Consider the following 144,179-nt stretch of genomic DNA (forward strand, 5'->3'; position numbering starts at 1 on the left):
TCAAACGGCTCTGCTGTGAAATAGTGACCCGCGACATACTCCTAGTTTCCTGAAACGAGTCACATATGGAATCATGTAGTAACCAACAAAGCGTTAAACAAATCATAATATATTTTAGATTTTAGATTCTTCAAAGTAGCCACCCTTTGCCTTGATGATAGCTTTGCAAACTCTTGGCATTCTCTCAACCAGCGTCATGAGCTACAGTAGTCACCTGGAATGCATTTCATTTAACAGGTGTGCCTTGTTGAAAGTTAATTTGTGGAATTTCTTTCCTTCTTTATACGTTTGATCCAATCAGTTGTGTTGTGACAAGGCAGAGGTGGTATACAGAAGATAGCCCTATTTGTTAAAAGACCAAGTGCATATTATGGCAAGACCAGCTCAAATTAGCAAAAAGAAACAACAGTCCATCATAACTTTAAGACATGAAGGTCAGTCAATGATGAAAAGTGATGTCGCAAAAACCATCAAGACCTCTGATGAAACTGGCTCTCATGAGGACTGCCACAGGAAAGGAAGACCCAGAGTTACCTCTGCTGCTGAGAATAAATTCATTTGAGTTACCAGCCTTAGAAATTGCAGCCCAAATAAATGCTTCCCAGAGTTCAAGTAACAGACATATCTCAAAATCTACTGTTCAGAGATCGCATGAATCAGGCCTTCATGGTCGAATTGCCGCAAAGAAACCACTACTAAAGAACGCCAATAAGAAGAGAGACTTGCTTGGGCCAAGAAACACGAGCAATGGACATTAGACTGGTGGAAATCTGTCCTTTTGTGTGATTCCAAATTTGAGATTTTGATTCCAACTGCAGTGAGATGCTAGCTGATAGCTATTTGTGAGATGCAGAGTAGGTGAATGGATGATCTCCACATGTGTGTTTCCCACCGTGAAGCATGGAGGAGGAGGTGTGATGGTGTGGGTGTGCTTTGCTGGTTATACTGTGTGTGATTTATTTAGCATTCTGCAGCGATACGCCATCCCATCTGGTTTGAGCTTAGTGGGACCCTAATTTGTTTTTCAACAGGACAATGACCCAAAACACACCTCCAGGTAGTATAAGGGCTATTTGACCAAGGATAGTGATGGAGTGCTGCATCAGATGACCTGGCCTCCTCAATCACTCAACCTCAACCCAATTAGGATGGTTTGGGATGAGTAGGACCACAAAGTGAAGGAGAAGAAGCCAACACGTGCTCAGCATATGTGGGTTCTCCTTCAAGACTTTTGGAAAAGCATTCCTCTTAAAGCTGGTTGAGAGAATGCCAAGGCTATGAAAAACTTTCATCAAGGCAAAGGGTGGCTATTTTTAAGAATCTCAAATATAAAAAATATTTGTTAAACACTTTTTTGGCTACTCCATGATTCCATGTGTTATTTCATAGTTTTGATGTCTTCACTATTATTCTACAATGTGTAAAATACAGAAAAACCCTTGAAAGAGTAGGTGTGTCATAACTTTTGACTGGTACTGGATATTTGGTCATTTTAAGCTCCCTTATGATGCTTAATTAAAGGACAGTGCCAGGATTGCCTGATGATGTTAATGTCAGTGTATGCGTGAAGGGCTGTAGGAAGTCAGGCACAGGAGAGCATATAGTTGGTAGCAACATGGAGCCTTTTATTTGGCGAACCAAAAGCACACGGCACAAACGAACATGACATACAAAATACGGGTTGAACATAATCCAGCACAACCAGCCTAAAATGCGCATACATGAACACAGATAAACAATACCACACAAAGACATGGGGGAAACAGAGGGTTAAATACACAACACATAATGAGGGAAATGAGAATAAGGTGTTTGGAAAAACGAGACAAAACAAATGGAAAATGAAAAATGGATCGCCAATGGCTAGAAGACCGGCGACGTCGACCGCAGAACACCGCCCGAACAAGGAGAGGCATCGACTTGGCAGAAGTCATGACAGTTAAAGAAGTTGAACCGACTTGTGGTGCTCAAGGATAGTTGAAGGATAGCTGAAGGATAGCTCTGCGCATTTGGCCAGTTCAGGAACAAATAATAATTTACAGTAGGCAGCCGCCTATACCCTAATAGGCCTATAACTACAGTACATGGTTTAGCTATTTGTAGGCAGTAGCTTCATGTGAATACAAATACATTTAGGTTACAGTTTTTTCCAACTGCTTACACACAAAATCTTTTCATGTCACACGATTTTTGAAACCTATCACTCAGAGTGCAAAACTACACACCAAATATCCAAAACCATAAGCTATTTCTCAGCCTTTGACTCAGTTGTCAATTGCATAAAACACTTTTTTCAAAACACTACACACAATTCTCAACCTAAAACACAAAAATCTAACAGGAAGTGACTTGCTTTCCTTTTCCAAACACAACCAATCAAAATGCTGCACTTATTCACCAGGTCACACACACACACTCGTCACATGTCCAAACACTAATAGCTTAACTGATCACTAACCAATCACTGCTTTACTGTAGTATAGGCCTATAAATAGGTCAAAGGTCAGATTACCTGTTTTGAACAAAGGATGCCAACAATGGAGAGAGAGCAAGAGGAGTAGGAGGGAGAGGAAGAGGAAGAAGAGGACGAGGACAAAGAAGAAAAGGAAGGAGAGCCATCTCTGATGAGATTAGGGCAACACTTGTTGATCATGTGATCAACCACGGTTTGACCATGAGAGAGGCACATCCTCCATCACAATGCCACACTGGGTCCGTACAACACTGGCCATATGCTCACTTTTCTGGATGCAATTTACACAATGCTTGTCCCTGATCCAGATCAGGAGCCTGCTAGATTTGCGGTTTTATGGGACAATGTTAGTTTTCACCGGGCTGTTCTGGTCCCAAACTGGTTTGCCACCCATGCACAATTTGTAGTTTTGTACCTACCCCCATATTCACCTTTTCTAAATCCCATAGAGGAATTCTTCTCAGCCTGGCGCTGGAAAGTGTATGATTGCCAACCCTATGCCCGCATGCCGCTTCTCCAGGCAATGGAGGACGCATGTGGGGACATAAAGGTTGCCTCTGTCCAAGGTTGGATACGCCATGCTAGGAGATACGTTTTCTCTTGCCATACATCGAGGGAAGTATCTTGTGATGTGGACAAAGTATTGTGGCCAGACCCAGGCCGGAGAAGAGATGAAGCGTAGCTTAGCACTGGTGACTGCCCCCCCCCCCTATCAATTCCTGGACTGCCCCCCCGGGACCCCACACACACACAATTGTGTTCTTTTACTGTATTCTAAAGAAAATACTTTTGGTTTACATATGTTTATGGTTTTGTTGTATGCTACTGTATACAACAGTAATGTTTGGCCTAATAAATATTTTCTGTTTCTACATTGCATTTGTGTTTACAGTGTACTTGTTACCCTTCTCAGCAGATTACTTTCACTGTAGATCATTGTATTGAAATGTAGATATAAGCCTATGAAAGACCAAAGAGCTTTAGATTTAGAACAACAGTGTTTACATGGTATATCCAGAAATGTACTATTATGAAAGCAGTGTTTGCCATTTGATGCAAATGCTTAATTCTGAAATGTGTTTATGTAATTTTGAATGCAGTGTTACACTTTGACATTTTGTGTGTGCAGTTTTGGGAATTGTGTGTAGAGATTTGAAAAAAAGGAGACAGTTTTGAAAAAGTGTGTAAGCAGTTGGAAAAAACTGTAATATCATTGCACTGTTTGCGAGGAGAGTTTTATTGTGAGTAGGCATTTCATTTAATTGTGTGGCTTACATGCTGTATCGTAAATAAACTTGGATTTGAATTGCTTGAACACAATTATAATATACCCTTTTACAGAATAAAATATGTGAACACAATTTATAGAATTTATTTGCATAGATTAAACATTCTATTGAATCAATTGGCCAAGTATTGAACATAATTATTACTACATAGAATTGCAGGAATTGTGAATTTCGATTTATTTTCCACGTTCTGATTGGTGAAATTGGTTAAGTCACCAACGGACCTTCGCAGTGCACACACATGCACACACACAGCCATTTTCACATATATAGTTCTTCATCAGTCTCTCCACTGCCAGAGATTCTATCATACTATCATTTATTTAGAATTTACCAGAATACATTTTCCAGAAATGCTTCTACCAGCTCAGTGTATTCTCAAATACCCCTACTTATAAAACAGTAGGAAATGAATAAGATAAATAATGTAAACGTATCAGTACTTAACAGTAAATGTAGTCTTCAGAGGTTTAAAACTGTGGGTTAGGGCAGTAAATATCATAGGGAAAACCCTAAGCTGTCAGAGGACCAATTTCTTGTACAACTCAATGTCAAAGAGAGCAGCCCCCTAAAAGATGTTGGTATTCAGACCTATAAGTATTAAAAGTTCCTTCCTTAAAGCACTCACTCAAAGTCCCCTCATACTCTGCCCAAACCCTGTCCAAACTCTGTCCATACCCTGTCCAAACCCTTCCCAAACCCTGTCCAAACCCTTTCCAAACAAGAGGGAACTGTAAAGGAACATATAATACAGCAGATCTATTGAAATGAAGCATCCGGTCTACACGCACACACACACACACACACACACACACACACACACACACACACACACACACACACACACACACACACACACACACACACACACACACACACACACACACACACAAAGTGGTGGTGTCCCATAGACAACAACCTTTATCTCAATTCTGGGTTATCTGGAATTGGTTGTGCTATCAGTGAAAAAGGCGCATCTTTAACCGCCTTCATGTGATTATGTTGTCATGACAACCGGTACATGTTGAAATGGGAGAACAATGCTATTGAATGCCAATATGGGACCTTGCAGGAGAAAAAAAAATCCACGGCCCTTTTTACTTCATGCCAATAGACATCATACACATTGCAATCCTACATCAGTGCTTCAGATTTCTTTGTCAAATAAATATAAATTAACTTTGATTCATGTGGGGAGGGAATAAAGATCATTAATCTACTCTTGATTTTGATACATACTTTTAATTATATAAATATTTTGGCCACTAAGATTTTTTGAAAGAGCCCCATGTGCTTTAAATCCACTAAAAGGCCCCTCATATCTTTAACATTTATGCAAAACACAGAAACTATGCCATTAGAGAGATGGGAAAGAGGACTACAATATGGTAATCGATGCAAATACATCACCTTGATGCAAAACGTGTCTATATAACTACGAACATTTCAGGAATTCAAGGTAGGAAAGATTAAAGTACTGAAGACCAAAGTGTAGTTTTATGAAAAGGGGGTGACCCTGCCAATCATTCCATGTTCTTATCTTGAGCCAATCTATTACTGTCAAGGCAGATCAAATCATCTTTTAAAAGTAACACAGGATAGAAAATGTCCAGAAGAAAAGTTACCCTGTTGGTTTTATTGTTTCTTACTCGCCTACTAGATGTGGCAGTGTGTGCCTGCTTTTTCCCCACATAGAACTAATGAACCAGATGGAAATAACCAACTAATCATAGTTGTCAATCAAGTTCATGAGTATTCTAATCAGGTGTGCTAGTGCTGGGCTGGAACATACGCCTACACACAGTGCAACCTGTGTTGGCCACAGCTGCTCTCGACAATGAATCCCTTTCGCTTTGTCATGCTTCTCATAATTGTTTACTTTTCTATTCTAGATGGTTGCAGATAGAACCAATACAGTGTGAGAGGAGACTCCAAACACTGCATACTATGCTCCCATAGTAGTACATATATTTCACAATGTTTTCGACCAACCAGGAAACCCGATGAGGACCAGAGTGGTTGATACAGAGAAGGAAGAGGAGGTGAGACATCCCACTCCCTAATATTTTCTGGTTCAATGGAAGTCAATGAACTCAGCAGACCAGATCCAGTTGCTATCACATTGGTGTCTATGGGAGAGCCACCCCTTATTAAGTAGACTGGAACATACCATTAAAAAAAAATTATCTTGATATCCAATTGTGATTTTGTCTCATTGTTACAACTCTCCAAAACATGACCCACAAAACTGCACCTCTTAACACCTGCCCGCTTAACCCGGAAGCTAGCTGCACCAACATGTCGGAGGAAACACCTTTTAACCGACGTCTGACGTCAGACTGCTGGCACCCGGTCCGCCATAATGCAGTCGCTAGAGCGCGATGAGCCATGTACAGCCCCCCCAGCCATACCCTCCCCTAAACCCGATGACGCTGGGCCAATTGTGCGCCATCCTATGGGACACCGGTTGACACACAGCCTGGGATCAAACCCGGGTCTGTAGTGACGCCTCAATTACTGCGATACAGTGCCTTAGACTGCTGCGCCACTCGGGAGCCCAACATACCATTTTTTATAGTATACTGCCTGAGTGAACTATGTTCATTTCTCCATCATCTTTGGTTGAAACACCAACTAATTAAATCACATGGCAGCATAAAATCAGAGACGGAAGAGGAAACTAAACATCCCACTCCCTCATTTCATATAGAGTCAATGAACTAAGCAGACCCGAACCAGCTGCTAATGCATTGGTACATATAGTATGGGAGAGCCACCTGGTTAAGAAGACAAGAACTGACCATTTTTCAATTGTACATTTTCTGAGTGGGACATTTTAATTTATCTACCATCTTTGTTAGAATGCAGTGTACTCTTTTCACCTTTTTAATTTGTTTAGAAATCTAGCACCTGCTTAGAGAAAAATCGATGAACATATGTATCCCTATCCAAATAGAACCATACATGGTGTAACTTATGGTAGATACTATGTATACTGATGTAGGGCTGTTTATTGAAACGCTGAGTTTTGGGGAAGTAACGTCACAGAGGAGGAGCTCTAAGTACCAGATCTTCAGGAAAAATGCATTTTTATCTGGAGAAAATGAAGGCTAAAGAATGCCTTAGTGCCGTCTCGTGCAGTGTTTTGACTCAAATAGTTTTTGGCTAGGAGAGCTGAACATATTGGAGTAGGCTTATTGGCTTCCAACAACAGGGAGAAAAGGGTGGTTTTGTGTTCTGATTAAATTCCCTGGCAGGCTGTGCAACATAAGAGACTCGTATGTATTAATACTGTTGGTTTCTAATCCTGTTAATGAAAAATGTTCTTTTTCACAGCCATTGGCGTTGGAGTGTGAAGCTCTCTAGTGAGAAGAGGGGTATGAATGTGCTAGGAACAGCCTCCTCACGGCAGAATGTTGCAACCAATTGAAAATGTGATTTGGACACAAACACGGCATATGAATGCATTTATTCCTACACCTGAGCATTACAAAACTCTAAGTAGAATGGACTTTTGTGGGAAAAGTCATACTGCAAAAGTATTTTGCCTGAAAGGAGTCGGCATTAGATTTTAAAAGTCACTTTCTATGCTTGATCGTTTGATCTTTAACCAGGGGAGACCTCGCCTTGGGCATGGTCCGAATGTAAAATCAATAAATCTGATGTAGACCTCATAATCCATTATTGCCTGTCCCAAAGAGGTGAGAGGACCTGAAAAACCAAGACTCACATGGTTAAGACACAGAGAAACACACCCATTAGCCGTTTATGGCTTCTCTTTCATTCTTTCCAATAAAAAGAAGCCTTTGGAAAAAGACATAAAGGGAGAAAGGAAGACGGAAAGAGAAGAATGATGGGGAAATATTGCTCTTTCCCTTGGATATGATATGATCAGAGCAAAGCTGAATGTGGTTATTGCTTTGTGGAAAATTGCTGGAGCGCTGAATTAGATTGGGTCACCCCACAAAAAGCCAGATAAGGCTGCAACAAAAGCAGCTTTAGATCGATCTCCCATGACAAAACGGGACAACATAAATATAAACAGATTATGACTCGGAGAAACGGCTTCATTTCCAATCAGAGGCCTGCTCCGGTCGTCATTGCCAAAGCAGAGGTTGTCATGCTGTGAGGACCCACAATGCATTTCTGCTGATTGATGGCTTCTGGTGGACACACCGTTACCAAATGGAATGACAAGGGAATCAACCCTGTTTCTAAGTGGAAGAGCTACAGTTATCCGTATTTCCCGGACTAGGTTTATTACTTTTCCCGCACATGGGGATGGGAAACATGGGATTAAGCTGTGAGGCAGTCTGAGAAAACATTTAGGATTTATTGTGGAGGAAACGGCATCTGGACAGCGAGGTTGTCAAAGCTGACAAAAGGGATCCAATATTACAGCTTGGTCACTCTAATCTTATGAGTGGTGAGAGAGCAAAGTGATATTGTAGATAAAAGTAATCTACTTGGCAGAGGAAGATTTGTGGTCCTCATTTGCTTGTGAGGGCCTCAAAGGAGTGTGTATGTATGGCACACAGCACACACACATGCGTACATCAGGCTTTCACTCTTAAATAAATTATATACTCTTCTATTGCTGCCCTGACAGTGGTACATTATGACTGTTGTGGTAGAGTGAATCAGTGACGGTCGGTGACGATTAAGATGCGGAAGGGATTTTTTTTTTTAAATGAGCATGGCCATATTCCTATTACTGCATATTGGATGACTCATTCATATTCCATTCACCCAGCTCAATGTTCAATTGGACAAATGCAGGTATGTTTATCCCTGTTTCATTTTGTTTGCTTTCTTAATAACCTCTTAAGGACATACCCACATTTAACTGCCTGTAGCTCAGGCCCTGAAGCAAGGATATGCATATTCTTGGTATCATTTGAAAGGAAACACTTTGCACTTTGTGGAAACGTGAAAGGAATGTAGGAGAATAAAACACAATAGATCTGGTAAAAGATAATACAAAGAAAAAAAATGGTTATTTTGTATTTGTTTTGTACCATCATCTTTGAAATGTAAGAGAAAGGCCATGATGTATTATTCCAGCCCAGGTGCAATTTAGAATTTGTCCACTAGTTGGCAGCAGTGTATGTGCAAAGTTTTAGACTGATCCATTGAACCATTGGATGTCTGTTCAAAATTCTGTATCAAGACTGCCCAAATATGCCAAATTTGTTCATCAATAATCTTTCAGGTTAAACATTGTGCACTCTCCTCAAACAATAGCATGGTATTCTTTCACTGTAATAGCTACTGTAAATTGGACAGTGCAATTAGATTGGCAGAAAGCTTAAATTCTTGTTAATATCAGATATGTCTATGTCCTGTGAAACCCGCTACAATCATGCAGTACAGTGTACAGTCAGCAGCAAGCAGTTTAGCAGTTAAACCGGTGGGCCTCGGTGGCAATACATTCATAAAACCAAAAGCTTACCTTGACTTGGAAGAGTTCCAGTGTTGGATAGCCATAGCCAGCTAGATAAGATAGCATCTCTCTCTGTTAGAGCTGGATGTTTGAGTAGTCTGTACTAGCTAGCTGCATTTGCAAGCTAAGATAAATGAATTTGTTCAAATTGTTCTACTATTGTCCGTCACTCTCTTTGAGTCAACTACTCACCATATATTATGCACTGCAGTGCTAGCTAGCTGTAGCTTATGCTTTCAGTACTAGATTCATTCTCTGATCCTTTGATTGGGTGGACAATATGTCAGTTCAAACTGCAAGAGCTCTGATAGGTTGGAGGACTTTGTCCAGAAGATGTCATAATTACTGTGTAAGTCTATGGAAGGGGGTGAGAACCATGACCCTTCCGGGTTTTGCACTGAATTCAATGTACCAAGAGGAGGATGGAATCTAGCTGTCCTCCGGCTACACCATGGTGCTACCCCATGGTGCTGTTGAGGCCACAATAACCTTCATTGCAAAACAGTGTGTTTTAATCAATTACTTGATGAGATGGGAATATATTTAGTATAGTTTCACTATTTGTATTTTTATGAAATTCACTGAGGAGGATGGTCCTCCGTTTCCTCCTCTGAGGAGCCTCCACTGGTGTAAACGGTGGGGAATTCATTATGATGGATGAAGGTTGTTAGAAAGGTTGTTTTTTTAGGGCAAATCTCCATCGTAAGCATCTTGCGCTGATTGCCGATCAGCACCATTAGCTGAAAACCTTGATTGACTACTGGGTTGACCACATAGCACTGAAATAAAACCAGCATAAGTGTGCACACACACATATTCACACATACGTGGTCATGGGCAATACATACTCTTGCCCTTTGGATCTACAGCAGAAGATGATGGTAGTTCAAATATTAACTCTTAAGTCACTTGATCTGAACACATGACTAAAATGCTGGAGGAGTGCATGGTTTCTATGCAACATGAAAGTCAATTCCCATTGGGCAGTGAAAATAATTGTGCTTCTGATATCCACTGGTACTGAAACTACCCATCAGCCTGTCAGAGATTGAGATTTATAAGGCCTGTGATCATTTCAATAACCAGAGAGATAAAAGCAAAAAAGGGGAAATTCTTCAATGAAAAATCTGCCTCTTTTCAAATAAAATAAAATGTTATTCGTCATGTACTCAGTTTATAAGCATATAATATGTGCAGCGAAATTCATTTGTGCTAGCTTCCTCAACAATGCAGTACCTTAATCAAATGTCAATAATAACAATAATTGTGTCTATGATGAAAGGACTGTTTGAGGCTGCGCCTTCTTCCCCACAAGTCTTCTCCTCCATCTCAAACTGCTTTGGGCACCAGCACCTTCAAAACACAATTGAAACATAGGTTGCTTAAATGATAAAAGCAGTGGTGACACTCAGAGAAAAGTGGAGTAGAGACATTTAAAAGTCTACATGCTGTGGGTGTATATACCACTACACTACAATACCACTCATTACAGAATAACACCACTCAATACAATACCACTCACTACACTACACAATACCAGATGACAATACCACTACACTAAATTACAATATCACTACACTACAATACCACTACACTACAATACCACTCACTACACTACAATAGCACTACACTACCAGACAATACCACTACACTACCACGATACTACAATACATTAAATCAAATCAAATGTTATTTGTCACATACACATGTTTAGCAGATGCGAGTGTAGCGAAATGCTTGTGGTTCTGATTCCGAGTGTAGTGAAATGCTTGTGGTTCTGATTCTGACAGTGCAGTAATATCCAACAAGTAAATTAACAGTTCCCCAACAACTACCTAATACACATATAAAACTAAAAGGGTGAATGAGAATATATCCATATAAATATATGGATGAATGATGGCTGAGCGGCATAAGCAAGGTGCAATCGATGATATAAAATACAGTATATACATATGATATGAGTAATGTAAGATATGTAAACATTACTAAAGTGGCATTATTTAAAGTGGCATTGTTTAATGTGACTAGTGATCCATTTGTTAAAGTGGCCATTGATTTGGTCTCCATGTAGGCAGCAGCCTCTCTGAGTTAGTGATTGCTGTTTAGCAGTCTGATGGCCTTGAGATAGAAGCTGTTCTTCAGTCTCTCGGTCCCAGCATTGATGTACCTGTACTGACCTCACCTTCTGGATGGTAGCGGTGTGAACAGGCAGTGGTTCGGGTGGTTGTTGTCTTTGATTATATTTTTGCCTTCCTGTGACATCAGGTGCTATAGGTGTCATGGAGGGCAGGTAGTTTGCCCCGGTTGAGGCGTTGTGCAGACTACCCTCTGGAGAGTCTTGCGGATGAGGGCGGAGAAGTTGCCATACCAGGCTGTGATACAGCCCGACAGGATGCTCTCGATTGTGGATCTGTAAAAGTTAGTCAGGGTTTTGGGTGACAAGACAAATTTCTTCAGCCTCCTGAGGTTGCCTTCTTCACCACACTGTCTGTCTGGTGTCGTGTCTTTGGCTATGCCGGATTAAGTGATATGACATGCTATTCTATAAAATAATTTCTCTGTAATTGTTATTATCTGATTGAGCTAATCATGTAAATGTAATTAACTAGAGAGTCGGGGCACCACAAAATAATATTTATAGAGCTGTTATCTTCTGAATAAACTCTTAAAGACCTAGTATTATTTTACATCAACAGCAGTCAATATTAATCGTCACCTCACGTCTCATCTGAAAGTTGTAAATTCTTGGTTATCTTCACGAACCCTAGCTAACAAGTTGAATCAGCAATGCAAAATTGGGTTTAATTATTTATTTACTAAATACCTAACTAATCACACAGAATTACACATACACGTAATTAATCGTAACTTTATTACAAATTACATCATAAAGGAAAACGTCCCTAGCAGGCGAACAGATATGACAGCTTGTTACACAAAAGAAAAGGGGCTGGGTTTGAGTGAAAGAGCGTGAAGACTGAGGAACAAGGGGCATAGCTGTGCTATCGTCAATACAGTATCTTATGCATTCTAAATTACCGCCCATTTGGAAAAGGAAAATGCAATAAATATTTACTCTGAGCTACGCTTCGGTAGGTTGGTGGAAGATGGAAGGCCGTGTTGCCAAACCGAGTCCTTTGTCCTTTGAAGAATGTCTCTGATGGTCAATTGGATACGTTGTACTAACGTCGTTGTGTGATAGACGGGACACTCTGTCTGTTCCTTCCCAACACTCGTTTGCAGCTGCTGTTGCTAACTCAACGGCTAGGAGGTATCACTTCTGTAGTGAATAAAAGTTCAAAGTTCATACCATTCGCAACTAAAGCTCACGCTGATGTTGGCTTCATTCTGTAGTTATTATCTTTTTATGGCTGCAGGGGCAGTATTGAGTAGCTTGGATGAAAAGGTGCCCATTGTAAACGGCCAGCTCCTCAGTCTCAGTTGCTAATATATGCATATTATTATTAGTATTGGATACAAAACACTCTAAAGTTTCCAAAACTGTCAAAATATTGTCTGTGAGTATAACAGAACTGATATTGCAGGCGAAACCCTGAGGAAAGTTAAAACAGGAAGTGGCTTCTATTTTGAAAACTCCATGTTCCATAGCCTCCCTTTGCTGGATTTAAAGGGATATGAACCAGATTCCTTTTCCTATCGCTTCCTCAAGGTGTCAACAGTCTTCAGACATAGTTTCAGGCTTTTATTTTGAAAAATGAGCCAGAACGATAACATCGCGTCAAGTGGTCACATGAGTTTTGCTCGCGCAACAGAGTTTGGATAGGTATTGCTTTTCCCTCTCCTACTGTGAAAGACATTTGCTGAGCTTGGAGGGTACTATGGTGTTGAATGCTGAGCTGTAGTCAATGAACAGCATTCTTACATAGGTATTCCTCTTGTCCAGATGGGATAGGGCAATGTGCAGTGTGATGGTGATTGCACCGTCTGTGGACGTGTTAGGGCGGTATGCAAACTCAAGTGGGCCTAGGGTGGCCGGTAAGGTGAAGGTGATATGATCCTTGACTAGTCTCTCAACGCATTTCATGATGACAGAGGTGAGTGCTTTGTGGCGGTAGTCATTTAGTTAAGTTACCTATGCCTTATCGGGTACATTAACAATTATGGGCATCTTGAAGCATGTGTGGACAGCAGACTGGGATAGGGAGTGATTGAATATGTCTGTAAACACATCTGCTCATGCTCTGAGGATGCGGCTAGGGATGCCGTCTGTTAACACGTTTAAATGTTTCTCAGATCGGCTACGGTGAAGGAGAAGTGGGGCGATGCAGTTCTTGTTAGCGGGCCACGACGGTGGCACTGTATTGTCCTCAAAGCGGACAAAGGCGTTTATTTTGTCTGAAGCGTGACATCGGTGTCTGTGACGTGGCTGGTTTTCTTTTTGTAGTCCATGACTTCCTGTAGACCCTGACACATACGTCTCTTGTCTGAGCCGTTAAATTCCGACTCCACTTTGTCCCTGTACCGGCTTTCGCTTTTTTGATTGCCTTGCGGAGGGAATAACTACACTGTTTATATTCAGCAATTTTTCCAGACCTCTTTCCATGGTTAAATGCGATGATTTGCGCATTCAGTTTGAGCAAATGTCACCATCCATCCACGGTTTCTGGTTAGGGTAGGTTTTAATAGTCACCGTGTGTACAACATCTCCAATGCACTTCCTTATAAATTCACTCGCCGAGTTAGCGCATAGGTCGATGTTATTCTCTGAGGCTGACCAGAACATATCCCAGTCCGCGTGATCAAAACAATCTTGAAGTGTGTATTCCGATTGGTCAGACCAGCGTTGAATGGTTCTAGTTACTGGTACATCCTGCTTGAGTTTCTGCCTATAAGACGGTAGGAGCAAGATGGCGCCATGGTAGGATTTACCGAAGGGAGGGCGCGGGATGGCTTTGTATGCATCTTGGAAGTTAGAGTAGCAGTGGTCGAGTGTATTACCCACGCGAGTAGTGCAATCAATATGCTATGAGAATTTAGGTAGCCTTGTTCTCAAATTTGCTTTGTTAAAATCCCCAGCTACAATAAATGCAACCTCAGGATATATGGTTTCCAGTTTACATAGAGTTCAGTGAAGTTCCTTTAGGGCCATCTTGGTGTCTGCTTGAGGGGGAATGTACACAGCTGTGAAGTTAACTGACGAGAATTATCTTGATAGGTAAAATGGCCGGTACTTGATTGTAAGGAATTCTAGATTGGGTGGGCAGAAGGACTTGAGTTCCTGTATGTTGTTAGGACTACAACATGAATTGTTAATCATGAACCATACACCCCCGCCCTTCCTCTTCCCAGAGAGGTGTTCTTCCCAGAGAGGAAACATGGGTGCATGGAGAAGCCCGGTGGCTGAACTGAATCCAACAACATATCCCGAGAGACCCATGTTTCCTTGAAACAGAATGTTACAATCTCTGATGTCTCTCCGGAAGGTAACCCTTGCTCGAATTTCATCTACCTTGTTGTCAAGAGACTGGACATTGGCGAGTAGTATACTCGGGAGCAGTGGGCAATGTGCAAATCTATGGAGCCTGAGCAGGAGGTCGCTGCGTCTGCCCCTTCTGTGGCGCCGTTGTCTTGGGTCAGCTTCTGGGATTAAATCCATTGTCCTGGGTGGTGGTCCAATCAGAGGATCCACTTCGGGAAGTCGTATTCCTGGTCGTAATGTTGGTAAATTGACGTCGCTCTTATTTCCAATAGTTATTCCCGGCTGTATGTAATAAGACTTCAGATTTCCTGGGGTAACAATGTAATAAATAATACATTTTAAAAAAACTAAATGCTGCATATTTTCCTCAGAACTCGAAGCGTGATGACCATCTCTGTTGGCCACTACACTTCAATACCATCACTACACTACAACTCACTATAATATAATACTCCAGTACCACTACACTACCACTCACTATAATACCACTCACTACACTACTCCAATACCACTCACTACACTACTACACTACCACTACACTACAATAACACTCATTACACTACAATACCTCTACAATACCACTAACTACAATACCACTACACTACCACTACACTACAATACCACTACACTACATTACAATACCACTCACTACACTACACTACAATACCACAACACTACATTACAATACCACTACAATATCACTCACTACAGTACAATACCACTACACTACAATACTACCACTACACTACAATACCACTCACTACACTTCACTACAATACCACTACATTACGCTACAATATCACTCACTACACTACAATACCTCACCAATACCACTAACTACAATACCACTACACTACCACTACACTACAAAACCACTCACTACACTACAATACCACTACACTACATTACAATACCACTCACTACATTACAATACCACTCACTACAATGCCACTACAATATCACTCACTACAGTAAGGGAATAGCCCCCTGAATTGGAAAAAAATTAATGGCAAGATATTGGCATTGGACAAACCATATACACGATGTCCAATACCACCCAAAGCGGCGTTGATTCGTGCAAAGTATATGGCAAATGCCATATGGCAATTGCCAATTGTAACACTTCAAAAATCCAACAGGGGCGAGTGCGTTCCACCGGGGTTTTTCATATTGGAAATGCAACCCAAGTCAACATCCAAAAGCAAAATTTTGAAAAAATGATTTTTTTTTCAAAAACTTTTCACCCCTTAAAAGTGCTTTCTGGGCCTTTTTTCGAAATTCTTTCGATGTTTTTGTCAATTACACATGTGTAAGAACTGTATGAATATACTTTTGTCCAATTTTGTTATCATATTTTTTTTTTTTAATTACATGCGCATAAGGCATATGTTTTGTCCATTTGCAATATGATTTCATAGGAAGTCAAAAGTCAAAAGTCAAAAATGTCCAAATTTGGTAAAAAACATCACACATCCTTAAAAAAGTGCTTTCTGGACCGTTTTTCAAAATTCTTTCAATTTTTGTGTCAATTACACATGTATAAGAACTTTATCAACATACTTTAGTCATACTTTATTATCATTTTTTTTTTTTTTTTACTTGTGCATAAGGCATATGTTTTGTCCATTTGCAATATGATTTAATAGGATGTCAAAAGTCGAAAAAAAAAAAAATTTAAACTTTAAAAACTAAAAAAAAGTGCTTTCTGGACCGTTTTTCGAAATTGTTTCGATTTGAAGACAATTAATCATGTGTAAGAAGTGTATGAATATACTTTTGTAAAATGTTATTATCATAATTTTTTTTTTTTTACTTGTGCATAAGGAATATGATTTGTCCGTTTGCAATATGATGTCATAGGAAGTCAAAAGTCAAAGTCAAAAGTAACAATTTTCCTCCGTGCAACTGGTTATCTGAAATGTGCAACTGGTGATCTGAAATGTGCAACTGGTAACCCAAAAAAAAAAAAAATGATTTTTTTTGTTTATGTTTCCTTACTTTTTCAAAGTCACTGTGCATTTGCAATATGTTTTAATGGGTAGGTACCATCACAAATTTGTCATGCTCAAAATTCAAACTATACTTTGCTCAAACTATACCTTTGTCAACTTGTATTATCATAATTTTTTTTTGTTTTACTTGTGCATAAGGCATATGTTTTGTCCATTTGCAATATGATGTCATAGGAAGTCAAAAGTCAAAGTCAAAAGTAACGATTTTCCTCCGTGCAACTGGTGATCTGAAATGTGCAACTGGTGATCTGAAATGTGCAACTGGTGATCTGAAATGTGCAACTGGTAACCCCAAAAAAAAATATTTGATTTTTTTTTTGTTTATGTTTCCTTACTTTTTCAAAGTCACTGTGCATTTGCAATATGATTTAATGGGCAGGTACCATCACGAATTTGTCATGCTATAAAAATCCTGCAGGAATGTGAAATTGACTGGCCCGATGAACTCGGGATGGCTTTGCAGTGATTCTGGGTCATCTCAATCGCTCGTTAGGGTTGATTTCAGAATGTCGCTTTTGGTGATGGTACCTCACTGTTTAAACATATTGCAAATGTACAAGAGTCAAGTGGACAAGAGTCCATCAGTCAATTAGATATCATTCTGACACCAAACTGATACAAACTGACACCAAACCCACTTTTTCCAACTCGTTTAGAAGCCAACTATTACATACTTCAGAGCTGGCCCAAAATTCACAACACCTTCGGTTCAAACCATAAAAAAACCATAAAACACATAGTTACATTCTAGCTGCGGGTCCATTTCTTATGTTATGTGTTGGCCTAGCTGAGGCGACCCCGAATCCCAAGTTTCGGCTCGATAGGTCATTTGGTGTCCGAGAAAAACCTTAATTGGTGCCGAAAATCCACTTTTTTTCCATGCCTTGCTACGGGGTCCTTGAACGAGCTATCGGACAGAAACGTTGGGGTCCGTCTCTATGGGCCGAGCCGGTTTCAATGCACCTAGCCTTGCGTCTCTGAGACTTTTCTAAACGTCGTCATTTTCGTGATGGTCAAAATGAATTGAAGGTATTGCAAATGTACAAGGCTGTTTCTCGGTCCGAGAACCGTCTAGAGCCACGTAACTCACCACGCACCATCGACCGGAGGTCTAGAACAGGTTTCTAAAGTTTCGGAACTCTAGGTCTGACGGTTCTTTTTTAGCTCGAACAAAGCTAACTATTGCAGCCACTGTCTGTCTCTACGCACCCCAATACGTCCCTCCTTCCAAGTTGTGTTTTAGTGTGATTTTTTTTTCCTTTGAATTTTTTGGGGAAGAATGACTGATTTACAGTTCATGGGGGTTGCCTAATCACATATATGAAGTTTTGGACAGATCTGACTTTTTTAACCCTTCGAAACAGCCCCTGAGACACCAATTATGGCACTTCCGGTTGGCACAGGAAGCTATAAATCAACACATATCCTCATTGGGGTATGCTGTTACAGAATCCTGAGTTTTAAGTCCTTACGTTAAGAATTGACTGATTTACACAGGGTTGAATGCACTATGTCTATCAAACTGCAGGCAGGGTATGGGTAAACACTTTTAGGGTGATTTTAACCACTTCCGGTTGGTCCAGGAAGCTTAGAATCAACACAGGTAGACCTCATAGTGGCCTGATGGACTGGTACCGAAGACAGGTTCATACGGCATTCATAACCCATATAGACTTCAGGTTGAAATTAGGGGTGCAGGCAATGTATTCCTATGGGGAGAGATGACACTGTAATCTGTGAGATCAAAAAACACTGTTTTACTGTTAAGGGTTAATGCCACGCGGTCAAGGTTAGGCTTGCACGGATCGGGAGGACCTTAGGAACATTCCTGTGGTGGAATTTTTCTTCTCACCCTAACGGTTCTCTCACTCTCACCCAAAATCAAATGACGTTGTGGGGCAGGCTTCATTTTGGGCCTACTATTCTAATGGTCGCTGCGCCTAGACCGAGCGAGCTACGGTCAAGCGGGATATCTCGTTGAACTCGGCACGGCCTAGGGATTATGGTAATGCCATTTCCTGCTCTCTGTGTCTTTAAGCACCGCACTTTATCACTCCATCCTTCCTGTGTGTGTGTGAGGGAGCTTTTCTTTGACATCTGTTGGGAGAAATGACTGATTTACAGTTCAGAAGGGTTACCTAATCACACATATGAAATTTTGGAGAGATCAGACTTTTTTAACCCCTCGAAACAGCCCCTGAGACACCAATTATGGCACTTCCGGTTGGCACAGGAAGCTATAAGTCAACACATATCTTGATTGACATAGCCACTTACAGAATCCTGAGTTTTAAGTCTTTACGTTAAGAATTGACTGATCTACACAGGGTTGAATGCACTATGTCTATCAAACTGCAGGCAGGGTATGGGTATACACTTTTAGGGTGATTTTAACCACTTCCGGTTGCTCCAGGAAGCTTAGATTCGACACAGGTAGACCTCATAGTGGCCTGATGGACTGTCATAGAAGACAGGTTCAAAAGGCATTCATAACCCACATAGGCTTCAGGTTGAATTTAGAGGTGCAGGCAATGTATTCCTATGGGGAGAGAAGTCAAAGCAAGCTGTTTCAAGTAAACACCTTCTTTTTACTGTGAAGGGTTAATGCCACACGGTCAAGGTTAGGCTTGCACGGATCGGGAGGACCTCAGGAACGTACCTGAGGTCGAATTGTGCTTCTCACCCTAACGGTTCTCTCACTGCCACCCAAAATCAAATGACATTGTGGGGCAGGCTTCATTTTGGGCCTTCTTTTTTTCAAGTTTGCTGCACTCAGAACGAGCTACGGTCAAGCGGGGCGTCTCGTTGAACTCGGCACAGTCTGGAGACTATGGTGATGCCATTTTTTGTGTTGATTTCAGAATGACATTTTGGTGATGGTCCCTCTCCGTTTAAACATATTGCAAATGCACAAAAGTCAACTAGCAAGTCAGTGTCCATCAGTCAATTAGATGTCATTATGACACTAAACAGATATCAATTGACACCAAACCCACTTTTTCCTACTCATTTAGAAGCCAACTATCACATATGTCAGAGCAGGCCCATAATTCACAGCGCCTTCGGTTTAAAACATAATAAAAAGGTAAAACACATAGTTACATTCTAGCTGCAGGTCCAGTTCGGACATTATGTGAAGGCCTATGTGAGGCGACCCCGAATCCTGAGTTTCGGCTCGATAGGTCATTTGGTGTCCGAGAAAAACCCTAATTGGTGCTGAAAATCCACTTTTTTCCATGCCTTGCTACGGGGTCCTTGAACGAGCTATCGGACAGAAACGTTGGGGTCCGTCTCTATGGGCCGAACCGGTTTCAATGCACCTAGCCTTGCGTCTCTGAGACTTTTCTAAACGTCGTCATTTTCGGAATGGTCAAAATGAATTGAAGGTATTGCAAATGTACGAGGCTGTTTCTCGGTCCGAGAACCGTCTAGAGCCACGTAACTCACCACGCACCATCGACCGGAGGTCTAGAACAGGTTTCTAAAGTTTCGGAACTCTAGGTCTGACGGTTCTTTTTTAGCTCGAACAAAGCTAACTATTGCAGCCACTGTCTGTCTCTACGCACCCCAATACGTCCCTCCATACAAGTTGTGTTTTAGTGTGATTTTTTTTTCCTTTGATTTTTTTGGGGAAAAATTACTGATTTACAGTTCATGGGGGTTGCCTAATCACACATATGAAGTTTTGGAAAGATCAGACTTTTTTAACCCCTCGAAACAGCCCCTGAGACACCAATTATGGCACTTCCGGTTGGCACAGGAAGCTATAAATCAACACATATCCTCATTGGGGTATGCTGTTACAGAATCCTGAGTTTTAAGTCCTTACGTTAAGAACTGACTGATTTACACAGGGTTGAATGCACTATGTCTGTCAAACTGCAGGCAGGGTATGGGTAAACACTTTTAGGGTGATTTTAACCACTTCCGGTTGGTCCAGGAAGCTCAGAATCAACACAGGTAGACCTCATAGTGGCCTGATGGACTGGTACCGAAGACAGGTTCATACGGCATTCATAACCCATATAGACTTCAGGTTGAAATTAGGGGTGCAGGCAATGTATTCCTATGGGGAGAGATGACACTGTAATCTGTGAGATCAAAAAACACTGTTTTACTGTTAAGGGTTAATGCCACACGGTCAAGGTTAGGCTTGCACAGATCGGGAGGACCTTAGGAACATTCATGTGGTGGAATTTTTCTTCTCACCCTAACCGTTCTCTCACTGTCACTCAAAAGCAAATGACATTGTGGGGCAGGCTTCATTTTGGGCCTACTTTTCTAATGGTCGTTGTGCGTAGACCGAGCGAGCTACGGTCAAGCGGGATAGCTCGTTGAACTCAGCACAGTCTGGAGATTATGGTGATGCCATTTTTTGTGTTGATTTCAGAATGCCATTTTGGTGATGGTCCCTGTCCGTTTAAACATATTGCAAATGCACAAAAGTCAACTAGCAAGTCAGTGTCCATCAGTCAATTAGATGTCATTATGACACCAAACCCACTTTTTCCTACTCATTTAGAAGCCAACTATCACATATGTCAGAGCAGTCCCATAATTCACAGCACCTTTAGTTTAAAACATAATAAAAAGGTAAAACACATAGTTACATTCTAGCTGCGGGTCCAGTTCGGACATTATGTGAAGGCCTATGTGAGGCGACCCCGAATCCCGAGTTTCGGCTGGATAGGTCATTTGGTGTCCGAGAAAAACCCTAATTGGTGCCGAAAATCCACTTTTTTCCATGCCTTGCTACGGGGTCCTTGAACGAGCTATCGGACAGAAACGTTGGGGTCCATCTCTATGGGCCGAGCCGGTTTCAATGCACCTAGCCTTGCGTCTCTGAGACTTTTCTAAACGTCGTCATTTTCGGAATGGTCAAAATGAATTGAAGGTATTGCAAATGTACGAGACTGTTTCTCGGTCCGAGAACCGTCTAGAGCCACGTAACTCACCACGCACCATCGACCAGAGGTCTAGAACAGGTTTCTAAAGTTTCGGAACTCTAAGTCTGACGGTTCTTTTTTAGCTCGAACAAAGCTAACTATTGCAGCCACTGTCTGTCTCTACGCACCCCATCCCTCCATCCAAGTTGTGTTTTAGTGTGATTTTTTTTTCCTTTGGATTTTTTGGGGAAAAATGACTGATTTACAGTTCATGGGGGTTGCCTAATCACATATATGAAGTTTTGGACAGATCTGACTTTTTTAACCCTTCGAAACAGCCCCTGAGACACCATTTAAGGCACTTCCGGTTGGCACAGGAAGCTATAAATAAACTCATATCCTGATTGGGGTATGCCTTTACATAATCCTGAGTTTTAAGTCTTTACGTTAAGAACTGAGTTATTTACGGAGGGTTTAGTATGTGTGTGTTATTTCAGAAAATCATAGAAAATCACAGAAATCTCGCAGAGCTCCGCAGCACACTTTAAAAATATTTGTATGAGCACCCTGCAACTGGATCTGTAACCGTTGAAAAAAAAAAAGCCTATTTGTGAACATCACCAAGTTGTCATTGTTCCGTTTCTCTTAAATGACGATAGATAAATGGCTGGTTCTTTTTTTATTGACACCGGAGGCTCCTTGACTCTGACCTGAAGTGGAAAAATAATTTCTCTATTTCCATTTAGGACCTTTAATCCCAGAAAAATGTCCATAACTCAAAAACCGTCGAGGCCTAGACGCCATCTTGTTCGGGGCCAACTGCCCATTATGCCAAACCTACGCTCACCAAGTTTCGGCTTCAAAATATTTTCAGTTTTCGAGATAAGGCCCCGTCGTGATTCGTGATGTTTTGCCAAATTGCCATATGATTCCGTATGCCCTCTTGTGGGAATTTCCGGGATAGCGGAAAAACGGTCAAAAACTTGTTTATTTTATAAAACGGAAACCGAATGTCCGACAAAGTTCATTTGATGACTTCCCGGTAGGTCCGGCCCTACCGCACGGCCCGACGCCGACCGCAAATTTTACAAACGATTTCGGACGTCTAGTAAGGGACCGTACATTTGCAATATGGACTTTTTCACTAATCATACACGAAATGCCGAAATGTTCCCTTAAGGTATGTACAATACCACTACACTACAATACCACTCACTTCACTACACTACCACTCACTACAATACAACTACACTACTGTCATGACTTTACTTTCATTAATCTGATGACGGTTATTTAGTTAATCCACTAACTATGTTTAATTGTTACCCAACTAAATTAATCATTAGGAATTTGGGGCACACGGAAGAAGTTGTTAAAAGAGTGACAATCTCCCGAATTAGAGTTTTTCCCAATTGTTTACACACTTAAACTGGCCCATGAGGCACAATGATCCACACCTGTAACTAATTTAGTAGGACCAGACACCAGATCTGCAATATTACTGGCACATGTTTTGCTTCACCATAGCGTCCATCAGCCGGACAGTTCCAAAATGAGAATAGGTATGTACTTCAGACATTGGACCTCTCTACAACTTTTACTACTTGACAGTAGAACAACGTAAAGCACTGTAAAAACTGTAGATTCCAATACATATTGTAAGGGGAAACAAAGTCAATGTTTCATGTATTAATGTTTCATGTATTACTGTATGTATGAAATTGGGAGCTATACTTTGTAACATGTTTATCTTGTATACTGTATTACTGTAGTGTTTACTGTACTGCATGCTATTTGTTTTTGTAGAACTGAAAGACGACCAAAACGTGGTGGTAGAATTTACAGACGAACAGGAGGCTGCCAATGGTAGTTGAAAATAATGCCATAAGACTGAGAAATCCAACAACAGATTATTGAAAACCCTGCCAACATCAGTGAGCTTATCGACAATAGCCCGCATCCTTAAAAAAACACCAAAGTGAAGCATAAACGGTACGAATATGTGCAAGTAAGTAATTTAATAGTATTACATTCTTGAAACAGACTCATTGATGTTGCTAGTGAACTTTACTATACAGCAATTACAGTATTTACTGTAATATCAGATAATCATGGAGTTGGATGCAAGTTCCATGCTGCAGAAAATCATATTCATAAATGAGGCTTGATTCACTTTAGCGACGAGGAGGAGGAGCGGAAGGAACATCATTGAACGCGGGAAATGTAACTATATGCGCAGCTATGAGCCACAATAGGATCCTCCACAGTCATGCCACCCTCGGGCTGCTCAGGTCCGCAACTGGTTCCATGACCATCCCAGGTTTACAATTCTCTATCTCCCACCATATTTCCCATGTCTCAACCCCATTGAGGAGTTGTTTTCAGCATGGCGGTGGAAGGTGTATGATCGCAAACCCCATGAACATATGTCCTTTCTCCAGGCAATGGATGAGGCCTGTGGCGACATTCCAGCAGAGTCCTGTCAGGGGTGAATGCCAGATGATATTTCCCCCGTTGTCTGGCCAAGGAGAGTATTGCCTGTGATGATGAATCTGTGGCCGGACCAAAACAACAGACATGACTGATTTTGTTTTCTCAATGGAGCATTTGTTTCTTGACTTAGATTTGACAGTTTCTTAATTGATTTAACGTACAGTAGTACAAATAGGACTATTTTTCCTCCTTTGCATATGCAAAATATTGACTGTATGTTTGCATTTTTACTGTATGTGTGCTTACAGTATGCTGTCATGCATCATGTTGAGATATAAAAACACACATTTTTGCATTTGTGTTCCTTTGAGTACACACACACACACAATATATACAGTTTAATAACAACATCATAGTCTTTACACTGAAATAGGTTCTGATAGTAATGTTTTGAAAATGTCACATTAGGGTGATCTCGGTTGTTACTAAGTTAGATTCATTTGCTGTGTGTGTCTCATTTGTAGGCAGAGTTTCATTTTGAGCAGGGAGTACATGATTTTTGATTGCTGTGTTTCATTTTGCCAGATCACTGTGGGGTTTGGTGAAATTGGCTAACTGTTTTGAGTACCTGAGATGTAGTTTCAGACAACGTCTGTTAGTTTTTCCCAATTGTTTACAAGCACAATTCCTGCTTTTACACCTAGTTTTCAATTCTCTATCACACGTTTTGCAAAACACTACACACAGTTCTCTACATTAGGCATAACATTCAAAATGTAAATCTCTTTAGTCTTTTTGGAAAGCAACACCAATCACAATGCCAAGCTCTATACACCAATTGGCAACACCCACTCCACAGGTGTAAACACTAGTTGCTGAATTGTTCACTTAGAAATCAGAGCTTTAGCACGATTAAAGGCCACAGATGAGCTCTCCTGTTTTGTTGGAAAATGGACGTCAATGGTGAAGCAAGAGCTAGAGCTTAAGGAGTGGGAGGAGGAGGAAGGACAGTTGTCTCAGATGAGATCAGGGCCACATTGGTTGACTATGTGCTCAACCATGGATTGAGTGTGAGGGAGGCTGGGCAGAGTGTTCAGCCCAACCTGAGCCGCTACACGGTTGCATCTATCATCCATACACTCAGAAATGAGAACCGGTAAGTTACCTACCATTAACACTATGCTCTTTATGTATGTATACTGCAGTCCGACATATCATTAGGCCTGGCCAATGTTACAGTCATGTAATTTCAAATTGAAAGAAAATAGATTATTTTAGCTTGCCATAACCAACCATATATTTGTGGATCTTCTGCAGAACTGAGAGATGACCAGGCCATGGTGGAAGACACCGGCTGTTCACACCAGAACAGGTGATCATGGTGGTGGCAAACAATACCATTAGACTACGAGAAATCCAGAACCACATAATTGTAGACAACACAATATTCAATAACATTCACCAGGTGTGCTTGTCTACATTGGACCATTCATTACAGCGCAACCGAATCCGGATGAAACAGGTCTACAGGGTGCCATTTGAGCAAAACTCAGAAAGGGTTAACTTCACTAGGGTAGGGGCACTATTTTCACCTCCGGATGAAAAGCGTGCCCAAAGTAGACTGCCTGCTACTCAGGCTAAGATATGCATATTATAATTGGTAGATTTGCATAGAAAACACTCTCAAGTTTCCAAAACTGATAATAATGTCTGTGAGTATAACAGAACTGATTTGGCAGGTGAAAACCTGAGAAAATACATCCAGGAAGTGGGATTGTTTTGTGATTGTAGTTTTCTATTGAATGCCATTACAGTATCCATTGACTTAGGACTCAAATTGCACTACTTATGGCTTCCACTAGATGTCAAAAGTCTTTAGAAATTGTTTCGGGCTTGTATTCTGAAAAATGAGAGAGTAAGACCACTCTGAATGAGTGGACCCTACAGTGTCCTAGAGCTTTTTCATGAGCACGACCGAGAGTTCTTGTTTACCTTTTATATTGACAACGTTATTGTCCGGTTGAAATATGATCGATTATTTAGGCTAAAAACAACCTAAAGACTGATTATAAACATCGTTTGACATGTTTCTACGAACTTTACGGATACTATTTGGATTTTTCGTCTGCCTGTTGTGACTGCGTTTGAGCCTGTGGATTAATGAACAAAACGCACGAACAAAACTAAGGTTTTTGGATATAAAGAGGGACTTTATCGAACAAAACAAACATTTATTGAGTAAATGTGAGTCTTGTGAGTGCAACCATATGAAGACAATCAAAGGTGAGTGATTAATTTGATCTCTATTTCTGACTTGTGTAACGCCTCTACTTGGCTGGTAACTGTTTGTAATGATTTGTCTGCTGGGCGCTGCTCTCAGATAATCGCATGGTATGCTTTCGCCGTAAAGCCTTTTTAAAATCTGACACCGTGGTTGGATTAACAAGAAGTTAATCTTTAAACCGATGTATAACACTTATGTTTCATGTTTTAGGAACTTTTTTAATTAGTATTTCTGTTTTTGAATTTGGTGCTCTGCAATTTCACTGGATGCTGGCCAGGTGGGACGCTAGCCTAGTGAGGTTAAAGAACAGCGCTATGAATACGTGCAAGTAAGTACTATATTGTGAATTTACTATCATATCAGCACTGTATATACATATTATAGTACTGTAATCCAGTGTATTGTGCCTCACCATATTGACTGCTCTAGGTCTATGTCACATATTGTTTTGTTGTCTGTTTCCGAGAGTCTTGGAGCTGTATGCCGCTGCAATTCAGCACGTTTATATTTACATTGATGAGGCTGGCTTCAACCTAGCCAAAAGAAGGGGATAGGGACGGAACATTATTGGCCACTGTGCCATTGTGAATGTCCATGGACAGTGTGGAGGGAATATCACCATGTGTGCAGCCGTTAGCCAGCAAAGCGTCACCATGCCAACCTTGGTCCCTACAACACGCCCTTCTCATCACATTCCTGGATACACTACATGGCATCCTCATTCCAACCGAGCAGAGGGGTGGACCAGAGCAGCCCAAGTATGTTGTCATCTGGGACAACGTCAGTTTCCACCGGGCTGCTTTGGTCCGCAACTGGTTCATCGACCACCCACAATTTATTGTTCTATACCTCCCACCATATTCCCCATTCCTAAACCCAATTGAATTATTTTTTTCAGCATGGCGATGGAAGGTGTATGACCAGTGTCATGACATGGCCCTTTCTGGGTATAGATCGTGGCATCCCCCTCTCCTACACCCAGGTCCTGTTAACTCAGGTCGTAAATTCCTGGAGGAGACTCTTTCCCCCTGGCCATGCAGAAATAGACACATAGAGAGAACAAAGGAACTTCTTCTACATCACAGAACTTTAGAACTAAACAATATCCATGTTTTGGAGAATGTGTAAACAGTCGGTGGAGAAGCCAGCTATGACCCGGTCCATTTTGTTTCATGTTTGTGACCTCATGAAAGACAATACAGCCACATTATCATGACTCTGTTTATACAGGTGCCTCCGTTATGAGGTTTGCATCTAATTATCGTATAAAATGAATGAGTAAAGATGAAACTATTTGTGAAATGATGTAATGTGATGTTGAACCGTTAACTTCTTATGGCTGCAGGGGCAGAATTGAGTAGCTTGGATGAAAAGGTGCCCAGAGGTGCCCAGAGTAAACTGCCTGCTCCTCAGTCCCAATTGCTAATATATGCATATTATTATTAGTATTGAATAGCAAACACTCTGAAGTTTCTAAAACTGTTTTAATGATGTCTGTGAGTATAACGGAACTCATATGGCAGGTAAAAACCTGAGAAAAAATCCAACCATGAAGTGGGAAATCCGAGGTTGGTCGATTTTCAACTCAGCCCCTATTGAAGTTACAGTGGAATCTTGTCATCTTGTACTTCCTAAGGCTTCCACTAGATGTCACCCGTCTTTAGAAACTTGTTTGAGGCTTCTACTGTGAAGTGGGACCAAATGAGATCGGATTGAGTCAGAGGTCTGGCAGCAGTCACGCGTTGGTCATGCGCATTGCACATGAGAGGTATCTCCCATTCCTTTGCTTTTCTGAGGACAAAGGAATTCTCCGGTTGGAATATTATTTAAGATTTATGTTAAAAACATCCTAAATATTGAGTCCATACATCGTTTGACAAGTTTCTATGGTCTTAACGGAACTTTTTGACATTTCGTCTGCAACTAGTGAACGCACTTCGTGAGTTTTGATTTTATTACCAAACGCTCTAACAAAAGTAGCTATTTGGACATAAATGATGGACATTATCGAACAAATCAAACATTTATTGTGGATCTGGGATTCCTGGGAGTGCATTCTGATGAAGATCATCAAAGGTAAGTGAATATTTATAATGTTATTTCTGACTTCTGTTGACTCCAACATGGCGGATATATGTATTTGTTCTCTGGGCGCTGTTCTCAGATTATTTTTTTTCCGTAAAGCTTTTTTGAAATCTGACACAGCGGTTGCATTAAGAGGCTCCTCTGTCCTCCACTCGTTACCTGTATTAATGGCACCTGTTTGAACTTGTTACCAGTATAAAAGACACCTGTCCACAACCTCAAACAGTCACAACTGAATCTGCAAAAGGTAAGCAGCTTGGTTTGAAGAAATCAACTGTGGGGGCAATTATTAGGAAATGGAAGACATACAAGACCACTGATAATCTCCCTCGATCTGGGGCTCCACGCAAGATCTCACCCCGTGGGGTCAAAAAGATCACAAGAACGGTGAGCAAAAATCTCAGAACCACACGGGGGAACCTAGTGAATGACCTGCAGAGAGCTGGGACCAAAGTAACAACGCCTACCATCAGTAACACACTACGCCACCAGGGACTCAAATCCTGCAGTGCCAGACGTGTCCCCCTGCTTAAGCCAGTACATGTCCAGACCCGTCTGAAGTTTGCTAAAGAGCATTTGGAGTATCCAGAAGAAGATTGGGAGAATGTCATATGGTCAGATGAAACCAAAATAGAACCTTTTGGTAAAAACTCAACTCGTCGTGTTTGGAGGACAAAGAATGCTGAGTTGCATCCAAAGAACACCATACCTACTGTGAAGCATGGGGGTGGAAACATCATGCTTTGGGGCTGTTTTTCTGCAAAGGGACCAGGACGACTGATCCGTGTAAAGGAAAGAATGAATGGGGCCATGTATCGTGAGATTTTGAGTGAAAACCTCCTTCCATCAGCAAGGGCATTGAAGATGAAACGTGGCTGGGTCTTTCAGCATGACAATGATCCCAAACACACCGCCCGGGCACCGAAGGAGTGGCTTCGTAAGAAGCATTTCAAGGTCCTGGAGTGGCCTAGCCAGTCTCCAGATCTCAACCCCATCGAAAATCTTTGGAGGGAGTTGAAAGTCCGTGTTGCCCAGCAACAGCCCCAAAACATCACTGCTCTAGAGGAGATCTGCATGGAAGAATGGGCCAAAATACCAGCAACAGTGGTACTTCACCTTGTGAAGACTTACAGAAAACGTTTGACTTCTGTCATTGCCAACAAAGGGTATATAACAAAGTATTGAGATAAACTTTTGTTATTGACCAAATACTTATTTTCCACCATAATTTGCAAATTAATTCATTAAACATCCTACAATATGATTCTCTGTTGTTTTTTTTGTCATTTTGTCTGTCATAGTTGAAGTGTACCTATGATGAAAATTACAGGCCTCTCTCATCTTTTTAAGTGGGAGAACTTGCACAATTGGTGGCTGACTAAATACTTTTTTGCCCCACTGTATATCCATCCTGCCCTACCTTTTGTAAAATATTCAAAAGCCAAGTTAAAAAACAGATCACCAACAATTTCGAATCCCACCGTACCTTCTCCACTATGCAATCTGGTTTCCGAGCTGGTCATGGGTGCACCTCAGCCACACTCAAGGTCCTAAACGATATCATAACCGTCATTGATAAAAGACAATACTGTGCAGCTGTCTTCATCAACCTGGAAAGGCTTTCGACTCTGTCATTCATCTCATTCTAGTAGGCAGACTCAATAGCCTTGGCTCCTCAAATGACTGCCTCGGCCTGGTTCACCAAATAGTTCTCAAACAGAGTTCAGTGTGTCAATTCTGAGGACCTGTTGTCCGGACCTCTGGTAGTCTATATGGGGGTGCACAGGGTTTAATTCTAAAGGCCGACTCTTTTCTCTGTATATGTCAATGTCGTTGTTTTTGCTGCTGGTGATTCTTTGATCCACCTCTATGCAGACGACACCATTCTGTATACAGTTGAAGTCGGAAGTTTACATACACCTTAGCCAAATATATTTAAACTCAGTTTTTCACAATTCCTGAAATTTAATCCTAGTAAAAATTCCCTGTCTTAGGTCAGTTAGGATCACCACTTAATTTTTAAAATGTGAAGTGTCAGAATAATAGTAGACAGAATGATTTATTTCTGCTGTTATTTCTTTCATCACATTCCTAGTGGTTCAGAAGTTTACATACACTCAATTGGAATTTGGTAGCATTGCCTTTAAATTGTTTCACTTGGTTCAAACGTTTCGGTAGCCTTCCACAAGCTTCCCAAAATAAGTTGGGTGAATTTTGGCCCATTCCTCTTGACAGAGCTGGTGTAACAAAGTCAGGTTTGTAGGACTCCTTGCTCGCACACGCTTTTTCAGTTCTGCCCACAAATGTTCTATAGGATTGAGGTCAGGGCTTTGTGATGGCCAATCCAATACCTTGACTTTGTTGTCGTTGAGCCATTTTGCCACAACTTTGGAAGTATGCTTGTGGTCATTGTCCATTTGGAAGACCCATTTGCGACCAAGCTTTAACTTCCTGACTAATGTCTTGAGATGTTGCTTCAATATATCCACATACTTTTCCATCCTCATGATGCCATCTATTTTGTGAAGTGCACCATTCCCTCCTGCAGCAAGGCACCCCCACAACATGATGCTGCCACTCCCATGCTACACGGTTGGGATGGTGGTCTTCGGCTTGCAAGCCTCCCCCTTTTTCCTCCAAACATGAATATGGTCATTATGGCCAAACAGTTCTATTTTTGTTTCATCAGACCAGAGAACATTTCTCCAAAAAGTACGAACTTTGTCCCCATGTACAGTTGCGGTTTTGGAGCAATGGCTTCCTTCTTTGCTGAGCGGCCTTTCAGGTTATGTCGGTATAGGACTTGTTTTACTGTGGATATAGATACTTTTGTACCTGTTTCCTCAAGCATCTTCACATGGTCCTTTGCTGTTGTTCTGGGGTTGACTTGCACTATTCGCACCAAAGCATGTTCATCTCCCGGAGACAGAATGCGTCTCCTTCCTGGGCGGTATCACGACTGCGTGGTCCCATGGTGTTTATACTTACGTACTATTGTTTGTACAGATGAATGTGGTACCTTCAGGCATTTTGAAATTGCTCCCAAGGATGAACCATACTTGTCGAGGTCTACAATTTTTGTCTGAGGTCTTGGCTGATTTCTTTTGATTTTGAAGGTAGGCCTTGAAATACATCCACTGGTACACCTCCAATTGACTCAAATGATGTCAATTAGCCTATCAGAAACTTCTAAATCCATTACATAATTTCCTATAATTTTCCAAGCTGTTTAAATGCACAGTCAACTTAGTGTATGTAAACTTCTGACCCACTGGAATTGTAATACTGTGAATTAGAAGTGAAATAATCTGTCTGTAAACAATTATTTGAAAAATGACTTGTTTGATGCACAAAGAGGATGTCCTAACCTACTTGCCAAAACAATAGTTTGTTAACAATAAATGTGTGGTTTGTTTGAAAAATGAGTTTTAATGATTCAAACTGCCGACTTCAACTGTACATCTGGCTCTTCTTTGGACACTGTCTATCAAACGTTCAAGCGAGCTTCAACACCATACAACACTCCTTCCGTGGCCTCCAACTGCTTTTAAATGCTTGTAAATCTAAGTGCATGCTCTTCAACCGATTGAATTAATTAAATGAATTAGCATAATGCAGCGGACATAAATCTTCCTAGAAAATCTTCCTATTCATGAAAATCACAAATGAAATATATTGAGACACAGCTTAGCCTTTTGTTAATCACACTGTCATCTCAGATTTTCAAAATATAGTTTACAGCCCACGCTAGACAAGCATTTGTGTAAGTTTATCATGGCATAATGCTATGGCTAGGCTCTGCTACCAGCAGGCAACATTTTCACAAAAATAAGAAAAGCAATCCAATTAAATAATTTACCTTTGAAGAACTTTGGATGTTTTCACTCAGGAGACTCCCAGTTAGATAGCAAATGTTCCTTTTTTCCAAAAAGATTGTTTTTGTAGGCGAAATAGCTCCGTTTGTTCTTCACGTTTAGCTGAGAAATCGACCGGAAAATGCAGTCACTACAACGGCAAACTTTTTCCAAATTAGCTCCATAATATCGACAGAAACATGGCAAACGTTTAAAATCAATCCTCAAGGTGTTTTTCACATAACAAATCGATAATATATCCGTCGGGACAATTGGTTTCTCATAAGAAGCGATTGGAAAAATGGTTACTTGTGTACTTTACGCAAGATTTTCTGCGGGAGCCATCATGTGACCACTTGCTAAATGTGGTCCCTTACAGCTATTCTTCAACATAAATGCGTAAAAAGACGTCACAATGCTGTAGACACGTATAAAACGTAAGCTCATTCGTAGCTCATTCACAGCCATATAAGGAGTCATTGGCATGAGGCGGTTTAAAAAAATGCGGCACTTCCTGATTGGATTTTTATCTGGGTTTCGCCTGTAACATAAGTTCTGTTGCACTCACAGACAATATCTTTGGAGTTTTGGAAACGTCAGAGTGTTTTCTATCCAAAGCTGTCAATTATATGCATAGTCGAGCATCTTGTCGTGACAAAATATCCCGTTTAAAACGGGAACGTTTTTTATCCAAAAATTTTAATAGCGCCCACTAATGCTTTTTTTGCATCAGCTGTCAGAGCAGGTTACCGATCACTGTACCTGTACACAGCCAATCTGTATTATAGCACACCGAGTTACCTCATCCCCATATTACTACTTAACCTCTTGCTCTTTTGCACCCCAGTATCTCTACTTGCACGTCATCATCTGCACATCTGTCACTCCAGTGATAGTGCTAATTTGTAATTATTTTGCCTCTATGGCCTATTTACTTCCTTACATCCCTACTATTCTACATTTGCAAGCACTGTACATAGATTTTTCTATTGTGTTATTGACTGTACGTTTGTTTATGTGTATCTATGTGTTGTTGCTTTTGTCACACTGCTTTGCTTTATCTTGGCCAAGTCGCAGTTGTAAATGAGAACTTTTTCTCAATATGCCTATCTGGTTACAGTTTTTTCCAACTGCTTACACACAAAATCTTTTCATGTCACACGATTTTTGAAACCTCTCACTTAAAGTGCATAACTACACACCAAATATCCAAAACCATAAGCTATTTCTCAGCCTTTGACTCAGTTGTCAATTGCATAAAACACTTTTTTCAAAACACTACACACAATTCTCTACCTAAAACACAAAAATCTAACAGGAAGGGACTTGCTTTCCTTTTCCAAACACAACCAATCAAAATGCTACACTTATTCACCACACACACTCCTCACATGTGCAAACATGTGCAAACACTAATAGCTTAACTGATCACTAACCAATCAATGCTTTACTGTAGTATAGGCCTATAAATAGGTCATAGGTCAGATTACCTGTTTTGAACAATGGATGCCAACAATGGACAGAGAGCAAGAGGAGTAGGAGGGAGAGGAAGATGAAGAAGAGGACGAGGGCAAAGAAGAGAAGGAAGGAGAGCCATCTCTGATGAGATTAGGGCAACACTTGTTGATCATGTGATCAACCACGGTTTGACCATGAGAGAGGCTGGACTGAGAGTCCAGCCCAACTTGAGTCGATTTACAGTGGCGTCCATAATTCGAACCTTCAGAAATGAGAACAGGTATGCAACTATATAATGACTATTTTAGCATTACAGTAATGTACTGTAAAACACGAATGACTGCATAGTACTGCATAAACATTTGTAACTCTAAGCCATCCATTTACTGCACTGCATTGAATGAACGAGGTTGGTTGTCATGCTGTACTACCTTTTTTTGTACATTGTTTACAGTTCCTACGCTGAACACATACTGTGTTTGAATTCTGTACAGAGTGGAAAGGCAAAGACATCATGGAGGACGAGGACACTTGTTTACAGATGTACAAGAGACTGCAGTTATAAATATGGTCTATGTGGGGACATAGAGGTTGCCTCTGTCCAAGGTTGGATACGCCATGCTAGGAGATACTTCCCTCGATGTTTGGCAAGAGAAAACGTATCCTGTGATGTGGACGAAGTATTGTGGCCAGACTCAGGCCGGAGAAGAGATGAAGCGTAGCTTAGCACTGGTGATTCCCCCCCCCCCCCTACCAATTCCTGGACTGACCCCCGGGACCCCACACACACAATTGTGTTCTTTACTGTATTCTAAAGAATATACTTTTGGTTTACATATGTTTATGGTTTTGTTGTATGCTGCTGTATACAACAGTAATGTTTGGCCTAATAAATATTTTCTGTTTCTACATTGCATTTGTGTTTACAGTGTACTTGTTACCCCTCTCAGCAGATTACTTTCACTGTAGATCATTGTATTGAAATGTAGATATAAGCCTATGAAAGACCAAAGAGCTTTAGATTTAGAACAACAGTGTTTACATGGTATATCCAGAAATGTACTATTATGAAAGCAGTGTTTGCCATTTGATGCAAATGCTTCATTCTGAGATGTGTTTATGGCATTTTGTGTGTGCAGTTTTGGGAAATGTGTGTAGAGTTTTGAAAAAAAGGAGACAGTTTTGAAAACTTGTGTAAGCAGTTGGAAAAAACTGTAAATAAAGGTGAAATAAAGAAATACAAAAATTAAAATTATGAAAATGAATGACAATATTTTTGTTACTGTATGCATTTGTGTGTGTTTATTTATGTATATTTAAGTAGGTATACAGTACTGTAACAATCTTTTACCACCGTCTACTGTGTAACACTGAAAATACTAAAAGGGATAAACCTACTGATGGGATATTCATAGTAGTGTTTTGTGTTGAGCACATCAGTGTGTTGTTGGTTGGTAGACAGATCTATTAATATGATGCGTGTGTGTTATTTTGATGCAAAAAAAATAACATTTTGGAAAGAGATAAAACAGTTTTGAATGCAGTGTTTTCTTTTGCTAGAGATTTGTAGAGTTTTGCATTTTGTGTTTGGAGTTTTGGGATAATGGCCCAAAGATTCAGCAAAAATGTGTAAACAATTTTGGAAAACTGTAACAATTGGGAAAAACTAAACTCTAGAAGGTAAAAATCTATTACATCGATAAATTGTCATCTTATTAATCACTATGTCACACTCTGACCATGATTTGCGTTGTTTGTTTCTATGTTTTGTTTGGTCAGGGTGTGATAGGAGTGGGCATTCTATGTTGTATGTCTAGTTTGTCTATTTCTAAGTATTTTGGCCTGATATGGTTCCCAATCAGTGGCAGGTGTTTGTCGTTGTCTCTGATTAGGAACCATATTTAGGTAGCCTGTTTTGCATTGTAGTTCGTGGGTTATTGTCTATGTTTCGTTGCATGTTAGCACTATGTTTCATTAGCAGTCACGTTCGTTTGTTGTTTTGTTAGTTTGTTCAGTTTACGTCGTGTTTTTTGTCATCCATTAAAATGATGCATTCACACCACTCTGTGCTTTGGTCCACTTCTTACAACGATCGTGACACACTACCTCTTATTATATCCTCATTCTGACAGTCGGAACCTCATGCATCTGCAATATACCCAGCCTTGCTCATTATTCAGTTTAGTTTTAGTTTAGTTTATTAATTTGACCATTTTAAAAAACAAGCACACATAAAACTTCTTAGGGATAGGGGGCAGTATTTTCACGTCCGGATGAAAAGTGTGCCCAAAGTAAACTGCCTGTTACTCAGTCCCAGAAGCTAGGCTATGCATATAACTGGTATTTTGGATAGAAAACACTCTGTTTCTACAACTGTTAAAATAATGTCTGTGATTATAACAGAACTGATTTGGCAGGCGAAACCCCGAGGACAAACCATCCAGGAGGAAAAAAATTGAGGTCATAGTATTTCCCAATATTTTTCTATGGGAAGCCCTATTTAATAGCAACCTGGTTGCAGTTCCTATGGCTTCCACAAGGTGTCAACAGTCTTTAGAAATTGTTCTATGTTTTTCTTTTGAGAAAGAAGTATGAAGTATGAAAGAAGTATGATGAAGTATGGCTGTGCTTTGTAAGTGTCACTCCAGGTGGACTCTACTGTTTGGTGCGAACTGGAACACAGTTCACATTGTTTTTATCCAGTATTGGAAACAGTTCATCCCATCTTAAAGTGTATCAATTATTCACATTTTAGGATACGTTTTAGGTTGGATTAGGAATGTTGTTTGAAATGTTTGGACCAAGTTTACAGGTAATTTATTAGATACTTTGTAGTCATGTTGGGCGAGTTGGAACCGGTGTATTTCTGAATCAAACGCAGCAAATAAATGGACATTTTGGGGATATAAAGAAGGAACTTATCGTACAAAACGACCATTCATTGTGTCACTGAGACATTTGGTATTGCAAAAAGAAGATCTTCAAAGGTAAGGCATTTATTATGGCGTTATTTCTGACTTTTGTGTCGACACCTGCCTGGTTGAAAATGATTTTCAAGTGTTTGTATGCGGGGAGCTGTGCTCAGATAATCGCATGGTCTGCTTTCACCGTAAAGCCTTTTTGAAATCTGATACTGCGGCTGGATTAACCTCTCTGGGAGAGGTTAACCTCTCTGGGATATTCGGGACGGTAGCGTCCCACCCCGCCAACAGCCAGTGAAAGTGCAGGGCGCCAAATTAAAAACAAAAATCTCATAATTAAAATTCCCCAAGCATACAAGTGTTTTACATCATTTTAAAGATAAAATTCTCATTAATCCAGCCAGTGTCTGATTTCAAAAAGGGCTTTACCACAAAAGCACCACAAATGATTATGTTAGGTCACCACCAAGTCACAGAAAAACACAGCCATTTTGTGGAATGTTACAGGTCGTAGAAACATGTCAAACGAAGTATAGAATCAATCTTTAGGATGTTTTTATCATAAATCTTCAATAATGTTCCAATCAGAGAAGTCATTTGTCTGTAGAAAAGCAATGGAATGCAAGCTAACTTTCACATGACCGCGCGTCACGAGCTCGTGGCAATCTGCCAGACACCTGGCTCAATGCCCTCTCATTCTGCCCCCCTTCACAGTAGAAGCATCAAACAAGATTCTAAAGACTGTTGACATCCAGTGGAAGCCTTAGGAAGTGCAAAATGACCCCACAAGAACCTTGTTTGTTTTGGAACTACTGAACATAACACGCTAATGTAAAATGGGATTTTTGGATGTAAATATGCACTTTATCGAACAAAACATACATGTATTGTGTAACATGAAGTCCTATGAGTGTCATCTGATGAAGATCATCAACGTTTAGTGATTAATTTGATCTATATTTCTACTTTTTGTGACTCCTCTCTTTGGCTGGAAAAATGGCTGTTTTTCTGTGACTTGGTGGTGACCTAACATAATCGTTTGTGGTGCTTTCACTGTAAAGCCTTTTTGAAATCAGACACCGTGGCTGGATTAATGAGAATTTTTTCTTTAAAATGGTGTAAAATACTTGTATGCTTGAGGAATTGTAATTATGAGATTTTTGTTGTTTTGAATTTGGCGCCCTGCACTTTCACTGGCTGTTGGCGGGGTGGGACGATACCGTCCCGAATATCCCATATACTTTGCACACGAACCACCGCCCGTTTGAAGTAAGGAATCATGAATGTATTTACGTATGAAATTCCTTCGTTCATCGTTTATCTCTGCCAGAACCAAGCCTTCTGTCACGCCCTGGCCATAGAGAGGCTTTTATTCTCTATTTTGGGTAGGCCAGGGTGTGACTAGGGTGGGCAGGCTTGTTTCTTTATTTCTGTGTTTTCTGTTTCTATGTTTTGGCCGGGCATGGTTCTCAATCAGGGACAGCTGTCTATTGTTGTCTCTGATTGGGTATCATACTTAGGCAGCCTTTTTTCCTTTTGTATTTGTGGTTAGTTGTCTCCGTTTGTGCATGTATAGCCTTGCGGAGCTTCGCGTTAATTTTTGTTGTTTATTGTTTTGTTGGCGACATTTAAAAATAAAGGAAAATGTACGCTCACCACCCTGCACCTTGGTCCACTTCTTCAGATGGACGTAACACCTTCTTGGAAAGGGTTTGGTTGGCCCTTTCCGTGGCCCACTTATACATTCTCTGATTGTCCATCAGAGGTCACAGCATCCTTCTTCTTAGCTGTCTGGTCTCCATGGGTGTTCATTCCTCAGAACAGCTACTTAGCTGGACCAGTGATTGTCTGAGAGGGGAGTTCTCCTCTCTTCACCTCGTGTAGATAGTCAAAGTTCCAAACCACTTTACACACGCAGCAACAGACTGGCAGTGTTCTGGTCTGGTAGGTGAGTTAATTTCCTTCACCTCGTGTTGAGGTTGAAAGTTTCAACCATTTCAAATGTGTAGCTAACACCTCATGTTTCCTGGTCTAAAGGTTGATTTCTCTTCCAGGCATTTATGTACCCTTGGTCAAAAGGGCCGTTCCATCATGCTGACAAGCTCTCTAAACCTCAGTCGGGGTGTGGCTACTTAATGTGCAAAGTATATGAAAAACTATAAATCTCCTTATAAAACTAAAATCATATTCCTATCTTAACACAAATACCTTCATCACTTTTCATATTATATGCTCAACTCATCACATGAAACATCATACCTGTAATGGCCATACTTTCCATGTTACAGTATTTCCTCCATAAGATTTTTACTGACATCACAAAATAATCAACCATATGACAATAGTTTTCCATATCTCCCCACTGACCATTCCCCACATTCTTTATGATATAATTATAGTCCCATTGTCACTGGATGTTAGAGTTTTGGGCAGGCAAAGGTCTCTGGAGTCAAAGTGACATTAATTTAGTCAATACTGGAGGATAGAGAGAATCCTCTCCTGCTTAATTTACGATTGGGAGGTGTCAAAACTGGCCCTGTGCCCTCCTCCTCCCTCTTTGCGGGTGGCAGTGGGTCTGGTTATTGTCAGCCATTGCCAAGCTGACCCATTGTGATCCTCATAGGACAGTCATGACAAAACCACTCGCTACACTCCCAACACCAGTCTCTAAACCACAATATCACTTGATACACTACATTACCACTCGCTACACTACCACTCACTACAATATCTCTACACTATAAGAGCACTCACTACACATACAATACCACTCGCTACAATACCACTCACTACACAATACCACTGCACAACCACTCACTACACATACAATACAACTACACTACAATAGCACTGCACTACAATACCACTACAACGCACTACAATACCACTACACTACAACGCACTACACTACCACTACACTAAAATACCACACACTACTGCAATACCACTCACTATAATACCACTCACTACAATACCACATACTTGATGGTCGACCTTTACCTGTGTCATATTATATTTTTTTATGTAAGACAGACCATCTCCCTGGGAAAAAAAAAGAAAGTACTGAAACAAATGAAGAGATACATTTTGCAACCTATATGTGTCATAAAAAAAACAGTCCCACCTTCTCTTACCTAGCTGCACAGCAATGCTTCGACATAACAGAAAGGACCCATTTCCAGGCCTCCTACAGTCTCCCTCAACAAATGTTTCAAGTGACAGTGAAGAGAGCATTGCTTTACAGAAGATAAAAAGCTGTCGAGGACAATTTGGTTGAGCTGAGTACGAAACAACACCAATTTGGTTGAGCTGAGTACGAAACAACACCAAAAAAAGCAGACAGACTGTATCCATTAGTATTATGGGAGGTTAAAAACAGAGGAGAGGTAGTCAGGAGAACAGTCAGTCAGTCGTCAATCACTCAGCGTGGTGACTCCTATTGTGTGGAATTGCACTCCGGAGACAAAAGAAGACTTCAAGTAGTGATATGAGTAGCCAAACTCTTTTAGACTGTAGACGAGATCACTGGGAATTGTCAAATCTAATGGTTTGTCATTGGTGTGTACAGCATTGTCTCTCAGCTATTGTTTTATTATCATTCTATGGGAAATAATGGCAAACTATTCATCTTAATCATAGGTTTTGGTAGCCAACACTCTGCAAATTGCGGCTGCAACCAGCTAAAATAATTGTTTGTGTGATGAACCAGAAAGAATACAGTCATTCTCAGTTTTTGTTCATTTGAATACAACTTTGCTATGATGAGTTGTGTTTACTACATGACCGAATTACTTTAGTTTGTTGTGCTCTAATGCAAGCTTAAATGTCCTCCACTCATGGATACTTTATGCTTAAATCATGTGAATTCTTGGTTTATTCTGCATGATTTTTTGATTGAAAATGCCACAAACATACAGTGTATTTGTTCCTCTGTAGCTCTGTTGGTAGAGCATGGCGGTTTCAATGGCATTATAGTGGGTTCGATTCCCTGGACTACCCATAAATAAAATGTACATACAAAAAACACATGACTGTAATTTGCTTTGGATTTTTTTTTTTTTACTGATAAATGGCATATTATTGTCTTCATATTACTGAACACTCAATAATGCTTTGACGTTGGTGAATTGGTCAGTGTGTTATTCAAAGAATATGGTCCATGTGATCAGCTCCTTTACGCATTACAACTGCCTGATATTCCCCACAGCAGATACCACTCACTGTCGATATTAAATGGCCCCTGAATGTTGGACAATCTGAGGGAGAAAAGCAGACCATACCTGTCATGTCCTAACCTCAGTCAAGAGACTGTCCTTGTAAAAACGTCTAGCTGGAGATGTCTGAGTAGTTGGCTTCTGAGCCCTCACCCATTAGGGACTTAGGCCTAAGGCTGACTCTATTTACCCGCTACACAAAAAAGAAAAAAGGTTCCTGGAGGCACCTTTAGGGGTTCCTCAGATTGCAACCTTTTAGCATGTTAAGGTTCCTGCAGGAGCCTTTTATGTCCCATGCATTCTCTTATGAATAATAGCAATAATAGTAATATTAACAATAATACAAATAACACTGAGTGGCAAACTTGTAAAGTCACAAATTCCTTTTATTGACTTTAAAAGTCCCAGAAATCTCACTTGCAGACATCACAGAAACATCTGGTCTCCCTTATCCCTCTCTACAGAAAAAAGTTTGCCATTCGTACAACATTTGTTGGTAATTTACCCCCCTCATCAATTCCCAGAACACACTTCTGAATGAACAGTATAGTGCTTTTCACTGATGCTGCATACTCAATGTTAAAAAGGAAGTGGACCCCCATTGCCACTCCCAATCCATGGAGATGTCCTCCAGCTCTTCAATGAGTAGCTCCTCTCCATCCAGGAAGAGTTGGACAGTGGCGTAAAGTACTTTTAAAAAATAATGAATTTGTTTTTTGGGGTGTCTGTGCTTCACTGGGCTCCCGAGTAGCGCAGCGGTCTAAGGCACTGCATCTCAGTATTAGAGGCGTCACTACAGACCCTGGTTTGATTCCAGGCTGTATCACAACCAGCCGTGATTGGGAGTGCCATAGGGCGGCGCACAATTGGCCCAGCGTCGTCCGGGTTAGGGTTTAGCCGGGGTAGGCTGTAATTTTAAATAAGAATTTGTTCTTAACGGACTTGCTTAGTTAAATAAAGGTCAAATATATTTTTTTTAAATTACTATTTATGTTTGACAACTTTTACTCCATACATTCCTAAAGAAAATAATGTACTTTTTACTCCATACATTCCTAAAGAAAATAATGTACTTTTTACTCCATACATTCCTAAAGAAAATAATGTACTTTTTACTCCATACATTTTCCATGGCACCCAAAAAAACTTGTTACATTTCAAATGAATAGAAGAACAGGAAAATGGTCCAATTCACACACTTATTAAGAGGACATCCCTGGTTATACGTACTGCGTCTGATCTGGCTGACTCACTAAACTCAAATGCTTAGTTTGTAAATAATGGCTGAGTGTTGGAGTGTACCCCTGGCTATGCGTAAATAAAAAATAAAATCATGCCGTCTGGTTTGCATAATATAAGGAATGTGAAAAGATGTATACTTTTACTTTTGATACTTAAGTATATTTCAAACCAAATACTTTTAGACTTTTACTCAAGTAGTATTTTACTTGAGTAAAAGTAAAGATACATTCATAGAAAATTACTCAAGTATGACATTTGGGTACTTGTTCCACCATTGGAGTTTGATGTGGCAATCATCCACAAAGGGATTCCCCTCAATTCTTATGGTAGATGATGGGAACTTTACACACTGTACACAAAATTAGTTTACTCAAGTTATATTTCAAACAGTAAGTTAATTGAGCACAGCACACCTTACACAGTACTACTTACTTTGCATTAATTTATTTGTCTGCTGGGATATACATACCCTGTCTGTGACGTACAGCCCACTTGGATCTTCTTTGAAGAGGTAGGGTAGGAGCAAAATGGCTGCAGTGACCTTCAGACCTGTGTGTAATAAAATGGCTGCAGTGACCTTCAGACCTGTGTGTAATAAAATGGCTGCAGTGACCTTCAGACCTGTGTGTAATAAAATGGCTGCAGTGACCTTCAGAACTGTGTGTAATAAAACAGCTGCAGTGACCTTCAGACCTGTGTGTAATAAAACAGCTGCAGTGACCTTCAGACCTGTGTGTAATAAAATGGCTGCAGTGACCTTCAGACCTGTGTGTAATAAAATGGCTGCAGTGACCTTCAGGCCTGTGTGTAATAAAATGGCTGCAGTGACCTTCAGATCTGTGTGTAATAAAACAGCTGCAGTGACCTTCAGGCCTGTGTGTAATAAAATGGCTGCAGAGACCTTCAGACCTGTGTGTAATAAAACAGCTGCAGTGACCTTCAGACCTGTGTGTAATAAAATGGCTGCAGTGACCTTCAGGCCTGTGTGTAATAAAACAGCTGCAGTGACCTTCAGACCTGTGTGTAATAAAACAGCTGCAGTGACCTTCAGGCCTGTGTGTAATAAAATGGCTGCAGTGACCTTCAGATCTGTGTGTAATAAAACAGCTGCAGTGACCTTCAGGCCTGTGTGTAATAAAATGGCTGCAGTGACCTTCAGACCTGTGTGTAATAAAACAGCTGCAGTGACCTTCAGACCTGTGTGTAATAAAATGGCTGCAGTGACCTTCAGACCTGTGTGTAATAAAATGGCTGCAGTGACCTTCAGACCTGTGTAATAAGGTCTGTAATAAAATGTCTGGATTAGAATCAATACAATTAGAACACGGTACATTTTACAACAACAAAAAACTTTGTGGACCTCCTCCGTGTGTGAGAGAAGTGCTGTCTTATATCGATTCAGCAACTCCACGCCCACACCCTTCCTCTCCGTTTCTGCAATGATTTAGTCAGCCATTGTGCCAAATCCAGACAGAATGTTGCTGTCCAATTCCATAACGAATTTGCTTCTCATCTCTGAGAAAATCTGAAAGTCTATTTGATTATAATGCATCATCAATATATCTTTGATTCAGATGGAAGTACCTGGTTATGTTACATTAGTTGTGCTTTTTACCATTTCTTTCTATCAGACTTTTTGTCTACTTGCAATGGCTGACAAAAGTAGTGCTGGGCACAGTTTTAAGATGTCCTTGGTGCCTTGTTGTTTTATAAAAAGTGATCTCTTTTTCAATCCTTTTCATCTTGTCTCTTTTCTTGGCACTCCACCTATATCTTTTCAACATTTAACTTCTGACTGAAGGAATCCTCACCAGTCTCAATCTGAAAATCAAATATAAATAGGATCAAATATTGATCAAACATGGTCAAAGTCGATAGGAAAATAAATTGTCATGTCTACTCCTGCTCCCCCTCTCTGGCGCTTGTTGTCGCCAGTTTGCTTATTATTACGCACACCTGCCACCAACGTTACGCGCACCTGCACCTCATGAGACTCAACTGGACTCTATCCATCACTTCTTTGATTACCTACCCTTTATCTGTCACTCTCTTTGGTTCTTTCCCCAGGCAGTATTAATTATGTTTCTCATGTCCAGATGCTACTCTTGTTTTGTATTGTTCCATATTTTTTGTATTATTAAATTCACCCCCATACTTGCTTCCTGACTCCCAGCGTCTGCGTTACAAAAATGTCCCGTATCCACAAAGCATCTCAGACTGCTGAACTAGGATCAGGTCCCCACCTGTCCATACAACTGATCCAGGATCAGCGGTTCGACTTTGACACACTAAATATGGGCCGTTATTTGTATGCAGTTACCTTCCCTCTTTTGGCCAAGTCTTCATTTTTGGTGTCATCTGGGCTTACCTTCTACCCTTGCCTCCCAAACCTCTTCTGCACTTCCTGTACTTGTGCTATGCCAGGAAGTGGCTGCTGTTTTATTTTGTATTCATTCTTTATCATGCCGTGCCATAACTTCATAAAAAATGATGTGGAGAGGAGAAATGTCATGATGGATTATTGGGACCAAGGTCAGAGGAGCAGACTAGAGATGGTCTTCTTATGCTGCTGTAAATGTGATGGTTTAACAATGTGAAAATACAATATCCAGGCCAGCACACTATGGTCTGAGTAGGCACAATAGTAAAACTGAGGAATTCTTACATATCCCTTCCCTGTCTGGTCTCTCAATGAGGGGTACTTTTGAATGAGAGCTTTGCACACTTCCAAGTATTGCAGGGTAGTGGCGTACCTGAAGCAAACGAGAAACATACAACATTTAGAATATCAATTATGTTTGTAATACAAATGGCACTGATTGATGGAGAGTATGGAGGACAGAGACAAATCAAATATAATTGTATTTGTCACATACACCTGTTTAGCAGATGTTATTGCGGGTGTAGCGAAATGCTTGTGTTTCTCGTTCCAACAGTGCAGTAATATCTAACAGGTAATACAGTTGAAGTCGGAAGTTAGTATACACTTAGGTTGGAGTCATTAAAACACATTTTTCCACCACTCCACCAATTTCTTGTTAACAAACTATAGTTTTGGCAAGTCGGTGAGGACAACTACTATGTGCATGACACAAATAATTTTTCCAACAACTGTTTACAGACTTCAAATCAAAGTTTGTTTGTCACGTGCTCTGAATACAACAGTGAAATGCTTACTTACAGGCTCTAACCAATAGTGCGGAAAAAAAGGTATGTGTGTGTGTGTGTGTGTGTGTGTGTGTGTGTGTGTGTGTGAGTGTGTGTGTGTGTGTGTGTGTGTGCGTGTGTGTGTGTGTGTAGGTAAGTAAAGAAATAAAACAACAGTAAAAAGACATTTGAAAATAACAGTAGCAAGGCTATACACAGACACTGGTTAGTCAGGCTTATTGAGGTAGTATGTACATGTGGGTATGGTTAAAGTGGTCCTATGGACAGATACTCCAAACTCTGCTGTGAAGCTTTGCAGCTCTTTCAGCTCCTTATCTTTGGTCTCTTTGTTGCCTCTCTGATTAATGCCCTCCTTCCTGGTTTGTGTGTTTTGGTGGACGGCCCTCTCTTGGCAGGTTTGTTGTGATTCCATATCCTTTACCATTTTTTAATTATAGATTTAATGGCGCTCCGTGGGATGTTCAAAGTTTCTGATATTTTTTTATAACCTAACCCTGATCTTTACTTCTCCGCAACTTTGTCCTTGACCTGTTTGGAGAGCTCCTTGGTCTTCATGGTGCTGCTTGCTTGGTGGTGCCCCTTGCTTAGTGGTGTTGCAGACTCTGGGGCCTTTCAGAACAGGACATATACTGAGATCATTTGACAGGTCATGTGACACTTAGTTGCACACAGGTGGACTTTATTTAACTAATTATGTGACTTCTGAAGGTAATTGGTTTCACCAGATCTTATTTAGAGGAGTGAGCACATATGCACGTACCACTTTTCCCTTTTCTATTTGTTAGAATTTTTTGAAACAAGTAAGTTTTTTTTCATTTCGCTTCACCAATTTGGACTATTTTGTACATGTCCATTACATGAAGGCCCCCCAAAAATCTATTTCAATTACAGTAATGCAACAAAATAGGAAAAACGCCAAAGGGGATAAATACTTTTGCAAGGCACTGTACACATTAAGTCGAACAACACCTGCACAATCTGAGACCTCCACTTCGAGAGCAAAGTAGAGCGACGGAGAATGTCACGTTTTTTAAAAAGTATTTATTTTAATATGGCTGGAAATTCGGGAAAGTGTAAATCCATATGGCCAGACTCTGGCTGATTGATTTGTCCTGTTGCTGGCCAGTTGATATGTCATACTGAAGATGCTTTACAGATGCTGGGTCATTTTTCTGGAACGATGCTGGGTCATTTTGCTAGACCGATGCTGGGTCATTTTGCTGGACAGATGCTGGGTCATTTTGCTGTACAGATGCTGAGTCATTTTGCTGGACAGATGATGGATTATTTTGCTGGACAGATGCTGGGTCATTTTGCTGGGCAGATGCTGGGTCATTTTGCTGGAATGATGCTGGGTCATTTTGCTAGACCGATGCTGGGTCATTTTGCAGGGCAGAAGCTGGGTTATTTTTCTGAACAGGTGTTGCTGGGGCATTTGGATGTACGAATACAGGTCATTTTGCTGGGCTGTTTGCTGCAGCTGGGAACCAACAATAATACCGTTTTGTGTGCTTTCAGGCTCAGAAAGAAAACAAAAAAACAGAGAATGGGAATAGAATCACTGTGATAGATTCCATGATGCAGATAAAAGTCATACATTGACTTACCTATTGACATATTTTAGATTCTCCATCCATTTTGTGAATTTGATTCAAACTTTGGTTATCGGAACGAGTTGCTCCACCATTCTTTGGTCCAATGGAATCAATGTCTCTCCATCAATTTGGTGTTCTGATAATATACAAAATAAAATAAAACATGTCAGTGTTCTGGTCAGTGTGCATCAGAACAGGAAACGCATATGAAAATGCTAAAACAAAGCTGTGCAGTGCTTAATAAGTGAATAAATCAATGGATCTCTTCTGAATGAGCAGTGTCAATGGTCAGATAGTCTCCTACATTGTATTGCGTGTTGTTCACTGCAATGGACAGCAATGGACTTTGACACATTTTGCTCTGATGGCTTCTCCGAATCTGGCATTTAAAGGAGGAACCACCGTATTCCTCATATACTGCAGAATTGTTAGGCAAGTCCCTGAGATCGTCATCTTCATAAATAAAATAAAATGTATTTATATAGCCCTTCGTACATCAGCTGATATCTCAAAGTGCTGTACAGAAACCCAGCCTAAAACCCCAAACAGCAAGCAATACAGGTGTTGAAGCACGTTGGCTAGGAAAAACTCCCTAGAAAGGCCAAAACCTAGGAAGAAACCTAGAGAGGAACCAGGCTATGAGGGGTGGCCAGTCCTCTTCTGTCTGTGCCGGGTGGAGATTATGACAGAACATGGCCAAGATGTTCAAATGTTCATAAATGACCAGCATGGTCAAATAATAGGTCTGGGACAGGTAGCACGTCCGGTGAACAGGTCAGGATTCCATAGCCGCAGGCAGAACAGTTGGAACTGGAGCAGCAGCACGGCCAGGTGGACTGGGGACAGCAAGGAGTCATCACGCCAGGTAGTCCTGAGGCATGGACGTACGGCTCAGGTCCTCCGAGAGAGAGAGAGAAAGAAAGAGAGAAAGAGAGAATTAGAGAATGCATACTTAAATTCACACAGGACACCGGATAAGACAGGAGAAGTACTCCAGATATAACAAACTGACCCTAGCCCCCCGACACATAAACTACTGCAGCATAAATACTGGAGGCTGAGACAGGAGGGGTCAGGAGTACTGTGGCCCCATCCGATGATACCCCCGGACAGGGCCAAACAGGAAGGATATAATCCCACCAACTTTGCCACTTCCCCACACCACTAGAGGGATATCTTCAACCACCAACTTACCATCCTGAGACAAGGCCGAGTATAGCCCACAAAGATCACCGCCACGGCACAACCCAATGGGGGGGGGGGGGGGGGGGGGGGGCGCCAACCCAGACAGGAAGATCACATCAGTGACTCAACCCACTCAAGTGACGCACCCCTCCTAGGGACGGCATGAAAGAGCACCAGTAAGCCAGTGACTCAGCCCCTGTAATAGGGTTAGAGGCAGAAAATCCCAGTGGAAAGAGGGGAACCAACCAGGCAGAGACAGCAAGGGCGGTTTGTTGCTAGAGCCTTTACGTTCACCTTCACACTCCTGGGCCAGACTACACTCAATATGACCCACTGAAGAGATTGGTCTTCAGTAAAGACTTAAAGGTTGAGACCGAGTTTGCGTCTCTCACATGGGTAGGCAGACAATTCCATAAAAATGGAGCTCTATAGGAGAAAGCCCTGCCTCCAGCTGTTTGCTTAGAAAGCGGGAGGCCTGCGTCTTTTGACCGTAGTGTACGTGTAGGTATGTAGGGCAGGACCAAATCAGAGAGATAGGTAGGAGCAAGCCCATGTAATGCTTTGCAGGTTAGCAGCACTAAGGTCTAGGAGCACAAGGACAGATGCAGAGCCTCGGTCTGATGCCATTAAAAGGTAATTTATCACCTTCACAAGTGCAGTCTCAGTGCTATGATGGGGTCTAAAACCAGACTCAAGCACTAGCCTTTTCTAAAATTTTGGAGAGGAATGGAAGATTCGATATAGGCAGATAGATTTTTTAATATTTTCTGGGTCAAGGTTTGGCTTTTTCAAGAGAGGCTTTATTACTGCCACTTTTAGTGAGTTTGGTATACATCCGGTGGATAGAGAGCCGTTTATTATGTTCAACATAGGAGGGCCAAGCACAAGAAGCAGCTCTTTCAGTAGTTTAGTTGGAATTAGGGTCCAGTATGCAGCTTGAAGGTTTAGAGGCCATGATTATTTTCATTATTGTGTCAAGAGATATAGTACTAAAACACTTGAGTGTCTCTTTTGATCCTAGGTCCTGGCAGAGTTGTGCAGATTTAAAGAGGAATCCGTAATTTGCTTTCTAATAATCATGATTTTTCATGTTTTCAAGTTCATAAATTTATTACTGCTGAAGTGAAAACCGTCCTCACTTGGGGAATTCTGCTTTTTAGTTAGCTTTGCGACAGTATCAGAAATACATTTTGGATTGTTCTTATGTTCCTCAATTACGTTGGAAAAATAGGATGATCGAGCAGCAGTGAGGGCTCTTCGATAGTGCACGGTACTGTCTTTCCAAGCTAGTCGGAAGACTTCCAGTTTGGTGTGGCGCCATTTCCATTCCAATTTTCTGGAAGCTTGCTTCAGAGCTCGGGTATTTTCTGTATACCAGGGAGCTAGTTTCTTATGAGAATTTGTTTTTGTTTTTAGGGGTACAACTGCATCTAGGGTATTGTGCAAGGTTACATTGAGTTCCTCAGTTAGGTGGTTAACTGATTTTTGTCCTCTGAGGTCCTTGGGTAGGCAGAGGGAGTCTGAAAGGGCATCAAGGAATCCTTGTGTTGTCTGTGAATTTATAGCACGACATTTGATGCTCCTTGGTTGGGGTCTGAGCAGATTATTTGTTGCAATTGCAAACGTAATAAAATGGTGGTCCGATTGTCCAGGATTATGAGGAAAAACATTAAGAACCACAACATTTATTCCATGGGACAAAACTAGGTCCAGAGTATGACTGTGACAGTGAGTAGGTCCGGAGACATGTTGGACAAAACCCACTGAGTCGATGATGGCTCCAAAAGCCTTTTGTAGTGGGTCTGTGGACTTTTCCATGTGAATACTTAAGTCACCAAAAATGTGAATATTATCTGCTATGACTACAAGGTCCGATAGGAATTCAGGGAACTCAATGAGGAACGCTGTACATGGCCCAGGAGGCCTGTAACAGTAGCTATAAAAAGTGATTGATTAGGCTGCATCGATTTCATGACTAGAAGCTGAAAAGACGAAAACGTCATTTTTTTTGTAAATTGACATTTGCTATCGTAAATGTTAGCAACACCTCATTTAACAAAGTAAATTCATCAGGCTTAAGCCATGTTTCAGTCAGGCCAATCACATCAAGATTATGATCAGTGATTAGTTCAAATTACTATAATTGCCTTTGAAGTGAGGGATCTAACATTAAGTAGCCCTATTTTGAGATGTATCACGATCTCTTTCAATAATGACAGGAATGGAGAAGGTCTTTATCCTAGTGATATTGCTAAGGCGAACAACGCCATGTTTAGTTTTGCCCAACCCAGGTCCAGGCACAGACACGGTCTCAATGGGGATAGCTGAGCTGACTACACTGACTGTGCTAGTGGCAGACTCCACTAAGCTGGCAGGCTGGCTAACAGCCTGCTTCCTGGCCTGCACCCTATTTCATTGTGGAGCTAGAGGAGTTATAGCCCTGTCTATGTTGGTAGATAAGATGAGAGCACCTCCCCAGCTAGGATGGAGTCCGTCACTCCTCACTCCTCCTCAATCCACATTTATTTGCTCATTTGTAAGATGAAACCTGTTTGCATCACTGTAGTGTGTCATAAATGCATAAAAAAATGTTCTGTCCTCAACAATGCTATTATGTACCGTAGCTGTGACACTATTCTTCCCTGATTTTCAAAATTAAAAGACAAATAATATTTTTCAGACCTTCAATTAGCTGCACAGTGTTGATCTCTTTGGCTTGAACATGTTCAGTCTCTGGCAGACTCTCTACAGTGCATTTCTCACGTCATCTTTAATGGGATCAGTCCCAGTCTCAAATTCATCATGAGGGAAATTCTCATCTAATTTGGTGCTTAAAATCTCTCTGTGGTTTCGGTAGACGTGTTACCGAAAGGCCCTGAAACATCTATTTGTTTTCCCACAACCATTAAGTCCACAGGTAATTAGAAAACATGCCGGTGATGTGCCAATATGTGTGATTAGCCTGGACACAAAGAAAGTATGTTTGTTGCAAAGTGGACAATTGAATAGTTTGCCTTCTTCAGACAGTTTGTGAACCTTGGAATGATGGGATGGAATCATGGAGATCATTGGTACTCAGCCACTTGCAGACATTATCAAGGGACCAGTCTTCCACACTCAAATTCAAGTTGACAATAAAAGCAAAAGCAACATTTCACAGTGTTGAGGCTAAAACAAAACCTATACTACTCTTTCCAGACAACCACCTGTCCTCCTAATTTGTATTTATGGTTGTTGCATAACGGATCAGAGCTTGTCAGGAAAGGTGAAGATGTATCTCTCGTATTTGTCTGATGCCATGGGATTCTGCAGACCCACATTTGGATAAGTGTTGAATCAGATAATATGATGCTCCAAATGGGGCATTAAGTTCTTCTTCCATGTCAACCCAAATTGGCCTATTAGAGTTCACAATAAAGAGAGCCTATTTGGGCAGTTATAAAGGCTTCTTTATATAATTACATGTTAGGGAGTGTTAATCCTCCCTTCTAAATATGTGCATGTAATCTAGCCAGGTTAATCCTAGCCCTTTTAATAGTTCAAATAAACGGAGTAATAGTTTTGTATATGGTGTTAAAGGTGTAAGCAGGTATGGACAGTGGAAACATGCTCATGAAATAATTCAATTTAGGAGCTTTAACCATCGTTATAATATGTTCCACAATGAAATGTGTAATTTATCCCAGTTCTTAAGGAGTTGAGATTTGTTCAAATATACAGAATGTAAAATATACATTTCCCGTCTCCTAAGAAACAACTTCTCTTCTCACATACAAAAAGAAGACAAAATGACACCAGACATTCACCATTCAGTTAGTATAGGAAAAGAAACGGAATTACACAGAACACACTATAATCACAATGTATTGATTGATTGACTGTTAATACATTCATTCACCATTCAGTTAGTATAGGAAAAGAAACGGAATTACACAGAACACACTATAATCACAATGTATTGATTGATTGACTGTTAATACATTCATTCACCATTCAGTTAGTATAGGAAAATAAACGGAATTACACAGAACACACTATAATCACAATGTATTGATTGATTGACTGTTAATACATTCATTCACCATTCAGTTAGTATAGGAAAAGACAAAGGAATTACACAGAACACACTATAATCACAATGTATTGATTGATTGACTGTTAATACATTCATTCACCATTCAGTTAGTATAGGAAAAGACAAAGGAATTACACAGAACACACTATAATTACACCAGTATGCAGTATGCAGCTTGAAGGTTTAGAGGCCATGATTATTTTCACCATTGTGTCATCATTCATCATTGTGTCCTTCCTGAGCGGTATGACGGTTGCGTGGTATCATGGTGTTTATACTTGCATACTATTGTTTGTTCAGATGAACGTGGTACCTTCAGGTGTTTGGAAATTGCTCCCAAGGATGAGCCAGACTCGTGGAAGTCCACAGATTTTTCTGAGGTCTTGGCTGATTTCTTTTGATTTTCCCATGATGTCAAGCAAAGAGGCACTGAGTTTGAAGGTAGGCCTTGAAATATATCCACAGGTACACCTCCAATTGACTCAAATGATGTCAATTAGCCTAACAGAAGATTCTAAAGCCATGTCATCATTTTCTGGAATTTTCCAAGTTGTTGAACTTCTTTTGGCTGCAGTGGCAGTATTGAGTAGCTTGGATGAGAGGTTCCCATAGTAAACGGCCTGCTCCTCAGTCATAGTTGCTCATATTTGCATATTATTATTAGTATGGGATAGAAAACACTCTGAAGTTTTTAAAACTGTTTGAATTATGTCTGTGAATATAACAGAACTCATATTGCAGGCAAAAACCTGAGACATTCCACTTCCTGTTTAGATTTTTTCTGGGGGTGGCAGATTTTCAACCAAGCTCTCATTAAAATTACAGCGAGATATGGATGAGTTTTCACTTCCTACGCCTTCCACTAGATGTCAACAGTCAATAGAACTTTGTCTGATGACTCTAATGTGAAGGGGGGTCGAATGAGACAGGAAATAGTCACCACTGCCACGAGTTGACCATGCTTTCACCATGCGCGTTCACAAGGGAAGGACCTGCGTTCCACCGCTCATCTGAAGTCATTCTAATTCTCCAGTTGGAACATTATTCAAGATGTATGTAAACAACATTCTAAAGATATATTCAGTACATCGTTTGACATGTCTCTACTGAATGTTACGGAACTTTTGGACATTTTGTCACGTCATAGTGGACGCGCTATGTGACTTTGAAATTGTTTACCAAACACGCTAACCAAAGTAGCTATTGGACATAAATAACGGACAAATGAAACATTTATTGTGGACCTGGGATTCCTAGGACTGCATTCTGATGAAGTTCATCAAAGGTAAGGAAACATTTATCATGTATTTTCTGGTTTCTGTTGACTCTAACATGGCGGCTAATTTGGCTACTGTTCTGAGCTCCGTCTTAGATTATTGCATGGGTTGCTTTTTCCGTAATGTTTTTTTTTAAAAATCTGACACAGCGGTTGCATTAAGGAGAGGTATATCTATAATTCCATGTGTATAACTTGTATTATCATCTACATTTATGATGAGTATTTCTGTTGAAACGATGTGGCTATGCAAAATCACTTGATGTTTATGGAACTAGTGAATGTAATGCACCAATGTAAACTCAGATATTTTATATAAATATGAACTTTATCAAACAAAACATGCATGTATTGTGTAACATGAAGTCCTATGAGTGTCATCTGATGAAGATAATTCAAGGTTAGTGATTAATTTTATCTTTATTTCTACTATTTGTGACTGCTATATTTCGCTGGAAAATGGCTGTGCTTATTGTGGTTTGGTGGAGACCTAACATAATTGTTTGTAGTGCTTTCGCTGAAAAGCCTATTTGAAATCGGACACTTTGGTGGGATTAACATCAAGATGAACTATACAATTATATAAAACACATGTATGTTTTAGGAATTGTAATTATGAGATTTCTGTGGTTTGAATTTGGCGCCATCTATTTTCACTGGTAGTTGTCATATCGATCTCGGTAGTGGGATTGTAGGCATAACAAGTTAAAGGCACAGTCAATTTAGTGTACGTAAACTTTTGACCCACTGGAATTGTGATACAGTGAATTATAAGTGAAATAATCTGTCTGTAAACAATTGTTTGAAAAATTACTTGTGTCATGCACAAAGTAGACGTCCTAACCGACCTGCCAAAACTAGTTTGTTAACAAGAGATTTGTGGAGTGGTAGAAATACTATTTTTTATGATTCCACCCTAAGTGTATGTAAACTTCCGACTCAACTGTACATCCTGTACAGAACTTAAAAGCGCTCTTGGCTGTCCCCATAGGCAAAGCCTTTGAAGAACCCGTTTTATTTCCTGGTAGAACCCTTTTGGGTTTCAATTAGAACCCAACCCAAAAGGGTTCTACCTGGAACCAAAAAAGGGTGCTCCTTGGCATATACAGCATATATAGCCTAAAATAAAGGCTTTCAAAATCGTGTAAATGCTCCTTACAACCAAAATGTTTTAAATAATTTACACTTACTCTACCGGTTGTCTGTGCAATTTGTCCTTCATCTGCTTGAAATCTGAAACAAAATATCCACAGGAAAGCATTGTTTACAAAACTTTTTAGAGAGCCGGTAGGTACAGTACACGGTTCAGTTCCACACTGGCGTAATTTGTCACAAATTTAGAGCAGCTGAAGAACAAACTGCAAAGACAACTGAAAGAGTATGTTTAAATGTAATTGTATTCAACATTCTGGCTTGTAAGGAACATTTACACCATTTTTAAGGCATTAGTGTGTATTACAGCCTGATTAATGACTACTATTTTCATTTTATTTATCCGTTATTTTACCAGGTAAGTTGACTGAGAACATATTCTCATTTGCAGCAACAACCTGGGGAATAGTAGGTGACTGAGAGGGGAGAGGAGGGGGATGAATAAGCCAATTGTAAACTGGGGATTATTAGGTGACTGAGATGGTTTGAGGGCCAAATTGGGAATTTAGCCAGAACACCGGGGTTAACACCCTACTCTTACGATAAGTGCCATGGGATCTTTAATGACCTCAGAGAGTCAGGACACCCGTTTAACATCCCATCCGAAAGACAGCACCCTACACAGGGCATTGGGATATTTTTTTAGACCAGAGGAAAGAGTACCTCCTACTGGCCCTCCTAACACCACTTCCAGCAGCATCTGGTCTCCCATCCAGGAACTGACCAGGACCAACCCTGCTTAGCTTGAGAAGCAAGCCAGCAGTGGTATAGAGGGTGGTATGCTAGTGGCAAATACAGCTGTACATAGCTGTGTTGCATATTTCTGCCTTTCGCAGGTCGGTGTGCTGAAAAAAAGGGAAAAGGGGAAAATCTTAAATTGCACCACAATATAACCCTGCACCTATATACTATCCCCCAAAATCCACCACCCCATCCCACTACTTTGACCCTAAACGATCCTACACCAGGCAGTCGGTCTGGGAGGATGGAACCCCTTCTCTCAAAACTTCCTGTAGATCATCTGCACTAAAATCTCTCACACCAAAATAGATCTGTGCTGCTGCAACTACCAAATCTATCTTCTGTGATTTCCACTCCATCAGTGCAGTGCAGTTGATCACCATGGATATAAACTCAAGAAATCCAACTTTACTAAAACTCCTCCTTTCTGGATCTCTCTCTTCAGGCCTACTCACTGTGGGGCTCCCAGTCGAATCGCTCCACCCTTGGGCTTTCCTCTACTCCCTTCACTGCCTCAGCAAAGGACACTTTCTGCCCCACTCGAACTCTGGAAATCTCAACCTGTCTCTCTCTCAAAGGGTCCTTCGCATCCACAGCTACATGGGCACACCCACAGTTGACACATTGTGCTTTCTCTATCCCAACTGTATACTTACTCTGACAATGCCCTCCTGCACATTTCTCACATTGTGGGATCTCCCTTCTACATGCTGCTGCAACATGTCCAAATCCATGGCACCTAAAGCACTGTAGTAGGTTCGGAACATAAGACCTCACAGAATAGCAAATATATCCTAACCTGACATTATTAGGCAGAGACTCTCTGTCAAAGCTCAACAAGACAGACAGGGTATTCCCAGTCTCGTCATTTCCACTGGGTCTACGTCTCAGGAAACGGCGGGCATCACAAACACCAGGAAAATTACTTTTTATTTGATCCACCTCTACACCCTGTCCCGGAGAACAAAGCATGCCACAGGTTGTTTCCACAAGCCGTGTGATGTGAAGCAGCCACTTCCTGTGGGAGCGGAGGATGCACAAAAAATCGAAACAATTCCACTTCTCAAAAATGTCACAGATGCAACCATTCCCACAACCAATAGGAAGCTCTATGTAAAAAAACGTATGCACATTTTAACTCGGTGGTTCTGAGTTTGAGTTGTTTTGAACGCAGCATTTATCTGCCAGCAAGGACAACCACTCTGACCTGGCCTTGGCCGACAGGAAATGCCTTTTTTATCATCCTTTTGACTATGAAACCTTCTTTGTAGTTTCTGTAGAAATCAGCATAATATTCTCTACTTATGTTGAGAAAGCCACTAAAACAATGAAAAGCTGACAACCATGTGGGAAAATCAAACACAAAATAAGTCATTAATTTTTTCACTGAGACGCTGTGAGATACGTCTGGTCCACCTGAAGTGGGAACTAAAACACTCACTAAAAGCACATTGCTACTCAGGGGGTCATTCTTCCATCCATCCACCATTTGAGTGAGTGTGTGCGTATGCGTGTACACTACAGTACTGCATGTAATCAGTGGGGTGTTAACATGCTGCAGTCGTGTTGTTTTATGTTTTATTTCACCTTTATTTAACCAGGTAGGCTAGTTGAGAACACCTTTATTTAACCAGGTAGGCCAGTTGAGAACACCTTTATTTAACCAGGTAGGCCAGTTGAGAACACCTTTATTTAACCAGGTAGGCCAGTTGAGAACACCTTTATTTAACCAGGTAGGCCAGTTGAGAACACCTTTATTTAACCAGGTAGGCTAGTTGAGAACACCTTTATTTAACCAGGTAGGCCAGTTGAGAACACCTTTATTTAACCAGGTAGGCCAGTTGAGAACACCTTTATTTAACCAGGTAGGCTAGTTGAGAACACCTTTATTTAACCAGGTAGGCTAGTTGAGAACACCTTTATTTAACCAGGTAGGCTAGTTGAGAACACCTTTATTTAACCAGGTAGGCTAGTTGAGAACACCTTTATTTAACCAGGTAGGCCAGTTGAGAACACCTTTATTTAACCAGGTAGGCTAGTTGAGAACACCTTTATTTAACCAGGTAGGCTAGTTGAGAACACCTTTATTTAACCAGGTAGGCTAGTTGAGAACACCTTTATTTAACCAGGTAGGCAAGTTGAGAACACCTTTATTTAACCAGGTAGGCCAGTTGAGAACACCTTTATTTAACCAGGTAGGCCAGTTGAGAACACCTTTATTTAACCAGGTAGGCTAGTTGAGAACACCTTTATTTAACCAGGTAGGCTAGTTGAGAACACCTTTATTTAACCAGGTAGGCTAGTTGAGAACACCTTTATTTAACCAGGTAGGCCAGTTGAGAACACCTTTATTTAACCAGGTAGGCTAGTTGAGAACACCTTTATTTAACCAGGTAGGCTAGTTGAGAACACCTTTATTTAACCAGGTAGGCTAGTTGAGAACACCTTTATTTAACCAGGTAGGCTAGTTGAGAACACCTTTATTTAACCAGGTAGGCCAGTTGAGAACACCTTTATTTAACCAGGTAGGCCAGTTGAGAACACCTTTATTTAACCAGGTAGGCTAGTTGAGAACACCTTTATTTAACCAGGTAGGCCAGTTGAGAACACCTTTATTTAACCAGGTAGGCCAGTTGAGAACACCTTTATTTAACCAGGTAGGCTAGTTGAGAACACCTTTATTTAACCAGGTAGGCTAGTTGAGAACACCTTTATTTAACCAGGTAGGCTAGTTGAGAACACCTTTATTTAACCAGGTAGGCCAGTTGAGAACACCTTTATTTAACCAGGTAGGCCAGTTGAGAACACCTTTATTTAACCAGGTAGGCTAGTTGAGAACACCTTTATTTAACCAGGTAGGCCAGTTGAGAACACCTTTATTTAACCAGGTAGGCCAGTTGAGAACACCTTTATTTAACCAGGTAGGCTAGTTGAGAACACCTTTATTTAACCAGGTAGGCCAGTTGAGAACACCTTTATTTAACCAGGTAGGCTAGTTGAGAACACCTTTATTTAACCAGGTAGGCTAGTTGAGAACACCTTTATTTAACCAGGTAGGCCAGTTGAGAACACCTTTATTTAACCAGGTAGGCTAGTTGAGAACACCTTTATTTAACCAGGTAGGCTAGTTGAGAACACCTTTATTTAACCAGGTAGGCTAGTTGAGAACACCTTTATTTAACCAGGTAGGCCAGTTGAGAACACCTTTATTTAACCAGGTAGGCCAGTTGAGAACACCTTTATTTAACCAGGTAGGCCAGTTGAGAACAAGTTCTCATTTACAACTGCGACCTGGCCAAGATAAAGCAAAGCAGTGCGACACAAACAACACAACACATGGGATAAAAAAAACATACGGTCAATAACACAATAGAAAATCTATGTACAGTGTGTGCAAATGTAGTAAGATTAGGAAGGTAAGGCAATAAATAGGCCATAGTGGCGAAGTAATTACAATTTAGCATTAACACTGGAGTGATAGATGTGCAGATGATGATGTACAAGTAGAGATACTGGGGTGCAAAAGAGCAACAGAAAAAATAACAATATGGGGATGAGGTAGTTGGGTGGGCTATTTACAGATGGGATGTGTACAGGTACAGTGATCGGTAAGCTGCTCTGACAGCTGGTGCTTAATTAAAGTTAGTGAGGGAGATTAACTCAGCAAAAAATAAACTTCCCTTTTTCAAGACCCTAACGTTCAAAGATAATTCGTAAAAATCCAAATAACTTCACAGATCTTCATTGTAAAGGGTTTAAACACTGTTTCCCATGCTTGTTCAATGAACCATAAACAATTAATGAACATGCACCTGTGGGACGGTCGTTAAGAAAGCTTGCAGGCGGTAGGCAATTAAGTTCACAGTTATGAAAACTTAGGACACTAAAGAGGCTTTTTTACTGACTCTGAAAAACACCAAAAGAAATGTGCGTGAACTTGCCTTAGGCATGCTGCAAGGAGGAATGAGAACTGCAGATGTGGCCAGGGAAATAAATTGCAATGTCCGTACTGTGAGACGCCTAAGACAGCGCTACAAGGAGACAAGATGGACAGCTGATCATCCTCGCAGTGGCAGACCGCGTGTAACAAGACCTGCACAGGATCGGTACATCCAAACATCACACCTGCGGGACAGCTACCGGATGGCAACAACAACTGCCTGTGTTACACCAGGAACGTCCGTCGTGGTCTGGGGCAGTGTGTCACAGCATCATCGAACTGAGCTTGTTGTCATTGCAGGCATTTCACCGCTGTGCGTTACAGGGAAGACATCCTACTCCCTCATGTGGTACCCTTCTTGCAGGCTCATCCTGACATGACCCTCCAGCATGACAATTCCACCAGTCATACTGCTCATTCTGTGTGTGATTTCCTGCAAGACAGGAATGTCAGTGTTCTGTCATGGCAAAGAGCCCGGATCTCAACCCCATTGAGCACGTCTGGGACCTGTTTGATCGGAGGGTGAGGGCCGTTCCCCCCATAAATGTCTGGGAACTTGCAGGTGCCTTGGTGGAAGAGTGAGGTAACATCTCACAGCAAGAACTGGCAAATCTGGTGCAGTCCATGAGGAGGAGATGCACTGCAGTACTTAATGCAGCTGGTGGCCACACCAGATACTGACTGTTACTTTTGATTTTGACCCCCCCTCCCCCTTTGTTCAGGGACACATTATTAAATTTCTCTCTAGTCACATGTCTGGGGAACTTGTTCAGTTTGTGTCTCAATTGTTGAATCTTGTTATATTCATACAAATATTTACACATGTTAAGTTTGCTGAAAATAAATGCAATTGACAGCGAGAGGACGTTTCTTTTTTTGCTGAGTTTATAAGTCTCCAGCTTCCGTGATTTTTGCAATTCGTTCCAGTCATTGGCAGCAGAGAACTGGAAGGAAAGGCGGCCAAAGAGGTGTTAGCTTTGGGGATGACCAGTGAAATATACCTGCTGGAGTGTGTGCTAAGGGTGGGTGTAGCTATGGTGACCAGTGAGCTGAGATAAGGCGGGGCTTTACCTAGCAAAGACTTATAGATGGCCTGGAGCCAGTGGGTTTGGCGACGAATATGAAGCGAGGGCCAGCCAATGAGAGCATACAGATCGCAGTGTTGGATAGAATATGTGGCTTTAGTGACAAAACGGATGGCACTGTGATAGACTGCATCCAATTTGCTGAGTAGAGTGTTGCAGGCTATTTTGTAAATGACATCGCCGAAGTCAAAGATTGGTAGGATAGTCGGTTTTACAAGAGTATGTTTGGCAGCATGAGTGAAGGATGCTTTGTTGCGAAATAGGAAGCCGATTCTAGATATCATTTTGGATTGGAGATGCTTAATGTGAGTCTGGAAGGAGAGTTTACTGTCAAACCAGACACTTAGGTATTTGTAGGTGTCCACATGTATTAAGTCATAACCGTCCAGAGTAGAGATGCTAGGCGGGTGGGCGGGTGCGGGCAGCAATCGGTTGAAGAGCATGCATTTAATTTACTAGCATTGAGGAGCAGTTGGAGGCCACGGAAGGAGTGTTGTATGGCATTGAAGCTCGTTTGAGGTTTGTTAACACAGTGTCCAGGGAAGGGCCAATGAATACACAATGGTGTTGTCTGTGTAGAGGTGGATCAGAGAATCACCAGCAGCAAGAGGGACATCATTGATATATAGAGAGAAAATTGTAGGCTCGAGAATTGAACCCTTGGGCACCCCCATAGAGACTGCAAAAGGTCCAGATAACAGGCCCTCCAATTTGACACACTGAACTCTGTCTGAGAAGTAGTTGGTGAACCAGGCGAGGCAGTCATTGGAGAAACCAAGACTAATGAGTCTGCCGATGAGAATGCGGTGATTGACAGAGTCAAAAGCCTTGGCCAGGTTGATGAATACAGCTGAACAGTATTGTCTCTTATCGATGGCGGATATTATATCGTTTAAGACCTTGAGCGTGGCTGAGGTGCACCCATGACCAGCTCGGAAACCAGACTGCATAGTGGAGAAGGTACGGTGGGATTCAAATTGAGTTTGAGTTTGAGTTTATTTTTATTTTTACAGGGACAGTGCACATTAATCAACGTTTCAGTAAAAGTGCCGGTTTTAGCCAGCCGGCTAATTTTCAACCGCAGTCCCTGGGCAGGTTATTAAAAACAATTACAATATAGACAATAGCAGCATAGAACAAGCAAGACATAGCAACATAGGACAAGCAAGACATGGCATACAGAGCAACATAGGACAAGCAAGATGTAGCATACAGACAGAGCAACATAAAACAAAAAGCAGCAAGACAAAATTCATAAAAGCAACAAAGTGTTTCCACACCTCACAAGCTACAGACAACAGACAACATGGAAAGCGGCAACACACAGCTAGGGACCATGTTCACAAATCTGATTGACCTTTAGCCATGTCTTCAAGCATTTTGTGAAAGTGTGATATGTGGTGCAGTTATGTGTGTCTGATGGCAGTGTATTCCAGACATGGGAAGCTCTCACAGAGAATGCAGATTTACTAAAGGTGCTTTTCCTTAGGGGAACTATACAGTCACCTCTCATGGCAGACCTTGTGGATCTGCTGCCATATGTCTGGGTTTTCTGTTTAACAAAAATATTGAGTGGAGGGGGAGTCAGGCCATTAAGGATCTTGAATACAAGACATGCGTCGGTGTATTGCACAAGATTTTCCCAACTCAAGAGCTCATGCTTTCTAAGAATGTGACAATGATGATGGCTATTGGGCTTCCTATCAAGGACTTTGAGAGCCTGTTTGTAGACAGACTGAATAGGTTTTAATGTTGTACAGCAAGCTTGGGCCCAACTAGTCAAGCAGTATGTTAAGTGGGGGAGTATCATAGTTTCGAAGTACAGTTTTGCTACCTCTGTAATCAAACAATTTCGTATAAATCGGAAATTGCTAGGTTGAATTTGGTTATTTGAATTACCTTTTTCACATGCTTTTTAAAAGAGAGGTTGGGATCAAGTATGATGCCAAGGTACTTAAAATCGGATACCACCTGGAGCTTCTCCCCTGACACATAGACATCTGGCTCAGTAGCATCTGTTGCCCTCTTTGTGAAGAACATGCAAACAGTTTTTTTCACATTGAGATGCAAACACAAGTCACTGAGCCACTTTGTAACCTGGACCATTACAGTAGTGAGTTCTTGTGCAGCTTGTTGTTTGCTCTTTGCATGCACATATATCACTGTATCATCTGCATACATTTGAACTTCAGACCCAGTACAGACAGAAGGCAGATCATTAATGTACAGGCTGAACAGGAGGGGCCCCAGTATTGACCCTTGGGGCACGCCCACATCATAGCTACGAGTGGGCGACAGCTCATTGCTCACTCTGACACACTGAGTTCTGCCTTCAAGGTATGATTTCATCCATCTCAAGGCATCAGGGGGATCAGGGGGATCCATCTCAATTGGTTGGGGATCTGTTTGTTAACTTGGCTTTCGAAGACTTAAGAAAAGCAGGGCAGGTTGGATATAGGTCTTTAACAGTTTGGGTCTAGATTGTCTCCCCCTTTGAAGAGGGGGATGACCGCTGCAGCTTTCCAATCTTTAGGGATCTCAGACGATACGAGAGGCTAGTAATAGTAGAATAGGCTAGTAATAGGGGATGCAACAATTTTGGTGGATAATTTTAGAAAGAGAGGGTCCAGATTGTCTAGCCCAGCTGATTTGTGGGGATCCAGATTTTGCAGCTCTTTCAGAACATCAGCTGTCTGGATTTGTGTGAAGGAAGGAGAAGCGGTGGTGGGGGGCTTTGGCAATTTGCTGTAGGGGGTGCATAGCTGTTGGCCGGGGTAGGAGTAGCCAGGAGGAAATCATGACCAGCTGTAGAAAAATGCTTGGTGACAGTGTTTCCTAGCCTCAGTGCAGTGGGCAGCTGTGAGGAGGTGCTCTTATTCTCCATGGTGTCCCAAAACATTTTGGAATTAGTGCTACAGGACGCAAATTTCTGTTTGAAAAAGCTAGCCTTAGCTTTCCTAACTGACTGTGTATATTGGTTCCTGACTTCCCTGAAAATGTGCATATCTTGGGGGCTATTCGATGCTAATTCAGTACGCCACAGGATGTTTTGTGCTGGTCAAGGGCAGTCAGGTCTGGAATGAACCAAGGACTATATCTGTTCTTAATTCTACATTTTTTGAACGGGGCATGCTTATTTAAGATGGTGAGGAAAGCACTTTTAAAGAACAACCAGGCATCCTCTACTGACAGGATGAGGTCAATATCCTTCCAGGATACCTGGGCCAGGTCGATTAGAAAGGCCTGCTCGATGAAGGGTTTCAGGGGGTGTTTGACAGTGATGAGGGGTGATCATTTGACCGCGGGTCCATTATAGATGCAGGCAATGAGAAGTTATTGCTGAGATCCTAGTTGAAGACAGCAGAGGTGTATTTAGAGGGCAAGTTGGTCAGGATGATATCTATGAGGGTGCCCATGTTTACGGATTTAGGGTTGTACCTTGTAGGTTCCTTGATAATTTGTGTGAGATTGAGGGCATCTAGTTTAGATTGTAGGATGGCCGGGGTGCTAAGCATATCCCAGTTTAGGTCACCTAACAGTACAAACTCTGAAGATAGATGGGGCGCAATCACTTCACATATGGTGTCCAGGGCATAGCTGGGGGCTGAGTGGGGTTTATAGCAAGCGGCAACAGTGAGAGACTTATTTATGGAAAGGTGGATTTTTAAAAGTAGAAGTGTTTGGGCACAGACCTGGATAGTATGACAGAACTCTGCAGGCTTCCGCTGCAGTAGATTGCAACTCCGCCCACTTTGGCAGTTCTATCTTGACGGAAAATGTTGTAGTTGGGGATTGAAATTTCTGCATTTTTGATGACCTTTTTAAGGATGCAGTGTGCTACTTTGTGCTGTCTATCCACCTGCTAACAGGAGCTATTGTCCCAAAGTCAAATGAGAGCCAACCATTTGCACTCTCCTTAGATTACAGCCCTGCTAACCATTTAACATCCATGATATTGATCGAAAGCATTGCCATGAAGCAGCTTTAGGAATAATTGTGGAAAGTGCCATCCCACTGGACAAAAGTGGTTAAATCAACATTGTTTACATGTCATTTCAACAACAACAACAAATGTGATCACTTTGAATCAATATGGATTTGCAAAAAGTCCTTTACATGAATGAATTCCATCTTTTTTTTAATCAAACTTTTAACCTAAATCCATTTTTTGTTTATTTCACATTGAAGTCACATTAGTTGACTACTCAAGCAAGTGAAGCCTAATTGAAAAATAAACTTTGAACTGACATTTGTGCCCAGTGAGATGTTACATAAATGTACAACATTTATCTTTAAAATGTAAACGCATGTGTTTTGCCTGCTCATTTAGCTTATTTAATCAAATAGATGCATCCTATGCTTATTGCTAATTAGGAGAAGGGTAGAACCTAAAACCCCTGGAATTACTGTAACAGACTCTTTAGGAAATATGTAGCCTAGTAACATATAGAAATATAATTAACATAATCCGCATAATCAGCAGACACACATTGTAAATTTAGAAATACAAACTTTAACATGTAGCGGTCCACTGCAGTAAAAAAAAGTGCATGTAATAGCTGAAAACACATCTACACAGCAATCCAACACGTTTGACAATGCCACCAAATCATTGAAAAACCTTTCCCTGTATTGTTAGCCGGGTCGGCTTCTTGATTAATGAGAGACTTCTTTTCATGGTCGTCACTTTCTGTTACTCCCAACAGAACTTCATTTTTTTTTACAGGAGAGCTACAAACAACCCTGGGAGACAGCCCCGCTTTCCAAAGGCATTTGGTCTAGGAAACAATCCCACTTAATGACCAGCTGGTTCTGACTAGGTGGAATACAGGTTAGTCTGGAAGTGACCTTTTTTGTAGCTAGAGGTCGTGTGAGGTAAGGATTGGGTCTGAAAAATAGGCTCTCCTCCTAGAATTAGGGAGAGTACAAAAAAAAAAAAAAAAAAGAGGACCAGGGGATATGAAATATTATCAGTTCTGTTGATGGAGCTTATTTTGGTCTCCCACCGTTTCAGCTACGTCAGCTGTTCTCTTCAAGTGGGATTTGATGACTGGGAATAAACTCCACCTGCTAAATAAAGCAACCAAATTGTGTGTCTTCTAATGGTGCAGCTCGTACTATGCTTACCTCAAGGCTTTGTGTCCTTGACAGCTTTGCTAATTTAGCATACTTTAAAGGTCATGAGCTCATTCCAGGGGAGTAAGAAAACCTTGCAGTGACGTATGGTTGACCTCGATATTGTAATATGTTGCAAAAGGGGTCTATCTGTTTTATTTAGTCAGCTACAGTGCAAAAGTTAGCGGTAAGTAGTTTACCAGATGCTTTCTGTGATATTAGCAGTAGTCATCCCTCATTGGAAAGGCAGTCAGCAAAATTAAACATTTCCAACCATACTTTGTAATGTTAAGGAAATGTTTTATCAGATCTCGGTCAGAGGACTATTAAATATGAAGGTAATTACATCTCACAACCATGGAAAATGATTCATTATCATGGTCACAGAATAAAATCACACGAATCACAAATGAACTGCCACTGCATTTAAGGGTATTTTTTAAAACTAGTCCACTGTTGATAGAGGGCCAAAATATTTTGCATGTCAGCAGTCAAGTTTTCTAGATATCGCATCATCATGATGATGTAGCCTGTGACAATTTTGGGAATGTTTCAACATTGGACTAATGAAAAAAATACCAAAAGATAGATTTTGAGTGGATTCTCCCTTTAAGGTAGCCCTTTTCAAAGGATCAAATATTCATAAAGTTTTTCAAAACATAACCAAGTCTAACTCTCAGTTCTATGAAAAAAAGTTTAATTTGAATGAAGATACACTGATTCCTTCACTAGAATAGAATAAATGTATTCTATGCCACTTTGACGACAAATCAAGTGTTCATCAAACCATCTTGAAGCAGAACGAAAAGACAAGATGACATCTATAGCTGTGAGTTTCAACACCCCCTTCTCTATTGCTCATCTTTAAGCATCCTTGTACAGTATGTTCGTCTTGTTCTTTCTCTCTCTCTCTCTCTCTCTCTCTCTCTCTCTCTCTCTCTCTCTCTCTCTCTCTCTCTCTCTCTCTCTCTCTCTCTCTCTCTCTCTCTCTCTCTCTCTCGCTCTCGCTCTCTCTCGCTCGCTCTCTCTCGCTCTCTCTCTCTCTCTACAAGGCCTTGCAGTGAATGGTTGGTGTTATTGAGATGCCTCAGCTGCTCAAAAGCTGCAAAATGTGTGAAATCGTAAGTCACCCTGATTAAGAAAATCTACCAAAGCAATAAATAATGCAGGGTAACAGAATATGGTCCCAGTATCACATTCATCACAGTAGATGAAGTCACCCAAGAAAGTAAGGCTGGAGGTACACATGAAAGTTAAAGTACTGTGGAGCTGCAGAGCTTTTTACCACATATGCAGCCCCACACAAAGTAAAAAAGCAGGGGTAAAATAGGTGAGAGGAAACATCAGTCTTTCAGCAGAGGAATCAAAGCTAGAATTGCAGTTGAACAATAACAAAGCAGGCACCCTGCCTATGTTTTGCTAAAAAACGAGAAAAGTACCACTCTTAAATTCATAGACAGAGCTATGGATGCATGAACTGACCATCCATTATATCAAAATTATAGTGTTAACCATGTTTTGAGGCTATAAAGTGTTTGTTTACATGTATGTTGTTTACAAACATTGGAGTAAAACAAGCTTGTATTTTGGGTTCTGAAGGGTACGACAGTTGAACTAAGCTCATGAGGCACTTATACATTATATTCTTCAAGAATCAATGGGTACATATCATTCATTTATACAGTAAGTCCAAAAAAATGTGCATTCTAGCTTTAAGGAAAGATTGAGAGGAAGGGGAGTAGGAGGAGGGCGTCAGCCGGGGTGTAGTGGGGTGCTGGAGTGAAATGTAATGATTAGCTCATTGATCCAGTGTAAGCTGCTGATCCTGACCTCGGCAAAGGCCTTCTGCTTGAGATGCATTTATGCCCCCATGGATTTCTTCTGGGAGTCTAGTAACTACATAGATTTCTTCTAGGAGTCTAGTAACTACATAGATTTCTTCTGGGAGTCTGTTAACCACATGGATTCCTTCAGGGTGTCTGGTAACTACATGGATCTCTTCTGGGACTCTAGTAACTACATGGCTTCCTTCTGGGAGTCTGGTAACTACATGGATTCCTTCTGGGCGTCTGGTAACAACATGGATTCCTTCTGGGAGTCTGGTAACAACATGGATTACTTCTGGGAGTCTAGTAACTACATGGATTCCTTCTGGGAGTCTGGTAACAACATGGATTCCTTCTGGGAGTATGGTAACAACATGGATTCCTTCTGGGAGTCTAGTAACCGCATGGATTCCTTCTGGGAGTCTGGTAATAACATGGATTCCTTCTGGGAGTCTGGTAGCTACAGTACATGCGGAATAAAGGGAGCAATGTAACAAACATACAAATGCAGAAATAATCTCACGCCCATCTCCCCTCAAAATAGTGAGTGCTGGGAAATGCCAATGTGGTGACTCACAACTGTCCATCACACATGCCTGTGTGTCATCCTTAACACAGCGAGGAAGGTCAGCCATATAGGATGTTAACAAAGAATAAAATTGCTAAAACGATTGCAACTAAAGTCATCATAGTTTACTCAGATGAGACTGAAATGACCTGTGTGCATATAAATGTTGTCAATAGGTTTTCCAGCAATGGTTAATAAGAGATGGATGAATCATGAGAAGATAATTGTTGTTGGCATATCACATAAAGATGATCATGTATTATACAGTAGAGCCTGTCACTGAACAGGCCCTGAGGCAGGAATGAGTATTGTGCATGATGGGGTGTTCAGAATGCAGTATACTACCACAAATATAAAAGTCATCAGATCCCACCGACAAACTTGCTCTCTGCTGCGGTATTTGTCAGACATAATAATTTATCCCTCCTTGGTTTTGCATATCACGCCAAACCTCCAATGACCCATTAAAAGTTGAGACCACACTGTTCACTTTCTTATGGACCTCCCACAGTTGTGTAGTTCTGTCTTTTATGCCCGCCTGCATTGTTAGTCTTCTGAATAACATTATCTATTCATCTTCCTCTGTATGAAATCCCTCAATAGTGCCAATCCTCCCAAAACAACCTGAATAATGGAAGACATGACGTTTAAGACTAGCTAAGCAATACACAAGAGGTAACCTTTGGTGTTCAGTAATACATCATTTCCCAAAAAGACCACATGCCTTTATTCATTCAGCCTGTTCTGATGATTGCTTTTTGGGAATTTCTTCTGATCGAAGCCTGCATAGCTTGATAGTATTAGGAGGGTACCAGAGACAAAGGATTAGTACGAATTTTCAGATTCAAACATGAGACTAACAGAACTGACAATGTTGGCTGTCTAATGGGAGTGCTAACATCAAGCAGACAAAGCACTCTTTTATCCTGGGTATTTACAACACCGTCAGGACCAGCGGGAATTTCCGTAGCGTCGGGGAAAAGGGAAATTTTGATCCCTGCTAGGAGGTGCTTCACTTTCATCTCTCCATGCACTTATTGAGGAGCCCACTGTTTTGGGGAAATGGAACCAAAGACAAAAACACTGGAATGTTTGTAGCGGTGCAAAAAAGAACTGAACAGGGGAAGTTACATTTGCCTTTTCGAAAACTTGTCAGGAAGGATGTGTGCAGCAGGAAATGGGTTCCTCCAGATTTCTTGGCACTGGTTTTTTCTCAGCTCCGTGCAAAATAATCCCAAAGGTATTATGAGGGCTCAATATGGCAGGTGGGCTTCCTGTAGGTATGTTTTCTATGTTCATTTGAATATGTCATGTCTCCTCTTTGAATTTTCTGAAGAATTACATCCATAACTCAAACTGTTGTTTTGCTACAAAAACAATAATCAGTCATTTGTTATGTTGGCACATTAATTAGTTGAATGGTTTCCAGTCCATTAAAGTATGGATGCAAATTGGAAAGATGTTGGAGCTTCTCATGTGTTTTTTTTTTAACAAAATAATTTACATAGAACTACTATAGATTGTTAACCTTGAAACCTAGTGAAAACCAATGTTCTTATGTTTTTTTATTTTAACTTTACCAAAATCGTCCTTATCACACAGCAATACAGAGAGAAATTGGCAATTTGGGACACTGTATCACCCACATGATCCAGAAAATGCCAAGAGAGTTCATTGCAAAGGGTTAAAACCAAGGCAAGCTAGTGTGATGAAGAGGTTTATTCAGCAGCTTTAACCCAGTGGATCTCTACAGGGACTACAGGAGTTCAACCATGTCTACAGAGGATTTACAGAGAGGAGATCTGGCGAGGTCAAAGATTTCCAGCGCGCTCAACCGAGAGTGTCAAACTGTGTGGTTAACTCGCATTTAGGAAACACTTCGGAGTCATGCAGCAAAGAAAAGAGGGGAGAAGGAATACACATCATCACCCCACCCCACCCCCTTCTCTACCTCCGACAAGTGATACTTTCCCCCTTGATGTTAATCCCCTGAAAGCTGTTTCCTGCCAGGGATTAGCACCAGGGAGAACAAGGCTTAGTGCACTCTGCTAAGTGAAGATGAGAAATCTAACACAGGTACTTGTAAGGACTGAGCCAATTACTTTTTCTGTGTGATATAATATATCATATTTCGAAACCTTACCATACCCCTCGACACAGGAATTGCAACTGCTATGCTCAAAACACTACACCACTGCTTCAATCAGATGCTGTTTAATTTTTTTATTGTAGAATTTCTGTGTAACAATGAATAACTTCCTACCACTGTGAACCACCATGGGCAGGTATTTCTAATGACGCTTCACTAAAAATCTAAATAACTTGGTTGCTTTTCTGTTGTCCTTGTACAGGAGCTTTTCCGTTGAGTCCCTGTGTCTATTTTTTGCTGTGCAGCTGGTTGTGTGTTGCTTGCTGAGCTCCCATGGGGGTCCAACGGGGCCTTGTCCTGTAATGCTTGGCTGTGCTCACCTGTTAGACATGGGAGACACATTGCCCCATCGCCAGCACAAGACGGATGAGGGGTTCAAATAAGCAACATCGGCTCTCCTGGAGGTGACCCAGCTCTTCTCTGCTCTGCTCTGCCTACGGGATCCTTGTTAACAAGGAACAACCCGTGACACTGATGTTGCACTAATCATAAGAATGGGTATCTATGTGTGGGCGGGTGTTTCAGCATCTTAAGGTATCTGTCTGTCACTCTGACAGTTGCTGCTTGAGTCTAACCAGGAAATAGTGGAAGGTGGATTTGTGTGTGTGTGTCTTTATAATGTTTCTGTGAGTGTGAGTGTCTTTATTAAGTTTCTGTGAGTGTCTTTATAATGTTTCTGTGAGTGTCTTTATAATGTTTCTGTGAGTGTCTTTATAATGTTTCTGTGAGTGTCTTTATAATGTTTCTGTGAGTGTCTTTATAATGTTTCTGTGAGTGTCTTTATAATGTTTCTGTGAGTGTCTTTATAATGTTTCTGTGAGTGTGAGTGTCTATATTAAGTTTCTGTGAGTGTCTTTATAATGTTTCTGTGAGTGTCTTTATAATGTTTCTGTGAGTGTCTTTATAATGTTTCTGTGAGTGTCTATAATGTTTATGTGAGTGTCTATAATGTTTATGTGAGTGTGAGTGTCTTTATAATGTTTCTGTGAGTGTCTTTATAATGTTTCTGTGAGTGTCTTTATAATGTTTCTGTGAGTGTCTTTATAATGTTTCTGTGAGTGCCTTTATAATGTTTCTGTGAGTGTCTATAATGTTTATGTGAGTGTCTTTAGAATGTTTATGTGAGTGTCTTTATAATGTTTCTGTGAGTGTGAGTGTCTTTACAATGTCTCTGTGTGTATTTTTGCCCTCAAACCAAAGCAGTCACATGGTCACCATGTGGAAATCATCAAGCCAAGATCTCTGTGAACACTGGAATTGGAACAGCATGGCACTAACAGCATGGATCTATTTTACCAAAAGGACCAAAAGTATGGAGACAGTAAGGGGTAAGAAAGAGGTGTGTGTGTGAGGGGGGGGAGGGGGGGGTTGACAACTCCCCCACTCAGGTGCTGCCCCAGGGAGAATAGAGGGAGGGCACTTACCAGCTACTGAGCTGTTTAATTAGGAATCCCACTGCTCGTTAATGAGGACACTAACGAGGACAACGCCGGCTGCCTGACCCAGGCCCTCGCTGCCTGTTGCTCACTAATGGGGGAGGACCTCATCACCACCTAGGGCCGATGCTGGACACGACACCACCGATACTACTGCCATGGGGGGCCAGGGCATGGACACCGCAGGGGACTCGCAAGACTGGCAGGTCCTGGTAGGGGGGAACGCCACCGAGCCTGTGTTAAATTAAAAATGGAGAAGCGATCCATAATACCTGTTACATTTACTTTCATTGATGGAAAGTGTTGTTTATTCACTTGTATTCAAGTGTAAAAGCATAACAGTCCCTACTGTGTTTTTATTAATGAAAAGGCTATTTGATATTGAAAAGACTGTTTGGTCCCTGGCCTTTTTGAGATGTGAACAATGAGAGTTTACAGTGCTATCTATGATCCTGTCAAACAGAGATTTCTGTGATCCTGTCAAACACAGATGTCTATAAAACCATGACAACTACAATAGCTGTGGCTATTGATGTCCAGTAAAGTTTAGCAGCATGGAGCAATAAAAGGAAGAGAGAATAAAGGAGAGGAAGAAAGAGGAAGAGAGAGGAAAAGAGAGAGGGAGAGAGGAAGAGAGAGGGAGAGAGGAAGAGAGGAAGAGAGAGGAAGAAAGAGGAAGAAAGAGGAACAGAGAGGAAGAGAGGAAGAGAGAGGAAGAGAGAGGAAGAGAGGAAGATAGAGGAAGAGAGAGGAAGAGAGGAAGAAAGAGGAAGAGAGAGGAAGAGAGAGGAAGAAGGAGGAACAGAAACCAAAGCCGTTTATCCACCAGTCACAACTGGGATGACAGCCGTAAAAAAAGACTATCCCATTTCATCTCTGTGGGAACATGACGAAGAAATGAAAGCAATACTAAAGTTCAATGGGGCCTGTAAGTTTTGCTTCCCCATGCTATTTGTCACAAGCAGAAAGGTCCATCCAGCACCTGGCGCTTGCACTCCAGGTTCCCAGGCATCCCAGAGTGAGTGTAAGAGCTTTCATGTCAGTGTGTGTTGTGTGCGTGTGTGTGTGTATGTGTGTAGAGACCATTCTCTGCCATGGTTCACCACATTTCCCGTCCCCACCAGAAGGCTTCCTTTTCTGATATAGGGCATCACTTTTCCTCTCCCCCTCCTGAGGCACAACAGGGTGTGTAATTGATATTCTGCCCTCTGCCTAACCCGAACAAAGCCGACCAAGGCACTCTGTCAAAGTTGGAGCAGAAACAGAAGTATCAAGAAATTAATCACACAGAATAAGACAACAGCAGCAGAACATAATGCATTCTTCCTATGCGTTGGATGTAGGGCAGGATTCTGCAGCCTAAACATACACTGCTGGGAATTGCGTACAAAAAAGACGCATGTAGAAACACAAAAAATGTTGTCTAGGCACATAAGGATGCTATCGATACAATCTGCATGGCTTGATTGCTGACCCGTTTTTCCAAATGGTGGGTAAAACAACAGATATTATTTTATTGTTTTATGGAATCGGGAAGTCAGCAATTCTTCAGACAGATAGAATTTCGAGTGGGACAAATAGGTAGAAAAAAGTAAGAAAGACTGTGATGAGGCAAGATTCAACCCCATGATAGGTTTGGCTATGTGCTTGGGGGACTGCAGCACTGCTACTGTGCCATTCTCCTGCATGCATTTGTAGAATTTGGAATGGAGAATGAGAATCCCACAGATACTTGTTTGTTCTCCTCTCTCAGTCTTCCTGAACACAAACGATCCCAGGGAGTGGAGAAGTGCTACCTCCTCCGGTAACAGAGACAGAAGTGATAATTGTAATAGAGACAGAGCTCCCGCCGTCCGCCAACTCAACCTAGCCATTAAACCTGATGCATTGGGATCTCATTTATCTTGCACACACAAGCGGCATGCTGGGAGTTGGAGTACCTCACGTGGGCAGGAACTGCAGGCGGCAGGCAACACTGATGGCATCCACAGAGCTAGGGGAAGGTAGGAGGGGGAGGAAGAAGGGGGAGGAGGATGGGCCTGGATAGAGGAAGGGACGTTGGGGATTTTCAACCGTGGGCGAACAGCTTGTTGACAATGACAAAACCTAGGCATTCATATCAAGCTGTTCATCACTATCTTCCTTCTCCCTCTTTCCTCCTGTTTTCTCTCCATCTCTTCTCCCTCTTTCCCTCCTGTTTTCCCTACATCTCTTCTCCCTCTCTCTGTATTCTTTCCTCCCCCTCTCCTCTCACTCCATCACTCCCCCCTATCTTCAGCAGAAGTGCAGATTAACTCACCATGTGGGTGAAGACTTGAAGACCACTCAGGGCCCGAATTAAACGCCCTCTTCTCTTCCTGTGCAATCAGCAGCCGCTTCCTGCTTCTCAGATTGATAGGTACAATCTTTGCTGAGACTGCTCCCACCCCCAAAGGCATCCCCGAAAAAAAAGATATCCTGGAAAATAAGCAACATCTCTTCCAAGAGCTGAATCTGGGGCCCAGAAAATGGCCAGCCTTCTCTTCAGGTCAGAAGATCCTCGGTTGTCACATGGCATGGCCACTGGAGTAAAGATGTCTCCTCTGGTGGTGTGTTGCTGTTTACCATCACATGAGGCTACCTTCGCCGAGGCTACCTTCGCCGAGGCTACCTTCGCCGAGGCTACCTTCGCCAAAGCTTTGTATTAATACTGACTATATTAGTGTTTAAGATTCCCACTATTTACTTGCTGACATAGCTGTCAAATCGCATTACATTTTTTGGGGTGGCGATGCTTTGAATGTCAAAAGATGTGTGCTCCACTCCCCATGTTAAATTCAGGCTGAATGTGAAACGTCATTTTATATTTAAATTCCCATCTGACTTTGACCCAGTGTCACTTCATTCTCTCAAGGTAGTCAAGTAAAGATGAGGTCTATAATGGCAGATTACACCAAAACGACTAAAGAGTATAAAACAATGAGTGCTACAAGCAAATTGCAACGTTCTCCGCTCACACAAAACCCAGTAGGTCATTGGATCACAAATGATATAGCTGTTTTCCTCAATCTAGCTTTTTTGCTGTTACCACAGTAAGCACACACAAACTACATAAGGGTGCGCACTCACCTCACCCCACACAACCCTCTCTCCACACATGGACGCACACACTCATAAAAACTGACCGTGTACATGTCAATGCTAAAGTAGAGTCCGACACATTGCCAATTGGCTTCCATCTACTGCCACACTAGGGCTACGTTAACTAATGTCTACCCATCACCCCCTTCTTAAACACACACACACCCATCCCACTGCCACTTATGCATGTCCTCTGCCTCATCACCATCCATCTGGGCAGTTCTTCCCCAGCTGTTACCTGCATCTGCCACAGATTGGCACTTATGAAGTGAGGCTTGCTAAGTCTGACATCTATTAAGGTTCAGAATCCCTGTGTCATGCATTCATTCTCACTTTCTCTCTATCTCTCTCTCTCACACACTCTGGTAAGGCCAGAATTGCTAATGATTCCGAGGTGTCATTTAAAAAATATAGGTGACAGGAGACAAGTCATCTCCGCTCTCCACATTCAGGTGACTGATGGGTGATTTGTAATTGAATACAGCGCTTTGAATGCCTAAAATAATTTCCACCAATTCCTTCATTTAAGTCCTTACTGTATGTGACGTGTGGGAGGAGATGGGAGACAATTATCCTAAGTGTCTTCACACCTCACCCTTTCTGTCTGTACAGTCATCTGACGTCCTTTTCTCAGGCTGCACCGATGATTGCTTTTCCTCATGTGCAATTACAGGCAGCTAGGTGGTTGCCTGGTCATTTGCATGACAATGCATACTTATGGTACCCAACAAACAGATAGTCCATGTTGTTGGATCATGGGAGTATTTTAAATCAACCATTCGAAACCTATTAGACATTATGAAGGCCCTAGGCAATGTATTGCATGACGACTGTGGACAGGAAGACACTTTGTATAATTGGCTCCCATTGGCTCCCATCTCTTCCCAATGTATTGCATACGCTCAGCGTAATATTACATTCTGGTTCTATTTTCAAGAATATGATGGGCATCTCAAGCTTGTGAACAATTTATACAGGCGGCTCGCGCTCTGCTCGTGCTGTTTTCCTGTCCAATGTTTTCTTGACGTCCCAGTGTAGTTCCACAGTAACAAACTGAAAATGCAAAAGTCTCTGGATTGAAAGCCCCAGTGGAATAAACTAGAGTGGAAAATGAACAGGAACCCTTACAGTATTCACAATCAACGTGTTAAAATCAGTTTTGTGTCAAAAAGAATGTAGGCTGCTTCAATATAGCACACAATATAACATATATTAGTAAGAAAATGTTACCCCACAATTAACCATCTCCTGATCATGGCACATATTGTAGTAGGAGCAGGGCACCTCCACTGTCACACAGTTCACCATCCAATATATCCCAATCAATTTACCAGCCAACACAATTCAATTTGACAATAAGACAAACTGGGATTCCAATTTAAATTATTAAAACAGATGCTTATTTGATAGTCTAGAGGGGCTTGCGGAGCTTTGTATTCCGGATCAGCTGACGTAACACATCGCTCCTTGTCAGAGATAAATTGTGATGTCAATATTATGGATAAGCCTCTGTTGAGGGAGCTCCATTGTGAGAAAAAAATTGTCCACATCATCGCAATATCGGACACAGTGGGGAAATAGGTTGTTTGTTCCAACAACAAAATTATAATAGCGATCCGCTGGGGAGAAACGTAATTGAAATATTGGAAAGAACATGAAGACAGTTGTGTTAGTGTTGTAAACAAGGATGGTACACCGTGTGTTGTTGGGAAGCAGCCACACACAACAACAACCTTGGCTTCTTTCGATACAGTGAAAAGGCCTCCATTTTCCCGAATAGGTATTGAAAGTAGGGATTTAAGCACATTTTAACTCACATCCATAGTTGTGTTAATGTTGTCGGTATCAAAAGATGTAGTCCTTGGAAAGAGATTCAGGGAAAGAGAAGGCGAATTTGGGCTTGATATGATTCATGCTCCCTCTGGCCTGGAGACTGTCCAATCAGGATTAAACAGTGCCTACCTGTGTCAGAGGAGGCCTGAGTGCGCAGCACACACCCACACGCCCGCCCACCTCATGCCCCTAGGCATGGAGCAATGAGCAGGAGGATTATAGCATACAACCCAACATTAAAACCTCCCCTTTCTGACTGGCACAACCTGAGGTCTTTAACCTTCTCTACTGGGACCATGCAGAGAGGCATCCAGTAGGATGTGGATATATAGTTTTCAGGCTCCAAAGAAGGGAATTGGCCTACACATCTCAAGAACTAATGTTTACAGGGTGAAAGGTTGGGTGAACTCCAGAGGGCCCTCATCATCCCAGCGCTAATCCAGCTAAAGATGAGAGACTCCACAGCAGGCACCTTGTGTCTAAGATGTGAATATTTTCTTGTGGGTGAGTTTAAGTACATGACCAGAGGGTAATGCATGCTTTCCACCCAGCTGACATGTAGCAAGTCAATGGGATGGGAATGCATTTGAATTGGACATTATTTTAACACCAATCTATATTTAGATGTGTGCATTTAGAAAGAACAGGTGCATGATTTACACAATTTGTAAACTCATAGGGTAATCATGGTCCTGTACAGCGCATTCAGAGTATTCAGACCCCTTGACTTTTTCCACATTTTGTTACGTTACTGTCTTAATCTAAAATTGATTTTTTTTTAATCTTCATCAATCTACACACAATACCCTATAATGACAAAGCGAAAACAGATGTTTAGACATTTTTACAAATGTATTCAAAATAAAAAACAGAAATACCTTATTTACACAAGTATTCACACCCTTTGCTATGAGATTCGAATTTGAGCTCAGGTGCATCCTGTTTCCATAGATAATCCTTGAAATGTTTCTACATCTTAATTGGAGTACACCTGTAGTAAATTCAATTGATTGGACATGATTTGGAAAGGTACACACCTGTCTATATAAGGTACCACAGTTGACAGTGCATGTCAGAGCAAAAACCACGCCATGAGATCGAAGGAATTGTCAGTGGAGCTCCGAGACAGGATTGTGTCGGAGCACAGATCTGGGGAATGGTACCAAAGCATTTCTGCAGCATTTAACATTCCCAAGACCACAGTGGCCACCATCATTCTTAAATGGAAGCCGTTTGGAACCACCAAGACTCTTCCTAAAGCTGGCCACGCGGCCAAACTGAGCAATCGGGGGAGAAGGGCCTTGGTCAGGGAGGTGACCAACATTGTTCCTCTGTGGAGATTGGAGAACCTCCAAGAAGGACAGCCATCTCTGCAGCACTCCACCAATAAGGCCTTTATGGTAGAGTAGCCAAACGGAAGTCACTCCTCAGTAAAAGGCACATGACAGAACTACTTGGAGTTTGCCAAAAGGCACCTAAAGACTCTCAGACCATGAGAAACAAGATAGACCTCTTTCGCCTGAATGCCAAGCATCACATCTGAAGGAAACCTGGCACCATCCCTACAGTGAAGCATGGTAGTGGCAGTATCTTGCTGTGGGGATGTTTTTCAGTGGCAGGAACTGGGAGACTAGTCAGGACCGAGAGAAAGGTGAGAGCAAAGTACAGAGAGATCCTTGATGAAAACCTGCTCCAGAGGGCTCAGGACCTCAGACTAGGGCAAACGTTTACCTTCCAATAGGACAATTACCCTAAGCAGACAGCCAAGACAACGTAGCACAGGATTTGCAAATGTACTATCATTTGTGTTTTGACCCAAAACACACCTCAAGGGCTAATTGACCAAGAAGGAGAGTGATGGACTGCTGCATCAGATGACCTGGCCTCCACAATCACACAACCTCACCTCAATTGAGAGGGTTTGGGTTGAGTTGGACTGCAGAGTGAAGGAAAAGCTCCCAACAAGTGCTCAGTATAAGCATTCCTCATGAAGCTGGTTGAGAGAATGCCAAGAGTGTGCAAAGCGGTCTTCAAGGCAAAGGGTGTCTACTTGAAGGGTGTCTATTTAAAATATATTTTGATTTGTTTAACACTTTATTGGTTACTACATGATTCCATATGTGTTATTTCATAGTTTTGATGTCTTCGCTATGATTTTACAATGTAGAAAATAGTAAAAATAAAGAAAAGCCCTTAGGTGTGTCCAAACTTGTGACTGGTACTGTATATTTGGGCAGGATGTAAAATAATTTCTAGAGTGTTAAAAGTTTTCAAGAACACAGTAGTCTCCATCATTGGGAAATAGAAAAAAATATGGAACTACCCAGACACTGCCAGGAGCTGGCCACCCGACCAAACTGAGCAACCGGGAAAGAAGGACCTTGGTCAGGGAGGTGACCAATAACCCAATGTCCACTCTGACAAGCTGCAGAGTTTCTTGGCTGACATGGGAGAACCTGCCAGAAGGACAACAGTCTCTACAGCACTTCACCAATCTAGGCTTTATGAGAGATGGGCCAGATGGAAGCCACTCACAAGAGAAAATCACATGACAGCACACCTGGAGTTTGCAAAAAAGGCACGTGAAAGACTCTAAGAGCATAAGGAAAAAGATTCTGCAGTCTGATTTTACAGAAATTGAACTTTTTGACCTGAATGCAAAGCTCTATGTCTGGAGGAAACCAGGCACAGCTCATCACCCTTCTAACATCATCCCTACCATGAAGCATGGTAGTGGCAGCATCATGCTATGGGGATGCTATTTAGGGACTGGGAGACTTTTATTTACTTATTCATTACTTTACCAGGTAAGTTGACTGAGAACACATTCGCATTTGCAGCAACAACCTGGGGAATAGTTACAGGGGAGAGGAGGGGGATGAATGAGCCAATTGTAAACTGGGGATTATTAGGTGACTGTGATGGTTTGAAGGCCAGATTGGGAATTTAACCAGGACACCAGGGTTAACACCCCTACTCTTACGATAAGTTCCATGGGATCGTTAATGATCTCAGAGAGTCAGGACACCCGTTTAACGTCCCATCCGAAAGACGGCACCCTACACAGGGCAGTGTCCCAATCACTGCCCTGGGGCATTTTCTTTAGACCAGAGGAAAGAGTGGCTCCTACTGGCCCTCCTAACACCACTTCCAGCAGCATCTGATCTCCCATCCAGGAACTGACCAGGACCAACCCTGCTTAGCTTCAGAAGCAAGCCAGCAGTGGTATGCAGGGTGGTATCCTGCTGGGGATGAGACTGGTAATGATAGAGGGAACAATGAATGGAGTACAATACAGGAAAATTCTTTACGAGAACCTTCTTCAGAGTGCAAACGACCTTAGACAGGGGCAGATATGTAAGTTCCAAGAGGACAATGACCCCAAGCATACAGCCAAAGCAATGCTGAAATGGCTTCAGAACAAGAATGTGAAACTCCCTGAGTGGCCCAGCCAAGCCCAGACTTGAATCCCATTGAAATTATGTGGAAAGACTTGAAGATTGATGTTCACCGCCCCTCCCCATCTAACTTAACAGAGCTTGAGAAAACCTGCAAGGAAGAATGGAAGAAAATCCCAAAATCCAGATGTTTAAAGCTGATACAGACATACCCAAGATGACTCAAAGCTGTACTCGCTGCCAAAGTATTGACTCAGGTGTGTGAATACTTATCTAAATGAGACATTTCTGTATTTCCTTTTCAATACATTTGCAAACATTTCTAAAAACAAGTTTTCACTTTGTCATTATGGGGGTATTGGGTGTAGATGTGTGAGAAAATCGATTGAATACCTTTTTTGTAAAACAACAAAATGTGGAATATGTCAAGGGGTATGAATACTTAATGAAGGCACTGTATTTCTCCATATGAGTTGTATATGAGTTTATTATGTTATTGTGCACAATATCATAGACATACACAGACAATATCACACTCAAACTAGCTACTGTGCATGACTCAAGGTATAGCCTTACAGATGCACTGTGCTCTGTAACCTCTAACTTCCACCAATGAAATCAGCACTTTCAAAGCGAGCGAGCAAACAAACAACTATCTGTAACCTTTAACCTACTGGTACCTTGTGAACGGCAAAGTAGTGCACTTGTCAAAGTGAACAGAAGTGTCACTGCAGCTCATCTTGTTTTCCCTAACGCACATAGCTCCCTACATCACGGTTTAGGTCTTTGCCTTTCTGTGTGAAAGCTTCTGTGGAAGGAGCATTCAGACCCCATGGCTGCCAGTGGCCCTTGGAGCCCCCTGTGACCACAGAGCAGTTCTACTGTCCTTAATGAGCTCCCTGGGTACACTCACAGAGGACTCTATGACAGTGAGCAGAGGGCGTTACATTACAGGCCAGAGGTACTGGAGCTCTCTTCTCTCTTAGTGTTGTAATGTAACAGTACTCTGTTCTCTCTTAGTGTTGTTGCATCAGTCCATTAAATGTATGTAATACTTCCTGCTTGGAGGTTCAGTGTAGTAGTTGGTTGCTTTGTGGGGGGAGGGGACACTCAAGTGCTCTCACGTGAGGCAATCTGTTCGTTCTTTCTCACTTGTCATTTGGATCTCTCTCGCGCCGACATTCAGGTCACTTTGTCAACAGCAGTGCCTAGTCTGTGTGTGTAGGTATGAATAGGAGATGCTGTCTCATGTTGTGTGATGAACATCCAATACTTGCTATAGCTATCCATGGTTATAAATTACAGGTTTTGAACAATGCATGTACCTATAAGTCATCTGTACTTCAAAATGAGACGTATGTCACGGCCTGGCCATAGAGGCTTTTATTCTCCATTTTGGTTAGGCCAGAGTGTGACTAGGGTGGGCATTCTAGTTTCCTTATTTCTCAATCAGAGGGAGCTGTCTATCGTTGTCTCTGATTGAGAACCATACTTAGGTAGCCCTTTTTAAGGAGGAGCAGCGTGTCCAGGATTTGGGAGGAGATCCTGGACGGTAAGGGACGCTGAAGGCAGGCTGGGGAGTATCGCCGTCCACGGGAGGAACTGGAGGCAGCAAGAGCAGAGCGGCAGCGTTACTAAGGGACTCGGCTAGCAAGGAAGCCCGAGAGACAGCTCCCCCCAAAAATTGGGGGGCACACTGGGAGTATGGCTGAGTCAGGAATCAGATCTGAGCCAACTCCCTGTGCTTACCGTGGCGAGTGTCGTACTGGTTAGGCACCGTGTTATGCGGTGGAGCACACAGTGTCTCCAGTGCCCGGTGCGCTACCTTCCAGCTCCCCGGCCGGGCTAGAGTGGGCATCCAGCCAGGTCGGAGGATGCCGGCTCAGCGCATCTGGCTGCCATTATGTCTCTACGGCCCGGATTATCCTGCACCGGCTCTGCACACTGTGTCTCCGGTGCGTCTGCACAGCCCAGTGCGTCCTGTGCCTGCGCCCCTCATCTGCAGGGCGAAAATAACCATCCAGCCAGGACGGGTTGTGTAGGCTCTATGTTCAAGACTTCCAGTGCGCCTCCATGGCCCAGTGTATCCTGTGCCTGTCCCCAGAAGGACAGGGCCTCCTGTATGTCTCCCCAGCCTGGTGAGCCCTGTGACAGCTCAACGTACCAGACTGCCCATACGTCTCCACCCTCCAGTGATGATCCATGGCACGAAGCCTCCAGTGATGATCCATGGCAAAAAGCCTCCAGTGATGATCCATGGCACGAAGCCTCCAGTGATGATCCATGGCAAGAAGCCTCCAGGGATGATCCATGGCAAGAAGCCTCAAGTGAGGAGTCATGGCACGAAACCTCCAATGAAGGCCTCCAGTCCGGAGCCTCCAGCGACGTTCTCCAGTCCTGAGCCTCCAGCGACGTTCTCCAGTCCGGAGCCCCCAGCGACATTCTCCAGTCCAGAGCCCCCAGCTACGGTCACCAGTCCGGAGCCCGCAACGAGGGTGCCCAGTCTGGAGCCCGCAATGAGGGTGCCCAGTCCGGAGCCCGCAATGAGGGTGCCCAGTCCGGGGCCCGCTACGAGGGCCCCCAGTCCGGGGTCAGCAGCGAGGGTCCCCGCACCAGAGGCGCCACCAAAGTGGGGGGAGCCAGAGGCGGAGGGGGGTCTACATCCCGCACCAGAGCCGCAGCCGTAAAGGAAGCCCACCCAGACCCTCCCCTTTAGAGTCAGGTTTTGCGGCCGTAGTCCGCACCTTTGGGGGGGGGTACTGTCACGCCCTGGCCATAGAGGCTTTTATTCTCTATTTTGGTTAGGCCAGGGTGTGACTAGGGTGGGCATTCTAGTTTCTTTATTTCTATGTTTTCTATTTCTGCCTTTCTTGCCTTTAACTTCACGGTTTGTTTTTGTAGTGTTTGTTGTTTTGTTCGGCGTCTTTTTCCCAAATAAAGAGAAAATGTACGCTCACCATGCTGCACCTTGGTCCTCTTCCTTCAACAGCCGTGACAATGTATCTAAAGCCGGGGGGAGTCTAAGTGTACAATGTGGCACCATGTCGGTAAAACAATGTAGCCACCTCTGAGTTATTAATTCCTGTGAAAATCACAGGTTGGCGACATGGCGTGCCCCTGCAAAAAAATTATAGGCTGCGCGGGCTTGCCACCATGCTGCTAATGTCTGTGAAAATGTCTGGCCGCTGCTAAAGCGTCCAGGAGAGTGCCTTTAATTAGAGCCGAGTGACCGCTGCTGCCAATCAGGAGAGGCTTGTTCCTGGCTCGCTCTCCCCCTTCTTCCATTTCTCGATCTCTCGATCTCCCTTTCTCTCCATCTTCCTCTCTCCCCATTTCCATTTCTCTCCATCTTCCTGTCTCTCCATCTCTGTGTGTAGGCGTCTATGGGATTGATTGCACCATCGGTTACATATTCTGTCCACATTTTCTCTTCTTCGCTTTTCTCACATTTATCCCCCACGTGACAGACCATGGGCTATTACTGTCTCATTAAAACAAGACTGGAGAGAGACAAGGGCTGATAAATCAATCAGACTTGCCCATGCCAGGGGGAGATGGATCGAGACGGATCCCGTCCCAGGGCTATCCCAGCATGCACCACATTATGTGACAGGATATGAGCTGTGAGAGGATGATGGGATTTAGGATGTATGAGGTGATTTTACCTGCAGGCATTCACTTACACAATGTGTTCAACATGTGTACATTCTTGGATGTTTTGTGTTTCACACACCACCCTACACATAACAAATGACACAAGTAAAATGCATGACGCATTCATAATTATATTATTCAAGAATCAATGGGTAAATATCAATGTTGGGGTCAATTTCATTACAATTCCAGTCAATTCTGGAAATACTCTAAATAAAAAAGTGCCATGCATTTGACTATATTGACAATTATGACAATTAAAAACGATGAAGTTTATACTAAGTACATATACAACTTTCCTTTATCTTAACAACTGTGAGACAAAAGGGAGTGGGTGTGACGTAGCTTGTTTGCAACAGGAGAGGGTGTCAGTGCAACTATCTGAATTATTGTAAGTAAACATTGGTGTAGTTAGTGTTGTGACACTGTATCTCAGGTGCAGGAGGTCACAGGCAGGACATAGTGCTAAAGTCTTGGGTTACATAATGTCTTACTGGGATCTGCCTCTTATTGGACGAGGTGAAGAGCCATTAGCCTTTGTGTGAACAGTGTACACTGTGACTAATCAGAAGATGACAAGGGCTGCCAGGAAGAATTTGATGAGCCAGCACGGCTCCCACAATTATCTCCAAACCCACCAAAATGTCAGGTCGTTCACTTCCTAGAGCACCTACTAACCCCCAACCACTTTGATTATTGCCAGTGGGGGCAGCAGCGAAACCCAGTGTGGTTGATTGAAGTGACCATGTAGTTACAGCCAGGAACAGTTGTGATGAGTAATGATCTACTGGACAAGTAGTAGATCATCTGGTGAGATGTTGAGAGTTTCAAATAGCACCCAATTATTCTTGCCAATTAGTTTCAAGGAATAGACAGTACAATCGCCCTTTACTCTTTAGAACTCTGGGTTAGTGCTGACTAACTGTAGGGGATAGAACAGTGAAGCCCATGGGGATAGAACAGTGAAGCCCATGGGGATAGAACAGTGAAGCCCATGGGGGTAGAACTGTGAAGCCCATGGTGGTAGAACTGAAGCCCATGGGGGTAGAACTGTGAAGTCTATGGGGGTAGAACTGAAGCCCATGGGGGTAGAACTGTGAAGCCCATGGTGGTAGAACTGAAGCCCATGGGGGTAGAACTGTGAAGTCTATGGGGGTAGAACTGAAGCCCATGGGGGTAGAACTGTGAAGTCTATGGGGGTAGAACTGTGAAACCCATGGGGGTAGAACTGTGAAGCCCATGGGGGTAGAACTGTGAAGCCCATGGGGGTATAACTGTGAAGCCCATGGGGGTATAACTGTGAAACCCATGGGGGTAGAACTGTGAAACCCATGGGGGTAGAACTGTGAAGCCCATAAGGGTAGAATGGGGATTGTTTGACACCTCTGATTCAAGGGGAACGCTTGTGTCTGTCTTGTTTCTCCAGAACCCAATTTGTCTTATTTTTATTATGTTCTTCATGCCTTTTAAAATATGCTGATGGAAAAAAACAAGTGTTTATTTCACACCCGAAGAAAACAACTTGCTATCCTTTTTTCTCAACCCACTTGTCATTTTGACTGGATCAAACGCCTCATCATACAACGCAACCTAAAAGCTAAATCGCTTATCCATGAGTGAAGGTGTGATACAGTCCAAACACAACAACTCTGCTCTAATGGGGGTGGGGGGAGGGGTGGGGGCAGTCTATAGTTTCCTTTTTTGAGTGTTCAGAGTTGAGAGACAAGTGCAGAGACAACAGCTCTTTGGGAAGAAAAGGGTAGACGCAAAGTTCCACAGCTTTGTTCTTCGTGCTCTTTGAAATACAATGCCTCACGTATTCATCTGGTTTATCTCTCATTGCTTTATTGTTCTTCCAAATAGTGATACTCACATATAGCTCGTTAAAATAAAGTCAGTTGTTGGGAGAGAGACTTCCGTGTTATTTCAACAATTCAGTCTACATTTGCCGATAATACTAGTGCATGTCCAGGATGACTATTGTAATAAACCCTTAAAAGATATATAAATAAATGTACATAAATCAAATTATTTGTGAACTCATGTCCATTCTCTGTAAATTAGTGACTATCATGTTCTTATCCAATCAACAGGCTATTGTGCACAAAGAACTAGCTTAATAAAGATACATTTTCATCCAAATTGATGCACATGAAAGCATTCTGATGTCTGTATTTCCTGACGGAGGCATATTCCTGGTCTGTACTAGCATCTTTGTGTGATGCAAGAGGGTAAGGCTGCCGACAAAAAAGTTTTAGTTCAACTTTTTGTGGCCGCCGACACATCAAATTGATGAAGAAGCACAAACAGGACGGATAATGTTTTTGCATCTGGCACATCTGTACCAGGGATGGGGACTTCAACCTAGAATGGATTCAACTGTGCTCCAATTACCTTGATAGGGTATTCTAGAGAATGGTTGGACTCTGTGTTCATTGGCAGACGTGAGACAGTATGAGTCAAATGCAACAAAATTACTTTTCAGTTGTGCCCTGTACCCGTCACAGCCCTGGCATTTAAAACATCAGGAAACACTGACATGTTTTTGAAACGGTTGGCACTGATTTGTTTAACAACCCCCCCACCCCTGTTCACTCACTCTGGTTCCTACATTACACTGGACACGTAACGTTTGCAGACTGTGAGATGCTCCTATTCATTTGTAAGCCAAACACAGCCAGAGCCAGCAGCATGTGGAGCACATGTCCTGGCTCCAATACAAGCCAGTGGCATGCTTAAAAGGCTGAGCACTGCATTGTGACACACAAAGCTCAAGACATCAAAAGTCATTGCCCTTCGAGCCAGACAGCCAAGCTCTACATACAGAAAGCCTTCCTCTAGTTGTGCGTCCTGGGTCCTGGTTCCTTATTACTGTTGTTGCAGGGAAAAAACAGGAGGCAAGAAAAGGGGGGGAAAACACAAACAACTTTAGTCCGCTAACACTTGCTTGTTAGAGCCAGAGTTTCTTCTAATGGCCAAGCAAAACTTTCTTTCTATAATTGGCAGGTAGCACAGCGAGATTGACAAATGATTGTCAGCCATCAGCGATCCCAGAGCAGCAGATGCCAGACAGAGAGGGAATCAAAATAATTATAATGAATGAAGTGCAGAGCAGAGCAGTCTTTGGCCTCCCCAGCATGGCGCTGGAAATGAGGGCATGTTAACAGGCAAGCAACGAGAGGAGAGGGAGAGTGGGCAGGGAGGATACTGAGGGTGTCAATCTCTGCCTCGCCTCCAGGACCTGTTACCAGAAAGCAATTATTTGTGATAAAAATCTGTCACCCGCCCCTTTCGCCTTGGAAGGGAGGTCCTACTTTGCCGAGAGGCTCAAGTCTTTTTTTATAGTTAGTTCATTTGGAATAAAAAGCTTTTGTTTGCACATTGGGACAAGTTTTACTTCAGCGAGGCCTCTACTGTTGTCACATAGGTGAAAATGATGATCCGCATAAACCACATAACTATGAAAAAGGAGAGCAGAGTGTCAGGTATTACAAGTTATTCACCGGGGACCAGGGTTAAAGTCAGGTATTACAAGTTATTCACTGGGAAACAGGCTTGAAGTCAGGTATTACCAGTTATTCACTGGGAAACAGGCTTGAAGTCAGGTATTACCAGTTATTCACTGGGGAACAGGGTTAAAGTCAGGTATTACAGTTATTCACCAGGGACCAGGGTTAAAGTCAGATATTACCAGTTATTCACTGGGGACCAGGGTTAAAGTCAGGAAGTGCAAGTTATTCACAGGGGACCAGGGTTAAAGTCAGGTACTACCAGTTATTCACCGGGGACTAGGGTTAAAGTCAGGTATTACCAGTTATTCACTGGGGACCAGAGTTAAAGTCAGGTATTACCAGTTATTCACTGGGGACCAGGCTTGAAGTCAGGTATTACCAGTGTCATGACTCTCCTGTGAAGATCTGAAGGATCGGGTTGCAGTGGGTCCGCTCTACAGCGCCCTCTCTCTCCCACAGAGGGGCGAGAGGGGCGATGTTGGCCGTTTTATGACGGTCATAAAAAGCTGCAGGAACTCTCTCCCACACAATGAAATGGAGGTTAAAAATCCCTTCGTTACAAAATAGAGACATGTTTTAGTGCTGTGACATCCAAGATTGTATATTGAAACAATATTTCCGTAACTCAAACAGTCCGTGGGTACTTAAAACTTTTTAAGGCTAGGGGGCAAGATTCTGACGTTTGGATGAATGAGGTGTCCAAAGTAAACTACCTGTTACTCAGGCCCAGAAGCTAGGATATGCATATAATTGGCAGTATTGGATAAGAAACACTCTAACGTTTCCTAAACTGTTAAAATAATGTCTGTGAGTAAAACAGAACTGAAATAGCAGGCGAAAACTCGAGGAGAATCCATCTGGAACATTTCTTTGTGACACCTTTTAAAATGCCTGTCTTTGGGGAAATCAATGGAATACCTCCCAGATTGCAGTTCCTAGGGCTTCCAGCAGATGCAAACAGCCTTTAGAAAGAGTTTCAGGTGTGTTTTTTGAAAAATGAGCTAGAATTTGTAGTTTTTCTAGGTGGCTCCCATTTTGGCAGTAGTATTGTGGCGTGCATCGGTGAGGGTGCGCACTTCGTTATTTATCTCCGGTAATGAATATACTATTCTCCGTCTTAAAATGTATCATTTATTTACATATTAGGGTACCTGAGGATTGATTATAAACATTGTTTGACTTGTTTGGATGAAGTTTGTTGGTAACTTTCGGGATTAATTTGAATGCATTTTGAACGAGGGAAACCGGTGCATTACTGAGTCAAGCGTGCCAACTAAACTGACTTTTTTGGGATATAAAGAAGGACTTTATCGAACAAAATTGCCATTTGTTACGTAGCTGATACCCTTGTGATTGCAACAGAGGAAGATCTTCAAAAGTAAGTGATTTATTTTATCGCTATTTCTGACTTTCGTGACACCTCTGCTTGTTTAGAAAATGTTTGTAATGCTTTTGTACACGTGGCGCTGCCCTCAGATAATCGCATGGTGTGCTTTCGCCATAAAACCTTTTTGAAATCCGACAAAGTGGCTGGATTAACAAGAAGTTGAGCTTTTAAATGATGTAAGACACTTGTATTTTTATGAATTTTTAATCACGTCTAGTGGAAGCCATAGGAACTGCAATTAGGGTCCTAACCCAACACATACTGTATAGGCATTCAATTGAAAACTACACAAATGAAAAATATCCCACTTCCTGGATGGATTTCCCTCTGGCTTTTGCCTGCCATATGAGTTCTGTAATACTCACAGACAATATTTTAACAGTTTTGGAAAATGTCAAGTTTTTTCTATCCAATATATGCACATTCTAGCTTCTGGGCCTGAATAACAGGCAGTTTACTTTGGGCACGCTTCCTATCCAGTTGTCGAAATACTGCCCCCAAGCCATAACAAGTTAAAAGGACCCGCTGAAGAACTCTCTACAGACCAGTTACGTTCAGCGGCAGCTGAATACGTCCCAAATGTTTAAGAACATTTACATTAGACCAGAGAATGCAGTCCACACGCTGAAATGATTAGACAACAGAGACCAGCGTGACCGACAGCGTGAGCTGAAAGGTACGAAATGGTTAGAAACTCTGAAACTTGAGTGAAGAAGAAGAAGACTACACAGGAACATTCAGTCTGCAGCTGTTAAAGTACTTTAGTCTATTAAACTCGACCAAGAACCACCGTGTGGTCCTCTGAAAGACCCATTCTAAAAAACATTTCCCTATCAAACGACCATTAGTGCATCTGACGTATTCATTATAACAGAGCCGGCTGAACAAGCTACAACTACGAAAGACATTGATCTCTGGTGGACAAACCAAAGACTTTCTGTCGAATTACTCCCCAGACAGACCGGTGATTTCAACAGAGAGACAACAAGTAAATTTGTACATTTCATTTTTGTAACAAGCCATCATATTGGGTTAGTCCACTAGGGACATTTCATTGCATTGTGTAGTAATCAATGTGTAAGCAATGTGTAAATAACTAAGCCAATTTGTATATATCGCTGATTTATAATTTATGCTAGGGTTCGTGCAGATATCCAAGAGTTTTGCAACATTCAGAATGAGACTGAAAGTAAATAAGAATGAATGAATTGACTGTGACTGATGTAAGAGATCTTTATATCTTTAAGAGTTCATTTGGAAAACGGTAACTTGTTGACCAACTTGCACGCCCAATTTTTCAGTTTTTAATTTGTTAAAAAAGTTTGAAATATCCAATAAATGTCGTTCCACTTCATGATTGTGTCCCACTTGTTGTTGATTCTTCACAAAAAAATACAGTTTTATATCTTTATGTTTGAAGCCTGAAATGTGGCAAAAGGTCGCAAAGTTCAAGGGGGCGGAATACTTTCGCAAGGCACTGTATGGGCAGGAAGCTTAAATTCTTGTTAATCTAACTGCACTGTCCAATTTACAGTAGCTATTACAGTGACAAAATAATATGCTATTGTTTGAGAAGAGTGCACAACAGCAAAAATATTTTATCATGACAACTGGATTGATACATTCACCTCTGAAGGTAAATTATGTACTTACAGTCAGTAATCTTGCTCTGTTTTGTCATCCTGAGGTTCCCAGTGATAAAATATAGCACAGTTTTGTTTGATAAAATACATTTTTATATTCAAATGTAGGAACTGGGTTCTACAATTTGAACCCGTGCTATCTCTGGCCCCACACTCACCCCGCCCGGCCATCTAGATGTATGAAGTTTAGTTGGGTTTTTTGTAGGGAATTATCTATCATGTATGACATTCCTGGGAGTATATAAACTTACATTTTGTATTACCATATCATTTTTGTATGTTCTCCATAGTTATGTACCTGAAAATGTATCATTTGACCAAATCGGAAAATTTGGATAGACTTGATAGAAAATATTGTGTAGTATTGCAATGCATCACTGGATCAGTCTGAAACGTTGCACACTCGCTGCTGGCCAAAATCTAAATTGCGCGTAAACTCCTATAAGATATTATGGCCTTTCAAAGATTATGACCACAAACTTCAAAGTGTTTCCTTTCAAATGGTATCAAGAATATGCATATCCTTGCTTCAGGTCCTGAGCTGGAGGTAGTTACATTTCAGGCAAAACATTTAAAAAAAGGGTCCGGTCACTAAAAAAGGGCAGGGAGGTGTTTCAATAAGTATAGGGGATAAAATGATGTATCTGTTGAATTTGTAATTTGTCTTTCTTTGCATGTCCAATAACTATATATATATATATATACACAAAAATATTTAAAACATCACTGCAGAAACACAGTCATTGAGGATGCTGAGTTTTTTAACTTAATGTCACATTAATTCATGTCACATACATGAGCTGTATGTATTTGTTCCAGACACTTGAAGTAGCACATACATAGTCAAAGACATCCTAGGAGCCACAAAACAACAACAAGATAACTGATCAAGGTGCAACCAGAAAAGTGCTAATAATGCATGTAGCACCTGTGCAGGTGTGTAAACTATCAGGTGTGCAGGTGTATATGTTAACAGGTGTACAGATCTGTAAGCTACCAGGTGTGCAGGTGTGTACACTATCAGGTGTGCAGGTGTATATGTTAACAGGTGTACAGATCTGTAAGCTACCAGGTGTGCAGGTGTGTACACTATCAGGTGTGCAGGTGTATATGTTAACAGGTGTACAGATCTGTAAGCTACCAGGTGTGCAGGTGTGTACACTAACATGTGTGCAGGTGTGTATGTTAACAGGTGTACAGTTCTGTAAGCTACCAGGTGTGCAGGTGTGTACACTAACAGGTGTGACGTTGTGTATTTTAACAGGTGCACAGGTGTGTAAGCTACCAGGTGTGCAGGTGTGTACACTAACAGGTGTGCAGGTGTGTATGTTAACAGGTGTGCAGGTGTGTCAGCTACCAGGTGTGCAGGTGTGTACACTAACAAGTGTGCAGGTGTGTATGTTAACAGGTGTACAGGTGTGTAAGCTAACAGGTGTGCAGGTGTGTAAGCTAACAGGTGTGCAGGTGTGTAAGCTAACAGGTGTGGAGGTGTGTAAGTTAACAGGTGTGCAGGTGTGTAAGCTAACAGGTGTGCAGGTCTGTACGCTAACAGGTGTGGAGGTGTGTAAGTTAACAGGTGTGGAGGTGTGTAAGTTAACAGGTGTACATGTGTGTAAGTTAACAGGTGTGCAGGTCTGTACGCTAACAGGTGTGGAGGTGTGTAAGTTAACAGGTGTGGAGGTGTGTAAGTTAACAGGTGTGCAGGTGTGTAAGCTAACAGGTGTGCAGGTCTGTACGCTAACAGGTGTGGAGGTGTGTAAGTTAACAGGTGTGCAGGTGTGTAAGCTAACAGGTGTGCTGGTCTGTACACTAACAGGTGTGCAGGTGTGTACACCAACAGGTGTGCAGGTGTGTAAGCTAACAGGTGTGCAGGTGTATATGGTAACAGGTGTGTAGGTGTGTATGCTAACAAAGGGTGCTCAATAACAAGTGGGTTGCACCTGTCTGCTTCTATCACCATGGCATGTACAGTTGAAGTTGGAAGTTTACATACACTTAGGTTGGAATCATTAAAACTTGTTTTTCAACCACTCCACAAATCTCTTGTTAACAAACTAGAGTTTTAGCAAGTCGGTTAGGACATCTACTTTGTGCATGACACTAGTAATTTTTCAAACAATTGTTTACAGACAGATTATTTCACTTATAATTCACTGTATCACAATTCCAGTGGGTCAGAAGTTTACATACACTAAGTTGACTGTGCCTTTATACAGCTTGGAAAATTCCAGAAAATTATAGCATGGCTTTAGAAGCTTCTGATAGGCTAATTGACATAATTTGAGTCAATTGGAGGTGTACCTGTGGATGTATTTCAAGGCCTACCTACACACTCAGTGCCTCTTTGCTTGACATCATGGGAAAATCAAAATAAATCAGCCAAGACATCAGAAAAAAATTGTAGACTTCCACAAGTCTGGTTCATCCTTGGGAGCAATTTTCAAATGCCTGAAGGTACCACGTTCATCTGTACAAACAATAGTACGCAAGTATAAACACCATGGGACCACGCAGCCGTCATATCGCTCAGGAAGGAGACGCGTTCTGTCTCCTGAAGATGAACATACTTTGGAGCGAAAAGTGCAAATCAATCCCAGAACAACAGCATTGGACCTTGTGAAGATGCTGGAGGAAACAGGCACAAAAGTATCTATATCCAAAATAAAACAAGTCCAATATCGACATAACCTGAAAGGCCGCTCAGAAAGGAAGAAGCCACTGCTCCAAAACCGCCATAAAAAAGCCAGACTACGGTTTGCAACTACACATGATGACAAAGGTTGTACTTTTTGGAGAAATGTCCTCTGGTCTGATGAAACAAAACTAGAACTGTTCGGCCATAATGACCATCATTATGTTTGGAGGAAAAAGGGGCAGGCTTGCAAGACAAAAAACACCATCCCAACCGTGAAGCACGGGGGTGGTAGCATCATGTTGTGGGGGTGCTTTGCTGCAGGAGGGACTGATGCACTTCACAAAATAGATGGCATCATGAGGTTGGAAAAGTATGTGGATATATTGAAGCAACATCTCAAGACATCAGTCAGGAAGTTAAATCTTGTTCGCAAATTAGTTTTCCAAATGGACAATGACCCCAAGCATACTTCCAAAGTTGTGGCAAAATAGCTTAAGGACAACAAAGTCAAGGTATTGGAGTGGCCATCACAAAGCCCTGACCGTAATTTGTGGGCAGACCTGAAAAAGCGTGTGCGAGCAAGGAGGCCTACAAACCTGACTCAGTTACACCAGCTCTGTCAGGAGGAATGGGCCAGAATTCACCCAACTTATTGTGGGAAGCTTGTGGAAGGCTACCGAAACGTTTGAACCAAGTTAAACAATTTAAAGGCAATGCTACCAAATACTAATTGAGTGTATGTAAACTTCTGAACCACTAGGAATGTGATGAAAGAAGTAAAAGCTGAAATAAATAATTATCTTTTCTATTATTCTGACATTACACATTCTTAAAATAAAGTGGTGATCCTAACTGATCTAAAACAGGGAATTTTTACTTGGATTAAATGTCAGGAATTGTGAAAAACTGAGGTTAAATGTATTTAGCTAAGGTGTATGTAAACTCCAACTGTAAGACTTCAACTGTAGCATCACAGAACAATGTTCAGAGACAGAGTAAGTGAGGGGAAAAATGAGAGATTTTGTTTGTGCCTGTGACTGAGTGAGTGAGATAATCACATGGGGTGGGGGGGAAATATTATTAGAGATATAGTGGGAAGTTTGGCAACAGAGGGAGTGTCTGTCATGTGCTAATCAGAGCCGTATGTCATGTTTTTGTGGCCCACACCTTCAGACATGTGGCCCACACCTTCAGACATGTTCTTCTGACTACAGACTACAGGATGTTCGAAATCTGACAACATCTCCTGTTGCTAATTCTGTCCATGTTGCCCACCTGGTATATAACACCCAGGCTTCTGGCTATCAGAACACAGACTATGTGATGAGAAATAGGACTCTTGTCTATTTTTCTCTTTTAAACTATCTGGATCTACCTCTCTCTCTCTGTCCCAATTGCTCTCTCTAAATTATACACACACACAAACACTCTAGACCTCTGATCGAATCCCACAAATTATTTGGATAAAACATGAGATGGCTGTCCTTCTTCCAAGTCAAGAAGATTAAGATCTGACCATACTTCTCCTTCACTATAGAGCTCTGCTAGCCAACCTGAGCCCGACACGAGTCCGACTGGCCCCGGCAGGGTCTGTTTTTTTCAACAATACTGTAACTAGGGTAGGGGCAGGGCTCGGGTATCACTAAATTGATCACTAACATTTTGAAGCTGAGCCATTTGCTCGTGCTCTGCTGCACAGTACAGTTTTATCTGACTAAGAAACTATATCTGACTATATCGGTCCTATGCTGTAGACGGCTATATCGGTCCTATGCTGTAGACGGCTATATCGGTCCTATGCTGTAGACGGCTATATCGGTCCTATGCTGTAGATGGCTATATCGGTCCTATGCTGTAGACGGCTATATCGGTCCTATGCTGTAGTTGGCTATATCGGTCCTATGCTGTAGACGGCTATATCGGTCCTATGCTGTAGACGGCTATATCGGTCCTATGCTGTAGATGGCTATATCGGTCCTATGCTGTAGGCGGCTATATCGGTCCTATGCTGTAGATGGCTATATCGGTCCTATGCTGTAGATGGCTATATCGGTCCTATGCTGTAGATGGCTATATCGGTCCTATGCTGTAGATGGCTATATCGGTCCTATGCTGTAGACGGCTATATCGGTCCTATGCTGTAGACGGCTATATCGGTCCACTAATACAGGATTAATAAAGGCCCAGTTATTTTGTGTGTGAAAAAAAGTTGCATTGTTTTTATTCTTATTTCTTTTTTACAGGTTGCCGCAGCTCCCACAGCATCCCTACTTCCCGTGGTTATGGATAAGTAGCTAACAGCTAACTGCTCTCTCATAACTCTTAATTGAGCAGAGCAGCCTAAGCGGAGCCGTTGCTATGGATACTCACAGACCCAGAGCCACCATGAGCAGAGTGCATGCAGAGCGAGCTGCGCACATGGAGCGAGTGAGAGGAGCAGCTAATGGACTAATTTACTAACGAAGGAAGTTATTTCTGATTTAGAGTTTCAGGCAGAGCCAGGTCTTAAATTTGGCACAAGCAATCGGGCCTGGGTAGAGTAGGGCACAAACATTGCAGGCATGGGTAGGGCTCGGTCTTAAAATGTATGCCTGTGCAGGGCTCCTCTTCACAGATGCCAAAATAGTATTCCAGGCCTTCATGGATTACTACAATAGCCTCCTCTTTAATCTCCCCTCCCACCTAGCCAGACTACAACATGTCCAAAACTCAGCTGTCCACCTCCTCACATCCACCCCCTTCATCACCACCTTCACCTTCTCCGTGAAGGAGAGGAAAGACTTCAGAGTACTACTCCTCACCTTCAGGACCCTGTGCTGAGTGCTGAGATCATGTCCAGTTTAGTTCTTCTGTGGCATGTCAAGGGCCCCTGCAACCATTGTCCCCTAAGATGATTTCTGTTTCTTCTTCCTGTCTCTGTAATGAAGTCTCTGATTTTTATAGGCTCTGGTTACATTCAGACGTGTGTGGTTTTCATCATTGTAGTAGGGCAACTGCCGGGAGTCCCCAAAACCTCCACTTAAAATGGCAGATTTTATAGTGCAGGGAAAGAGTGATTTTTTTATTGAACTTAATGGAATTGGGTTTTTTCATTAGTTTGTGGCTTTTGGGATGGCTGAAATTTAGATGAAATGATAAGGTCAGTCGATGATAAACCCCTCTAGAAGTTAGGTCACAGAGGACATGTCCCATCTCTCAAAATAAGTGAATAAACAAAATGTCATAGTGTGAGGCGTTGAAAAGGTAGTCAGGCCTTGTTTGGTTTATACTGCAACGTGTCAAAGGTTATTCTCTGACCATATTTAGGATTCTACAGCTGACTATTCAAAACGGATTATTGTGTTTCTCCCTGAAATTTCTCTTGAAGTGATGAAGTTCTCTAGACATTCACAAAACGTAATATTTAGCCATTGGTCTCACTGTCCTTTACATACGGTCTCATTGAAAATAAGCAGCACACTGTAATGCTTGTCATTAGTGTAGCTTGAATGCTGTGCGACACATTCAGACAAATAATTGCATAGCTTTTATACAGGAAGTGTGGTCACAGGACGGAAAAGTAGTAATTATGCACTAGTCTCAGTGCTCATCTTAATGTACTCTGACTGTGGTTTACCAGTGATGTAAAACACACTTGGATCTCCACAGAAACACCCCCCCCCCCCCTCCCCTCGCCCAACTCCACACACACAAGCACACCCTTGTCCTTTATAAAGGACACACAAGCCAATTGGTTCATGTCATGTCTTTGACAAGGGCAAATTCATCATGTTTTAATAAGCTTTCATGCCACCCACGCCCATAGATTTTCTTTAACACAGCACATCCACTTGCTCATATACGATTTTCCATGCGTAGCCACAGAGGACAGCCCCTGCAACACATGGCTCTCGCTAGCCAGGCATGACTAGCTACAGTGGCTTGCGAAAGTATTCACCCCCCTTGGCAATTTTCCCATTTTGTTGCCTTACAAACTGGAATAAAAATAGATTTTAGGGGGGTTTGTATCATTTGATTTACACAACACACGTATCACTTTGAAGATGCAAAATATGTTTTCTTGTGAAACTAACAAGAAATAAAAACAGAAAACTTGAGCACAACACTGCTCCAACTCCTTTAAGTTGGATGGATTCTGCTGGTGTACAGCAATCTTCAAGTAATTCCACAGATTCTCAATTGGATTGAGGTCTGGGCTTTGGTTAGGCCATTCCAAGACATTTCAATGTTTCCCCTTAAACCACACGACTGTTGCTTTAGCAGTATGCTTAGGGTCATTGTCCTGCTGGAAGGTGAACCACCGTCCCAGTCTCAAATCTCTGGAAGACTGAAACAGGTTTCCCTCAAGAATTTCCCTGTATTTAGTGCCATCCATCATTCCTTCAATTCTGACCAGTCACCCAGTCCCTGCCGATGATAAACATCCCCACAGCATGATGCTGCCACCACCATGCTTCACTGTGGGGATGGTGCTCTCGAGGTGATGAGAGGTGTTGGGGTTGCACCAGACGCTATGCTAGGTTTTCCTTGATGGCCAAAAAGCTCAATTTTAGTCTCATCTGACCAGATTACATCCTTCCATATGTTTGGGGAGTCTCCCACATACCTTTTGGCGAACACCAAACATGTTTGCTTATTTTCTTCTTTAAGCAATGGCTTTTTTCTGGACACTCTTCCATAAAGCCCAGCTGTGTGGAGTGTACGGCTTAAAGTGGTCCTATGGACAGATACTCCAATCTCCGCTGTGGAACTTTGCAGCTCCTTCAGGGTTATCTTTGGTCTCTTTGTTGCCTCTCTGATTAATGCCCTCCTTGCCTGGCCTGTGAGTTTTGGTGGGTGGCACTTCCTTGGCAGGTTTGTTGTGGTAACATATTATTTAGATTTTTTAATAATGGATTTAATGGTACTCCATGGGATGTTCAAAGTTTCTGATATTTTTTTATAACCCAACCCTGATCTGTACTTCTCCATAACTTTGTCCCTGAACTGTTTGGAGAGCTCCTTGGTCTTCATGGTGCCCCTTGATTAGTGGTGCTGCAGACTCTGGGGCCATTCAGAACAGGTGTATATATATATATATATATACAGTGGGGCAAAAAAGTATTTAGTCAGCCACCAATTGTGCAAGTTCTCCCACTTAAAAAGATGAGAGAGGCCTGTAATTTTCATCATAGGTACACTTCAACTATGACAGACAAAATTAGAGAAAAACAATCCAGATAATCACATTGTAGGATTTTTTATGAATTTATTTGCAGATTATGGTGGAAAATAAGTATTTGGTCAATAACAAAAGTGTATCTCAATACTTTGTTATATACCCTTTGTTGGCAATGACAGAGGTCAAACATTTTCTGTAAGTCTTCACAAGGTTTTCACACACTGTTGCTGGTATTTTGGCATATTCCTCTATGCAGATCTCTGCTAGAGCAGTGATGTTTTGGGGCTGTTGCTGGGCAACACGGACTTTCAACTCCCTGCAAAGATTTTCTATGGGGTTGAGATCTGGAGACTGGCTAGGCCACTCCAGGACCTTGAAATGCTTCTTACGAAGCCACTCCTTCATTGCCCGGGCGGTGTGTTTGGGATCATTGTCATGCTGAAAGACCCAGCCACGTTTCATCTTCAATGCCCTTGCAGATGGAAGGAGGTTTTTACTCAAAATCTCACGATACATGGCCCCATTCATTCTTTCCTTTACACAGATCAGTCGTCCTGGTCCCTTTGCAGAAAAACAGCCCCAAAGCATGATGTTTCCACCCCCATGCGTCACAGTAGATTTGGTGTTCTTTGGATGCAACTCAGCATTCTTTGTCCTCCAAACACAACGAGTTGAGTTTTTACCAAAAAGTTTTATTTTGGTTTAATCTGACCATATGACATTCTCCCAATCTTCTTCTGGATCATCCAAATGCTCTCTAGCAACCTTCAGACGGGCCTGGACATGTACTGGCTTAAGCAGGGGGACACGTCTGGCACTGCAAGATTTGAGTCCCTGGCAGCGTAGTGTGTTACTGATGGTAGGCTTTGTTACTTCGGTCCCAGCTCTCTGCAGATCATTCACTAGGTCCCCCCGTGTGGTTCTGGGATTTTTGCTCACCGTTCTTGTGATCATTTTGACTCCACGGGGTGAGATCTTGCCTGGAGCCCCAGATCGAGGGAGATTATCAGTGGTCTTGTATGTCTTCCATTTCCTTATAATTGCTCCCACAGTTGATTTCTTCAAACCAAGCTGCTTACCTATTGCAGATTCAGTCTTCCCAGCCTGGTGCAGGTCTACGATTTTGTTTCTGGTGTCCTTTAACAGCTCTTTGGTCTTGGCCATAGTGGAGTTTGGAGTGTGACTGTTTGAGGTTGTGGACAGGTGTCTTTTATACTGATAACAAGTTCAAACAGGTGCCATTAATACAGGTAACGAGTGGAGGACAGAGGAGCCTCTTAAAGAAGAAGTTACAGGTCTGTGAGAGCCAGAAATCTTGCTTGTTTGTAGGTGACCAAATACTTATTTTCCACCATAATTTGCAAATAAATAAATTAAAAATCCTACAATGTGATTTTCTGGATTTTTTTTTTCATTTTGTCTGTCATAGTTGAAGTGTACCTATGATGAAAATTACATGCCTCTCTCATCTTTTTAAGTGGGAGAACTTGCACAATTGGTGGCTGACTAAATACTTTTTTGCCCCACTGTTTATACAGTGGGGAGATCAAGTATTTGATACACTGCCGATTTTGCAGGTTTTCCTACTTGCAAAGCATGTAGAGGTCTGTAATTTTTATCATAGTTACATTTCAACTGTGAGAGGTGGAATCTAAAACAACAATCCAGAAAATCACATTGTATGATTTTTAAGTAATTAATTTGCATTTTATTGCATGACATACGTATTTGATACATCAGAAAAGCAGAACTTAATATTTGGTACAGAAACCTTTGTTTGCAGTTACAGAGATCATACGTTTCCTGTAGTTCTTGACCAGGTTTGCACACACTGCATCAGGGATTTTGGCCCACTCTTCCATATAGAACTTCTCCAGATCCTTCAGGTTTCAGGGCTGTCGCTAGGCAATACGGACTTTCAGCTCCCTCCAAAGATTTTCTATTGGGTTCAGGTCTGGAGACTGGCTAGGCCACTCCAGGACCTGGAGATGCTTCTTACGGATCCACTCCTTAGTTGCCCTGGCTGTGTGTTTCGGGTCGTTGTCATGCTGGAAGACCCAGCCACGACCCATCTTCAATGCTCTTACTGAGGGAAGGAGGTTATTGGCCAAGATCTCGCGATACATGGCCCCATCCATCCTCCCCTCAATACGGTGCAGTCGTCCTGTCCCCTTTGCAGAAAAGCATCCCCAAAGAATGATGTTTCCACCTCTATGCTTCACGGTTGGGATGGTATTCTTGGGGTTATACTCATCCTTCTTCTTCCTCCAAACACCGCAAGTGGAGTTTAGACCAAAAAGCTCTATTTTTGTCTCATCAGACCACATGACCTTCTCCCATTCCTCTTCTGGATCATCCAGATGGTCATTGGCAAACTTCAGACGGGCCTGGACATGCGCTGGCTTGAGCAGGGGGACCTTGCGTGTGCTGCAGGATTTTAATCCATGACGGCGTAGTGTGTTACTAATGGTTTTCTTTGAGACTGTGATCCCAGCTCTCTTCAGGTCATTGACCAGGTCCTGCCATGTCGTTCTGGGCTGATCCCTCACCTTTCTCATGATCATTGATGCCCCACGAGGTGAGATCTTGCATGGAGCCCCAGACCGAGGCTGATTGACAGTCATCTTGAACTTCTTCCATTTTCTAATAATTGCGCAAACAGTTGTTGCCTTCTCACCAAGCTGCTTGCCTATTGTCCTGTAGCCCATCCCAGCCTTGTGCAGGTCTACAATTGTATCCCTGATGTCCTTACACAGCTCTCTGGTCTTGGCCATTGTGGAGAGGTTGGAGTCTGTTAGATTGAGTGTGTGGACAGGTGTCTTTTATACAGGTAACGAGTTCAAACAGGTGCAGTTAATACAGGTAATGAGTGGAGAACAGGAGGGCTTCTTAAAGAAAAACTGACAGGTCTGTGAGAGCCGGAATTCTTACTGGTTGGTAGGTGAACAAATACTTATGTCATGCAATAAAATGCAAATTAATTACTTGAAAATCATACAATGTGATTTTCTGGATTTTTGTTTTAGATTTCGTCTCTCACAGTTGAAGTGTATCTAGGATAAAAAGTTACCTGCAAAATCGGCAGTATCAAATACTTGTTCTCCCCACTGTACATATATATACTAAGATCATGTGACACTTAGATTGCACACAGGTGGACTTTATTTAACTAATTATGTGACTTCTGAAGGTAATTGGTTTCACCAGATCCTTTTTAGGGGCTTCACAGCAAAGGCGGTAAATATATATGCATGCACCACTTTTCTGTTTTTATTATTTATTTATTTTTCACTTCACCAATTTGGACTATTTTGTATATGTCCATTACATGAAATAAAATTAAAATCCATTTAAATTTCAGGTTGTAGTGCAACAAAATTGGAAAAACGCCAAGGGGATGAATACTTTTGCAAGGCACTGTCCTTGTACCACAACAAGTTATTTGCTTGCCAGGCAATACTAGCTAATTATACCACAACACAAGACCCTCACTAGCAAGGCATTACTAGCTAATTATACCACAACACAAGGCCCTCGCTAGCAAGGCATTACTACATAATTATACCACAACACAAGGCCCTCACTAGCCAGGCAATGCTAGCTAATTATACCACCACAACACAAGGCCCTCGCCAGCAAGGCATTACTAGCTAATTATACCACAACACAAGGCCCTCGCTAGCCAGGCATTACTAGCTAATTATACCACAACACAAGGCCCTCACTAGCCAGGCATTCCTAGCTAATTATACCACAACACAAGGCCCTCACAAGCCAGGCATTACTAGCTAATTATATCACAACACAAGGCCCTCGCTAGCCAGGCATTACTAGCTAATTATACCACAACACTGTAGTATCTGGGATTTACATCTGTTTATATTAGTTACTGTGCTGTTACTAAGCAGTAATGCATTACGGCAGTGTTACGTTACTACACCTAATAGGAAATGCACATGCGCACTGGAATGCCGGGAACTGTAGAGCACGAGGGGTTTTGTCTAAATGAAAACTAACTGTACTCCCGTCTCCTGCCTGGTCATTTCTCCACAACACAAATATTACAGTGGCGACGAGGTGATTAAACTACATAAACGGACATTGCTTGAAGGGAAGAATGTTGCGTGAGTAATGAAACTCAAAATAATTATGTAATTCGTCAGTTATTTTTTATTTTCTTTCGCCAGTAGAGAAGGCTAAGCACTGCTAGCACTGCTAGTACAGTATTCAGGAGCTGCCAAGTAGCAAGACTATTGGAGTCCAGAATAGCGACACTGCCCTCTGGTGGTTAAATAAAAGAAACTGTCATTGAACCCATTGAAATTAGGCGATTTCAGTGGAGAAATATTGTCAAGGGGAAAAAAAGGAAGAAGGGACATAACACGGTGTGCACATTAATACAAATGAGTGCAGTGAATGAAGTAATTGCAGAAACTTCTGAAGTGAAGAAGTAGATGAATATTCAGAAAATTAAGGAATATAAGGAAACTGAACAATTAACTGTGAAAATGGCAACCATTGGTCGAGTACCAGAGTTTGAGGCTACAAAAGAGGATTTTGATTCCTATTTGGAGCGTTTTGAGCGTTGGCTGGCTGCAAATGAAATCAAAGATGGAAAGAAAGCAGACGTATTTCTCAGTGTTTTGGGTCCAACTGAGTATGGATTGCTGAAAGGTCTCATTGAACCAATGAAAGCAGTGGAGTTGAACTATGCAGAACTGACTGAAACTATTTCAAGGTATTTCAAGCCTAAGCCAATTCTCATTGCAGAACGTTTCAGATTTTACCAACGTCACCAGAGTCAAGGGGAAACCGTGGCTGACTACATCCTTGCTTTGAAAAGGCTGGCAAGTACATGTGAGTTTGCACGATTTCTTGATGATGCTCTCCGAGACAAATTTGTATGTGGTCTCACAGGTGAAGCATATCACAGAAGGCTCCTGTCAGAGAAGGACCTGACCTTTAAGAAAGCCTGTGATATAGCACTGGGACTCGAGCTTGCCCACAGGGATACTATTGAGCTATCGGGACATGCAGAACGTCAGAAAGGTGTTCACAAGGTCAGTGATGCACGTGGTGGAAAAACCTCACAAAGGTCACACTTTTTTCAGTCCCGTCCTCAAGGTTACACAAGAACAAAGCAGCCCACATCTCAAAGGTCTAAGCCAAGTTGCTACAGATGTGGGGGAGATAATCATCAGCACAGTGAATGTCGATTCCATAATGAAAAGTGCCACAATTGTGGAAAGGTTGGACATTTACAGAGAGTGTAAAGCCTCGAAACGCACAGCAAGAGCGCACAAAGTGTCAGATGCAGCACAAGAAGAGGAAGGTACAACTGAAACAGTAGTGGAACTGTTCACAGTGTACACAGCTCAACAACTAAAATATGGAATCTATCTCAACATGGAGTTAGCGGGAAAACCAGTAAAAATGCAGCTGGACACCGGAGCGTCTGTATCTCTGGTTCCAGAGAGACTCTACAAAGAAAAACTGAAAGAGTGCCCTCTTCAGCCCGCGTCCATCCGCCTTTCTTCATACACTGGTGACACTATTCCTGTGTTAGGGCAGATCCAGGTACCAGTCCGGTATGAGGGGAAGGAGTGGACGCTACCGCTTGTCATTGTTAAAGGAGAAAAATCAGCCTTGCTAGGCAGAAACTGGCTACAAAAGATAAAGTTGAACTGGGGAGAAATCTTCAGTCTGAGAAATGACAAACCAGTGAGTCAGGCTACACTCACTAACATGCTGGAGACGCACAAATAACTTTTCAAAGATGGCTACGGTGAAATACAAGACTTCACAGCAAAAGTCAGAGTGCAAGAAGGAACCAAGCCTATCTTTCACAAACCACGTCCAGTTCCCTATGCTCTTAAGGAAGCAGTAGAGAAGGAACTGGACCGCCTACAGAAGAATAACATAATCCCGAAAGTAGCGAGGAGCGACTGGGCCGCTCCGATTGTTGTAGTCCCAAAGAAAGACAAGACCGTCAGAATGTGCGGTGACTACAAGGTCACAGTAAATCGCTGCATACTACCAGAGGAATATCCACTACCAAACGCTGAAGATCTGTTTGCCACTCTAGCAGGTGGGAAGGTTTTCAGTAAGCTGGACCTGGCATTCGCTTATCAGCAACTGAAGCTGGATCCGGAGTCAGAACAGTATCTGACCATCAATACACACAAGGGGCTATTCAGATTCAATCGCTTGGCCTATGGAATCTCGACAGCTCCAGCGATATTCCAACACACAATGGATCAGATCTTGGACGGTATAGACAATGTTGTGTTTTTCATGGACGACATCCTCATGTCAGCACCAACCATTGGAGAGCACCTTGTAGTGCTGGACAAAGTGATGTCAAGACTGGAGAAATACGGAGTGAGAATGAAACGCAGCAAGTGTGAGTTCCTCCAGGACTCAGTGGAGTATCTCGGATACAAGATTGATGCACAAGGCCTGCACCCAACCAACAGCAAGGTGGAAGCAATCGTAAACGCACCAGCACCCACAAATATCTGAGAGCTGAGGTCATTTTTGGGGCTCCTGAACTATTACGGAAAGTTTGTGGCCAACTTGTCCACATTGTTGCATCCGCTTCACCAACTGCTGCAGGCCGATACAAAGTGGAATTGGTCCACACAATGCGAAGAAGCATTCAAGACTTGCAAACAGTGTCTGCTAAAGAGCAAGTGGCTTGCCCACTATAACACAGAGATGAAGCTGAGACTTGCGTGTGATGCATCTCCATACGGAGTAGGAGCCGTCATCTCACATGTTCTACCGTCAGGTGAAGAACACCCTATTGCATTTGCATCACGGACTCTGTCACCAAGTGAGAAAAATTATGCTCAAATTGAGAAGGAAGCCCTGAGCATAATATTCGGAGTGAAGACATGGCAAATGTCCTCATGCAGGTCAGATAGCAGTCTCCTCTGGAATTTGCGAGGTACCACCACCCTTGATCCCCACAGAACACACCCTTGATCAGTGGACAACTGGTCTTTCTTGTCGATGAATGGACGAAGGTTATCGTCATTTACGAAGGTTGGCCAACCGCCTAATGTTAAGTCCAAGACTTTGGAAAGCACTGGGTCTTTCCTTGTTTCCTCTGCTATGTCAGAAGCAGATATGGGCAGTTCATCAATGAGAGAGATCTGGAAGACTGCTCTATCATCTTCACTGTCGGAGTCACTATTGCATGGTAGTCTTGATAGTGCATCGGCATTTGCGTGATCACTGAATCGTCTGTACTCAATCTCGTAGTCGTAGGCTAACAATATCAGAGCCCAACGTTGCATTCGAAGTGCAGCAAGGGTTGGTATAGCTGATTTTGGTCCAAGGATGGCCAACAGAGGCTTGTGATCTGTCAGCAGTTGGAACTTCCTTCCGTAGAGGTATTTGTGAAACTTCCTTGTTGTCGTTGATGTCCATTCCAAGTGGATGGAAGTGTTCCCTACTCAACTGACCACAGCTGAGAAGACCATCAATCTTCTCACACACCTGTTTGCATCCTTTGGACTAGTCAAGGAGCTCGTATCGGACAATGGCCCTCCGTTCACGTCAAACGGTTTTGAAATGTTTCTCAAGAACAACGGAGTGAGGCACATCCTGTCACCACCTTACCATCCGGCATCAAACGGAGCAGCGGAGAGAGCCGTGCAAACCTTTAAGAAGGCCTGGACTAGACTCGTGGTTCAGTCTGTGCCCATCCACCAAAGGCTTCCCCGGTTCCTGTTTACTTACCGTAACACCCCACACACAGTAACAGAATGTACACCAGTTGAACTGTTTCTGAAACGCCAACCACGTACCCACCTGACATTGTTGAAACCAGACTTGTCAAGCACTGTGGCAAAGCACCAGCTACAGCAGAAGAAATCTCATGACAGACACTCAAAGACTGTCAGAGATTCAAAGAGGAAGAGAGGGTGATGGTACGTGATTTCAGACACCCCAAGCGCCTGTGGAACTCAGGTGTGATCTAGCAACGCAGAGGACCTTTGACTTACCAAGTCCAAATTGGTCATCGCCAGGTCAACGTTCATGTGGATCATCTTCTACGGTCCAACGCCCCAGCAGAGACATGCAGAGAGAACAAGAACAATAACGACCCCCAGGACTATTCTCCTGACTGTGGACGTACGGGAGAGACAGAGCCTGACCTTCCACCCGAACCTGGCCCACCACAGGAAGCCCAGGAGGAGCGGAGATATCCTATTCGACAGCGAAGGGCACCTCAAAAGCTTGACCTGTGAGTTGAGCTGGTTAAGGAGGTAACGGACAGTAAAACAAACACTTTAATATGTCCTAGATAAAAGGAAAGAAAAAGGACATTACCTGGGTTAGTTATTAGGACACAAACTCCATCTTCGGGCAGAATAATCCCCTGGATTTGTGCTGGGGACTGAAAAGTCTGCTTCAACCCAGTAGTTGAAAAATGTTTAAGAATGCATTGTTCAGATATTGCATTAGTAGTTACCTAACACATTTACCTTGTTCTCTGGGAGTTAAACACTATGGGGGAGGAGTGTAGTATCTGGGATCTACATCTGTTTATATTAGTTACTGTGCTGTCACTAAGCAGTAATGCATTATGGCAGTGTTACGTTACTACACCTAATAGGAAATGCACATGCGCACGGGAATGCCGGGAACTGTAGAGCACGAGGGGTTTTGACTAAACGAAAACTAACTGTACTCCCGTCTCCTGCCTGGTCATTTCTCCACAACACAAATATTACAAACACAAGCCAGGCATTACTAGTTAAGAATACCACAACACAAGGCCATCGCTAGCCAGGCATTACTAGCTACTTATACCACAACACAAGGTATTCGATAGCCAGACATTACTAGCTAATTATTCCACAACACAAGGCCCTCGCTAGCCAGACATTGCTAGCTAATTATCGCCACATACCACCTGAGCCTGGGTTTCCCTTGCTCCTACCCATTATATTTACCAAATATGTTTTTCCCTGTAGGAAATGTAATTGTTGAGAAAAAAACACTTTTTGATAAAAAAAAGAAGGGCAAGGTGGAAAAACAAGGCATGCTCCTAATAGCTACATTTCTAAATCCCGCTAAGGCCTCAATCCTCTTTTGAGGTTTGTATTTTTTTACCCCTACGTTTCACCAGTGAAAACAAAAGAGGGGTGGTGTTGTAAACATTGTTGTCTTTGTAATTAATAGCATCCCCTCCCACTTTTCAACAATACAAAGCCAATATCATCTTTCGCCTCTCTCCCTCCATTTTAGCTTGTCAGAGTAGAACCGAGGCTTAAGAGATTAGGTAGAGAACAGAGAGGAAACTAAACTATTTCATCTGACTGTTTATCCCTTCATTGAGTTGGAGATTCTGACAAAAGCCAATGTGGATGCTCAAGTACACACTTACTTTGTGTTATCTAGAACTGCTGTTGACCTGCTCTAAATGTCCCGAAGGGTTCATAGCTAGGACTAGATATATTGTATGTGTCACAACCTGACCGAGAGGGACTGTGACTGAACTCAGTTCAGTACCATAGATCCGACTACACCACCCTAGGTTTACACCAAGAACGTAGGGAGGTCTGAATAACACTACCATTGATACACAGGTTCTTTCAGTTTTGGGTGAAGTGGAAGAACATGAAACGAGGATCAAAGGCATGTCAGAATTCACAGTTTGTTTTATTCATCTCCCAGGATCAGTTTCATAGCGTTAGCGCAAATGGAGGGAGGATAACACACATACATACTGAGCACACTGCATACTGTGTTGCTTTACCAGCAGGACAATGACCCTAGGCATACTGCTAAAGCAACACTTGAGTGGTTTAAGAGGAAACATTTAAATATCTTGTAATGACCTAGTCAATGTCCAGACCTCAATCCAATTGAGAATCTGTGGTATGACTTAAAGATTGCAATACACCAGCGGAACCCATCCAACTTGAAGGAGATGGAGCAGTTTTGCCTTGAATAATGGGCAGAAATCCCAGTGGCTAGATGTGCCAAGCTTATAGAGACATACCCCAAGATACTTGCAGCTGTAATTGCTGCCAAAGGTGGCTCTACAAAGTATTGACTTAGGGAGGGGGGGGTGAATAGTTAAGCACACTCAAGTTTTCTGTTTTTTTGTCTTATTTCTTGTTTGTTTCATAATAAAAAATATTTAGCATCTTCAAAGTGTTAGGCATGTTGTGTAAATCAAATAATACAAACCCCCCAAAAGGTTGTCAGGCAACAAAATAGGAACAATGCCAGGGGGGTGAATACTTTCGCAAGGCACTGTACAAGCAATTAAATCAAACAAAAACAGCCTTCAGTGCAGGTAGAGGGAAAGCATTTCAACATAATCATTATCAAGGTAATACTTCTCTTAGCAAAAACCAAGGGTTCCAAAGGAGCTTGGACAAAGCTTCAAACAGCGTAGCTTCCCTCTCAACTGCAACTTCTCCTGGGCGGCCACACCTCAAACAAAGGAAACAAGGGCTATAAACGGAGCCAATCACATTGCTCATTGAATCAATCTATTAGTAATACTCCATGAGGGCAAAAGCAAGCACAGTAATGAAGGGCATTTGTCTCACCTGATATACGCATGTTCCGAATTTATTCATGGTTTTTCAGTATTTACATTGACAATAAATAGAAATAAAGAGGCACATGGGATTAAGGTAGATCCCTTAAATAGTGTGTACACATAAATATGTTTCTGAATCATAAAGATACAGAATGGTGCTCTCCACTAATATTGGCACCCTTGATAAATATCAGCAAAACAGGCTGTGGAAAAAAAGGTATTCATTGTTTATCCCCTTGGTCTTTCATAAAAAAAATATTCACAAAAATCTAACCTTTAATTAAAGTAAAATAATTGAAAGAAAAATACATTAATATCATAAAAAAAATATTTTTCTCAAATATACGTGTGCAACAATTATTGGCACCCCATCATTCAATACTTTGTGCAACCACCCTTTGCCAAGACAACAGCTCTTCTCAATATAATGCGTAATGAAGTTGGCGAACACATGGCAAGGGATTTGAGACCATTCCTCCATACAGAATCTCTCCAGATTCTTCAGATACACACTTGTGGACTGTCTTCTTCAGCTCATCCCATAGGTTTTCTAAGGGGTTTAGGTCAAGGGACTGGGATGGCCATGGCAAAACCTTGATTCTGTGGTCAGTGAAGCATGTTTATGTTGATTTTGAGGTGTGCTTTGGATCATTTTCCTGCTGGAAGCTCCAACCACGGCTCAGATTCATTGACGAGGCTGCAGTGGAGCAGGTTGAGAGCTTCAAGTTCCTTGGTGTCCACATCACCAGCAAACTAACATGGTCCAAGCTCACCAAGACAGTCATGAAGAGGGCACGACAAAACCTATTCCCCTTCAGGAGACTAAAAAGATTTGGCATGGGTCCTCAGATCCTCAAAAGGTTCTACAGCTGCACCATCGAGAGCATCCTGACTGGTTGCATCACTGCCTAGTATGGCAACTGCTTGGCCTCCGACCGCAAGGCAGCACAGAGGGTAGCGCGAACGGCCCAGTACATCACTGGGACCTCCATCCAGGACCTCTATACCAGGCGGTGTCAGAGGAAGGCCCTAAAAATCCATCCACCCTAGTCACAGACTGTTATCTCTGCTACCATACGGTAAGCAGTACCGGAGCGCTATGTCTTTAAAATATTTGTTATTTCTTTCACCTTTCATTAACCAGGTAAGCTAGTTGAGCACAAGTTCTCATTTACAACTGCGACCTGGCCAAGATAAAGCAAAGCAGTGCGACACAAACAACAACACAGAGTAACACATGAAATAAACAAACATACAGTCAATAACACAATAGAAAAAAAAGAAAGTCTATATGCAGTGTGTGAAAATGGCGTGAGGAGGTAAGGCAATAAAGTCTACGTCCAAGCGGCTTCTAAACAGCTTCTACCCCCAAGCATCTAATGGCTACCCAGACTATTTGCATTGCCCCCCCCCCCCCCCTCCCCATTATCCCATTCTTTACACCACTGCTACTCTCTGTTTTCATCTATGCATAGTCACTTTAATAACTCTACCTACATATACATACTACCTCAGCTAACCGGTGCCCCCGCACATTGACTCTGCATCTGTACACCACTGTATATTGTCTCGCTATTGATATGTTACTGCTGGTCTTTAATTACTTGTTACTTTATCTCTTATTCATTTCCATATTTTTTAAACCCGTATTGTTGGTTAGGGGCTCGTAAGTAAGCATTTGACTGTAAGGTCTACCTGTTGTATTCAGAGCATTTGACTGTTGTTTTAAAATATATATATATTTCACCTTTATTTAACCAGGTCAGCTAGTTGAGAAGAAGTTCTCATTTACAACTGAGACCTGGCCAAGATAAGCAAAGCAGTGCGACACAAACAACAACACAGAGTTACACATGGAATAAACAAACATACAGTCAATAATACAGTAGAACAAGTCTATATACAGTGTGTGCAAATGAGGTAGGATAAGGGAGGTAAGGCAATAAATAGGCCATAGTGCCCAAATAAATACAATATAGCAATTAAACACTGGAGTGATAGATGTACAGAAGATGAGTGTGCAAGTAGAGATACTGTGGTGCAAAATATTTTTTTTAAATAGAATAAATAACAGTATGGGGATGAGGTAGTTGGATGGACTATTTACAGATGGGCTATGTACAGGTGCAGTGATCTGTGAGCTGCTCTGACAGCTGGTGCTTAAAGTTAGTGAGGGAGATATGAGTCTCCAGCTTCAGTGATTTTTGCAGTTCGTTCCAGTCATTGGCAGCAGAAAACTGGAAGGAAAGGCAGACAAAGGAGGAATTGGCTTTGGGGGTGACAAGTGAGATATACCTGCTGGAGCGCGTGCTACGGGTGGATGCTGCTTTAGTGACCAGTGAGCTGAGATAAGGCGGGGCTTTACCTAGCAAAGACTTATAGATGACCTGGAGCCAGCGAGAGCATACAGGTCGCAGTGGTGGGTAGTATATGGGCTTTGGTGACAAAATTGATGGCTATGTGATAGACTGCAGTAGAGTCTTGGAGGCTATTTTGTAAATGACATCGCCGAAGTCTAGGAGGATAGTCAGTTTTACGAGGGTATGTTTGGCAGCATGAGTGAAGGATGCTTTGTTGCGAAATAGGAAGCTGATTCTAGATTTAATTTTGGATTGGAGATGCTTAATGTGAGTCTGGAAGGAGAGTTTACAGTCTATCCAGACACCAAGGTATTTGTAGTTGTCCACATATTCTAAGTCAGAACCGTCCGGAGTAGTGATGCTGGACGGGCGGGCAGGTTGCATAGCGGAGAAACTATGGTGGGATTCGAAATGGTCGGTGATCTGTTTGTGCATTCGAAGACCTTAGAAAGGCAGGGTAGGATAGATATAGGTCTGTAGCAGTTTGGGTCAGAGTGTCTCCCCCTTTGAAGAGGGGGATGACTGTGGCAGCTTTCCAATCTTTGGGTATCTCAGATGATACGAAAGAGAGGTTGAACAGGCTAGTAATAGGGGTTGCAACAATTTCGGCTGATAATTTTAGAAAGAGAATGTCCAGATTGTCTAGCCTGGCTGATTTGTAGGGGTCCAGATGTTGCAGCTCTTTCAGAAAATCAGCTATCTGGATTTGTGTGAAGGAGAAATGTTGGAGGCCTGGGCAAGTTGCTGTAGGGGGTGCGGGGCTATTGACCGGGATAGGGGTAGTCAGGTGGAAAGCATGGCCAGCCATAGAAAAAGTGCTTATTGAAATTCTCAATTTATTGGTGGAGACAGTGTTTCCTAGACTAGGCTGGGAGGGGGTGCTCTTACTCTCCATGGACTTTACAGTGTCCCAGAACTTTTTTGAGTTTGTGCTACAGGATGCAAATTTCTGCTTGAAAAGCCTAGCCTTTGCTTTCCTAACTGCCTGTGTATATTGGTTCCTAACTTTTCCCTGAAAAGTTGCATATCACGAGGGCTATTTGATGCTAATGCAGTACGCCACAGGATGTCAGGTCTGGGGTGAGCCAAGGGCTATATCTGTTCCTGTTTCTAAATTTTTTGAATGGGGCATGCTTATTTAAGATGGTGAGGAGAGCACTTTTAAAGAATAACCAGGCATCCTCTACTGACGGAAGGAGGTCAATATCCTTCCAGGATACCCGGGCCAGGTTGATTAGAAAGGCCTGTTCGCTGAAGTGTTTTAGGGAGCGTTTGACAGTGATGAGGGGTGGTCGTTTGACCTCAGACCCATTACGGACGCAGGCAATGAGGCAGTGATTCCTGAGATCCTTGTTGAAGACAGCAGAGGTGTAATTGGTGGGCAGGTTTGTTAGGATGATATCTATGAGGGTGCCCGTGTTTACGGATTTGGGGTTGTACCTGATAGGTTCATTGATAATTTGTGTGAGATTGAGGGCATCAAGCTTAGATTGTAGGATGGCCGGGGTGTTAAGCATGTCCCAGTTTAGGTCACCTAACAGCACGAGCTCTGAAGATAGATGGGGGGCAATCAATTCACATATGGTGTCCAGGGCACAGCTGGAGGCAGAAGGTGGTCTACAGCAAGAGAGACGTGTTTCTGGAATGGTGGATTTTTAAAAGTGAAAGCTCAAATTGTTTGGGCACAGACCTGGATAGTAAGATAGAACTCTGCAGCCTATCGCTGCAGTAGATTGCAACTCTGCCCCCTTTGGCAGTTCTATCTTGTCAGAAAATGTTATAGTTAGGGATGGAAATTTCAAGGTTTTTGGTGGTCTTCCTCAGCCAGGATTCAGACACGGCTAGGACATCCGGATTGGCAGAGTGTGCTAAAGCAGTGAATAAAATAAACTTAGGGAGGAGGCTTCTAATGTTAACATGCATGAAACCAAGGCTTTTACGGTTACAGAAGTCACCAAATGAGAGCGCCTGGGGAATGGGAGTGGAGCTAGGCACTGCAGGGCCTGGATTAACCTGTATTCGGCGCACGTGACTAATACAATTTTATTTGATTTGAGCTTAAGCTTCCTAGCAGAGGCAGTCAGGTTTTGATTGAATATCTGCTGGTACTTGATGGAGTCCATGATACCATGTATCCTAACAAGTTGTCCAGGGCCTTTGGAAGAAAAACAGCCCCACAACATCAAAGATCCACCACCATACTTCACAGTGGAGATGAGGTACTTTGTTGATTGGCTATCTTTCTGTCTACGCCAAACCCAACTCTGGTGATGGTTTCCAAAAAGCTCTATTTTGATCTCATCTGACCATAGAAAGTTCCAGTAACGTTTGGCAAACTGTAGGCGCTTAAGTTTCTTCATGGCAACTCTCTCAAACAACTTGTGGTTATGTAGGTGGCGTCTGATCATAGTTTGAGACTTTCTGACCCAACTAACATCTGCAATTCTCCAGTTCTGATCCTTGGCTGATTTTTTGGGCCACTCGAACCATCCTCCTCATTGTGCGTTGGGTCAATATAGACACATGTCCTCTTCCAGACCGATTGTTAACATCTCCAGTTGCTTTAAACTTCTTAATTATTGCTCTGATAGTGGAAATGGGCATTTTCAACCGTTCAACCTATTTTCTTATCACCATTTCCTGATTTGTGCAGCTCAACAACCTTTTGTCGCACATCATTACCGTATTCTCGGGTGTTTCCCATAGTGATAGATGACTATGGCTGCGTTTCAATCTCAAAATAGACAGCCCTCGGCCCTAAGCCCTTGGGGGAATCCCCACCCTCATATTTGTCATTGGTCCAAAGGATTAGACAAGCAAGGGAAGTTTGCAGGGAAGTCAGCCCTCGTTTTTAATGGCGAGTGTACAATTATGTTTACTTCAGGGTCTGAAACGCCCCATAATTCAATTTGTGTTGATTGTACATTCGCTAAGAAAAGTCAGCCAAAACTTAAAACCTCAACGTCAATATGGAGTCAGCATACAAGTAAAAACGAATGTAAATCAGTTAGAAATTGTGCTACTAACGCACAAACACATCTCATCAAAGTAATCAAAGGTTCTTAATTGGTTAACTTCTGGAAATTGTACCTTCTAGGCAGGGTTAAGTTAGTTAGCTAAATCATTTGCTAGCTATATATATATTAACAATTATATAGTTAATATAAGTAGACATGCAATCATAATTGACTGTAGCACATACAGTATAAAGCACCCACAAGCTACCGGTGGCTGAAAACACAATCATTGCGGGATGAACAACGATTTTCCGGGCAAGGGCAGTCCATTTAAAAATCATTCCTTCCTCCCTCGCCCCTTGCCCTGCAAGTGTATACTCGTCAGACGTCATGATCCGTCATCAGAAGTGTCCACTTGATTTGAGGGCTGAGTGGATAGGGTGTGTCTTTTAAGTGTTTGGAATGCAGCCTATGGGAACTTGGCCTGTGTGTCACCTCATATTTATACCCCAGTAGGAGACAGTAGACAGTAGATAGTAGATACATACTGTAGATTGCTATTCATTTTTATCATTTTTATATGTGTTTAGAAAAAACTCAAGTAGTGAATTCACTGTTGAGGTCAAATATTGTGCAATGTTTCTACCTTGAAAGTTGTCATCCAAAACATGAGGACACAAGCTCCAGTGTAGCCTTGCATCATCCGATGAATGAGGGAGAAAATTCTCTCAAAATCAAAATAACTATGTGAAAATGCTGTTCATAGACTACAGCTCAACGTTCAACACAATAGTCTCCTCCAAGCTCATCACCAAGCTAGGGACTCTGGGACTGAACACCTCCCTCTGCAACTGGATCCTGGACTTCCTGACAGGCTGGACCCAGGTGGTGAGGGTAGGCAAAAACACTTCTGCCATGTTCTGCCACCACCCTCAAATATGGTGGCCCCACAGGGGTGGGTGCTTAGTCCCCACCTGTACTCCCTGTTCACCCAAGACTGTTTGGCCGCGCACGATTCCAACACCATTATCAAGTTTGCTGACAACAAGACAGCTTGCTGTGGCAATTGCACCGTCCTTCACCACAAAGCTCTACAAAGGGTGGTGTGGACAGCTCCCTGGCACAGCCTGATCACTGACGGTGAGGAATCAGCCTATATGGATGAGATCAGAGAGTTAGCTGTGTGGTGCAAGGATGATCAACAACCTCTCCCTCAACTTCAGTAAGACCAAGGAACTAATTGTGGACTATAGGAGAAAGAGGGGAGAGCACACCCCCATCCACAGCGAAAGGGCTGTTGTGGAGCGGGTCGAGAGCTTTAAGTTCCTTTGCATCTACATCACTAAGGACTGAACATGGTCCACACAAACCTGCACAGTGGTGAAGAGGGCACAGCGGCACCTCGTCCTCCTCACGAGGCTGAAAAGATTTGGCATAGGCCCTCAGCTCCTCAAAAAGTTATACAGCTACACCATTCAAGGCATCTTGACTGGCTGCATCACAGCTTGCTATGGCAATTGCATCACCCTTCACCACAAAGTGCTACAAAGTGTGGTGTGGACAGCCCAGTACATCACTGGTGCTGAGCTCCCTGACATCCATGACCCCTATAACCTAGAACAAGAATTGTCAGAGGAAGGCCCGATTACCAAAGACTCCAGCCACCCAAGCCGTAGACTGTTCACTCTGCTACCATCTGGCAAACAGTACCAGAGCATCAGGTCTCGGACAAACAAGCTCTGAGACAGCTTCTACCCCCAAGCCATAAGACTGCTAAATAGCCAGACTGCTAAATAGTAAAGTAATGGTACCCAGACTATCTGCACTGACCTTACGCATTACTCACTGGACTTTATGTACACACCAGATACACACTCACTAAGACACACTACACTATTACTCCCACACCAAACACACACTCTCATACTGACACAACACATACATACATACACACACCCACACAATTGTATACTCATCATATGCTGCTGATACTCTGTTCTTTATTTTACATGTATTATTGTCTATCCTGATGCCTAGTCCCTTTACCCTGCCTTCATGTACATATCTACCTCAAATACCTTATTATTATCTATCCTGATGCCTAGTCTCTTTACCCTGCCTTCATGTACATATCTACCTCAAATACCTTACTATTATCTATCCTGATGCCTAGTCACTTTACCCTGCCTTCATGTACATATCTACCTCAAATACCTTATTATTATCTATCCTGATGCCTAGTCACTTTACCCTGCCTTCATGTACATATCTACCTCAAATACCTTATTATTATCTATTTTAATGCCTAGTCACTTTACCCTGCCTTCATGTACATATCTACCTCAAATACCTTATTATTATCTATCCTGATGCCTAGTCACTTTACCCTGCCTTCATGTACATATCTACCTCAAATACCTTATTATTATCTATTTTAATGCCTAGTCACTTTACCCTGCCTTCATGTACATATCTACCTCAAATACCTTACTATTATCTATCCTGATGCCTAGTCACTTTACCCTGCCTTTATGTACATATCTACCTCAAATATCATATTATTATCTATCCTGATGTCTAGTCACTTTACCCTGCCTTCATGTACATATCTACCTCAAATACCTTATTATTATCTATCCTGATGCCTAGTCTCTTTACCCTGCCTGCATGTACATATCTACCTCAAATACCTTATTATTATCTATCCTGATGCCTAGTCCCTTTACCCTACCTCTGCACATTGATCTGGTACTGCTACTCCCTGTCCATAGCTCCATTCTTGTGTATTTTTATTTCATTCCTTTTGTGTTTGATACAATTTAAAATAGTAACTATCTTTTTTATAAACTGCATCGTTGAGAAATGTTCGTAAGCAAGTAATTCACTGTAAAGTCTACACCAGTTGTATTCGGCACTTGTAACGAGTGCGCTGAGAGTCGGGAAGCAAGTACAGGGAGTGAGTGTTTTAATAAATAAACAAAACAATAAACACAAAACACAACCAGCGCACAGAAATGAAAACCGAGTCAATAACACCTGTGGAAAGAACCAAGGGGAGTGGCAGATGTAGGGAAGATAATCAAGGTGATGAAGTCCAGGTGAGTGTCATGAGGCGCTGGTGCGCTTGATGATGGTGACAGGTGTGCGGGATAATCAGCAACCTGATGACCTAGAGGCCAGAGAGGGAGTATACGTGACAGCACTTGATAAATAAAATGTCATGTGATTTGAAAGAGTGGGACTGATTCTCTATTATTTTGACTTTCACTTCAACAAACAGTATAAAGATATTGGGGCGACATAATAGCTGATCAGGTGACTTCACAATTATTGTACTGATTATTGTACTGACATATCCTCTTTAATCCCTAGTTCTTTAAAAGGATTATATCTCCCTCTTTCACTATTATTTCAATGGATTTTCTATTTTTTCCTTTTAAACTTCCACAATCTAATTTGTCCAATGGAACACTAGCATCAGGAAGTGAGAGCCGTCACCTGGGAGACCAATCACATTGAGTCGCAGCAAGGCGGGGAACAATAGGGCGTAGAGGCTGCAATGTGAGGCGCTCTCACGCTGGCTTGTTCAAGCCTCTTTAGAAATGACATTCACATTGTTCATGTGTTTCTATCTTTTCTTCCCGCCTGGAGACACATTGTCGGGTCTTAACCTCACAGTGCAGAAAGACCAGTCAAGTCGCAGACAGATAAAGAGGGAATGAATGCTCTATGCTATAGCAGACAGGCTCCGTATAGTATGGAAGCTCACGCTGCTCAGAGGTAAAAGCTATCTGCTCGCTGCAGGTTCAAAGAGTGGCAAGACCCCACTTTTTGTCTTCCGTTGAATTGTGTTTTTCTTAGGAGGCACGGACAGGAGCACCAACCATCTACTCTGGAAAGATTCCACTCCAAGGCCCCACCAACCATATCTACATTTGACTTTTGACTTCTCAGTGTTCAGAGGGTTTTTGCTGTTGAGTGTCATGTCATTTTCTGTGTGTTTTCTCCGGAGGGGAGACAGGGAATTGGGGGGGGACAGAACGACACAGATGGTCTGAGAATAAAAGGGAGAAAGTGCTATAGAATCCATTTTGTTTTTACACTGTTTGGCTTTTCCCTCCCCCCCCACTGACTCTTGTTTAGAAAAATACAGATGTTCCAATCTAATGAGGGTCTTTCTCACGCTGGCACTTCGCTCAGCCTCAGGGTGATGGTATTTCTAATTACCCGACTGTGACAACACACTCCGCATCCATCAAACCTGACAATAGAACCAGGTGGGTTTGTGAGAACCCAGTCAGCTTTGATTTTTCACTGAATTCTAACATGCTTCATAGACTGCTTCTACTTTATCCCGGCCTTCTCAAGCACGCACACACACACCATGGGGAGTAAATGGGCTCTGGTTGCCATAGAAACAGTTGAGTCCCTCAATATCCATCCCAAACCTTTCAGAGAAATGGGCATTTGTCTCATTTTTTATATCTGTGTGTGTCTCGCACTCTCTCGTTGTGTGTGTGGGTGTCTCGCACTCTCTCGTTGTGTGTCTCTCAAATCAAATGTTATTGGTCACATACACATGGTTAGCAGATGTTAATGTGAGTGTAGCGAAATTCTTGTGTTTCTAGTTCCGACAGTGCAGGAATATCTAACAAGTAATCTAACAAATTCACAACGACTACCTTATACACACACAATGTAAGGGGATGGAATAAGAATATGTACATATAAATATATGGATGGGCGATAGCCGTGCGGCATAGGCAAGATGCAATAGATGGTGTAAAATACAGTATATATATGAGATGAGGAATGTAGGATATGTAAACCTTATTAAAGTGGCATTATTTAAAGTGACTAGTGATACCTTTATTAAATCCATTTATTAGTGGCCAGTGATTTGAGTCTGTATGTTGGCAGCAGCCTCTCAATGTTAGTGATGCCTGTTTAAGTCGGATGGCCTTGAGATAGAAGCTGTTTTTCAGTCTCTCGGTCCCAGCTTTGATGCACCTGTACTGACCTCGCCTTCTGGATGGTAGCGAGGTGAACAGGCAGTGGCTAAGGTGATTGTTGTCCTTGATGATCTTTTTGGCCTTCCTGTGACATCGGGTGCTGTAGGTGTCCTGGAGGGCAGGTAGCTTTCCCCGATGATGCGTTGTGCAGTCCGCACCACCCTCTAGAGATCCTTGAGGTTGAGCGTGGTGCAGTTGCCGTACCAGGTGGTGTTACAGCCTGACAGGATGCTCTCGATTGTACATCTGTAAATGTTTGTGAGGGTTTTAGTTGACAAGCCACACTACCGTCAGAAAGTCCAGGACCCAGTTGCACAGGGCAGGGTCGAGACCCAGGGTCTCAAGCTTAATGATGAGTTTGGAGGGTACTATGGTGTTGAATGCTGAGCAGTAGTCAATGAACAGCATTCTTACATACGTATTCCTCTTGTTCAGATGTGATAGGGCAGTGTGCAGTGTGATGGTGATTGCATCGTCTGTGGACCTACTGGGGATGAAAGAAAATTGGAGTGGGTCAAGGGTATCAGGTAAGGTGGAGGTGATATGATCCTTGACTAGTCTCTCAAAGCACTTCATGATGACAGATGTGAGTGCTACGGGCGATAGTAATTTAGTTCAGTTTATACTTCTTGGGTACAGGAACAATGGTGGCAATCTTGAAGCATGTGGGGACAGCAGACTGGGATAGGGAATGATTGAACATGTCCGTAAACACACCAGCCAGCAGGTCTGCGCATGCCCTGAGGACGCGGCTAGGGATGCCGTCTGGGCCGGCAGCCTTGCGAGGGTTAACGTGTTTAAACTTTTTACACACATCAACCACGGAGAAGGAGAGCCCACATTCTTTGGTAGCGGGCCGTGTCGGTGGCGCTATATTGTTCTCAAAGCACGCAAAGAAGTTGTTTAATTTGTCTGGGAGCAAGACATCGATGTCCGCGACGGGGCTGGTTTTCTTTTTGTAATCAGTGATTGTCTGTGACCCTGCCACATACGTCTCGTGTTTGAGCCATTGAATTGCGACTCTACTTTGTCTCTATACTGACACTTTGCTTGTTTGATTGCCTTGCGGAGGGAATAACTACATTGTTTGTATTCGGTCATGTTTTAAGTAGCCATGCCATGATTAAATGCGGTGGTTTGAACTTTCAGTTTTGTGCGAATGCTGACATCATTCCACAGTTTCTTTTTAGGGAAGGCTTTAATAGTCACAGTGGGTACAACACCTCCAATGCACTTCCTAATTAACTCACTCACAGAGTCAGCGTATACGTCAATGTTATTGTCTGAGGCTACCCGGAACATATCCTAGTCCACGTGATCAAAGCAGTCTGAAGCGTGGAATCAGATTGGTCAGACCAGCATTGGATAGACCTAAGGACGGGCGCTTCCTGTTTTAGTTTCTGCTTATAGGAGGAGCGCAACAAGATGGAGTCATGGTCAGATTTCCTGAAGGGAGGGTGGGGGAGGGCCTTGTATGCATCGCGGAAGTTAGAGTAGCAGTGGTCCATTGTTTTGTTCGAACAGGTATTACAATCAATGTGCTGGTAGAATTTAGGTAGCCTTGTTCTCAAATTAGCTTTGTTAAAATCCCCAGCTACAATAAATGCAGCCTCAGGATATATGGTTTCCAGTTTACATAGGGTCCAGTGAAGTTATTTCAGGGCCGCTGAGGTATCGTATCTGCTTGGGGGGGGCGGGGGGGGGGGTATACACGGCTGTGACTATAATCGAAGAGAATTCCCTTCGTAGATAATGCAGTCTGCATTTGATTGTAAGAGTAGACTGTAGTATATTTATTATTTAAGTAATTCACTCTCATTTATTATTTTACCTCTTCAGTGGCCACAATCTCAGTGATGAGATCACTGTATGTCCTCCGGCGTAGGGCAACGTCTAGGTTAAACAGGGACTTGAACCTTGGATCCTGTGCAGTAGATCTATGAAGGTAGTCCTGTACATTAGGGAGGTATCAGGATTCAGGTCCTCTCTAATGGCAGCATTGACATCTCTAGTGATGGTGCTGTCTTTCTCACTTGGGGCCATGGATTGTAGAATCCTTGTTTTCATAGGTAGGATCATGGACACAGATGGTGCAGTTTCAGTGCTCAATAGGGTTGTGTCATGACGCTGGCCTGGGGTTAGGTTTATGACAGTCTGGGGTTAGGTTTATGACAGTCATAACTACCTCTTTCCCCCTTTTTCCTCTCTCTACCCTACTGATGTTACATTTGCAAAACCCTTGGTTAACATAGAGATTCTGGGAACATCAGAAAGTGGGGGGGAAATGAACTATATTCTGGTATTCCGACCAACTGAACATATGCGGTGGTACTTAATGAATATGATGTCAGTTCGGTTGTCATCTGAGACATTCTCATCAATGATAAGATTTATTTTATTTTACCTTTATTTAACTAGGCAAGTCAGTTAATTAAGAACAAATTCTTATTTTCAATGACGGCCTAGGAACAGTGGGTATACAGTGGGAACAACTGCCTGTTCAGGGGCAGAACGACAGATTTGTACATTATCAGCTTGGGGATTTCGGTTACTAGTCCAACACTCTAACCACTAGGCTACCCTGCCACCCCGATGACATAAACTCTACAGTGGAAAGTCTACGCATCAGAGTTATCGGATTCACATGGAATTGTTGTTCAATTTAAATGTTTGAATATGAAATTATTCGTGATGGGATGAAATGTGATCTTCGACCTCTTCTCCCTTCCTATATAAAGCCTTGATGACAATATAACCTCCTGTTCCGAGGATGTGAGGACGATGGTCCGATGTCAGAATGGTTCAGATAATAACTACAGAATGAAGCTAACATCAGCGTGAGCTTTGGTTGCGAATGGTATGAACTTTGAACTCTTATTCACTATAGAAGTGATACCTCCTAGCCGTTGAGTTAGCAACAGCTGCTGCAAACGAGGGTTAGGAAGGAACAGACAGAGTATCCCGTCTACCACACGACGTTCTTCAAAGGACTCTGTTGGGCAACACGGCTTTCCATCTACCACCAACCTACCGAAGCGCAGCTCAGAATAAATATTTATTACATTTTCCTTTTCCAAATGGGCGGTAATTTAGAATGCATAAGATACTGTATTTACGATAGCACAGCTTCTCCCTTTGTTCCTCAGTCTTCCCGCTTTTTCACTCAAACCCAGCCCCTTTTCTTTTATGTAACCAGCTGTCATATCTGTTCCGCCCGCTAGGGACGTTTTCCTTTATGACGTCATTTGTAATTAAGTTATGATTTAATTATGTGTATGTGTAATTCAGTGTGATTAGTTAGGTATTTAGTAAATAAATAATTAAACCCAATTTTGTATTGCTGGTTCAACTTGTTAGCCAGGGTTCGGGTAGATAACCAAGAATTTACAACTTTCAGATGAGACTGAATTACGATGACGATTAATATTGACTGCTATTGATGTAAAATATTACTAGGTCTTTAAGAGTTTATTCAGAAGATAAGATAAAAGATAAGATAATATTTTGTGGTGCCCGACTCTCTAGTTAATTACATTAACATGATTAGCTCAATCAGGTAATATTAATTACGGAGAAATTATTTTATAAAATAGCATGTCATATCACTTAATCCGGCATAGCCAAAGACACAACAGTTGTAACCGTTTTGAGGGGTTTGGGCACCTGGAGGACCTCCTCTGCCACTTTCACGTCATCATCAGACAAGGTGACGATGTCTTTATTTTTTTTCAGGGTCTTGTCTGTCAGTGCAGAGTATACAGCTGCCTGCTGCTCAAGATGGAGTTCCATCTTGTTGTGACATGGTGTATGAGCTTGTGGGTCGGTAGCTGTAGCATTTCTTGCTTGGTCTTAAGCACATGAGCGGCTGTTGTGCATTGGTGGAAAAAGGAAACCATCTTCCTGATCCTCCCAAGGAGGCGGTCCATCTGGTTCATTGAGATTCCCAGTCCAGCTTCTATCACTGCATTTACTTGGCTCTTGGCATTATCTGTGGTGACTGGGATATTGCTATTGGGCCTCTCTATCTTCCACCCTACTACTGCTTCTAGCGGTACCTGTGCCAGATTTGTGCCTGTGTGACTCTCATAGAGGAGGCGTGTCTGTAGCACCGGACTTCGCATCTCCCACTCCTTTGTGGTGTAGTGAGCAGTCACAGTCACGTAGCTTTCCGTTACCCTGGAGGTCCACTCCTCTGTGGTGTAGTGAGCAGTCACAGTCACCTAGCTTTCTGTTACCCTAGATGTCCACTCCTTTGTGGTGTAGTGAGCAGTCACAGTCACGTAGCTTTCCGTTGCCCTGGAGGTCCACCCGTCTGTGGTGAGGGCAACAGAGGATGCCTTGGATAATTAATCTACAATTTTGATATTTTCATGTTCATCAATTTACCGCATAGTTTCCTAAGGACTTGAAGTGAGGTCTCTCTCACTCTCTCTCTCACTCTCTCACAATCTCACACTCTCACACTCACTCTCACTCTCACACTCTCACTCTCACTCTCTCACAAAGACACCAGTTTCCGAACACAAACACCACCTCCAGACATAAATCTGAGCCAATATCTCCAGTGGCCCCCTAGCCACCCACAGTGATCCTAAAGAGAGATTCTCATGGTATGCAATTCAATGTCTAACTATCAGGGGAGGAAAAGAGAGACATTTCCTTCAGCTTGTGATTTAAATCAGGATTCTTGAAGACAGAAGCCCCGCGCCGGGGTCTGGCATAGTAGTTAACCCTCTCCGGACCACATACACCCCCTGACATGGGGATTCCAGCCCCATCTCTATCACTTTACTGTCTACATTTTCCCACAGTTCTGGCAATCAAAAAATACTTTAGTCTCAGATACACTAAAAGATGTTGGAAAACATCTCACATTTAGTGATCACCATTCATGACATATTTAGTCTTGCTGTCCTAACAGTGCACATATTTGACAACTTGGTTAAGATATAGAATCACACAACACAAGATTCTGGTACTGAGACAAACCTGTTTCATCCTCCTGCACGGTTGCTCACAAATACAGCATATTTTAATACCAGAAAAGTATATTCTTCAATTGATTGAGATAAACATTAGGCCTACAAATTAATTGTGTTCATTTCGATGTTTTTTGAAGGCACAGTAGAAAATCACTGCTTTCTAATGATTGCCACTTTATTGCTAATTTCCCAATATTGAATTATCCTCTCTTAATGGAATATAGGCATATCTGACATTGGCTTTGAACGCATGGAGCAGTTTATAGTAGGTTTTTCAAATAAATGTTTAATTACATACACTGTAAAAATGCAACTTAGGAAAGTCAATGTAGCTTAAAAACTTCTTATGGCTGAGATCCCACTAACGGAATCGATATGACAACAGCCAGTGAAAGTGCAGGGCGCCAAATTCAAAACAACAGAAATCTCATAATTAAATTTCCTCAGACATACAAGTATTTCACACCATTTTAAAGATACATTTCTTGTTAAAACCTCTTAAGTCTACCCCTTCCTTTTTCGAGCATTCTGTTAAAAATCGCGCAACATTTCAGCGTCCTGCTACTCATGCCAGGAATATAGTATATGCATATGATTAGTATGTGTAGATAGAAAACACTCTGAAGTTTCTAAAACTGGTTAAATCACGGCTGTGACTATAACAGAGCGTGTGTTTCATCGAAAAGCGCAAGAAAAACTGGTCACTGAAAACTGAAAAAAATATCCATGCGCCACTTGCATGTATTGTTTAAGGGACACCAAATTAAATAGGGCCGATGTTGCAATTCCTACAGCTTCCACACGATGTCGCCAAAAACGTCATTTTCATTGACAAAAATCCTTTGCGTCATGACAAATAGATCCTTCATTCCGTCCAGCATACAGCAATCGATTTTGGAGGAGAGAAAAAGGGACATTGTTTTCTTGAGTAGCTGCTATTGAATACAGATCGCCCAGTGATCAATTTGATCGCTTATTAACGTTTACAAATACCTAAAGTTGGGTTACAAAAGTAGGCTGAAGTGTTTTGTCAAAGAATATAGGCAATTTATATAATTTTAAAAAATGGCGTTGCGTGTTGGAAGAGAGCTTTTTTCCTGAACCAGACAGGCTATACAAATGGATATTTTGGGCATACATGGACGGATTTAACCGGGAAAAATACCCAATTGTGATGTTTATGGAACATATAGGAGTGCCAACAAAGAATATCATCAAAGGTAATGAATGTTTTATATTTTATTTCTGCGTTTTTGTGTAGCGCCGGCTACGCAAATTATTTTGTTTACGTCCCCTTCAGGTATATTGGGGTGTTGCATGCTATCAGATAATAGCTTCTCATGCTTTCGCCGAAAAGCATTTTAAAAATCTGACTTGTTGGCTAGATTCACAACGAGTGTAGCTTTAATTCAATACCCTGCATGTGTGTTTTAATGAACGTTTGAGTTTTAACGAGTACATTTAGCATTTAGCGTAGCGCATTTGCATTTCCAGGTGCCTAGTTGAGACGTCTGCGTCTCAAGTAGGATCAACAGGTTAATCCCACCACAGTGTCCGATTTAAAATAGGCTTTACGGCGAAAGCACCACAAACGATTATGTTAGGTCAGAGCCAAGTCACAGAAAAACACAGCCATTTTTCCAGCCAAAGAGAGGAGTCACAAAAATCAGAAATAGAGATAGTGTGATTAATTCTAACCTTTGATGATCTTCATCAGATGACACTCATAGGACTTCATGTTACACAATACATGTATGTTTTGTTTGATATTATATAAAAAAATCTCAGTATACATTGGCGCGTTATGTTCAGTAGTTCTAAAAACATCCTGGGATTTTGCAGAGAGCCACATCAATTTACAGAAATACTCATTATAAATGTTGATGAAAATACAAGTGTTATACATGGAACTTTAGATACACTTCTCCTTAATGCAACCGCTGTGTCAGATTAGAAAGCAGTGATTTTCTACTGTGCCTTCAAAAAACTTTAAGGAAAAAGCAAACCATGCAACAATCTGAGTACGGCGCTCAGAGACCAAACCAGCCAAAAAGACATCCGCCATATTGTGCAGTCAACAGAAGTCAGGAATAACATTATAAATATTCACTTACCTTTGATGATCTTCATCAGAATGCACTCCCAGGAATCCCAGTTCCACAATAAATGTTTGTTTTGTTCGATAATGTCCATCATTTATGTCCAAATTCCACCTTGTTGTTAGCGCGTTCAGCCCAGTAATCCAACTTCATGACACACGAGCAGACGAAAAGTCCAAAGGTTCCGTTACAGTCCGTAGAAACATGTCAGACGAAGTATAGAATCAATCTTTACGATGTTTTTAACATAAATCTTCAATAATGTTCCAACCGGAGAATTCCTTTGTCTGTAGAATTGCGATGGAACAGAGCTCACTCTCAAGTGAACAAACGTCACGAACTCAAGGCATTCTGCCAGACCTCTGACTCATTCCCCTCTCATTCGCCCCCACTTCACAGTAGAAGCATCAAACAAGGTTCTAAAGATGGTTGACATCTAGTGGAAGCCTTAGGAAGTGCAACATGACCAATATCCCACTGTATCTTCAATAGGGAATGAGTTGAAAACGACCAACCTCAGATTTCCCACTTCCTGGTTGGATTCTTTCTCAGGTTTTTGCCAGCCATATGAATTCTGTTATACTCACAGACATCATTCAAACAGTTTCAGAGTGTTTTCTATCCAAATATACTAATAATATGCATATATTAGCAACTGGGACTGAGTAGCAGGCAGTTTACTCTGGGCACCTTATTCATCCAAGCTACTCAATACTGCCCCCAGCCATAAGAAGTTTTAAATATCCAAGTTAGCTGAACTTAAAATGTATAGATGTAATGATTCACCTACCATAGGGCAAGGTGCCGCTAGTTAATTCCATCCTAAAATCTACAACAAGAACTTTATCTGAGAATATAATTAATACCATGTGTAGATGCGATAGTGATTGGATCATTTTGGTCGGATATCAAAACCACATGTTAATGCATGGTGTAACAAGTTCTGATAAATTAACTTCCCTAAGGATCTGCATACCTTTCAGATTAATTTGAAAATGTATTTGTATTATAATATTCATAGGTAGTTGGTGTTTTCTTGGTGTTGGCAATAATTTAGTCCTGCATCGGGAACATTGTCACAGATGTTGCACCCTGAATAAATGACTAAAACGTCCAAATCCTAGACTTGATGTTGTTTCCCATATAAATGCAGGTTAATCCTTCATCATAAATGCAGGTTAATCCTTCATCATAAATACAGTTTAACCCTTCATCATTGGCTAAGGAAGAGTTAGAAATGCCTTGAAAGTAGATGTATTCCATTATACCATGTTCTTGTCTGGTTGATGATGATTGATTATAATGTGAGAGGAGAAACTAGGGAATAGCTAAAGAGTCATTTTGTAATAAAACAATTAAACCAACGGGATCATCTGGCATTTACGGTGCTTGTGTAAAGTATTCAGACCCCTTGACTTTTTACACATTTTGTTACGTTATGGCTTTATTCTAAAATTTATTAAATAATACATTTTCCTCATCAATCTACACACAATAACCCATAATGACAAAGCAAAAACAGATTTTTAGAATGTTTGCAAATTTATTAAAAATAAAAAACAAATACCTAATTTACAAAACTATTCAGACTCTTTGTTATGAGACTAGAAATTGAGCTCAGGTGCATCCTGTTTCCATTGATCTTCCTTGAGATGTTTATATGACATCATTGGAGTCCACCTGTACTACATTCAATTGATTGGACATGATTTGGTAAGGCACACACGTGTCTATATAAGGTTCCACAGTTGACAGTGCATGTCAGAGCAAAAACCAAGCCAGGAGGTCGAAGGAATTGTCCGTAGAGCTCTGAGACAGAATTGTGTCGAGGCACAGATCGGGGAAGGTATCATAAACAATTTCTGCAGCATTGAAGGTCCCCAAGAACACAGTGGCCTCCATCATTATTAAATGAAAGAAGTTTGAAAGCTGGCCGCCCGGTCAAACTGAGCAATCAGTGGGAGAAACGTCTTGGTCAGGGAGGTGACCAATAACCCGATGGCCACTCTGACAGAGCTCCAGAGTTCCTCTGTGGAGATGGGAAAACCTTCCAGAAGGACAACCATATCTGCATCACTCCACAAATCAGGCCTTTATGGTAGAGTGGCCAGACGGAAGCCACTCCTCAGTAAAAGGCACATGACAGTCCACTTCGAGTTTGCCAAAAGGCACCTAAAGGACTCTCAGGCCATGAGAAACAAGATTCTCTTGTCTGATGAAACCAAGATTGAACTCTTTGGCCTGAATGCCAAGCGTCACGTCTGGAGGAAACCTGGCACCATCCCTACGGTGAAGCATGGCGGTGGCAGCATCATGCTGTGGGAATGTTTTTCTGGGAGACTAGTCAAGATTGAGGGAAAGATGAACGGAGCAAAGTACCGAGAGATCCTTGATGAAAACCTGTTCCAGAGCGCTCAGGACCTCAGACTGTGGGGCGAAGGTTCACCTTCCAACAGGACAATGACCCTAAGTGCACAGCCAGGACAACGCAGGAGTGGCTTCATGACAAGTCTCTAAATGTCCTTGAGGGGCACAGCCAGAGCCCGGACTTGAACCCGATCGAACATCTCTGAAGAGACCTGAAAATAGCTGTGCAGTGATGCTCCTCATCCAACCTGACAGAGCTTGAGAGGATCTGCAGAGAATAATGGGTGAAACTACCCAAATACAGGTGTGGCAAGCCTGAAGCGTCATACTCAAGAAGACTCAAGGCTGTAATCGCTATTAAAGGTTCTTCAACAAATTATTGAGTAAAAGGTCTGAAGTCTCATGTAAATGTGATATTTCAGTTTTTATTTTAATTTTAAATTAGCAAAAAATGCTTTCTCATTATGGGGTATTGCGAGTAGATTGATGGGGGGGGGGGGGGGCTATTGAATCCATTTTAGAATAAGGCTGTAACGTAACAAAATGTGGAAAAAGTCAAGGGGTCTGAATACTTTCCGAATGCACTATACATGCAACATTTACATTTTCAACAACACGATCTTACCACTTTCTGATTATGGTTAAGTGCATCCCCCTGGTATTATAATGTGTCTCCTGTCTCCACATTTTCTCTGTATCTTTTGGGTTTAAGGGAAAGCAATATATGGGGGTAATATTTTGGCATATTGACATATTTACCCTAATATGGACATCCCCAGTGATTGACCCTAACTGCAGTGAGATCACAGAGGTGAACTGCATGGCCTTCAAAATTACAGCACTCCCTTCCCTGAGTTTTATCAGGTGCATAAAGACTATCCATCTCTACAGTTCTGAATAATCTGTTTGGACTAATATGGTTTTGACATGAAGAAAATATGCAGAGGGAAGATCGAGCATAGAATTCTGATTATCTCTCAAAACGTTCACACATCCTTCCTCTCTCTCTCTTCCTCCATCTTTCTCATTCTTTCTCTCTCTCTCTGATTTGTAAGGAGAGAGATCTACACATCCCGACAAGATGTCAATCTCAGTTTCAGCTCAGCAATCACGGACAAAAATTTTGTTTCTCTGTGATTGCACCGGGATGGGTTTCAAAAGGATTCCCGCCGGGTGAAATTAGCCTAACTGCTGGGAGACAAACTGGAGATCACAGAGCCTGGAAAGTAAGCTTCTTCCCCGAACTACACTATCAGAACACTGTCTTTCAGAGTAGTACAGAGTTTGTTTCATATCGTCTTAAAGGCCCACTCTAGTCTTATTTCAAAACAATGCTCTGAGATTTCCAATGTTTGTTGTACAATGGTTTGAGTCAGGAAATCATTATTTAATTTATAATATGATTTACTTTGTGTTCCATTTCCAAAATGTCTGACTTTCGAAAAGTTGAAGAACTTTTAATGCCAAATGGACATAAATTGAAGTAACCAATAGTCCTTGACATGGGGATATTCCTAAAACATATTGCTTTCATAAAGCTTGTTTTTGAATGACTAGAGAGCCCAGCTGTATGGCTGGGTGAGTAGCTCTCCATGGATCTGACTAGAGAGCCCAGCTGTATGGCTGGGTGAGTAGCTCTCCATGGAACTGACTAGAGAGCCCAGCTGTATGGCTGGGTGAGTAGCTCTCCATGGAACTGACTAGAGAGCCCAGCTGTATGGTTGGGTGAGTAGCGCTCCATTGATCTGACTAGAGAGCCCAGCTGTATGGCTGGGTGAGGAGCTCTCAATGGAACTGACCAGACGCAAGAGCACAGATGAAATCGTATATGATGTACATCATTGTCCATTCTTGTCCATCAAAATAACAACTCATCACTACTTTTTGCATACCGTTTGAGCGTTTTGTCAGTATATCAGCTACCTTGTCATTAATCCAGCAACAGATGACTCTCTGACACAAAATCCAAATGTGGCTAGGGCCTGAGGGGGTTCTGTCCATGATAATGATATGTAAAATCTATAGTCCTGTTTATACTATGCGCTAACATGGGTTCTGTGTCCTGATCTTATCCACATTCTGATTGTGCCCACATTTTTAGACAGGTGTAAACGATTAAAAGACACATTGTTACAGTCGGGGAGACATTCTATAATGTAAACAGATCTGAACATTAGAAACCATTTAAATCATCAGTATCCTGCCCTCTAAAATCATTGACAAGTGGCACCATTGACTTATGGCATCAATATTTGTCTTAACATTATTATTATTATTTTAAAATCAAGTGATTAGGATATAGGGGGGACCAGCAAATCCTTTCACAATTTGGACACAGTGGATGGATAAGGTTATGAAGTGTGGTCTCTAAGTTATGAATGGTGAAGTCTCGCAACAGCTTCTCTCTTCCCCAACATCACAGTACTGAGCCGATATCATCTCCAACATGACCTGAAATAACTGCTTAGAAAACACCAGGTATTTGTGTCTGTCATGTTAGCACCTTGCTCTCTGTCGCTCTCCATTGACAACACCTCAACACAGACAGAGCTGTGGCTGGGGGAGGTAGGGAGAGAGGGAGGGGACAGAGGGACCTGGCGTTAATGCAGCACTGGATGTGCCAGGTCCTGACTGTCAGTAGGCAGGTGTGTGTGTATAGTTGAGCGGTGTGGCTGGAGGTGGGCCGGAGAGGCTGGCACGGTGTGCTAAATGAGAGGAGATGGATAGTGATTGCTGTGCCCTGATCCAGAACATCCCCCAGGGTAGCCCAACCTGCCAGGCAGAAATTAAATAACTTCACCGGGTGATGGATGAGGATCCGGCCCTGACCGAAACCTCCGCCAACCCCTACCTCACTTCTCTCCTCCCCACATATCTCCATCTCCTCTTCTCCCCCCTCTCCCCACGCCTCAGCCACCCACTCACCCTTTCCTCATCCAAATGTCGCCCCACCCTACTCCAACCTCCTACCTATTCGCTTGACATTGGTTATCACTGATGGACAAGAAGCAGGGGGGCGGTGGAGTAAATTTGCTAGGGGAGTAAATTGCATTATAAAGGGGAAGTTTGATTCACTGAGTTCTTCCTGCTCGGGAAGATCAATCCATTAGTGCATGTTTCCCTCCATCAGTTCCGACCCATTAATCAACCAACCATCCTGGACAGCAAGGCCCCACTTAACTCTGTCCAATTGGCTGACTCCGATCAGGGGTCTAGATGCTTCGCTTCCTTTTTCTTTTAAAATGTTAGCTTGTTCCATTTCCTGGATGTGTCAGATTAGCAGAGATTGAACCCCAGCTGTTGAACTGTGACGGTCTGAGTGGATCTGGACCAGTCAGGACCCCAGCTGTTGAACTGGGTTTGTCTGGATCTGAATCAGTCAGGTTGATGGTACTCGGCTGTTTGCAGTAACTTATTTGCTGTTGTAATATCCCAAACTGACATGGCAGTTTCACCAAATACCTTGTTTGTTGTTGTAATATCCCAAACTGACATGGCAGCTTCACCAAATACCTTATTTGTTGTTGTAATATCCCAAACTGACATGGCAGTTTCACCAAATACCTTGTTTGTTGTTGTAATATCCCAAACTGACATGGCAGCTTCACCAAATACCTTATTTGTTGTTGTAATATCCCAAACTGACATGGCAGTTTCACCAAATACCTTGTTTGTTGTTGTAATATCCCAAACTGACATGGCAGTTTCACCAAATGCCAATTCTACCACTTCTCTGTCTGACTAGCTGGGATATCAGAGGGATATCTTCACACACTGGTTGACTGTGTGTACAGTACAGTAGGACTACCACTGGTTGACTGTGTGTACAGTAGGACTACCACTGGTTGACTGTGTGTACAGTACAGTAGGACTACCACTGGTTGACTGTGTACAATAGGACTACCACTGGTTGACTGTGTGTACAGTACAGTAGGACTACCACTGGTTGACTGTGTGTACAGTACAGTAGGACTACCACTGGTTGACTGTGTGTACAGTACAGTAGGACTACCACTGGTTGACTGTGTGTACAGTAGGACTACCACTGGTTGACTGTGTGTACAGTACAGTAGGACTACCACTGGTTGACTGTGTGTACAGTACAGTAGGACTACCACTGGTTGACTGTGTACAGTACAGTAGGACTACCACTGGTTGACTGTGTACAGTACAGTAGGACTACCACTGGTTGACTGTGTGTACAGTACAGTAGGACTACCACTGGTTGACTGTGTACAGTACAGTAGGACTACCACTGGTTGACTGTGTACAGTACAGTAGGACTACCACTGGTTGACTGTGTACAGTACAGTAGTACTACCAGAAGATAGGAGTTTTTCCTCAGTTTTGCCAGGTCACATAGGAGATTAATGAAGTACAAGACTATTATTACTGTACAATCAAAACAGCACACACTCCTTTGCCAGCTTGAGGGGCAATTAATTCCATTAATTAAGGAGATCCACCTAGAAAATAGTGAGAGAGAGAAATGATCAGTTACCTAATAAAATGTCATATCATCCTCAGAATGGACTCCATAATACTTCACTGGGTTAGGGTCATCTACATCTGAATGGACTGACCCATCTACATTAGGGTCATCCACATCTGAATGGACTGACCCATCTACATTAGGGTCATCCACATCTGAATGGACTGACCCATCTACATTAGGGTCATCTACATCTGAATGGACTGACCCATCTACATTAGGGTCATCTACATCTGAATGGACTGACCCCTCTACATTAGGGTCATCTACATCTGAATGGACTGACCCATCTACATTAGGGTCATCCACATCTGAATGGACTGACCCATCTACATTAGGGTCATCTACATCTGAATGGACTGACCCATCTACATTAGGGTCATCCACATCTGAATGGACTGACCCCTCTACATTAGGGTCATCTACATCTGAATGGACTGACCCATCTACATTAGGGTCATCTACATCTGAATGGACTGACCCCTCTACATTAGGGTCATCCACATCTGAATGGACTGACCCCTCTACATTAGGGTCATCTACATCTGAATGGACTGACCCATCTACATTAGGGTCAGTCCATTCGGAAGACGATATGACATTTTAACATGCCAGAGGCAAGACACCATGCTTTTGTTAAACATTTTACTGTAGCAAAAGTACCTGTAACCACTATTCATCTGCCATCCAAAATTACTTGCACTGACGTGATTATCCTAATACTATAATGTTTTAATATACTAGCAAGTATTTATGGACTGTCCCAGGGTGAAACTCACTAAACAGCTTACACAATTCATCTTGGTAGTTAAAATACATTAGTGGTGACAAAGCTCCCCTTCTAATTCCCCAGAACTGATAATCAGGAGTGTACACGATGGCGTCGACAAACATGGTCGTCCTGTTTCTAGGGCCTGGCCAACTTTGCAGCATTTTAGTTTTTGTGTTATTGCGTAGTTATTTTTTGCTCAGAACATTTCTTGCATTATTACCTACTGTAGTGAATACTCAGGGAGAAAAAAGTGTAGATTCACGCGCAGAGCGCGGCAGGTGTTTATTTCGCCTTCACAGAAGGCAGGACTCGTGGTCACAGGCAGGCAATGGTCATACACAGGTAGGCAAACAGGCAGGTGAATCAAAACTAGGGCTGAAGGCTATAACTGGTTCACACAACCGAGCTAGGAAAAGGCTTAGTAGAGTCAAAACGACCAATACCTCACAAAGGCACAAACAGAATGAACTGAACTAAATAAGGAGCTGATGAGACCAGGTGAGTAACTCACACGTGAAATCAATTAACAAAAATGAAAGACAGGGCTATGTTCAAGAACACAATGAAACAGAACACAAGGTTAATACAGAACCTTATACCTACAGCTGAAAAAAACTTTTGGATATTAGATTGACGGTCACCTTCTTGAGTTGGATCCTTTGTTTGGACTCCCTGGGGCAATTCCATTCATCCAAGACGCCATCGACAGAGAAGAAGAATAAGGGGTGGGTTTCTGGTCGGACTCAGGAGGCGTGCATACCATCCACAGCTTCCGAGTACATTACTTGCTAATGATCAGTCTCCTGGACAATAAAGCAGACGAGCTCAGTGTGGGGATGTTCTTCCAGAGAGACATCAGGGATTGTAACATACTCTGTTTCACGGAACTATGTCTCTCTCCAGATATACTGTCCCCGGACAGGAAGAAAGAACCGGGAAAAAGAAAGGTGGAGATGTATGTTTTATGAGAACTCATGGTGTGATTGTGAAAATGTACAGGATCTCAAGTCCCTAGACTACCTCATCATCAAATGCCGACCGCATTACCTCCCAAGATAATTCTCTTCAGTCTTCATCACAGCCGTGCATATCTCCCCCCCCCCCCCCCCCCCCCAAGTCGACACCGCAATGTCTCTCAAGGAACTACACTTGAGTTTTGAAAACTGGAAACCGTATATCCTGATGACACATTTATTGTAGCTGGGGACTTTATTATTAAAGGAAATCTGAAGAAAACACTACTGAAGTTCTATCAACACATCTCCTGTGCAACTTGCTTATTGAGCTCTCTTGACCATTTCTACTCCCCCTTCCGGGACGGCTACAAGGTCCTCTCCTGCCCACGCCTGCATTCTGCTCCTCCCCTCCTATGGGAAGACATTTTAAACAGAAATTACCCATGATAAGGATTGTTCAACATTGGCCAAGATTGTTTGGTCATGCGGGCTGGGATATGTTTTGTGTTGCCACTGAGAATAGTATTGACATATACACTGACTGGGTGACTGAGTTCATCAGGAAGTGCATAGAGGAAGTTGTTCCCACTGTGACATTTAGAATTTGTCCAAACCACAAACTGTGGATGGATGGTAGCATTCGTGCAAAACTGAAAGAGTGAACCACCACATTTAACCACAGCAAGGTGACTGGGAACATAGACGAATACAGACAGTCTAGCTATGCCCTCAGTAAGGCAATCAAACAGGCATAACGACAGTACAGGGTCAAAGTGAATTCGCACTTCAGCGGCTCAGACACAAGCATTCTTACAATTGTTAAATAGTCACCACCAGCCGGCCTCTGCCCGCCCAGTACTGCCCCATGTACATAGTTATTGAACACTGGTCACTTTAATAATGTTTACATACTGTTTTACCCACTTGATGTGTATATACTGTATTCTAGTCAAGGCTCATCCTATACAAATGCTGCTGTGCACAACTTTTCTATTCATACACTGTCCAGACACACCATCATATGCATTTTATATCCAGACTCTGACATTGCTCGTTGTGATATTTGATAATTCCTTTATTTATATTTGTGTCTATTGTTTTGTGTTGTTAGGTATTACTGTACTACTGGAGCTAGAAACATAAGAATTGCACTGCACCTACGATAATATCTACTAAATATGTGTACAGGACCAATCAAATTTGATTTGATTTGATATGAGGAGGACTACCGGGTGAATTAGCAGCAATTGAGTAGGCAGTGACAAATAGTCACCAAAATGTGATAATTTCTCTCAAGGAAGTGTGTTTGTGTGATAAAAAAACACACTGACACATACAGTGCCTTGCAAAAGTATTCAACCCCCTTGGTGTTTTCCATATTTTGGTGCATTACAACCTGTAATTTAAATGGATTATTATTTGTATTTCATGTAATGGACATTCACAAAATAGTTCAAATTGGTCATGTGAAATGAAAAAAATTACTTGTTTAAAAAAATGTAGAAAATAAAAAAATGAAAACTGGTGCGGGCATATGTATTCACCCCCTTTGCTATGAAGCCCCTAAATAAGATCTGGTGCAACCAATTACCTTCAGAAGTCACATAAATAAAGTCCACCTGTGTGCAATCTAATTAACTAAGTGTCACATGATCTTTCACAGGATTTCAGTATATATACACACCTGTTCTGAAAGGCCCCAGAGTCTGCAACACCACTAAGCATGGGTCACGACCAAGCAAGCGGCACCATGAAGACCAAGGAGCTCTCCAAACAGGTCAGGGACAAAGTTGTGGAGAAGTACAGATCAAGGTTGGGTTACAAAAAAATATAAAAAACTTTAAACATCTCAGCACCATTAAATCCATTATTAAAAAATGGAAAGAATAAAACTGCCAAGAGAGGGCCACCCACCAAAAGTCACGGACCAGGCAAGGAGGGCATTAATCAGAGAGGCAACAAAGAGACCAAAGACAACCCTGAAGGAGCTGCAAAGCTCCACAGCGGAGATTGGAGTATCTGTCCATAGGACCACTTTAAGCCGTACACTCAAAAGAGCTGGGCTTTACAGAAGAGTGGTTAGAAATAAGCCATTGCTTAAAGACAAAAATAAGCTAACACGTTTGGTGTCTGGGGCTTTTTGGCCCCAGACAAACCCAACACCTCTCATCACCCCGAGAACACCATCTCCACAGTGAAGCATGGTGGTGGCAGCATCATGCTGTAGGGATGTTTTCCATCGGCAGGGACTGGGAAACTGTTGATGGAATTTATAGGTTCATATGAATCATTAGAATATTCCACCCTGAAACAATATGATTGTATGAAATTGATTAGAATCATGAGATTATTCTAATGATGTGTGTGGTTTTAGTCAGTAGAATTATACTGTATATCTGTGAGTGTAGTTTTTGAGTATAACAATATATCAGCATTATAGTCTTAAAAACAGAATGTCTGAGCAAGATTCGGTGCCGACCTTGGCCGGGGGCCACTGAGAGTACTTCCCAGGGTCTCCCTATCTTGAAAGAGGACAGGGAATGCTTCTCACGGACTCCCCTAATCTTTGTCGGCTGGGTAGCAGGACAGTGTGTGAGTAGGATACCTAATGTTTTGTTTGTGTGTGAAGTATGTGCGTAAGTGGGCGTAAGAAGCCAGTATAAAAATTAATGGTTTTCTACAACAGACCAGCTCTCTCGTGAATAAACCTTATTGACTATTTTAGCTGGGCCTCTGTATGTTTCATTTCAATCAGTATCTTACAAATCCTGATTTAGCAGACTGAGTAGTTTAATCGAATTGGTTTATAAACATTGAGAACATAATTCTCATAACAGAAACTGGTCAGAACTGAAGGAATGATGGATGGTGCAAAATACAGGGAAATTCTTTCAGTCTTCCAGAGATTTGAGACTGGGATGGAGTTTCACCTTCCAGCAGGACAATGACCCTAGGCATACTGCTAAAGCAACACTTGAGTGGTTTAAGAGGAAACATTGAAATGTCTTGGAATGGCCTAGTCAAAGTCCAGACCTCAATCCAATTGAGAATCTGTAGTATGACTTCAAGATTGCTGTACACCAGCGGAACCCATCCAACTTGAAGGAGCTGGAGCAGTTTTGCTTTGAAGAATAGGCAAAAATCCCAGTGGCTAGATGTGCCAAGCTTATAGAGGGGGGGTGGGGGGGTGAATAGTTATGCACGCTCAAGTTCAGTTGTTTTGTCTTATTTCTTGTTTGTTTCATAATAAAAAATATTTTGCATCTTCAAAGTGGTAGGCATGTTGTGTAAATCAAATGATACAGACCCCCAAATATCCATTTTATTCCAGGTTGTAAAGCAGCAAAATAGGAAAAATGCCAAGGGGGTGAATACTTTCACAAGCCTCTGTATGGTCTGTGATCAAAAAGAAGTTCTATAATAGAGAGGAGAGTGAGATATAGGTCTATAATAGAGAGGAGAGTGAGATTTAGTTCTAAAATAGAGTGAGATATAGGTCTTTAGGTCTATAATAGAGAGGAGATTATGAGAAATAGTTATATAATAGAGAGGAGAGTATGAGAAATAGTTCTAGAATCAAATCAAATTGTATTGGTCACATATTTAGCAGATGTTATTGCGGGTGTAGTGAAATGCTTGTGTTCCTAGCTCCAACAGTGCTGTAGTATCTAACAGTTCACAACAATACACAAATCTAAAAGTAAAAGAATGTAATTAAGAAATATTTAATAGAAATATTAAGACGAGCAATGTCGGAGTGGCATTGACTAAATACAGTAGAATACAATACAGTATATAAATGAGTGAAGCAGTATGTAAACAATATTAAATTGACCAGTACTCCATTATTAAAGTGGCCAGTGATTCTATGTCTATTTTTATAGGGCAGCAGCCTCTAAGGTGCAGGGTTGAGTAGCCGGGTGGTACCTGGCAAGTGATGGCTATTTAACAGTCTGATGGCCTTAAGATAGAAGCTGTTTTTCAAGTCTCTCGGTCCCAGCTTTGATGTGCCTGTACTGACCTCACCTTCTGGATGATAGCGAGGTGAACAGGCTGTGGTTTGGGTAGTTGTTGTTCTTGATGATATTTCTGGTCTTCCTGTGACATCGGTGTAGGTGTCCTGGAGGGCATGCAGTGTGCCTCCGGTGATGCGTTGGGCAGACCGTACCACTATCTGGAGAGCTCTGCGGTTGTCGGCGGTGCAGTTGCCGTACCAGCCGGTATTACAGCCCGACAGGATGCTCTCAATTGTGCTGTAAAAGTTTGAGCCTCCTGAGGTTGAAGTGGTGCTGTTGCGCCTTCTTCATGCCAAGGTGACTGGGAATATGGTCAAACACAAACAGTGTAGTTATTCCTTCAGGCAAAACTTCAGTACAGAGACAAAGTGTCACAATTCAACGGCTCAGACACGAGACGTATGTGGCAGGGTCTACACACAATCAAGGATTACAAAGGGAAAACCAGCCACGTTGCAGACACCGACGCCCTGCTCCCACACAAGCTAAACACCTTCTTCGCCCGATTTGAGGAGAACACAATGCCACTGATGTGGCCCGCTCCCAAGGACTGTGGGCTCTCACTCTCCGTGGCCGACATGAGTAAAACATTTAAGCGTGTTAACCCTTGTGCTTCTACACCTGCATTGCTTGCTGTTTGGTGTTTTAGGCTGGGTTTCTGTACAGCACTTTGAGATATCAGCTGATGTACGAAGGGCTATATAAATACATTTGATTTGATTTGATGCATCACTGTCTGTGTGGGTGAGTCATTTCAGATTGTCAGCAATGTGTACGCCGAGGATCTTGAAGCTTTACACCTTCTCCACTGCAGTACGGTCGATGTGGATAGGGGAGTGCTCCCTCTGCTGTTTCCTGAAGTACACGATCAGCTCCTTTGTTGTGTTAAGAGAGAGGTTATTTTCCTGGCCCCACTCTGCCAAGGACTTCACCTCCTCCCTGTGGGCTGTCTGGTCATTGTTGGTAATCAGGCCTACTACTGTAGTGTCGTCTGCAACCTTTATGATCGAGTTAGAGGCGTGCGTGGCCACTCAGTCATGGGTGAACAGGGAGTACAGGAGAGGGCAGAGCACGCACCCTTATGGAGCCCCTGTGTTGAGGATCAACAAAGTGGAGGTGATGTTTCCTACCTTCACCACATGGTTGTGGCCCGACAGGAAGTCCAGGTCCACGTTGCACAGGGCAGGGTTTTGACCCAGGGAAACGAGTTTAATGATAAGCTTGGAGGGTACTATTGTGTTGAAGGCTGAGCTACAGTCAATGAACAGCATTCTGATGTACAGTTGAAGTCAGAAGTTTACATACACCTTAGCCAAATACATTTAAACTCCGTTTTTCATAGTACCTGACATTTAATCCTTGTAAATATTCCTTGTCTAAGGTCAGTTAGGACCACCACTTTATTTTAAGAATGTGAAATGTCAGAAAAATAGCAGAGAAAATGATTTATTTCAGCTTGTATTTCTTTCATCACATTCCCAGTGGGTCAGATGTTTACATACACTCAATTAGTATTTGGTAGCATTGCCTTTAAATTGTTTAACTTGGGTCAAACGTTTCAGGTAGCCTTCCACAAGCTTCCCACAATAAGTTGGGTGAATGTTGGCCCATTCCTCCTGACAGAGCTGGTGTAACTGAGTCAGGTTTGTATGCCTCCTTGCTCGCACACAATATTTCAGTTCTACCCACAAATCTTCTATAGGATTTAGGTCAGGGCTATTTGATGGCCACTCCAGTACATTGACTTTGTTGTCCTTAAACCATTTTGTCACAACTTTGGAAGTATGCTTGTCCATTTGAAAGACCCACTTGCGACCAAGCTTTAACTTCCTGACTGTCAATGTCTTGAGTTGCTTCAATATATCCACATAATTTCCCCTCCTCGTGTTGCCATCTTTTTTGTGAAGTGCACCAGTCCCTCCTGCAGCAAAGCACCCCCAAAACATGATGCTGCCACCCCGGTACTTCACTGTTGGGATGGTGTTCTTCGGCTTGCAAGCCTGCCCCTTTTTCCTCCCAACATAACGATGCCAAACAGTTCTATTTTTGTTTCATCAGACCACAGGACATTTTTTCAAAAAGTACAACCTTTGTCACCATGTGCAGTTGCAAACCGTAGTCTTCCTGGGCGGTATGACGGCTGCTTGGTCCCACGGTGTTTATACTGGCTTACTATTGTTTGTACAGATGAACGTGGTACCTTCAGGCGTTTGGAAATTGCTCCCAAAGATGAACGAGACTAGTGGAGACTACAATTTATTTTCTGAGGTCTTGGCTGATTTCTTTAGATTTCCCCATGATGTCAAGCAAAGAGGCACTGAGTTTGAAGGTAGGCCTTGAAATACATCCACAGGTACACCTCCAATTGACACAAATTGTGTCAATTCTCCTATCAGAGAATAGGAGAAGATCAGAAATGTTCCAAGCTGTTTAAAGGCACAGTCTACTCAGTGTATGTAAACTTCTGACCCACTGGAATTGTGATACTGTGAATTGTAAGTGAAATAATCTGTCTGTGAACAATTGTTGGAAAAATGACTTGTGTCATGCACAAAGTAGATATCCTAACCGACTTGCCAAAACTTTAGTTATTAACAACACATTTGTGGAGTGGTTGAAAAACAAGTTTTAATGACTCCAACATAGATTTATGTAAATTTCCGACTTCAACTGTAGGTATTCGTCTTGCCCAGGCAGTGATAAGGCAGTGTTGAGTACAATGGCGATTGCATCATCTGTGGATCTATTGGGGTGGTAAGCAAATTGAAGTGGGTCTAGGGTGTCAGGCATGGTAGAGGTTATATGATCCTTAACTAGCATACAAAGCACTTCATGATGACAGAAGTAGTGCTACGGGGCGATAGTCATTTAGTACAGTTACCTTTGCAGTCTTGGTCATAGAAACAATGGTGGACATCTTGAAGCAAGTGGGGGCAGCAGACTGGGACAGGGAGAGATGGAATGTGTCTGTAAACACTCCAGCCAGTTGGTCTGCACATTCTCTGAGGACGCAGCTAGCGATGCCGTCTGGGCCGGAAACCTTGCGAGGGTTAACACGCTTAAATGTCTTACTCATGTCGGCCACGGAGAGTGAGAGCCCACAGTCCTTGGGAGCGGGCCACATCAGTGGCATTGTGTTATCCTCAAATTGGGCGAAGAAGGTGTTTAGCTTGTGTGGGAGCAGGGCGTCGGTGTCCGCAACGTGGCTGGTTTTCCCTTTGTAATCCTTGATTGTGTGTAGACCCTGCCACATACGTCTCGTGTCTGAGCCGTTGAATTGTGACTCCACTTTGTCTCTGTACTGAAGTTTTGCCTGAAGGAATAACTACACTGTTTGTGTTTGACCATATTCCCAGTCACCTTGGCATGGTTAAATGCATCTCAATTTGGTTGAGGTCGGGGGATTGTGGAGGCCAGGTCATCTGATGCAGCCCTCCATCACTCCCCTTACACAGCCTGGAGGTGTGTTTGGTCATTGTCCTGTTGAAAAACAAATGATCGTCCTACTAAGTCCGAACCAGATGGGATGGCGAATCGCTGCAGAATGCTGTGGTAGACATGCTGGTTAGGTATGCCTTGACAGTGTCATCAGCAAAGCACCTCCACATCATTACACCTTCTCCTCCATGCTTTATGGTGGGAAAAACACATGCAGAGATCATCCATTCACCCACATCGTGTCTCACAAAGTCTCTTCTTATTATTGGTGTCCTTTAGTAGTGGTTTCTTTGCAGCAATTCAACCATGAAAGCCTGATTCACACAGTCTCCTCTGAACAGTTGATGTTGAGATGTGTCTGTTACTTGAACTCTGTGAAGCATTTATTTTGGCTGTAATTTCTGAGGCTGGTAACTCTAGTGAACTTGTCCTCTGCAGCAGAGGTAACTCTGGGTTTCATCATAGCGCTTGATGGTTTTTGCGACTGCACTTGAAGAAACTTTCAAAGTTCTTGAAATTTTCCGTATAGACTGACCTTCATGTCTTAAAGTAATGATGAACTTTCTCTTTGCTTATTTGAGCTGTTCTTTCCATAATATGGACTATCTTCTGCATACCCCCCTACCTTGTCGCAACACAACTGATTGGCTGAAACGCATTAAGAACAAAATAAATTCCACAACTTAAAAGTTAAGGCACACCTGTTAATTGAAATGCATTCCGGGTGACTACCTCATGAAGCTGGTTGAGAGAATGCCAAGAGTGTGCAAAGCTGTCATCAAGGCTAAATGTGGCTACTTTGAAGAATCTCAAATTTAAATATATATTTAGATTTTTTTTGTTGCTTTTTTGGTTACTACATGATTCCGCAAGTGTTATTTCGTAGTTTTGATGTCTTCACTATTATTCTACAATGTAGAAAATAGTAAAAAATAAAGAAAAACCCTTGAATGAGTAGGTGTTCTAAAACTTTTGACTGCTAGTGAAATTCTATAATAGAGAGGAGAGTGAGATATCCTCTCATTAGGACATGGACTGATTCATCCTCAATTATTTTGGTGGATGTCTTAATGTTTAAATGATAAAGTTGTGAAGTTGTTAATTTTATTTCCCTGCTTCGGTCATCACAGCCAGGCTGTGGTCCAGTAGAGTGCAAGCCAATCACGTTGGTGAGGCATGGAGTCACAGTTGCACTTGTTTAATGAGCAGGTAAAGCAAGCTGGTGATGCATGGTGTGTTGGTATTTTTGGCTAATGCACTTTTGAGCAACTTCCATTGAAGTGAATGGGCAGCCATTGTTATCGCTTAGTCTGGAAAGTCTTGTTAATCTTCTGTATAAGTCTACATGTTTGAATCAGAAGTGAAAGCTTGACGGAGATAGCAACAATAACTATGGGGGGCGGGGTTAGTGAAGAGTGAATTGATACATTTGCTTACTGCTTTCATGTTTGCTAATGACAAGACAAAACGGTGGTAAAATCAGTCGTCTTTGCAAGTTGATAAATTCTATTAAGTTACACCTGGCTGTTTTCCAGATCTTAACAAGCCCATGAGCAGAATACGTCCTACCGGGAGTGGACACAACAGGGAGACTCCCTTTCATGTGTTAGTTAATGAATTCACAACAGAAAGCTTTTTCATTAAAGACATGTCTGTGTGATTACATCTATTTGAAATGTAATGTTTACGCCCATGCGCACTTAATCATCTCTACATACTGTAGGTTAATGACACAGGAAGAGAGGAGATAGAGAAAGACGTGTAAATAAAGAGTTTAAAAAAGGCTCTACTTGCAAGTGTCTGTCATTCAGACTGTGGTTTGTGTTTTAACATCTCCCCTTTTTCTTCTCCGTACCTTTAAGGGGAAATCTGCAGGTGCAATAACAAAGTGTCACTGATGTGGTAAAAAGCTGAGAGATTGGGATGGAGAAACACACTCAACTCACACTCAACACACTCAAACTCATGGACAGAGCTATGGATACAGGACTGACCATCCATTATATCAACATTATAGTTGTAACCATGTTTTAAGGTTATACAGAGTAAAACAAGATTATATTTTGGGTTCTGATGGGGTAACACAGTTGAACTAAGCTCATGAGTCATTTAAAAGTTATATTCTTCAAGAGTCAATGGGCATACATGTATATCATTCATTTTATAGTTTAAAAATGTATGTAGCAAATGCAGATTGCCCTTTTAACTTCTCCACCATAGGATGATGCATGCTATGGTTAAGGGGAGGATTGACAGGTTAGTTAGAAAATAAAGAACAAGTAGGCCAGCAATTCACTGCTTTATTTACTACGTATCAATCCGAAACCGATCTTCGTTAGTCAAGACATATGTTTTTAAGGATGTGCGTATGACCACAAACTTTTCTATGGAAAAGAAAAACACCAAAAAACATATCTGTATTCAAACTGCTGCCACTCGCAGATTACAAGTCCTCTGCCACCCCTAC

This window comes from Oncorhynchus clarkii, chromosome 14 (assembly GCF_045791955.1).
Source record: "Oncorhynchus clarkii lewisi isolate Uvic-CL-2024 chromosome 14, UVic_Ocla_1.0, whole genome shotgun sequence".
NCBI lineage: Eukaryota > Metazoa > Chordata > Actinopteri > Salmoniformes > Salmonidae > Oncorhynchus > Oncorhynchus clarkii.